Raw genomic sequence first — 126457 nt, 5'->3', positions numbered from 1 at the left:
ACTGCATTACTCAATCCTGGAGTGCTTGCGGGTTCATGAAGAGTGTTTATTTCTTTTCGAATTCTCAAGTACTCTAGGCTTCAATCGAGATCTTCGGCAACTCTCCCAAGTCAATACTGGAATACTGTATCCTTTACTAAAATCTAGTGTAATCTGTAATTTTCTGGAGAACTGTAACTCGAGAATTTATATTTCAACTTAGAGAAAGAATAGCGTAAGTGATACCTTTTTCTATTGTTTATTAATTTATGATTTCAACCTGTAACTTAGTTCTCTAACATTTAAAAAATCTATGCAATGATTGATGAATGATACATATTTGAGTCACATAGAGGATTTTTTCCAATATAAATTCTCTAGAAGAAACTATTAACAAATCTAGAAGTGTAACTCCAATATGGTGAAATCTAGCCTTTGTATAGAACTTCTTGTGTATGAAACGTTGGTTATGAAAATTCTATTATTCGCAGAGATAATAAAAATTATTATTTTATCAATTTTCTGGTTCCTCTGAGAAATTGTCATTTTGAAGTTGAGCTCCTTTGCTCTAGAATTTATATTGTATTTATATCTAAGACTACAGCAGAAATATTTGTCTACAGGCGTCTGATAGATACTACAGCTGAATAATTGAAATACTTGATCCTTCAGTATCTAAGGGTTTTTGGAGAGTTTTCATCTCTCTACTGGCCCTCAGATACTGTAGGCTCTTGTAAGAATCGTCCACTGCAATCTTCTGGTTCGACATAAGGCAACATCTTCTAGTTTATATCTAAGGCATCAGCAGAAATCTTCATGTACAGGCATCTGGTTTGATACTGCAGCTAAATAGTTGAAATACCTGATCCTCCAGTATTCAAGGGTTTTCGGGGGGTTTTCATCTCTCCTTTGGCCCTTAGATGCTAAAGGCTCATGTATGAATCTTCCACTGCAATCTTCATGTTCAACACTGCTACAATACGACAATACTGTAATGCTATGTCATTGAGTATTTGGGGGTACTTCCAGGAGTTCCTCCAACTGAAGTCGACAAGTGAATGAAAGAATTGAATTCTGAGGATATCTTTAACATTACAAGGTTAAGTTGATTGTGATATTGCATAGAAATTCCATCATCCACTATCATAGTTAAATTTGTTGTTTGTTCATCATTAAATATCAAATTTAATAGAAAAAATCATAAATCCACCATAGGAAATTCATTTTTCATGTTTGTATACTATTATCATCCATTCAAGAGAAAATGTTCAAGTGGTTTAAAATGTTCATAACTATCATACTTAGCACTATATCATTCTTATCAGAAATCTTATTCAAAATCTGTATAAAAACGTTGGTTATGAAAATACTATTATTTGCAGAGATAATAAAAAATTATTATTGTATCAGTTTCCTGGTTCGCCTTAGGAATTGTCATTTTGAAGTTAAGCTCCTTACTTCTAGAATTTATACTGTATTTATATCGAAGACTTCAGCAGAAATCATCCTGCACTGGCGTCTGGTTCGATACTGCTACTGAATAATTGGAATACTTGATCCTTCAGTATTTAAGGGTTTTTGTGGAGTTTTCATCTCTAACCGGGCCCTTAGATGCTGTAGGCTCCTGTATGAATCTTCCACTGCAATCTACTGGAATACAGCTACAATACGACAATATTGTAATGCTATGTCATTGAGTATTCGGGGGTACGTTTGCAGAGTCTTCATCTCTGAACTACTTCTTAAATGCTGATGGCTGTATTAAAAACCTTCACTTCAGTCTCCACGTTCATTAGCCTACTGCAATACGATACTGCATTACTCAATCCTGGAGTGCTTGCGGGTTCATGAAGAGTGTTTATTTCTTTTTGAATCCTCAAGTGCTCTAGGCTTCAGTAGAGATCTTCGGCAACTCTCCCAAGTCAATACTGGAATACTGTATCCTTTACTGAAATCTAGTGTAATCTGTAATTTTCTGAAAAACTGTAAATCTAGAATTTCTATTTCAACATGGAGAAAGAATAGCGTAAACGATGCCTTTTTCTATTGTTCATTTATAATTTCAACCTGTAACTTAGTTCTCTAATGTTTATGAAATCCGCTAAGTGAAGAAACATAGCCTAGTTCTCTAATTTGTGATGTTTGTATTTATTAGGATACAAGCCGGCAGGCTCGCCTTGTTCCCCTCATGTACCCCTCATGTGAGGGGCACTGCTGAACCCTCTGCTAAATCATCTGGAGATGAGAAAAGTAGACTTGCTTGGCTCACCTGCATTCTCAATCTCAGCTAGATCTATCATCTACTATCATAGTTAAATTTGTTGTTTGTTGTTATCATTAAATGCCATATTTGAAAGCAAAAATATAATAAATCCACAATAGGAAATTCAATTATCATTATTCAAGAGGAAATGTTTAAGTGGTTTGATATGTTTATAACTATCATATTTAGCACTATATCATCATTTTAACTATCATAGTTGAATTTGTTGTTTGTTGTTATCATTTAATATCATATTTTATTTGCAAAAATATCATAGATCAATTCTTCTTCTTCTTCTTTTTTATTTGTAATACTAATATTTTGTTTATTTGAATAATGTTGTATCTTGTTTATTTGTTTTGTATTGATGTGTTGTTCAGTGCAACGGTTCCATTGAGACCAAGCACGTCATAATAAAAATCAATCAATCTTATTCTTCCTCTTCTTCTTCTTCTTCTTCTTGTTCTTCTTCTTCTTCTTCTTCTTCTTCTTCTTCTTCTTCTTCTTCTTCTTCTTCTTCTTCTTCTTCTTCATCTTAACTTTCTATAGCATTCTAACAAAGCAATAATTGATGGATGACTTATATTTGAGTCACATGGAAGATTTTTTCCAATATACATTTTCTAGAAGAAACCAATAACAAATCTAGAAGTGTTAGCTTGAATATGGTGGAATCTAGCCTGAAAATCTTATTCGAATTCTGTATAAAAGTGTTGGTTATGAAAGTACTATTTTTTGTAGAGATGGTAAAAAATCATTATTTTATCAGTTTTCTGGTTCTCCTGAGAATTTGTCATTTTGTAGTTAAGTTCCTTAGCTCTAGACATTATATTGTATTTATATCAAAGACTTCGGCAGAATTATTTGTGTACAGGCGTCTGGTTAGATACTGCAACTGAATAATTGAAATACTTGATCCTCCAGTATTCAAGGGTCTTTTGAGAGTTTTCATCTCTCTACTGGCCCTTAGATGCTGTAGGCTCTTGTGAGAATCGTTCACTGCAATCTTCTGGTTCAACATAATGCAACATATTCTGGTTTATATTTGAGGCTTCAGCAGAAATCTTCGGGTACATGCATCTGGTTAGATACTTCAACTGAATTATTGAAATACTTGATCCTTCAGTATTTAAGGGTTTTTGGAGAGTTTTCATCTCTTCATTGGCCCTTAGATGCTGAAGGCTCCTGTATGAATCTTCCACTGCAATCTTCTGCTTCAACACTGCTACTACAATACGACAATACTGTAATGCTATGTGATTGAGTATTTGGGGGTACTTTCAGGAGTTCCTCAAACTGAAGTCGACAAGTGAATGAAAGAATTGAATTCTGGGGATATCTTTAACCTTACAAGGTTAAGTTGATTGTTATATCGAATAGAAATTCCATCATCTACTATCATAGTTAAATTTGTCGTTTGTTTATCATTAAACATCAAATTTTATGGAAAAAATCATAAATCCACCATAGGAAATTCATTTATCATGTTTGTATACTATTATCATTATTCAAGAGAGAATTCTTAAGCGGTTGAAATATTTATATCTATCATAGTTAGCATAATATCATTTTATAACTATCATAGTTGAATTTGTTGTTTGTTTTATTCATTGAATATCATATTTAATAAAAAAATATCATAATTCCATGATAGGGAATTCATTTATCATGTTTGTATACTATTATCATCATTTATGATGTTGATTCATGAGATGAAAAATGTAAAAGTTTAATCGATTAATTCTTACTTCGTGGATGAATAGAGGGATCTCAGAGATGATTTCAAGAGATTTATGGGAGGATCTAATCCTATAGTATAGATTAACTGGTGACTTAAATAAAGGACAGGAAATATTATTCTTCTGCTTATTCTCATTCTTGTTTCTTTTCTTCTTCTTCCTCTTCTTCTTCTTCTTCTACTCTACAATTTAAGTTCAAGCAATTTGAATTTCAAAAACTTTATTTTAATTCTGTATGAAAGCGATGGTTATGGAAATACTATTATTTGTAGAGATAATAAAATGTAATTACTGTATCAGTTTTCTGGTTCTCCTGAAAAAATGTCATTTTGTAGTTAAGCTCCTTAGCTCTAGAATTTAAGCTGTATTTATATATGAGGCTTCAGAAGAAATCTTCGGGTACAGGTGTCTGCTTCGATACTGCAACTGCATAATTGTAATACATGTATCCTTCAGTATTTGAGGGTTTTTGGAGAGTTCTCATCTCTTCAGTGGCCCTTAAATGCTGTAGGCTCTTGTAAAAATCATCCTCTACAATCTTCTGGTTCAACACTGCTACAATACGACAACACTGTAATACTATGTAATTGAGTATCTGGGGTTACTTTTTAAATATCATATTTAATAGCAAAAACATCGTGAATCAATCATTCTTCTTTTTTCTCATGATACTCATATTTTGTTTATTTAAATACTGTGGTATATTGTTTATTTGTTTTGTATTGTACTGTTGTTGAGTGCAACAGGTCTATTGGGACCTAAAATGTGAAAATAAAAATCAATCAATCTTCTTCTTCTTCTTCTCTTTCTTCTTCTTCTTCATCTACTTCTTCTTCTTTTTCACTTTCTATAGCATTCTTACAAAGCAATAATTGATGGATGATTTATATTTGAGTCAGAGATAGGATTTTCTCCAATATACATTTCCTTGACGAAACTATTAACTATTAATAAGTGATATCTAGCCTTTGTATAGCACTTCTTCTGTATGAAAGCGTTGGTTATGAAAATACTATTATTTGCAGAGATAATAAAAAGTAATTATTGTATCAGTTTTCTGTTTCTCCTGAAGAATTGTCATTTTGTAGTTAAGCTCTTCATCTCTAGAATTTATACTGTATTTATATCTAAGACTTCAGCTGAAATCCTCCTGCACAGGCGTCTGGTTCGATACTACAACTGAATAATTGAAATACTTGATCCTAGAGTATTTAAGGGTTTTTGTAGAGTTTTCATTTCTATATGGGCCCTTAGATGCTGTAGGCTCCTGTATGAATCTTCCACTGCTATCTTCTGGTTCAACACTGCTTCAATACGACAATACTGTCATATTTAATAGAAAAATAAATGAATAAATCCACCATAGGAAATTCATTTATCATGTTTGTATACTATTATCATCATTCAAGATAAAATGTTTAAGTGATTTGAAATGTTTATAACTATCATATTTAGCACTATATCATTCAATAACTATCATAGTTAAATTTGTTGTTTGTTGTTATCATTGAATATCATATTTAATTTGGAAGATATCACAAATCCACGATAGGAAATTCATTTATCATGTTTGTATACTATTATCATCATTCATGATGTTGATTCATGAGAAAAATGTTTAAGTTGCTCAGAATGTTTAAATGTTTCAAATGTGTTGTAATACTCATATTTTATTTATTTGAATACATTTGTATTTGCAGAAATATTCCTGTACAGGCGTCTGGTTCGATACTGCAACTGAATAATTGAAATACATGATTCTTCGGTATTTAAGGGATTTTGTAGAGTTTTCATCTCTATTCCGGCCCTTAGATGCTGTAGGCTCTTGTAATAATCGTCCACTGCAATCTTCTGGTTCAACATAATGCAACATTTTCTAGTTTATATCTAAGGCATCAGCAGAAATCTTCATGTACAGGCATCTGGTTCGATACTGCAGCTAAATAATTGAAATACTTGATCCTCCAGTATTTAAGGGTTTTTGGAGAGTTTTCATCTCTCCTTTGGCCCTTAGATGCTGAAGGCTCCTGTATGAATCTTCCACTGCAATCTTCTGGTTCAACACTGCTACAATACGACAATACTGTAATGCCATGTCATTGAGTATTCGGGGGTACGTTTGCTGAGTCTTCATCTCTGAACTACTTCTTAATTGCTGATGACTGTATTAAAAACCTTCACTTCAGTCTCCACGTTCATTAGCCTACTACAATACGATACTGCATTACTTAATCCTGGAGTGCTTGCGGGTTCATGAAGAGTGTTTATTTCTTCTGGAATCCTCAAGTGCTCTAGGCTTCAGTAGAGATCTTCGGCAACTCTCCTGAGTCAATACTGGAATACTGTATCCTTTACTAAAATCTAGTGTAATCTGTAATTTTCTGGAAAACTGTAACTCGAGAATTTATATTTCAATATGGAGAAAGAATAGCGTAAACGATACCTTATTGTATTGTTTATTTATGATTTCACCTTGTAACTTAGTTCTCTAACGTTTAAAAAGTCTGCTAATTGAAAAATCATAGATTTTTCTCATTCCTTTTTATTTCAGACTCACTACGCTCGCCTGCATTCCTTCATCTGCATTGCTTTCTCCCGTCAGTAATATAATTTTTTAGGATCGATCCAACCACCATTTGGCTGAGACCACGCAGGAAAACGATGGTAAACGTTGATTCTGGTTGAATCTTCAGAAAAATATTAAGCTCTTCTAACACAAAATTTCTAGCACATAGCTGAAAATGTGTACAAAATTTTAATATTTTCTGTTCATTTGCTCTTGATGAAGCTGAGAAAACGCCGATTTTGGGCGTACCTTTGGCGTAACTTTCAAGTCCATTAACAACAATACTTCATGAAATTTTTTACACCTTAGTTGAGCCTATGTATCAAATTCGAACATTTTCTCTCCATTAGTTCTTGAAAAAGCTGAGAAAACCCAAAAACCCAAAAAACCGCTAGGGAACGTTAGGAAACCGCAGTAATCCACCTATCTTGGGCATAATTCTGGAGTCCTCTCAAGGCAATGGAAAATAGTTTGTTATTGTTAACGTTTATTTCTCCCATGTCTTTCATTTTCCATAAACATGTGCATCTATGCATCAGTATTCAGTACAGCTGGAGATGTGTTGGTTTCAACACGAAACTGAAGTCCTGTCATCAATATATTTATTAATTATAAAAACTTATAAATATATTAATTAATAATTTAATTAATCTATCAAAATTTGGGAATGGAGTAGATTTGGGCCAAGCCTGTTGTTCCTTCCTAATCCTAATCATATTTATATGATTTGTGATTCTGTCTACAAATAAATAAATATTCTAATAAATGTGAATGTGACGAAAATAAAACAATGATTTTTCAAAAATGGAAAAATTCCACAATTTAATTCCTATTCAATAAATGTTATTTTGATACTATCAAGTCTCTGTACTCAAGTTTCTTGAATCAAGATGAGAAAAGATTATTTCAAAAATACTACATTATCCAACTAAAATATTATACTATGTAAAGAATTCAATCATGAACTGCATTGGAATTGCTGTACCTGATACTGTTTTAGAATAGTATAGAATAGATTCAGTTGTGTATTTGATGACATATGAGGATGACTGTTTTTGGATAAAAATCCGTGAACATGGAGTATTATTGTTTGATATAATTTAAGATGTGCTGTATGCTAATGAAATAATATGCCTGACAGTAATAGAGTTCAAAAATGAGTTCTAGGTAAAAGATATTTATGAATATTTACACTTGAGGTACATTTATGGTTTTTTGAAATAATTGTCAATGAATCTCCTGGACTGTATTTAACATGAAGGACTCAAATAAATGTTTCATAATAGATTGATATTTCGATATAAAATATCATTCTGTGGTTTTTAGTTTGCCACTTAGAAGTATTGTTGTTTGTTTATTCTCTGATAAATTTATTATTTTAATGAAAAGTGTTATTATATTCATTATGAATTTCATTAAGAATACATCCATACAGCACTTTATCCATATTTTGTTAAGATAATTATAGTTGATTATGACATAAATTTACTGTACTCTGCTAGGGTGGTATTGAAATATTCATATCTAGAATTTCTTACGCCTTATATACTTTTCATGAAAAACATTTTATTAACGTGTGTTAAAATATTTGTAATATTTAGTAAGGGCTACATATTATATTGTTATATAACTTGATTTAGTGAAAAGCGTTGTGATTCCTGCTATAGAAAATTGATAGTACAATGCTAGCCTTCGACTCTGTATATTCTGCCACAGAATGCCGCTGTGTTTTTGTATTCTGTGATTCTGCTTACAAAATATTATACATTGTGATACCAATTGTTTTTATAATGAGAATCTTATATCTATGGTATGTATTCCTATTCTATATTCTGGTTAGTAGTCACGTTCTTTCTACATTGTTGGGAACGATATGGCAAATTTAACTAGAAAAAGATAGCGCTGGGCCATTCTCAAAATCTCAATAATTTTTGGAAATTTTTTTGAATATTTTAAATATTGTTGAATTTTTTTTTAAATCTAGATTTTAAATGGTGTGATACTTTCCATTTGTAATTTTATCAGTGGGGCCAATTTTCCTTTATTGCTTATGGGGTTTTTATGGCGTTTTCTCGAAGTCTTAGTATAATAAACTCACGACCGTCACATATACTTCTAATAATTTTTTTATATAAATCCCAAAACATTTGAGTATTGTTTCCATGGTTATAAGGTTGTAAACACTTATTTTAATGTCAAACCAAAATAAAATTGTTCTAAGTCCTGTTTAATTTGCATTTATATTACATTTTCACACCAATTTTATATTTTGTGAGGTAATAGACTAGGTTTTTTCCAATTCACAATATATCTTAAGGCTCCCTATAGAAATTGACACTATTGGAGAAAAAGGTAAATCAATCTTATTCAAAATATAATGTCAAGATATTTTTAAATACTATATATTTTACTAATTTTATGATATTATAGTATGTGACGGTTGTGAGTTGTGTGTGACGGTTGTGAGAGAATTGCGACGGTCGTGAGAGAGTTGATGTCTCGGCAAGAACAATGTTTGGAGAAATAGGACGCTATCTGCTTTGTTGAATGAAAGGCAATGTCAAATAATGCCATTGTAACGTTGACCTCTCTATAGTCCATGATAGTAGTCCGATGAAAGTAGATGCAACGTTGCCAAATAAGAGTTGTCTATGATCAATGTTGTCTACATATGATTATAAAATAAATTAATATTCTTATATACCTGACGAATTGGCAACGTCTATTGGGTGTGGTGGGGAGGGAGGGCGAGGAGTATCTCAACTCAGCTAATTTCCATAGAACTATTTTCGTGCGTTCTAGTTTGCTTATTCCAATAACAATTATGTATCATGTTTGTATTTATTTCAAGCTCCATCACTTGTAAGAAATTCATTGAATGCCCCCCTTTACACAAATATAATGGACAAATCACAAATGAATATCCTACGAATAACAACAGCCTACGAGCGTAGAACACTCTAAAGTTGACAGAGCTTGAACGCATGTGCAGGGGCGATTTGATCGATCCACTTGATGCAACCCCATTGGCTGAGGACTCACCCCCCTTTTCCTACTCGCCAATTGCATCACAGAATCACTCATACCCCAACAAACAACAAAAGCTTCTACCTCAAACAAAACTAGGCTCATCAAGGAATGAAACCCTCATCGACCATACAATGTTATGCAACCTCCCGAACTGATTCTTATTAGGACTATTCATTAGAATTTTTCCTATAGTACAATATAAGTTTTGGCCTATTCATTGGAATTTTTCCTATTGTACAATATAAGTTTTGGCCTATTCATTAGAATTTTGCCTATTGTACAATATAAGTTTTGGCCTATTCATTAGAATTTTTCTATTGTACAGTATAAGTTTTGGCCTATTCATTAGAATTTTTCCTATTGTACAATATAAGTTTTGGCCTATTCATTAGAATTTTTCTATTGTACAGTATAAGTTTTGGCCTATTCATTAGAATTTTTCCTATTGTATAAGTTATGTTGATATTATAATTATACATACATCAGCTGTACAAGGATTCAATAGCATAACTTAGTTAGTGTCTTTGGAAAGGATGAGTATAAAGCAATTTTTAGATTTCAAATTGTCATATCCAATATTGAAGAAGCTCTTTTACATAATTATGCCATATCAAAACTATTATATAGAATACACTATGATGGATAAAGCTCCTGAAAACCCAAGTGATTCGATAAAAATATTTGTTCGACTATAACGGTTAAGTGTGTTGTCAATGTTGAAGTAGGGTGATGCGTTAAAAAAGTAAATTGCAAGCAGTTTAATTCGAAACAATCATGTAAAGAGTTCAATGACATAATATCATCAAAACTTTTGTAGTACATACAATATGAAGACGATCTTCAATTTGGCTAGCAGGCGTAACTTGTAGTGATCAGGAAGTTTGCTCTCTCTTCACCGGTTATGGGTTCGATTTCCAACCCATCTGGAAATGTATCATACCGCACACTGAAATGATAAATAAATAAATTTTATTAATAAATCATAGCCCAATATGGACATAATCAACCAAAACGAAATTTACGTCGAATTGATTATTTCTGAAGTGACGTTTTGAACAGCTCTAATTATTCCTCTTCCCAGTTAATCAATAAAACCTGACGTATTCACGCTTTCTGTCACCAATCCTAATCTAATCTTATCTGAATACATTGAAGAATTTGTGGATTCACATGTGCATTGAAGCTTGTCATGCAACTTCTTCAAGATTTAATCAAGGTCATTTCATTTGAGCGTGTAAAAATTTAATGTAAAATATTGGATCTACAGTAAATTTTTCTTCCATATCGGCGTATGAGACTCAATATATCAGCTCGAAATATTGATTGCAATGACATTTATTTATCTTTATTTGTTAGAAGTGGACTCGTTTACAAATTTTGCTTGTATTTTTTCCATTCTGTCTCTTTTTTTCTTCTCTTTCTCACCCATCCTTCCCTTTTTCAATCCACTTCACCCTCCTTATCTCACTTTCGCCCTCCACCAGACTATCACAACCATAGTTGGCTGGGAATTTTTTCTCCTCTCATTCTATTCAGCACACCCCACCATGAATTTTGTTTTTTGTATTTTTATTAGAAATTTGTATTTTGATTGTATATTATTTTTGTATTTTTATTTGCATTGGGTATTTGTGTTGAATTTTGATTGAATTGTAAAATATAATTCGGGAATAATTATAGTTGATAGTGAATCATCTATATCATCATTATTTTTCAGAACTCAATTCTTAAAATTCTATTTTTACTTTTCAGTGCCGGCTCAAAATTTGCCCGAGTCCTTATAGAGCAATCTTCAGATAATCAGATATGGATCGTGACTCTCTCGAGCAACTCAGAAGAGACAAAAATAATTTAATGGCGAAGATGGCAGCAATGCACACTCAGCTCGCAGAAATTATCTACTTCACCATTGATGTGGATAATCAATTGAAGCAATATGAGGCAATTAACCAGGTAAATTCAACCAATTGTTCAAAACCTACCTTGAACTGTTCATCTTTACTTCGTACAAAATTAAATTTCACTTGGGAGGGACATAATTATGCGCAGCAGCGAAAGCATAGAGCGGTATGATACAACGGCGGCGATGGTGTCGTTCTGAACCGGCCAGCGTTCTCTTATTTCTAGTTGGTACTCGAAGCGCTCATGTTATACAAAGTTTCCTCTCTGAAAGCATTGAGTCGACTGTGTCTAATCGACAAATTGGCAAATGCGCTTCTTCCTATGACTCTATACATCACTGTAATTGGCTGATATCCCTCCATTTCTCTGCGTCGTATATTCCTCCAAGTCAAATGTAATATTGTACGTAGTATAGGTAGAACACAATCATTATTTGACATCAATTGAATAAATTTAGTTTTCATTAAAATAATATAAAAAAATTAGAACTACGATTTGAGAAAAAATGAAGAAAATAATGTACTGACCAATTTGCGTTTTTTACTATATTCAAGGAATCATATCTCCTGAACGGGAAAGAACTTCGCTGATCTGTTTGCAGATTCCGATTCCTCGTATCATGGAGCATAAGAAGGCATAGTTGATATAGTTATTTGTGCAACTAGTACGCAAAGTGACAGTTTGCTGCACCGATGAAACGTTTACGCCCGAGCCGTAGGCGAGGGCGGAATGGTTTCTTGAGTGCAGCAGAGGAGCTTTGCGCACGTATTTCACATTAAATTTTTCCTACAGTTACCATTGAATATGAAAAGTGGGTAATTATGGGTAAAATTCCCTGAAATCCATCAAATGGTTGTCTGTGTAATTTTATTATTAATAAAAACCTTATTTTATTTAAAATAATTGAATAATGAGTAGTAAATGAATAAAGGCGGCACTCATGTGGTGGCTGTCGCTGTCATCCACTATTGTCCACTGCCTTAATATTATAACGTGCACCACAGTCAGTGTTACCAACATAATTTTGATTTTGCTGCACTGGTGCTCCATATAACCTACTAACTATTTTGCGTTGTCATGCTGCAAATCTGGAGTACGCAAAGTATTACTTTGCGCACTAGAGCGGAAAAGTGATTCTTTGCGGCCTGCAATCAGTGCAGAAATGGCCACTTTTCAGGGTATCTGTAGGAAAATGATATTTTTCTCCCCGAAAAAATGATAAAAATAATGAACTGACCAATTTGAGGTTTTCAATATATTTAAGGGGTCATATCTCCTGAATGGGAATGAATTTTGCCAATCCGCTTGCAGATTCCGATTTCTCGCATTAAGGAGCATAAGAAGGCAAAGTTGATAATGATATTATTTTCCCCGGAAAATTGATAAAAATAATGAACTGACCAATTTTCGTTTTTCGACATATTTAAGGAGTCATATCTCCTGAACGGGAATGAATTTTGCCAATCCGTTCACAGATTTGGATTTCTCCAGAAAAAATGAGAAAAATAATGTACTGACCAATTTGAGGTTTTCATTATATTTCAGGGGGGCATATATCCTGAACGGGGTAGTATTTCGCTATTTCTTTTACAGATTCAGATTCCTCACATCAGGGAGCATAAGAAGGCGTGGTATTTAATGTTCTTATTCCTCACAAAAAAAATTAAGAAAATAATGTACTGACCAATTTGCGTTTTTAAATATATTTAAGTGATCATATCTCCTGAACAAGAATGAATTTTGCTAATCTGTTTGCAGATTCAGATTCCTCGCATCGAGGAGCATAAGAAGGCATAGTTGATAATGATATTATCTTTCCCGAAAAAATGAGAAAAATAATGTACTGGCCAATTTCCGTTTTTCACTACATTTTAAGGGATCATATCTCCTGAACGGGGAAGAATTTCGCTGATCTGTTTGTAGATTCCGATTCCTCGTATCACTGAGTATAAGAAGGCAGAGTTGATAATGACATTTTTCTCCCCGGAAAAATGATAAAAATAATGAACTGACCAATTTGCGTTTTTCGACATATTTAGGGGGTCATATCTCCTGAACAGGAATGAATTTCCCTAATCTGTTTGCAGAAGCTTAAGATGGCAGAGTTAATAATTATATAATTTTATATTGCAAGCTAAAATGTATAAATGACTGGACTATTATCTTGATGTATCTTGATATACCTTCATGAACTAGACAAGAAATGTGAGAAAAGTTATCACTTTCTCACCTTGATGACTTTTCCAGCTTTCTCAGCTTGTTCTGGGCTAAATATTAGTTATTGCTATTATTCCATCCTTATTTACTACCCTTTTTGCAAAACTCTTAGGTTCATTCTCTTTTACGACTCTTTTAAATTCCATTCAGAAATTCAAATTCAAATTCAAATTGAGTTTATTCACAGAAATCATTACAAATACAGTACACATGTATAAATAATATAAATACTTGTGAATTTTCCCCACATAGACAAGTCTGTGTGTGGGGAAAGAGTTTTCAATGAAAAACAATTGATAATAAAAAGAAAATTATAAATATTTACAATACAGTATAATTTGAAAAATAAAAGTTGGTTAAATGTAGTGGAGAAAGTATATGTTTTGAATTGAAGTAGTACAATATAACTATTATGGTATATAGCTTTAACATGGCACACAAAATAAAATTTAGAACTTGAACAATGATAAATTATGAGCAATATATTGATGATATATATACTTTCATATATATGATGATGATAGATAGACAGATAAGATTTTTATCTAATTCATATACATGATGATGAATACAAGAAAAATATATACATAGTTTCAAAATCGGTAAGAGGAGTAGATGAGCTGATCAGCGACATCCCTGCCGGTTTCAAATAACCACATATTTTAAAAATCGTTTGTATATGTTAAGGCTAAGGGGTTCTATTTGCTTTATGTAGGCAGCTATATTTCTATAAAGAATGTGGCATATGTAATGACTATTAAATCTATTCCAATTGCTAACTAATCTGGGTTGTAGAATTCCAAATATATTCATATTTCGTGTTTGATAGGGATGGATAAGAGGATTAAATATTGCATTTTTATTACTCCGGATGAAAATTAAAAATGATTTTATGTATAGCTGTCGCACATCAAGGACCTGAAATTCTTGATAGGTCAGTTCTGTCGGATAGCGACTATCCTGGTTCAAGCAAGTCTTTATGATTGCTCGCTGTGCAATTCCGACAGCTCTCAAAGTGAATGAGGATGCTCCACCCCAGGCCAGGATTCCATAATTTATAATTGATTGAACATAGGCGAAGTAAGAACAAGCAATTGGCTTCGGAACAGCGCGATGCGTTTAATATAGCAAGAGTTGTCCGTAATAATTTGCTTAATATTCCAAATAGAGTTTCAGCACTACTTTGTGATCAAAATATTCCGAATATAGAATCTGTATAAAAAGAGAGGATAGACTTGATTTTTGGTGTATGTGTTTTGGTGCAGAATATGTGCATTATATAATGGATGTATGTTTTTTATTCGGGGGGCTGGTGTTGAACTCGGTGGGGAGGGGGAGATGACATTATTGGAGTGAGATGTTTTATGTTCTTTATAACTGTCTATCTAATATTTCCTTCTCCACTGCTTACTGCACTAGAATCAAGTGATCTAAAATTATGTTAATCATGTGGCACAATCTATCCATTCATAGCGTATTTAATTCCCTAATCACTTTTGAATAATTGAATAACGACATAGCAGTCTGGTATTTAAAAGTAATGGAAGCTATTGGATAGCTTCTACTTGACATTTGTGGAGTGCTGGCGCTGGGGCACAGAGTGTTTAGGAAGAACCCAGTGTCCGAATGAGCTCCACAAATGTCAGTAGACGCTAATAGCTTTTATTTATATATACTTGACTGCTATGTCGTAATTTAATTGTTCAAAAGTGATTATTAAGAAACAGTTCGTAATAGTAACAAACATTGAAGAGTATTAATTTCCTAATAATTGAGATACTACTTGAAGTCTTCATGAAAAATCTGGTTTGGCGCAGTCACACAACTTTCCTTGCCGTTATGAGAATTGATCACCTGACGCAAGTGTTCACACGCATCTCAAGTCTACTATTCGAAGATCTGAGCCAGCTGGTGACAGTACAATAACGCTGGCGACACTCGAAGTCTGCTATCTCTTAATAGTGAATGATCTAATAGAATCAACCGTTGCCAACAGTTTGCAATTGAATAATTCCATTTACTCGAATTTCGAACTTATTTTCAATTTTAGGTAAAAATGTTACTGACTATTAATTGTAGATATTTCCATGTTCAATCTTTTCCACTTGAAATTTTCCGTTAAAATTGTATCTGAAGCTTCATTATTGAAAATCAAAAATCAAACTTTGCATAGATAAGGCGGAGCTCCTGGATTCTTTACAGATATAGGACTTGTGACAGTTGATAGAGCTTATCAAAGACTATTTTATGTATAATTTCGATCAAAATTGTTTGAGTTGTTTTTGAGAAAATCGCGAAAAATCCTGTTTTTGTCATCATTTACGCCATTTTAGCCGTCATCTTGAATTGCATATGATCGAAATTGTTCGTGTCGGATCCTTATAGTGTAAGGACCTTAAGTTCCAAATTCCAAGTTATTCCGTTAATTGAGAGATGAGATATTGAGACACACACACACACACACACACACACACACACACACACACACACACACACACACACACACACACACACACACATACATACAGATCAATACCCAAAAACCACTTTTTTGGACTCAGGGGACCTTGAAACGTATAGAAATTTAGAAATTGAGGTACTTTAATTTTTTTCGGATAGCAATACTTTCCTTACCTATGTTAATAGGGCAAGGAAATTAAAAAAGCTATGATGATACATGAATATGTGTCACTGTATGTAATAAAATATGTTACTTTTTCATGCAGGAAGCCCAACAACGGAGTGTAGGAGATGGAAGAGAGATGGCGGCTAACACGGTAAACGAGGAAGATGATGACGATGATGATGAAGATATCGATATTGAAGATTATGAAATGGATGAAGAAGAAATTGAAGTGAGCGATGATGAAATGGAGGGTGAGGAAGAGCAGGAGGGTGTGGAAGAGCAGGATGGTGGGGGAGAGCAGGAGGGTGAGCGAGAGCAGGAGAATGAGCAAGAGCAGGAGAATGAGCAGGAGCAGGAGAACGAGCAAGAGCAGGAGAACGAGCAGGAGCAAGAAGGAAATGATGATGGAGAAAGAGAAAAACAAGATGAAGAAGGAGATGAAAAAGGAATTAATCTTGAACTGACTTTGAAATTCAAGAGGAAGAATACATTTACAGTGAATGATGGACTTAGAATGGTGGAGAAGTTTCTTAAACACTGAAGTGGAAGAAGAAGAATAGGTAGAAGAAAAAGGAGAGAGAAAAATGGAGAGAAGAAATCATATTGATCCCAATATTGAATAATAAGAAAACAAAGATATTGTCAAATTTCACTAAAAATTTATTAAAAACTTTAAAACAGAACCATGGTTTCACGTAGTTAACCAACGCATCATAAATTGTATTGAGGAATGAGGATACAGAAAAAGAGAGTGGTCATAAAAAAGAAAAAAATTATCCCTTTTACTAAAAGAAAATTTAATTTTACCTAGAAAATAATTACAAAGGTGAATATATTTTGATATCATGTATAATATTCATTACTTTCATTACTTTAGTTATTGCCACCCAATTATTTAGGAGCTCTAGACTACTAAGATTAGGTTAAGAATGTTTCTGTATCCTCATTCCTCAGTACAGCTGATGATGCGTTGGTTAACTACGTGAAACCATGGTTCTGTTTTAAAGTTTTTAATAAATTTTTAGTGAAATTTGACAATATCTTTGTTTTCTTATTATGGAGAGATTTCACAACATCACCATCAATTCTTCCAATATTGAATTATAAAATTTCCGAAAACAAAGAAGTTTCCAGTTGGAAAAATATCCAGGATAATCAAAAATGGTTTAAAATAGATTGAAAATATACACCTTCTTGTATACTTTAATCACAGCTCAAAACGTGAACAAATTCATCAATACTATTTACATATCTTATCAACTAATCATTGATTTACAAGAAGAGCTTTTCAAAGTATTTTTTGTAAACACGAAGTGAAAAATATTCTATTCACTTTCATCAAATTAATTTCCGTTCATTTGAAATAAGTCCTAATTCATTCTTTTCTCATTTACAGTTATTCTTATTGCATAATCAATACAAAATTTTGATAAAGAATCTTACTATCACTTTTAGGTTTGAAATAGTTACATTATATAATTAGGCTGGATTCCCACTTATCGTTGTTGTTCCAGAGAAAATATTCTCCGCATGATTTATAATGGGACTATTCAAACTCGCTCAGCCGGGCTGAGTGGCAATAGTACCGTTATAACTGATGGAAATAATTTTTCACTTAACCTGATACTGATATGTGAGGATCCAGATCAAATTACCATTGTTTCTGTATCATATTAAATCTATTCCTCAGTAGCTCTTCAATCTTATTTCAAATTTGAGAGATCATTCATTAATTTGATCAAATTATCATCAACCATTGAAGATTTCATAATAACAATTACTTAATTTGAGAGTGAAATGATAAATTTTCATGACTATTCGTGTGAACTTATCAACTTTTTATAAATTAATGTGTATTTTTTTATAAATCAAGTCTACATACAATATTATTAAACGTACATTTCCATTTGAAGACCGTTCATTAAATTGAGAAATAGATAAAACAAGATAATTATATAGATTGTGTGGCTAAATAAGCATTTCCAATCATGAAAAGAGTTATGATTTCCATTGGACGTTCACGCAAATTGACTTACAACTAAATATCATAATCGTCAAATGACAATGACAATAATTGATGATAGTACGATGAAATAAATTATAAAAGTTTATAAAAATACCAAATCACTGATTTCATGCAACATGAAAGTTACAAGAATACTCAATCTTCAAATATGTACATTCCACATTCTTATTACTCTTATGAAATTATATTCATATTTTTCCTAGAAATACTTATTGTACTTTATATCAATCTCTACTCTAAAACTATCCGACTTTATAGTGTTGAACTACAGTTCAATGAACTACCTACTATAGCTTATAATAATAATGATGTTACAAGTAATAATTATCCTACAATGTTCATGTAATATATTATTTCACAAACTAGTGTTCATGGTATAACATGCTCGTTATACCGGTATAAGAAAAAACTCTCTGAGCTTCAGTAACTAAACTAAGATAGAAACATAATTGTTTTCACACACATCACTTCACTAATCAGTCTGATGCTCCTCCACAATGTGAGGTATGGGTTTATTAATATAGGCCTACTCCTTGGCTGAGTCAGGCTTGATTTGTGGCGGTGAGATGACTGTTGTCCTTGACGACTTTTTGAGCAATATCGATCTGATATTTTGGAATGGCATCTCGAATAGCAATGTCAGCAGAATGGAAGAGATGATTATCAAAGCCAGCTCCTTCATATCGAACTGTGAATTGGAATTGAAATTATGATTAGTGGAATGAATATCATTTTTTTAAATTAGGTACGCAAAAAATTTTAATGGTAATTTTAGTGTAATTTTTATCCAGTTTTTCAAGCGTCAAAATTAAAGATTTTCAGTTTTTGTTGTTAACGAGTAAAAATGGACTTAATTTAAGAAGAGTGAAATCATAAACCTATTTCGGACTTTTAAAATATTATTTAAATTTGTGAGAGAAATAGTATAAGGAGTATCCTTAGTTTTTCTCTCTCGGTCAGTCATCTTGTAAAAATAATAAATAAATAAAAAATAATAATATGCTGAGAAATCAAACCAAATATGGAGCATATTGGGCTGAAAAAAATCTAACAACATTCAAACATTTATATATTATTTACTTTTGAATTCAAAATAATTTTATCAGTTAAGTTTTAAAAACTAGCTTTATAATTATATGCGTGGTGTCAATGCTTTTGGTATTAGTATTAACGCAATGTATTAGTTTATTTCATATAAATGCTTCAAATTTAGATTGCTCGTGTGTTTTGTACATAAAAATTACATGTACAAGTCCTCTCTACTACTATAAGGAAAGCAAGCAAGCGACGTCTTGCATTGCACGAGTTCAATCTAGTCAATCTGTAAATTTTCTGTAAAATATCAGAAAAATTAATTTTAATTCTTATAAAAATTGATAATATCACATACAATAGTAGGCTAATATTGTCTATAATGTTATAACTGTTATTATAACACGAATAGTTAATTATTATGAATACATAAGCTTAATGATTGTAAGTGATTCATTGTTTATGTAGTGCTGTATGTAATGCTATATATGCATTACAGAATCAGCATTTTAAGCCGATTAGAACTTTAGAATTACTAGCTTCTAATAAACTTAATATTCATCAAATACGTATTTACTCATTCATTCATAATTTCATCCACCAATGACATTCAATGAGGGAGCTTTTACTTTGTATATTATCGCACTTATTACAGGACTTTCATCACATCATTCAAGTATTAGTGTAGTTATCTGTATTACTCTATCTTTTTGACACTTATCGATTTATATTGTTGTAGATGTTCACTTCAAATATTTTTTTATTTTAGGCTACTTCTAACATTTAACTCCTTATTATATGTATTAAATTTATTATGTAATTCTACACACACATGGTATTCCATATGAATGAATTGTATGCATCATTACTTCACAGAATAACTGATAACATTGTAATAAACTTGTTTCTTCTTTTGAATTCTGGGTTTTTCTTTCACAAACATATGAACCTTCCTAATATTTAACAACTCTCTTTGCAAATGATACAAAGTAGGTACGGTATCGAAACTAATTTCTTCGTATTATATAATATATATTGATAGCTAAAGTCAGTTAATTCAATATTACAAATACTGCTGATCTAATAAGCAAATCATATATATTTTCAATAACAAAATTGATCCTGTGTAAGGATTCTGAGTTTTCTCAATAATAATTACTCTAAAGCCAGTTGCCACACATATCGTAATTTGGACGTACGATTTTTGCCGTCCTCATAAATTCTATTAGATTAAACAGATGATCTCAAACTGATGATGTTTGTCAAGTTTGATTCAATCTAATATAATTTATAAGGACGGCAAAATATCGAACGACCGAAAATCGATGTGTGTGTAGCTAGTCTACAGGTTCGAAAAGAACGAATGGATCGTGGTTCAGCTCTCAGTTTCGGTTGATGCCACTAATCAGCTGGCAATTAAGGAAAATATTTGGGTGTTATCGTGCTGAAATGAGATCGAGACTTAATCGTTCTGTCCACTCTCATGCTCTACAATGTTACATGAAAGATTGATAGCAAGCACGACGTTAACTGAAAGCTAAATATCGACCTGACCGTTCTGTTTGTAGGTACCCTAACTCTGAGTCAACCCAGTGAATATCATCAGGAATTTATTTACATCTTGCATTTTGCCTCATTAAAAAAATTATTGGATCATATATTTTAGTCACTGGAATGTTATTATCCAATGCTATAGAGTAAATCGTGTATTCTGCCTCATGATTGAATTTATAGGATCATGTATTTTATCCACTGGAATATTATTATTCAATGTTATAGAGTAAATCTTGTATTCTGCCTCGTGACATAATTGATAGGAACATGTATTTTATCCACAGGAATGTTAGTATTTAATGTTATAGAGAATAACTTACCAGAAGGAAAAATGAGTAGTGCATAGGAGCCCTCACTTGACCAACGAAATAGAAGAATACTGGGAACTGGGTTAAATAGAACGTATAGGATAGCCTTGTACAAATTTGGAATCCCTTCCAAGAGAACAGTTTGCATAGGTAACCTGGAACAGAACATTTTCAAAATTAGTTTAACTCGAAAATTGAAGGAACACAGTTGTATTTTTGTCACATAAATATGTTATAAATGTGGATGCGACAAAGATAAAACTGTGTTTATTCAATTTATGGAAATGGAAGAATGTAATAACACCAATTCTAACTCAAGCATTTAACCAATTTTATTTAGTTCACCTCGCTATTCAATTTGGTTCGAGAATTTACTGGTTATCATCCTCGATCAGCTTATTTCACTGATCAGATTGCTGTACAGTGCAGTTCGACTAATGAAGAACTAAATTGATTGAGGTAAATAGGTAAGTTAGTAGAAGGATGAAGAGGATAAGTTATCTGAATAAATCTTCAAATAATAAATAAGTGAGAGGAGTTTTTATGATACTTAATGAAAACTACTTGATATTGTCAAAACCACTGAATCATCAAAACAATGTGGGCTATTGGTTCCGGTTGTTACACCATTATCAATCCGTTGTGAACTGAAAGCATAATAGTTACTTGAACAGTAGCTTGTAACAATTAATTTAAACTTGAATAGCAGAAAATATAATAGTGTGAGTGGAGCACTACGATTGGACGTTACCTGTTGATCAATGGAGGTTGAGCTCAACTGGTATTGGCTGAGACATGCTCAATTATTCTCGGTCTAGTATTGGCCAATGGCATTAGAGCTCAACCTTCTTTGGGCAACAGCTGATGGCCAATTGGAGGGCTTCATCAATACTTTAGTGAGGTCCGCGTTAAAATAGCATTGGAGAAAGATAGCAGAACAACGTTGTCGATTCTCTGTCTTGTCAATGCCTTCTATAGACGGTAGTTGATACTGGTTTATTGATGTAATATTAATGGTTCATTCTCGTTGAAATAATCGATTTTATTAAGCAAGAGATTATATTTTTCAATAATTTCATAATGAATTTCAATGATTAAGATGCAATATTTTGTTAATTAATTATTAATTCCAAATTGTTTAAAGATTATCTGGCAACAGAGCAAAGCGAGAAAGTGATAGCGTTATCTGCTTTGTTGAATGATAGACAAGGATAGCAATACCATTGCTAATCAAACACTGCCATTATAACGTGGACCTCACTATATGAACTCTTATTTTTCGACCTTTATAAAGCTTGATATTTAGTTCAAATATATTCAAACTATCCAACCAACCAACTAAACTAAATATATTCAAACTTCCAGTTTACTTTAATAACTACGAAGCTACCGTTGATTCGATAATCCGATAGCTTTGGTAACGACCGAAACTATAGTCAACCGCTCGAACATAGTTTGATGGAAATGCCATATAGTTTGATGAGTGCAACGTTGTCAAATAAGAGTTGATCACTCACACACTTGACACATTGGCAAAGTTTTCAACAATGTGCCATTCGAAAAATCTTTCCATTCGAAAAACTCATTTTTAAATGGCTTATAATTATAAAACATAGTACATAAAATTTCTATTCTTTAATTGCATGATTGGTGATAGAATATGCGAGTGAATGTAGTAGCATTACCGAAATTTCTTTCACAATTACAGACTCCTACTCGCAAACAATTTTTTTATAATTTAGCAAGTATTATTTTTGTCTTGACCAGTTATTGTAAATCATAATTTTGTATGATTGCTAACAAAATTCATTCTCCTAGTTGGATAAGTTTATAATCTACAAAATTTTACGTAATGTAAAGTGTCATTATTGTGTATGATGTCAAAATAAAACTGATTTGATTTGAACGTCTATGAGTTGTCGGGTGAGGGGGCTCCAATTTCCATCAGACTATATTCGTGCGGTGGACTGTAGTATCTGACTAGCTTGAATACACTAGTCAACTAGTGGTTTTGACAATATCAAGTCGTTTTTATTTAATATCTATCAATGTATCACCTTCACAACCAAACAGAAGATAATCATATATTAGGCAGGTGAAGAAGATGGGTGACGTTTTGCCATCTGTCAAACAGACAGATGACAAAAACCAGACACGGAGCTACAAAGATTGCTGGACATAACATTAATCTTCATCTTCTAAAATTTGAATGAGCTTATTAACGCATTCAACCAGCTCATAACACATATATGAATCTATGTCATGTAATTTACATGAATGCAATTAATTGAATTCAATTTGGCTGTGATGTTTTCAGATCACATGCATAAGAAATTTGTTTTAAATATTATTTGTTTAATAGTAAGAGATAATGTAACATTTTATAATCTCTAAAAATTCATTCCATACTCTCTGAGAATATGATATGTGGACTGTCATATTGATTAGAATTGGAACCGTTTTGGGCTTAAGCCTGTGGTACTTTTCTGTAAGTTGTTTTATGTTTAATGATTGATTGATTGATTGATTGATAACAGGCCCACCAGTTGCAAGCAGATAGTGTGGGTAGTATAAACAGTCAAGCAGATGTAATTTTATAGTTTAGAATAGTATAGCTGGCTGAGAAAAGCAGAGACCGAGTTGACTATATTTTACTCTATAATTTTGACTATAATTCACTCTATTCCATATTATTTAGATAAAAATATCAATTTGATGAAATACAAGTAAAGTTGAGTAGGGTCTTATGAAAAGTTGCACAATATTGCGATGAGTTGCAAATTGCAAGATATGAAGCGATTTCATTGTCAAAGATTGTAAGATTGAATCAGAATTGACAATACGGACTCTGACACACGAGTACAGTTCCCAATTTATGGAAGCTTACGTTTTCTCTTTATTTTATTTGAAAAACTCTATAATTATATATATTCTTATTTAAGATGTTTCCAGCACTAGACGGAGCACAACCGTGTTTCCAACTGAAGCGCTTGAGAACAAACAAGTTCTCAATTCCGCATTATTTCGGAGAGTATTTGTTCACATTTAGTTTCTATACACAATAATGATAATTTTAATCAATATTGAACGAAAATCCAAATTAAATTCTGTAAATCACCCCGGAGACTTCTGCTACTGCAAATATTGAAAACCGGGTTTACTGCTAGATAAAATTCGATGACAGCTACTATCCAAAAATTATTTACCAGCCCGAGAATCGAACCCGGTACCTCCTAATTGCCAGTCAGGTATGCTCACCCTTGCTTAATTTGGATTTTCGTTTAATGATATTTAGACATTAATTAGGATTAGAATAAATGCAATTTCTGATGATAATTATTATAACCTCCTGGAATCAGAGAACTAATTTGGAATTTCATTTCTGTACATAACTTGTACAAGGAATAGAACAGATGTGTCTATGTCTATGTCTATTTGTCAGGTCTAAGTTTTTATGAAAAATAGCATAGGGTACTTGTTATTAGTTCATTAAAAATAATAGGTCGGTTGAATTAAAGCTAGCAATTGCTAATACTAAGATTTGAGTCAGCTGTATGCACTGCTCTTATCAGCTGATATAATCTTATCAGCTGACAGACCAAGCTTTTGTTCAAGAATTTTACGTGAGCTTGAAGCACTTGATTATTCATTTAAGTAATGCCAATAGCAAGAAATAATTGACTAGTTCCTAGTCACTAAAGTCACTAGCTTTTATCGACTCATTAATCAGCCCTAGAAGGTGCTATACATCAGAAGGAATAAAACATAGTGTTATGGAATTCACACAAGTCATGCTCGTGAGTGATATGGAGGAGGAACAGAGATGGAAACTATGAGTGAGACAGAGTGATGAGAGCCGCAGGGTCCTGCAGAGCCGGAATGGGGCAGCAGGGCAGATGATTGACAGGTCCCTATTGTCTATGGAACTGATTTACCTTTTTTGTTTACAACTCTAGGGGTTTACAACTCTAGAACCAGTTCAGTAGAGTGATAATCCGTAACAATACAATGAATTTGATTTATTAATCTGTCAACCATTAGGCGGGATGCACACCGGAGAAACGCATTTCGTGAAGCCCTCTTTCATGAAACTTGTTTCATGCAATCCGTTTCACTCGCGCATGCATACAGAAGAAACGTTCCCTGCTTAATCTTATCAGTCGATTGCGAGCAACTTTCGTTTCACGTTTCCTGAAACTTTTTTCACGAAACGCGTTTCTCCGGTGTGCATCCCGCCTTAGGCTTGAAAAAAGGTGCCTTATACTATACCACAATATTCGAAAGCTGTAAAAATATGATATTCTATAAATTAGGTTTAAAGATCATTCACCTCCATTTCCAGTATGTGCACAGAATATGACCCAGGAGAAGAATAAACACCAAGTGATTGGTGCAAAAGCAGCGTAGTTGGCAGCATCTATTCTATCGTAAACATAATGTCTGTCACTCATCTTGGCAGGGCTGACAATGGATTGGTACAATAGGCACAACGAAATAAACCAGCCAAGAGTCAGTTGTCCCTGAAAAAATACAAATCATATTCATGAAATAAATTCACTCAAGAATACATCCAATCATTGACGGATCTAGAGAGAGGTCATGGTAGGCAATGCTCCTCCCCTTCCATTCCAGGATGAGAAGGTCACAAAAGTCACATATATCATTTTTCGGCCAAATTGGATTATAGAATCATAGATCGGCCGTAGCCGAGAAGAATGAAGTGTAGCACAATAAAATCTGAACATTGTGACAAAAGTTCTAAGTGTTTGAAATGTTGAACCTTGAGTTGTCCTCAAGCGCGCCTCTCCACTAGGAAATACTGATATGAAGTGCATCTAACAGGTGATTCTCATAGAACATAATCTCATGAACTTATATCTTTGTGCGAAATATCAATGTGAGGACAATGTAGTTGGTGATGATGGTTGAAGCTGAAAATTAGGTGTTTTTCACAATACAAGGAGCATTGTTGTCAGTTGTGCATGGAAATCTATATGAGATAGAGCGCTCTACCTGATTTCAGATTGTAGAGCACAAGAATACGCTCAGAGGGATTTTGAATTATACATCCAAATGGTAACAATGGAAAGATATTGATGATCAAAAACTAAAATTCATCAAAATTGATGTTTTCTTCAAATTTCACGCATTTTTGAAAAATCATAACTCAGTACTCATTGGAGATAGATGGTTCCGAATGATTTCATTTCATTTAAAATTTTATAAACTCAAAAAAATGCGAGGGCAAATTTTTCTGTCAGATTACGATTTGGTAGAAATAGCTGAAAACTGGAAAATGAGCCGAAAATACGAGGTTTTTGGGCCACTCTGTACCTAGCACAAGGAAATTTTGCATGAAGAAATTGGTTCTGGACTTCTTTTATGTACCCGAATGGTATATTAAAAAATCAGAACTACAATATAAATTGTAAGCACACCCCCTATTTTATGTCTATATTGACTGGACTACTCGGGATTTAGCTAAGTTCTAGACTTTAAACAACTGGAGTCAGAAAATTGACTTTCCGAAACGGGGCGTAGTCGCAGTTTTTATGATAATCTCTATTTTCCTATTTCTATAATTGGAAACGTTTTCCTTGACAAAATGAAACATTCCTAAAATAATTCAAAATTGCTGAAACTCTACACTATTGTCTCTTTATTCTATTTTTGTTCAATTTTCTACTTTTTCGAAATTTAAATTTAAACGTAGACTGCGACTACGCCCCGTTTTGGAAAGTCAATTTTCTGACTCCAGTTGTTTGAAGTCTAGAACTTGGCTAAATCCCGAGCTCGGAGCCCGGCCCTAAGAGTTGGTAACGTACAGACCTGACGTTTGTACAGTGCCAGTTTAAACTAAATTTTATTTTAAACTGGATTGAATCCATAATATGGATATCAAGTCTCATTCAATATAATGTAGTACATTTTGAGTTTCCATCTGATTAAATTCAGTTTAAGCATAGACTGTGGAAACGACCCTTGGATCACAAATACCATCAAATTGAGCAATAAATGCTTTCCCACTCACTGCAATACAGTTCAGTGGAAATTAGAAAGGGCAAAGTCAGTAGAATATTTTTTAGTAACTAGATTTTATTATATTTTATCTAGTGTCAATAAAGTATTGTTATTATTTTCCTAATCGATTATCAGAAGACAATCCAAGTCCAAGCATGGAGTTATTCATTTACTTTTTACTTGTTTTCCATATTAATGTTACAATCTAATATATTGCGTTTACTTTGTTTTCACATACTACGTAATGTATAAAGTTATTGAATAAATTGAATTGAATTGACAAATTGAATATGGAAAAGCAGTGGAATAAATGCGAAGTGAAATATGGGAAGGAATTGCAAGCTTATTTATCAATAATTGTGCTTTACAGACGACAAACGCAGTTAATTCTGTCTGGACGTTTATTTGAAGGTCATTTCTCAGTATCTTTTTACTAAAATATCCTTATACTACTTAAATACTTAAACAGTACTAAATACCCTTATCATTAGTTTACATAATAAATATTAGTTTACTAACCAATTAGTTACTAATTTACTAATCAATTAGTAATCAATGATTTACTAATCAATTAGTTTACATTAATGTATATTTTTACATTAATATCATATCTCATTACTATTTGTCTGTTTTGTGCATTATTCATCTTCTCTATGAAAACAGTGCCACTTTGTTTATAAATTTTTTGTAATCTATTTCTTTTTGAAGCTCACGAACGGACGTAAGTCTTGTGAGCTCCACATTCTATTTCTTGTAATAATTTTTGTATGTACATTGTCAATTTGATTTTCTATGTTGTACAAGAGATGAATGAATAAACTTGAGAGCCCACTTCTGACAGACAATTTTTTTGGTAATTACCGTAAATGATGGTGTAGTTTTAAAATATATATTGCCATTCTTTCATTCAGAAAGGGTTCATGAAAATAATTCTACTGCGTTCATTGTATGAATGTATGCTGTATTCTTGATTCGTAAATGGAGGCACTTTTATTCATTTCATTGAAAGCGTTTTTCTTATTTGTATGGTACAACAGTAAAAACAACAAAAAATACGAAATAAAAGAATAGCTCTATGACGGGGATGTCCAAACTCCATAGCCAATAAATTGTACGATCCTCTACATAATGACGAAAGACGTGTAAGAAGAAGTACGAGAAGTAAAAGGTGAGGAGAACAATGAAAACTATGAGAGTAGATGCTAGAAAGAAGGAGGATGAAGAGGATGGAGGGTGGTGGAGGAGGAGAAGGAGGAGAAGGAGGAGGAGGAGGAGGAAAAGGTGGAGGAGGTGGAGGAAATGACGAAGAGGAAAAGGAAGACGAGGAAGAAATAGAATACGGTATTGGAGAGAGAAAAAAAAAAGGAAAATGAGTTGAAAATTACACGAGGTGAAAGTGAGAGAGAAAAGTGAAAACTATCAAAAAAGAGAGAAGATAGGACAAAGCAACAAGGGATAGAATAAAAGAGAGAAGGAGCGAGCGAGATAAGGGAGAGGATGGTGAAAAGAGAAGGGGAAGTTAAACAGCAAAGAGCAAGGAATGAATTGCGAGTGAAAGAGCTAGTGTACAAACTCAGATATGAATTAATTAATTGGCAAACAGAATTGGATAAAAGAGTGATAAATATTCCTTGTAATTCAAATGTTCTGGAAAAATATATAAATAGCTATCAACTGTTTAAAATAGAGAGAAAGAGAGAGAAGAATTTAAAAAATAAAGAGAAGATAGCATAATAAGATATCACATTTTATAGGGTGTTGATGTTACGAATTTCACTGTTTTATTATCGATTACTATCGACTATTGTCGATTATCACTGTTTTGGCTGATTCAGAGTGCATGAACGGCACAGTATACGAGACTACAAGCGTCACATAGCTTCACGAAGAATAGCTAAATGGGCAATCGGCTTGACGTAATACTGAAATTTGGAACATGAAAAATATATACAATGAGATGTCTTCTTATGCTATCTTTTCTCTATGGTAATAGCATAGAGTAACTGGTTAGTGAATCTTTCCTCCGCTTGGTCTTGGGTTCGAATCCAGTCAGGGGGCATGGTAATCTCATCCTATCATCCACGCACAAAATACTCGCTAATGTGAGCATGATCCAGCAAAAACGAGTCAATCATTCAGTATTCAAAGGTAATGGTGGTAAATAAAGGAAAGACAGTAAACGAAGAGAAAAGTAAAATACTGTTTACAAAGAAAGGAACGCATTGCATTTAAAAAGATTAAAAATTCTTTATTAGACGGAGTTAGGACTTTAAAGTCCTCTCTACCACTCAACTTCAAACAGGTTATATTGAAGGTTAGAGCTGGAATTATAAAGTAGTTGGTGTGTTGGTGCTTCATTAGTAATTTAATTACTGTACACCGGAAATACCTGAATGATGCTCATACTCTAAGCTCCTGCGCTCCAAATACAATACATTTATAAACTCTGTATTATAAGTTTTGTATAGGAAATAACTTTAAATTAGTAGGAGAATGAACAAAAGATAATTTCGGGTACATTTACAAAAATATGTAAAAATGATGAGAGAGAAGTCAAATTGTTTAATTAAACTAAAAGACAAAGTGAATTATAGTATGGTACCAGGGAGAATATTCAAAGCAGCTCTGTAGGAAACATAGAGAAAAGATGTTCTCTTATGCTATCTCTTTTTATCATATCCGTATATTTTGTACGGTATTATATCTGTATTTTCCTTTAACGACGTGATTAAGTGGTAGAGTGGACATTACTGTCCAAACTTCGCCACGTCAACAAATAAATAAAAAAGTCATTATATTCTATTCTATCTTTTGTCTATGATATGAATTTCTTTAGCAATGTAAGTGGCAGTATTCCAGAAGAATTGGGATAATGCATCAAAATTTTTATATTTTAAGATTATAAAAAGTATATAATATTATATGAAATAGAACAATAATGGGAGGAAAGATGTAGAACATGAAATATCATACAAATTAGGGTAATGAAATAGTAGAACAGTGAGAATAAAATGAGAATATTTTTTTGTGGGGATGAAAAGGGAGCACTATGCGGATAAAAAATGTTTTTGAGACTAGGAGATGAGTGATGCACAATATTATTTTATATATTGACTTTATATATTTTATATATTTTATATATTGAAGAATCGGAAAGATAACCCCTCAATGGTAGCGATAGAAAAGAATGCTCCAAAAGTTAAGTTTTCTTCTCTATTTTACTATTTGCATGGATAACAAGGATTCAATAATTTATCTATATATCTATTGAATAGATATCCAAGATGAATACAAGAGAACGTATATTCAAAAAGAGCTTATCAATCACATCAATAGAAAGATGTAGATGTGAATAATTAGCTTGATAAAGCAATAAAAAACTTTATTTACAAAAATATCATTATATTTTATTGTGACTGCATCTTTGTTTGTCTGTGAGTATTTTATGCATCAACAGAATTTTTTTAAAGATATTTATAGAGGATTGAACAAAGAAGATTCAACGGGAAAATATTCAGCTATCATGGAGAATGATAGGTTGAAATGCTCTCAATCTGAGGATTACTTCTCTCTTTTCATTCTCTCAATATTTGATTGAATCTTGTTGGTTGCTGCACGTGTGTATTCGAATTCAGTAATAGTAATATTATGAAATACAATTATAAAAGATGGTTTGAAATTTCATATGAATTTAACCAGAATAATGATTACTGTATCACCTTGTTATCATATACTTTTCGTTACTTGCCTAAATATACTGTTGATTCATTCATGATTTTTTACTAATTAATACAATTTAGAATCAAAATAGTTTATGTGTAGAATAATGACTCTCTCGTTACAATAATTGTTTGAGTGTCAATAATTTGCACAAAAATTATTTTCATTCTAAATTATTGTATTTCTCAAATTTGCTATTTATAAGATGAGATATATTTGGTAAGATTGTTGTACTCCAAGTCTTTCTAGAAGATTATTATTTCTTTCATTAGAATATTGAATTGGAAAAAAAGAAATTTCTAATTACGGTTTTTAGCTTGAAGTCTCTTCCCCAATGATGGAGTCCGTATCCCAGTGCTATACCCATAACATAGACTGTCAGGCGATGAGTTGGTAGGATATAAGAGTAATCAGCCGTGTCAAACATTCTCGAGACTCTGAAAAAGATGAATAGAGATTTACTCAAGAATGATTATTTCTCCAGAATTAGTCGCGAAATATTTCATTCAAAGAGAGACTTTCAATCTCATTCGTTCCTTACCCTCATTCAATAACAGAGAGAGCGTTTCTGAAAGCATTGAAGGAAGCTTTCAGTTCATTAGACTGAACAAAAGACTTACTCTTCAAATTAGTTTGATTAAGTTATAAGTAGGCTACAATGAGAAGATTGAATTGAGTATAAGGGTGTGAATGAATTTAGACTATTCTCAATGAATCGTAAGATAGGATATCAACAATTTAATACTGAATAAAACGCACTAGGCTCAGTGAAGTTTGATAACTATTGATTCAATTCTTAATTACAAGATCAAAATAATTTGATTTGGTGATTCTACAAAATCAGTAAAGGGAAAACTGAAGAATTCTACATGAATAACAAAAGGGCTTAATTTCCCACTATAGTTAATATAGTGAGGTCCACTTTCTAATGGCAATGGAGAAATATAGGAGAAAAACGTAGCTGATACAGGTTTATCTATGTAATATTAACTGTTCATTCTCATATTAAATTTATCAATTATATTTTTCAATGATTTCATAATGAATTTTCATAATTAAGATGAAATATTTTGTTGATTAATTATTAATTCTACATGGTTAAAAGACGATCGGGCAAGAGAGCAAAGCGAGAAAAAGATAACGCTATCCGCTTTGTTGAATGATGGACAAGGATAGCAATACCATTGCTAATCAAACACTGCTATTATAACGTAGACCTCACTATAGACCAGGTAAGCTCTATAACTCAATATATTTTTGAATCTACTCAGAAAGTCAATAATGACTTTCAGACTAGATTCAATCACTTCCTTATTTGACATTTTCAAACAATATGCAGCTCTCAGGTTGCAAAAATCTCTGTCTATCCAGATTGAAAAGAAAAATATGCTTTTCCATAGGGAGAGATGATTGAAATATTATAGAAAGTTATTGTATTCGAGTCTTTGAAACTACTTTTTAATTTGAAACGATTGTAAATGTATTATAAAATACTTTTTTTTTTGTTTAAATCATTTGAGATTTATTTACAATTTATTACAATTTCCAACGATGGATATTCAATCTTTACATAACTACTTGGAATATCTAAAAGAATGGTTTTGAAAAGCATAACGATAAAATGGTGAAAAGAAACTCTCAGTCATCAGCCCCCCTCAATCCCTCACTCAAACTAAACCTGAGTATCGAATTCAATCCAGTGGCTCTTGAAATGAATAGCCTATTCCTCTCATTTAATGATTATTATCGTTTACACCACTCAGAGCTATTATATGGAATTGATGTAGAAGTGGCTGAAGTGGCTGAGTCCACTCCACCAAAGCCAACGAGCTGTCTGATTACAAGGAGTTACATACTCCAGTTAATATCCAATTATTATCCTCTAAGTAATAGGAGTTATAGTATTCTATAATAGAATACTATAAAGTTATAGTATTTCTACTCCGAGTAGAAAGAAAAATAAAAATCTTAGTACCCTTTTTTGAAATATTTAATCACAACATGTTTCGGACATTGATGTCATTTTCAAGTGATATGAAATAAATAAATAAATACTGCTAGAAGATTCTTATTTTGATCATATGTTAGTGTATCCATATGATTTTATGAACTAATACTATAAATTGTGGATTTAAATTCGCATGATTCTATCAAAAATGGGGTTATTGGTGTCCAATTGGATTAAGTTTATTATTTTATCTCTGTTTATTTTTTTCAATCTATAGTATTAGTTCATAAAATCATATGAATACACTAACATATGATCAAAATAAGAATCTTCTAGCAGTATTTATTTATTTATTTCATATCACTTGAAAATGACATCAATGTCCGAAACATGTTGTGATTAAATATTTCAAAAAAGGGTACTAAGATTTTTACTTTTCTTTCTATTTCTATAAAAGTAGCCCTATACAGAAAATGAATACTCCGAGTAATATCCGTTCTTTAAACTCCCTGTGGTGTTGTCTATAATTTTGCGTAGAAAAAACAAACTCAAACTTTTCTATATTCTCGTGAGGGAATCAGTATAATCGATGATAACAAACTTATTATATATTTTTCATTGAAAATACATTGCATGAAGATATTTCAACTTTATTATTATTGTGATCATTGATCAATTATATACTTACGGGTTGCCAAAATGCACGAAAAGACTTAAATTTCTGAAATAGGTTGCATAGAACCTGAGTATTGTTGAGACTGTTCCAAGGACAAACAAAGTTACTAATCCTTGTTTTGGCCATTTCCAGACCATCTTTATTAGAATTGGAGATATAAGGAATAGCTGTGTGTCGATTCCAACGTGATGAGTGTGAGTCAGACACTGGAACAACGGAAACACATAATACTGTAATAATTGTCAAACATTTGAACTATAAAACAGATACAAATAATACTTAACAAATTTTATATGAATCGAATAAGCATTAGCCTACATATCAATCTAGTTCAATAATATTATAGTCAGATACACGTTATAATGGCAGTGGAGAAAGATAGTAGAACGATGCCGATCCTCTGTCTTGTCAATGCCTTCCTTAGACGGTAGCTGATACAGGTTTGTTGATGTAATATTAACTGTTCATTCTCGTTTAAAATAATCAAATATATTTCATTAAGAAAGAAATAATATTTTTCAATAGTTTCATAATGCTTTTTCATAATTGAGATAAAATATTTTGTTTATTAATTATTAATAAGAAAAGTAGATTCGTATGGCTTTTGTTGGTGGGTAGTCCCTTGCGGGAGGATCCCACCGCCTCAATATATAATAATTATTAATTAATAATTCTACATTGCTGAAAGACAATCTGGCAACAGAGCAAAGCGAGAAAGAGATAGCGCTTTCCGCTTTGTTGAATGATAGACAAGCATAGCGATACCATTGCTAATCAAACACTGCCATTATAACGTGGACCTCACTATATCTAGTACTGTGGAGAAAAGATAGCTTAGGTCATCTCAAAGTTTTCAAGTTGTAAGCTATATTTTCTCAATAAACCGCACAAAAATAGTCCGATGAGAGTAAATTCAACGTTACCAAATAAGAGTTAACGTTGTTCACATCTGATATATTTATCATTATCTATCATTCTCATTATTTTGAGAATTAATGAATACTTTCATAATACACGTGGCGAATTGGCAACGTCTGTGAATGGTTGGGGGGGGGGTATGAGGAGTGACTCATATGTTACAATTTCGATCGGACAATTTTCGTGCGGTTGTCTATAGTAGATACTTTGTAAATTTAATTGAATAGTTAGTTATTACTAAGAATAATATAAACGAGTACATATTGTTATACACATTAATAAAGAAGATCAACAGTGAACAGATGTTTTTGGAACTTGGGTGATTGGTTTAGAGAGTGAAAGACAATGTCCACAGTTCCTAGCATATTATTGTGAAAGGTAAATGGTAAATCAACCATTTTCATTGTTGAAGACATAAATATCACTAGATCCAAATATGTTTTTCAAATAGCGGAGTTAGAAGAATTCATGAGCAAGATCTAAAGAAGATGATGCTAAGAAGATAAAGAATAAACAAAATGGTGCTAACAGCTGACCGATGAACAGTTAAGAAAATGCTGTGGGCCAAGCAGACTCTGATTGTAAAGGGGGAAGGTTGCTAGGTCAAGGTCAAATGCCAGATGTAAGGTCATTGCCAGAACCAGAGAACAGTCATAATAGCCAGGGAATATCCATCTATGAAGCCATATGGGAAGAGAGAATAAGCATAGATTCTATACCAGAACCCTTTAGTTAAACGATCGTCGTTTTGAAGTCGCTTGTAATTTCCAGATCACTGGTTTTAAAAAACTCTCAACGAACTGTTTACAAGAACATTTTTAGGGTAGGCCTATCAGGACCACTGGTAGACTCTGATGAGATCATTCTATTCATTCATTTCACATTCTATACAGGGTGATTCTTAATTATGGTAAAATAATTTGATACGTGATAGTAGAGGTAAAAAAACAAAAAAAAAGTTCTCATAAACATATATCCATAAAGGCTTCATTAGCGAGCTATATAGGATGAAAGATCTCGCCCGGAATTCAGTTCCTCTGGTGAAATACACCGATGCTGAATTGTTTGGGGACTAGTTTTTGAAAAACTTATGCTGGATTCATATGGAAAAATATCTGAAAAATTGAATAAAACTAGTCTGGAAGCTGTAGTGTGAGTAGTTTTTGAGAAAAAAGTTGAAATATGCAAAAAATCTGAGTAGAAAAACACAGACTTCTACGTTTGATGCCCAATAACTTTCTTCAATTTGTTTGGGAATGCAGAATCGTGGAGATATTGGGAGAGATTCGGAGACCTGGGTTGCAAAATAGAGATTGGAAGAAAGAAGTAGTTGAGAAATCGAATGGCAGAAGTTGTTATAGTAACATCTGTGAGTTATACTATCAATATATAAAAGGTTAATCATGAAAGAACTCAATCAATTATTGTCAATCATATTGCTAATACATTGGATAACTGTTTCAACTGGAATAATTACAATCAACTTCCTCAAATTGACAACTCGTACAGTGTTCAGTTTTTTCGCTAAGGGTGATGCCTCATGAACTCTAGACTTGTGCGTGGGTGAATGGTGATGAATGAGGTGAATGGTAATGAGATATGAGTGGAACTACGTGGGTTCCGAACTTATCCGAAAAATTTATTTATTCACGAAGATGAATCTTTTTTGTTGTGATGGAGTTTCATCTTACGAGATAATTTTCACTGTTTTGTTATTTGACAGAATAATGTTATATTTAATAGTTTTTCAGAGTTCTATATCGCAAAAGTAACTTGAATCTTAAATGTGAATTTGTGCTTGGAAGAGTGAAACCTTTCTATGTGTTATTCACACCAAATTTGGTAATCCATAATACTCAAATACTGATCATACTAAGCAAGAGATGAAAAGCAGATCATTTCCGCGAAAAAGTGTTATTGAGAGTAAAATAAACTTATTTATTCCGTTTTGAATGATTTAGACCAGACCACATGATAAATAAGGGTCTCCAAGATAACGACATCGTTAGAGTGTGATTGATTCTTCTGTGATTGATGAGCCATGTGTTCATATGTGGTACTTGGAACCAAACAGTACTCAATAAATCTCAATACGACGATTCGTGCTTTCTTTCTGAGAGGATTTCAAGGATATAACAACATCATCATCAAGTCACATGAATTATTTGGGTGACTGATTGATATGAGTTATGAATTATAAACAAAGGATGCAGTAAATGATATATTTCAGCTTTCATAATTATTGAAACACAATCTATAAACTTAAGCTAATGTATACGTGGTATAAGATGATAACAACTGCAGATTGTCTGATGAGCTCTCAATGACAGCTCAAATTAGTTGAAAATAAACTATTTTTGAAGCTTCCAAAAAATAGACAATAATTAAAGTTTCATCCAGCATTGTTGAAAGCCATGACCTGTATGTCAGCCAACTCCCTGTTTATTCCTCTCTAAATCCAATCTTCTACTAACTTTTGTCATTTTTCTCTCAGATATAAATTGAATTATATTCTCAGAAAGAATTATTTCATAAATTTATAATCTATCTCATCTCATCAGACGTGAAACAATTTTGAGATATTTAAACTTTGTTTAAGTTTTTACCATGTTTGGCCATTTCCAAATCGAATGGAATGAATTTGATATATCGATAAAAAAGCTCACCTCATCAGTCGTGAAATAATTTCTTTTGAGATATTCAAACTTTGGCTCTGTCGCAATTGTCTCATGAAAGCATATGTTGTCAATAAGCCACTGAGCATTATAAATGGGTCTGTGTACAAACTTGCCGCTCTTGCAATAACTGTCCATGGCTTCCCAAGGTACTGGAAAGCACAAAAACACTTATTAATTTTCTATTCTAATCGCGGGAAAAATTGTATACAACTATATCCCAATTTGGATAAAACACATTACAATAAACTCACCTATCATGTTATCCTCTTCACTCTTTGGTAAACTCTCCATTATCGTTCTCTCTCTTCAGATGTTCACGACCTATACTATGTCTTCTTCCTCTGAAGTTTCAATATATTTTTATCTTCAATAATGATTTTAGAATTCGACTACATTATAGTCGAATTGAAATAAAATTAACCTTGAATTTGATTGCTGAGAGATAAGAAGCATCCAATATTGTTGTTGGAATTATATCATTAGAAGAACACTGAAGTTCTTATTTCTATGTGATAATTATGCTGTCTATCGTCAACTGTTATTTTATTGACATTGTTACTAGATGAGCACTGACATGTGTTATATGTAGCCATCTATGGTCACATTTATTCTATTATTTTCTCTCCTAAACTGTCTAGAATCTCAAGTCAATGTTCAGACAAGAAGGTTCTCTAAAGTTGAATGTTGAAATGTTGAATATAATCTATTTTATATTATCAAAGCCACTGATTCATTAATACAATTTAAGATTCTAGTTATGGTTGTTACACCATTAACAATATCTAGAGAACTGAAAACTTAATGCTGTGGAAAAGCTAAAAAAACTTCCAGTTGAGTTATTTTTGGTAAATCCAATAACTTCCTCAAAAATTGATATTCTCAGAAAATTTTTGTCTTATTCGATCAACAATACAATGGAGAATTTATCCTCAAAATTTCATGGATCTATTTCTTTCCGAATTCGAAATGACCTGTCCCAAAAATTTTAAATTTATTCGCTCATAACTCAAAAAAATGATCGGAGAAAATGTTTTTCCTGTGAAACTTTTTCTTTTTGATAGGTTGATAGTATACAAATCGAGAAAAACTTTGAAAAATGTCACCAGTAGAATTTTTTTCAGCCTTTGCACAGCCTTGAACATTGAGTAGCAATAGCTGTTCACACCCAAGTATTGAGTCTAGTCTATCCCAAGTATTCCAAATATGGCAATGAGAACCGTTAATAGGAAAACTTGGGGGTGTCTAGTCTCAACCAATGACAGTCTAGCTCAACCTTCATTGGTCAAAAGCTACTGGCCAATAGTAGAGCTTCACAAATACTGAATTCCACTGCTCAATGTTTAAGCTCCCAGTTTACTGTAGAATGATAATGTTGTAACTACCGAAGCTAGAATCTAAAATTGTTTTTTAACAAGTGGTTCTGTCAATATTAAGCCGTTTATACTTTTAATATGGATATCTACAACAGCTTCACATTCACAATTGCAAAGAAATTTGAACTAGAATGCTTCAATCTGATCGCGTTTCTAGTCATTGAGCCTCATCTTTAGCATATTCAGCGTATCTTGATATCTTCATTCCAGTTTACTGGAGAATGATAATGATGTAACTACCAAAGCTAGATTCCAGAATTGTTATTTAAAAAAGTGGTTTTGTCAATATTAAGTCGTTTGTTTATACGACATCTATTTATGGACATCTAAAACAACTACACCTTCACAATTACAAAAAAGTTGAATTAGAATGCTTCAATCTGAATGTGTCTCCAGTCATTGAGCTTCTGCTTACCTTGATACTCGACCTTTCAGACTACCTTTAAGTTACCTTGCACTATGAAAAATAATATACAAAATTCATTGGAAAGCAATTACACGTCGAATTGATCATTCAAAAGTTTGAAACGTACATTATTGTAACCTAATGTAATTCCAAATTCATAAATCTCTTTAAATATTACCTTGTGCTGAAAATATACTCAATTCATTGAAACTCGATTACAAATCGAATTGATTTTTAAAAGTTTGGAATTTACATTATTGTAGGCCTAATACGGAGTGTTCTGAAAAAAAGTGCCTATAAGTCAGGGCGTGATTCCTCTCATCAAAAGAAGGAAAAAGTTCCAATTAACATAGGTCCGAAAATGCTTGGTTCCCAAGTTATACAGAGTGAACGATTTCGTTTGAATTTCAGTTACCCTGCCGAAACGAAGCCCTGCGGGTATTTGTTGTCTATTAAGTAAGATGTACAATTCAGCGTACTTTATGTAAAATGAACTGAAAAATTGAATAAAACCGTTTCCAGACCTGTAGCTACAGTAATTTTTAAGATATGTGACGAAATACGCGAAACTTGGTCCCGAAAAACAAGTTCCTTTGATGTTTGAAACAAATTTACCATGTTAAATGTACAAAAAACATAGAATATTTTTCTACAAAGATGTATAATAAGTCTATAATAGACAAATGTAACCTTAACAAAATAATCTTTAATTAGGCCTACATACAAAATGCATGATAAATAGACAAAATCTGTTAAGCTCTCTATTTTTCATGCGTTTTGTATGTAATTAAGGATAATTTTTTAAGGCTGCGTGTGTCTGTTATAGACTTATTCTACATCTTCCTCTGCAAAATTAAATTTCCTACAAGTTCTGTGGGAAAATATTTTGTGTTTATTGTACATTTGACATAGTTAATCTGCTACAAACCTTAAAGGAACTTGTTTTCGGGACCAAGTTTCGCGTATTTCATCACATATCTTAAAAATTACTATAGCTAAAGCTCTGGAAACGGTTTTATTCAATTTCTCAGTTCATTTTACATAAAGTACGCTAAATTTTACATCTTAATTATCAGCCAACAAATACCCGTAAGGCTTCATTTCAGCAGGGGCATCAAAATTCAGACGAAATCTTCCACCCTGTATAAATTGGTAACCAAGCATTTTCGGACTTACGTTAATTAGAACTTTTTTTCTTCTTTTGATGTGAGGAATCACCCCTTGACTTATGGGCACTTTTTTCAGAACACTCTGTATAATGCTGAATTTATAAAATCTCTTCAAATTCACGTGGAATTTATTCCATGAATCATGTTGATTTACAATGGGTTTTAGATCTATTGAATTAATAACCTGAGGCCCAGTTGTACAGATGCCTGTTGAATTTTAACCGTGATTACATGCTCAAGAACTAATCAGATTAGCCTTCTTTTCAAAAACGCCTTCTCTGATTGGTACTCGTGGCATTTAATCATACATGATTTTCTCGTGGCATTTGATCATGATTTTCTCGTCATAATCATGATTTAATTCGACAGGCTTTTGTGCAAGCTTTTGGGCTTGAGAGTGCAAATGAAGAGAACAAAATCAATAAGTAGTTGAAGAGACAGTTGATTACCTCAGTCATTCCAGTTCGATTGATATACGGATTGAAAAATAGGGCCATTGATTTGTGCGATACAAGCAGCATAATGGCGTTCAGAGTCCTTATTCCATGGATGCTGGCTATGTCATCGTGGAAGCGTTTCATACTGAATAGTTTCCTCGAATTAGACAAAATAGAGAATGATTGAAGAATCTCCATACTTTTACCTGTAATTCAGAAAAATCAACATTCTTATGAGAGTTGCTAAATACTTTTTCAAAATAACTACATAAGTTTAATAATTTGATTGTATGGTATGAGATGTTGTGATATTTCTCCATAATTGGAAGAATAAGAAGTTGATGTTGTCAAATACCACTATATTTGTTCAAAAATTGATTTACATTACATATTGAGTTGAAGATGTGGTAGGTGTTACGATAAAACCTTGTTCTGTAAAGTAAATCAACTTTTGAACAAATATAGTGGTATTGACAACTTCAACGTCTTATTCTTTCAATTAGATAAGTTTATACAATTTGAAAGGATGATAGGATTCATGTTGATTGATAGATTATATTCCAATTGTGAAGTTTCCGAATAGGAAACTTATATGAACCCATATCTGGAAGCATCGCTTTACTTAGTTCAAATCTAATTCAAATATTTCGCTTCGACTTACAGCTAAGAGGAAAAAACTAAAACGAGCTTGTCACCGCACTCATTCGCGCATTCACATTTATTATTTTCATAATGTTTTTATTGTATATACAAATATTTAATAAAAACTGGTTGTACCCTTTATTATTAAAAACTTTAAAATATTTTAATTGACCTATGGTCGAAACTAGTCGTAAAAATATTTCAAAGTTTTTAATAATAAAGGGTACAACAAGTTTTTATATTGTTTTTATTAATTTGTACAAAAGTAGCCCATATAAGTGAAGTGTTTTTATATAAATATTTATTCAGAATATTCTATTGAATATGATTATCTATTTATGACCAAATTAACATGATCTCTCTAGAAAATACAAATTGAACAAATTTTTATATAGGGCTACTATAGTGAGGTCCACGTTGTAATGACAGTGTAGAAAGATAGCAGAACAACGTTGCCGATCCTCTGTCTTGTCAATGCCTTCTATAGACGGTAGCTGATACAGGCTTATTGATGTAATATTAACAGTTCATTCTCGTTTGAAATAATCAATTATATTTCATTAAGTAAGAAATTATATTTTTCAATAGTTTCATAATGCATTTTCATAAATATTGAGATTAAAATATTTTGTTAAATAATTATTCAAATTCGAATTAAATCAAATTTATTTCCATTCAAAATTCAGTTCACAAACATAATATTATAGATATTAATTCTACATTGTTGAAAGACGATCTGGCAACAGAGCAAAGCGAGAAAGAGATAGTGCTATCCGCTTTGTTGAATGATATATACAAGGATAGCAATAACATTGCTAAACAAACACTGCCATTACACGTGGACCTCGCTATAGCCCCAGAGAGGGTATAGAATGATGTATTCTCTGAACGTACATTCTATACGGCACTCTCTGGCTAGACTTTGGTACAAATAACGAACTGTATGTAATTCGATCAATCGAATCATTCAACAAGTCATCAATTTATTTTCAAGTGAAACGCGGTTCATAAACAAACTTACGCTAGCAGTCTTCATGATTAATCAAGTTTAGAGAATTGGCAATGTACTGTAGTAAGAGTGTAGAGATCTCAATTGCTTATGTTTGGGACACAATATCGAGCATTTTTTTCACAAGAAAGCACAGATCGTGGGATAAAAACTAAAGATACCTTGTACTATTTCTCTCCCAAATTCGGTCTTTTTTATCTATCTAAGTTCTGGAGAGACAACGTTTTAAACAAATTCGACCACATCATTCAGCTTTAATTGCTCTATTAAAACGATTGCGATCTAGCAATCATGCAATGTAGAATTTGAATTACTCATTGAGAAGATGAATATGAATAAATTCAAGAAATTTTTATTAATAGCTTTCTTATATATGGATAACTTAGAATCCATAGTCTCAATAGATTCAAAAGAAAAATTTCAATAGCTTCAAAAGAAAAATTAGACATTGGTTATTCAGGATTGGAATACATAGTAGTGAGAAACTAATACTGAGTAGGATTTAGATTTAAGTAGTATTCTTTTTAAATAAGGTAATTTATAGGTAAGAAAATAATAGTACCTCGGTTTAGTATCATTGTACTAGGTGATGGTTAGGGTAATAGATATAGTTTTAGATTTTTGGAATTTTTTGTATTAATCTGTTGTAGCATAAATTTGTATTAATTTGATAACCTCGACACATATATTATATTATATAGTGAGGTATCATTTAGAAAACGTTCAATATTTTCATATTATTGAAAATGTTTGAGAAAATAATATGTAATGTTCCTGAATTTATGAATAAACTCCTGTGGATGTGTCGTCCAACATCCAGAGAAATTATTATTATAGTCAGCGTTCAAGAAATCCACTTTACATCAATGGTTGTGATTCTAGAGACCCTCCAAAACAACGCCTTTTTTACTTCTACTATCTCAAAACCATATCATTTGAAAAACTTCCTTATTGTTAATATTAATAATGACGATGACTTACTTGTGGGGGTTTGGCCTTGCAGTGACTTATCATAGAATGTGGCTAAACTTGTGATTCCAATGATTATTATGAAAAATGCTCTGGAATAAAATTAAAACAATAAACAAAATGTAAAGAAAAACAGATGAGTTGAAAATATACTATTTCTAGAATATAAGCAAAACAGTATGATTATAGTATAGTATAATTGACCGTTACTCACACGACAATTCAAATAATATTTCAGTGAAATCAATATAAAATAAAACCGTATTTTATTGAAAAGCAATAGTTCATAGTTAGTTTGAAAATCTCCTAGCTACAATAAATCCACAGTAACACCATAGGACTTATTTTATCTGTGGTAACACTTAGGTACTAGCAGGTAACCCGTGCTCCGCAATGGTCTATTTTAAATTTTCCCTTTTTTTCTTTTTTGTGTAGTTGAGAAGTATATGCAATGGTCTATTTTAAAACTTAACAAACCGAAAACATGACGTAATGAAATCTTGGAGCGTTTGAAATAGGCCTATAACCATCCGCGTTTGATTAAGAATCTATATGCCAAATTTCAAGTTATTAAGTAGTTCAGACGTGATGATGCGTCAAACATAGTTTTCCTATTCCGTAAGTGTATTAGCCAGTTCTTTCCTTTATCATTTATCATAGTATAGATTAGTAGCCTAAAAACATAGAAAGTAAAAACTTATCAACAGAATTCATAACACACGAAAATTATAAAGTCTGCTCAGATATAATTATGGCATCATAATTATGAGTTCTATAAGATTTTAAATCATGATGTTTCAGAAGATAAGATTGAGATAAAAACTCGAGAAAGTGATGTTTTATATGCATTAATAGAATAGCTGGGACAAAGGTGGATTTTATTCCTATCAAAATTTGATTGTATTAATCAATTGCATTAATTAAACAGAGAGGAATGGAAAAGGAGGAATCATGTATGGTCCTGCACTGGGGCAGAACACTGATGATGATGATGATGATGATGATGATGATGAGATGATGATGATGATGATGATGATGATGATGATGATGATGATGATGATGATGATAAATCAATAAGTGATTACATTCCTTCTCTAATGTTTCTAAATGCTCCACCAATTTATTTATTAATGATTGTATTAATCAATTGCATTAATTAAACAGAGAGGAATGGAAAAGGAGGAATCATGTATGGTCCTGCACTGGGGCAGAACACTGATGATGATGATGATGATGATGATGATGATGATGATGATGATGATAAATCAATGAGTGATTACATTCCTTCTCTAATGTTTCTAAATGCTCCACCAATTTATTTATTAATGATTGTATTAATCAATTGCATTAATTAAACAGAGAGGAATGGAAAAGGAGGAATCATGTATGGTCCTGCACTGGGGCAGAACACTGATGATGATGATGATGATGATGATGATGATGTTGATGATGATGATGATGATGATGATAAATCAATAAGTGATTACATTCCTTCTCTAATGTTTCAATGCTCCATCATTTTTCATGAATGAAAAAAAACTCCAGTAATTTTTTCTCATACGGAAAGATTTATCAAACTGTTTAGAAATTATCACAAGCCACTTCTTCCTATACTGTACTCACACTTCTGTAGTAGAAAGTCATAAGTTGGTGCAATAAAGTTTGTACTATATAATCAGCCGTAAGATTCCCTTAAAATTTTAAGGATTTAATTATGCAACAACATCATAATACGAGTAGTAAGCGTTTTCACTAGTTCTACCCCAAAACTAGGAGAATAATTTTATTCTCGCTTGAAAATTCACACATATTCGTGCGTAATAGTGTCATGAAATGATGACATAATATGGTGTAAAATCCAAGCTATTGGCGTGAAAGGCGAGATTCGAGCCAACAATGTTTCGGTATCAATATAGAGAAAATAATTATAGCATAGAAAGGAAAACTATCTATCTTTTCTCTATGATATCAGTCCATCAACGTTGATATAGTCTCATTGCCGTACGCTAGAGACTGTTATCTCATAGAGAAAATACAGCATAAAACCTATGACATCTCTACAATTAATATTTATTTAAACATTTCATTTCTTTCCAAATTATACGTGAAGTTTTTGAAAATACTTATGGAATTCTCTTCTTCCCAATTGCATTTTATTGAAATATTTCATTATTAATTTTTCCCAAATTGCGAAGTGTTTGAAAATACTTATGGAATTCTCTTCTTCCCAATTGCATTTTATTGAAACATTTCATTTTTCATTTTTCCCAAATTGCGAAAAGTTTGAAAATACTTATGGAATTCTCTTCTTCCCAATTGCATTTTATTGAAACATTTCATTTTCAATTTTTCCCAAATTGCGTAAAGTTTGAAAATACTTATGGAATTCTCTTCTTCCCAATTGCATTTTATTGAAAAATTTCATTTTTAATTTTTCCCAAATTGCGAAGTGTTACTAGAAAATACTTTTTGAGTTCTCTTCTTCCCAATTGCATATTCCAATAAGGATTTAATTTTGTTATATACCTCGATACAGTACATCTCAAGGGACCGCTCAAAAAAGGTACTATTACGAGGTCTTATAGCATAAGACTTATGCTATATTTTCTTTATGCTATTGGTAAGTTTTCAAATCAGTAGAATTGTTCCAATTTTCAAGTTACTGCTTTCCGGAGACAAAAATAATCAAGTGTTTGAGACACAATACGAATTGCATATTAAAAATAATAATTATTGTTTTTGTCGATTCTTCCTACTAAATTTAAAAGCTTGAGTTAAAAGTTATTTTTGTGCCGAAGAAGGGTATTCTAATAATTTGATTTGTAAATAGTTGTGAACTAACCATAATTCCCATAGACAGGATGAAGGAGGTCGAAGAAAGTTTGAATTCTCTCCACTGGATAACATTGATTTGTCATTATGCAAGATGCAATAGAATAGACGCATTCTGTATGCTTGTAGTAGAGTAGGAGCGGTAAATAGGATTTATATGAAGAACAGTAAAAAGGTTGCTTATTCTGGAATGATATTGCATCATCATAGAAATCAAAGTATTGTTACAAAGTCATCGAGTCTTGCCCTAAAGTGATTATTAATAAGAACGTACAGCGTCGAAAAAATGTGAATAGGCCTACAACTTACAGGACCAATAATGTTGATTTTGGAGGAATGATGGAATCACTCTTTTGTTGACACATTTCAGGATCTACGTGAGCTCTTATCCTCAGTCCTGTTGGTCCAAGATGCTGTTGCAGGCTTTCCATGAGGGCTTCCTGAACATCTGAAGCACTACAGGAAGCAGGAACGCAAAGAGCCCAGTTGATATTTGTAAATCTCGGCACTCTGTGACCAGGCTGCAAAAAAACAAAAAAAAAACATCTCTATATTTATCATCTCTCTATTTTGAACATCTCTCTCTGAAAATAAATATTTAATGAAACATTCCATTATCTTCCCAAATTATAAGCAAAGTGTTTGGAAATTTTCATGGAATTCTTTCCTTCTCAATTGCATTTTCCAATAATGATTTCATTTTGTTTTATAGCTCGATATAGTACATTCCCGTCCTTCGGAGGAGACGATAAGCCGTCGGTCCCGACTACCTAAAAAGTAGTCGTTATCTCTCATCAACATCCCTCCCACTCATCACCACGCACAAGCCTATGAGCTTATGAGGGCATCACCCTCAGTATTATTATTATTATTATTATTATTATTATCATTACATCTCAAGGGACCGCTCAAAAAACGTCTGTTCTAAATCGGGGTTTACTATATTGAGGTTCCACTGTATATGGACGTTTCAGGGATTGCAAAAAAAGGACTATAAAATAGAATGTACTATATCGAATGTCCACTTTACTATAATAAATATTATTTTTAACGTAATTTGTGATGGAGTCTTCGTGGTGGCGCTCATAAGCAATCGATAAGATAAGTTAAGCTCCTAAGTTACGCGTCTGCTATTCCTGTAGAGGAATTCCAAATTTATATACATTATAAACTCAATAAAAATAATATACTAGACCAATTCGAGATCGAAATTCCTCCTAACACCACTATTATGAGTTAAAATCACTTCCCGGTGGTTCGGAACCCACTTCAAGCAGTTATTCCATTCATTTCTTATCAGTTTCATGACCCACACGCAAGCGTGGGGACTCATGTGGTCATCATCCTCAGAAATAAAGTACTAACTCTGCCCTTGAAAGAGGCATACAATCAATCAATGTCCAATAGTCAACGTAGATCTTAGGCACCTAACTCTCAATTTTATTAGAACAAAGAGACAGTTAAGGCTCTTCTGTACACCTTTTTATTTTTATTTAAATTGGATAATCTTTTTCAATATAGCTGTTAAGATCATCATAAGAGTGAGAAAAAGTGGCAACTGAATTTTTTAAGTGGTCTAATAAGCGGGTTATGGGTTGTTGAAGTGCTAAACTCCGTTTTCTTCCCAGATCATAAACGGTTTCGAATTCTCCATTGGAGTTTTTTTAATACACTCAGTACATCATTGGCTTTGTTCTAATATGCTTTTTTCGCGATTAATGTCAAAATAAACAAGTTAACGAATTTACAAAAAATGTTATTTTTCTATTAAATTTATGAACGAAATGGGGAATAAAATGTTTCAGTTTGGAAAGATGCATTTTTTGAAATTTTTAGAGAAGTTCCAATAATATAGTCTGAACTGTTTATGATCTGGAAAGAAAACGGAATCTGGGAAATTAGAACTTCAACAACCCATAACTCGCTTATTGGACCACTTAAAAATTTCAGTTGCCACTTTCTCTCACTCTTATAATGATCTCAAAAATCATATTTAAAAAGATTATCCAATTTAAATAATGAAAGAAGTGTACCTACCGGACAGCTTTAATCATAGATCATCACATTTTATCATTTCAATTGCAACAAAGCTTGTTGTCTATGGCAATATGTCAGTAACAACAGGATAATTTGAATAATATTAAATAAGAATTTGCTATAGTGAGGCCCACGTTATAATGGCAATATTTTGATTAACATTGGTGTTCCTATTCTTGTCTATCAAAACAGATAGCATTATCCCTTACTAGCTCTGCAACATTACCAGATGGTTTTTAACAATGTAGAAATATATTTAATTAACAAAATACTCAATCTCAATTATGGAAATTTATTATTTAATCATTGTAAAATATATTTTTTGACGAGTAAAATCTAATTTAATTCAAAATTTTAAATCATCATTCCTGGACCGAAAATCAAGTAACGAAGTAGTGTGTAATTACATAACCTTATCTTTTGGACAACATTAACATTTTATCAAAATTTTGGAGAGAAATAGTACAGGCTCAGCCTAGTTTTTCCTCCAATGTCATATATTGTATTATGATTATAGTATAAATAAATGAATAAATGAAAATAAATGAATTTATAATTTCTCATTATGATTGTAATCCTTTTATTTCATTTATTGTATATTACTCTTGATTCACAACAAATAAGCTATTTTATTTCATTTATACTTAATTTTGATTTAACGTTGTAAATAATTTTGTTTTGATCTGGCACCTGCTGAAAAACCCACGGGTTTAGCAGGACCCAACAATGTAGAAATGTTTTTCTAATAAAATTGATTGATTGATTGAATTAAATATTTTTAAGGAGAATGAACCCTTGATATTTTATCAGATATACCAGTATCAGCTGTCCTTCATAGAAGGGAGTGTCAAAAAAGAGTGAGATTTTTTTTATTACGGTATACCAGTAAAACATCGTTCAGGCCTGGTTACACAAAATCTTGTTAAGTTTGAATTATGATTGAATACCACCAGAACCAGTCAGAGAAGGCTTTTTCGAATAGAAGGCTTCTCTGATTGATTCTCGAGGTATATAACCACGATTAAAATTTGATAGGCTTTTGTGCAACCGGCCCCTGGAGTCGTTATTATAAACACAATAACAGCTATCAAGTACCCTTTTATTTTATTATAAGACAAATAGATTCAACTCTTCAAGAGCCATTTTCAAGTGGCACTTGATAACTTTTACTTTCTTCCAAAAATATCATTGATTCTCAAAAGAGAAGTGAATACATAGCCTTCCATAGATTATTAGTGATAAAAATCAGTTTGTAATTTTGTTTGTTATCATCAATAATTTATTTAACCTATTTTTCAATCAAGAGAACTTACATCACCAATTTTACTCTTGAATGCCGAATGGGAGACTACGAGATCATGAATCTGCTTGATAGCCAAATGCTGATCAGGCTGCAGTTTGAGCTCAATGTCAGTTAGGCAATATTGGCCCTTGATGTTGTCTTGAGTTTGGTGCACACTCAGGCATTGGTCGAAATCACCTAGCTGATTCACATTGCCGTTCAGTAATCCAGAAGGCAGCTTGGCGGATGCATCGTGCACTGTAACACATTTTTCCAATTTTAGGCCTGTTTTGTAATTATATTCATGCAATTGATATGAGAGAATAAATTGAGATATCAATAATATGAATTAAATTACGTATTGTCATAAGCCAATAATTAAATATATTAATATAATATTTATAAAATAAAATTATAGTACCCTTTAAAATTGATAAGATAATAAAACAAGAATACAAGATTGTATTATTAATTATTTTATTAATTTTAAAGGGTACTATAATTTTATTTTACAACTACAAGAAAGTAGCCCTGAATTCATACATTTTGATGAGTAATATAATATTGTGTATGTGTAATATAGTAAATGAATTGGATATTATTAAATGAAAGTCATAAGCATCGCCATATTGAGAATCTCTAAACATGGTGATAACAATGTATTTATTACAGTAGAACCCCGGTTGAACAAAATCGGGCAAAGCAAAACACGGATCAACCGAAACGATTACATAACTTGAAAGCCAAACAAAAATCACTGATCTCTGTCATTTGTAATGTATACAATTTTTAAGAAACCAGTAGGTAGTCTACTTCATCTTATCATCCACTTTCTCATTAAATGTTTGGTAGCCTATCTCTCTATTCCATTCTCCCTCACTCTCCCAATTCCCAATTCTCTCTTTCTCTCCCAATTCTTTCTCTCTCAATTCTTATTTTCTTACATTTTCCACTTGCTTGATGCATTCCTCCTATATAATTGATTATTTTCTCTCTAGTCGTATAAATACATCAAGCCTTCTTACAACATGCTTCATGACTGTGATTTTTTATCCTATTCAAAAATGAATGAATTAGTTCTATTAAGTGAGAGTGAATCTCTTAATCTCTTAGACGATGGTTTTCTAAGCTATTTCTCAGAATTCAACTGGAAAGGTATGATTTTGAAGTAGCATTCAAGTAGACTACATAGGCAAATTGAATAAATCTACTGTAAAAAAAACAAACACCATAAATATTTAGCATATTAACCAACGCAATGAGAGTTCCATACAAGAGCATTTCTTGAGGGCACAGACATATTTTTCGTGTCTTTCTATATATTATAATACCATTGCTCGACGTTCTGGATTTTCATTTCATATTTCTCGCTCCAGAACGGTAAGCCATTATAACTTTCCTTTAAGTAGAGCTCAAAGAATTTTCAATACTTATTCGGAGCACTTGGACATCTTCTGGTTCTCCCCTTCCAAATTCCGAAGGATTTCATATGATTTAGTCTTGTAGTATGTCTTCTATCATTAAATTTCGTGATTTGCGCTTGCATTTATTTTATTCAATTATCCTCATAAAGGCTAGTGGTAGTACATTACACAGACACTTTTTTCCTCTTGTCTATATACTAGTAATGATTATAGTTTACTAAGGTATGTGTGCATTTTTTCTTATTGAATCCAGTTACTGTATTTTTATTATTCTATATACGACTGTATATTTCTTCTATTATTTTTCGTCTTATTTCATTCTCATAATTTTATAATTAGCTATTCTTATAATTTATTATTTTCTATCTTCTTTTTATTGAAAATTGTATTATGTTGGAAATTATTGTATAGTGTGAAGGAGGCAAAATGGGTTTTCACCTGTTGTCTCCATGAATAAATAAATAAAAAAATTATCAAAGACATAATATCTTTTTAATAGTAGCTTAACAGCTACAATCTAATTTGGACTGTATTATGAATTTGAGAAGGGACAGTTTTGGGCCTGTTGTGCCTTCTAACATAAGTGTAATAATTGTACATTACTGAATAAATTAATCAATAATAATATTGTGAAATAATCAGAAAACAGACGATAGTCACTGTGAGAGCATTCTGTTATCAGTTATTCACAGCTTGGACAGAAGGTTCAAAATCTCTCTCCTAGATAGCAGCAGTAGTTGGAAAACCACTTGGATTGCTCTACAGCTGCAGCCAAAAGCAATAAGCTTTGATGAATAATAATTATAGAAATCTTTCTTCTTCTTTACAAATTTGTCAGTCAAACCCATAGAGGAGTGAGATAACAATCGTTTATCCACAGATCTCTCTCTCATGGGTTCTTTCGCTCTCCATGAGATCTCTCTCTCACAGGGTTCTCTTACTCATGTTTTTTTTACAACTGCCGAATATGTTGATATCATTTATGGGAGACCAATGATGGTACTGTATTGTACAATATCATCCTATATTATCAATAATAATTCTTGTGGAAACATAGCTGTTTTATATTCTATATGCTGATTCACATTTTTTTATAAGTTTTAGTTCGTGATTTAAGGATCGTCTCAGCTTGTAAAGTGTCCTAACCTTGAAAGTAGGGAAGTTGGATGGAAGAGGCGGGAGAAAATTTTCACAATTTGATGAACTGAAATAAAAAGAGAGCTCCCTGTCATGCGAGATGTTGAAAAACGTATGGAAGAAAAATTATAAAGTGTTTGATTGGTCAATATGAATGGTCGAAAATAATTTTATCTTTGCTCGAGATAAATTACATTTTTGAGAACAGATTGAGTGAACCTTGATAACGAGTGATAGATAAATAGATGGACAGATAGATAGATGGGATCTATTTATGAATTATTGTTACTAGCCTTGTCGCCGAAAAACATATGGAGGAAAAATTATAAATTGTTCAATTGGTCAATATGAGTGGTTGAAATTAATTTTATCACTGCTCGAGATACGAGATTACATTTTTGAGAAGAAATTGATTGAACCTTTATAACGAATGATAGATAAATAAGATGGACAGATAGATAGATGGGATTTATTTATGAATTTTTACTAGGCTTGTCGCCGATAAACATATGGAGGAAACATCATAAATTGTTCGATTGGTCAATATGAGTGGTTGAAATTAATTTTATCACCGTTCGAGATGGATGTCATTTCTGAGAAGAGATAGAGTGGACATTTATCACGAGTGATAGATTAGATAGACAAATAAATAAATGGATTAATTTATTAATTGTTACTAGGCTGGTCGCCTATGGTACCATGATTACAAGAGTTTTTAATAACACAAATTATTTTCAATGTGCCCTTTACACCTGTCAATTTCATGTGCCCATTACATTTCACAACAACAGTGAGTGAGAGTGTAAGACATTAACATAGTATAATAATACATGAAAAAGTAAATTCGTATAGCTTTTTGTTAGTGGGGAGCTCCTAATGGGAAGTTCCCACCTTGCCTGAATATATAATTTGAGCCGTCAATGGGCGAGGATTGTCCTTACTTCAGCCGGGATCTCTAGGATCCAGGATCCTCGGGAACCAGGAATCTCTAGGCTGTTAAGCAAGCATTAAATCCAACAGACCACGGATCACTCAATACGTCGAAAGAAATAAGATAGGCTACAATATTGCAGATCAATAGTAATGAGATGATCAAAAGTGAATTAACGCTCCTAACCGGAAAGTAAGTCAAAAGTTGTGATGAAAAATATTTCTAAACAGCTTGATTCAATAAAGCAAAAACCTGGATTTGAAGGAATCCAAAGTTGCTACAAAAATCACATCATTGGGCAGACTATTCTTGAAGCCGTGATTGTGAATGCGTTATTATACATAACAGAGCGATAACGAGGCATTTGAATGAGGTATTTTCATTCTGCCGTGTGTTTCTGCTGTGTACATGATCTAGGAGATTTAAATATTTCCTTCAAATGTGGACCTCTCCGTTTGCCAATCAGCAAGTACACAAGACAGCACGAAAAATATTGTCTCCTCTCCAAACCTATTCAACTTTCTATAATATGGCGTGATGTGATCATCCCTTCTCGCATCAAAAATGAACCGAACTGCATAGTTGAGAGAGCATTGTAATTTCAAATTCAGCTTCTCAGTTAGTCTATATCATCATGAAGATGTATCCGTAATCACAGATAGGAATTACCAAACTCTGCACAAGAGCAATGCAAAGATGGGTTGCAAATAAATTTTTCAGAGATGAGACACGCTCGTTCTTTCATCAAGGATGTTTAAAAACTAATTTTCTTGAAATAAACTCATAATCTAGATCATCATCATGGATGAGAGAATTCGCAGTTTTTCAATCGATTTTGTAGAAATCCGTCGAATTTTTTTTAGAATGAATTCGAAAAGACATTGATTCTCTCGAACTGGCTAACTCATTGATGACGTTTTATAGTTCAACAATATAATATATGAATAAGTGAACATGATAATTCATATGAATTAACTCTCTTAGATGAAATTATCATTATCAGATAATGAAAAATTATTGATTCATCTTTTCAAACAACTTGAGAATACATAGCAAATTTGAAACGAAAAGACAAATTAATTGAAATCCCCTGCACAATATCAGAGAGAACAACTAGAATAAATAGGAGAATTTTGGAGATAGAACATTGACGAATAGAAGAGAAGTACAGAAGAATAAATAAAAGGATCGGAAAATACAAGGATTTTTCCTGACTACAGAATAGTTTTCCTTCTTGCTGTTCTACCTATTGTCAATATTTGCAGTGACAGAGATCTCCGTAGAGGATGATAACAATCAGTTTGGATTTTGGTTCAATAATAACAATCGATTTTCTTCAACTTTCTTCATCTGAAGTTCCCATTATTTCAGTTCGAATTTCGAATCAAACTAATTCAGCATTCGCTTCGCAACCATTTTTATCCAATTATTTATTGTTGATTAGCGCATTTTCATCAACATTTGAATGAATGCAATATAATACCTTTTCGTCTGAATTTGATGAGAAAATAAGGTCGTTTTTGAAATGAACAGTATAGGTTCAGTCTCGAAGTTGATACAAGCTCAGACAAATTGCATATTTATACAGAATGATTTACGGTAAACAGACGTTTTTCAAAATGAGCAGTACAAGATCAATTCATGAGAAAATGTTTTTCACTACACAAACAAATATCATTTGATTCCTCTTCTTGGACATTTTAAATGAGAATCTCACCTCACAATCGACGCCTTCATTCAAAAATGACATCTATGTTGTCGTGAGTTCCAGATTACTGTCTCTCTCACACTAGCGATGCTTTCAGGCATGCTTGCAGCTCTTGCAGGGTCTACTGGCTTTTTCATTGATGTTTCGAAAGCTAGCAGGCTATGTATATTTAACAATAAGGCCTAGAAAGGATGCCTGGAGCAATCCAACTTGATCCACACGCCATCATTTAAATAAATATGATAGACTACTGTGATGAGGATTTTAACACTTTTTATTCTACATTTCCATTGAATGGTATTGAATTATCTTTCTGTACAAAAATAAACAACTTTTGAAATGATTGATCTTGTGCCGCCTCCCGTTGAAACGTCTTCTCTATCTAACATCTAACATCTGTTTATTGGCACTAAGATCATCTCTATTAATTTGATAGCTTTTCTTATACGTACATAGATTTTTTTTCATTTTTGAGAGCTTATTAATTTTCATACCTTTCTTCTCTTTATATTCACCATATACTTTATTTAATCGTTTATAGATATACATTTCTTCATTACTATATTCTTTTTAATGGTCACTGGGGAATCGGCTACTTCCTGTCCCTCGGTATTTTTTTAAATGAGAAGCTACCATTATTTTTTTACAATAAGTAGCCTAAATACAAAATACCCACTCATGGAATCATAAGAATTTATTCATAGTTCAATTGTGTTACTCTGATCAATCTCTTTCTGTTTATCAAATTTCCTCAATGAACAATGTATTAATTCAATTTCAAAATTATAATACAAACTATTTTATACTTACCTTCTTTTTGTTAACAAAGTCGGACATTCTAGTATATGGACATTATGAACAGACTATTGGCTACCCACTGTAACAGGAACCTACCCCTTACTCTCAGACGAATAGTCTTGTAGGGGAATTCCAGTAAAACATGCTCTGTATTACAAGCCTGGTTTCTAGGACACTGGTTTCTAAGCCTGGTTTCTAGTACATATGGTTATTAGATCTGATAGATTATTTATCCTGTATTGAATCGATGGGTTTGACGGTTCATCATATTTAAAAATTGTCCTAAACTGGGACTAAAACTCATAAAATAATAATATTCAGCGGAGTCGGCTCTCAAATGTCCACCTGTCCACCTCCCTCCTCGCTCCACCTGGAGTAGCAGGTGCAAATTTGTTTTGATCTTTGAATATTTACAGACTTGGCATGACTTAAAAATTAGGTGGAACTTATATGATTATAATTGAATGATTCATTCACTATAGGCCTAAATTGAGGAATAAATTTATGTTTTTCTTTTCATTTTAGAATAAACAGTTTCGAAGAATGTGAAAAAATGCTCAGTTACTTTCTCCGTAAACTTTTGGAGTTGTGAATAGCTGTAACACTGAATAAGCCGGTCCAAGTGGGTCGTCAAATTGCATAATTGAAAGTCTCGGTCATTTGGAGTCTGCTTCTATGTTTCAGTGTCTGATCATGAACGTGTGGCTTCAACCGGTTTTTTGACCATCAACTAGTTGACTATGCAATGTTGCATAATATATTATACTCCAAAGCCGATCATCGATTTAGAGCCAGTTTGTCTATGGTTGCAAGGGTCAATAAACCGCTCTTTAATGTTGAATTTCGCCGTTGACAATTAATTAAGAGATACGCCGTTACTTGGAAACCGCATTGCAAAATCTTCTTTCTTTGTCAAACAACTTTTTCTCAATCAAAGTCAATAATATGACTTTGAGATTCATTCATTAAACACATGATACCAGTTTCAGATAACTGTATGTGTACTTCACGCCTGAATATACTGAGTTATACTGATAATAGGAGGGTTATGAAAAGTGGGATTCCTTTTTAAATTTGTGAATACGTCAGTATTGTGTTTACTTTGAAGGAAGGTGCTCCAAGAAAATGATACTTATTAAGGTATGAGGTATGAAAGTGTAGAACAGAAATAATCTATTCAAAGAATAAGAAGATTAAGTAGGTGTGTATACATAATAGGGAATAATGGAGTAATTGAAGAGTGAAAAATCAAAGGATATGTGAATAGAAATCCAGAGTAACAAAGAGTGTATGAACAGAATCAAAGGAATACAATAATGGAAGAATAAACATTCAAAATATATATAAGTAGAAATCACAAAAAATAAAGGGAACTCCAATAAAGTGATATTGATAGGGTAGTGAACTAACCTATGATATGATATAATAGGGTAAGAAAGTGATTAACCCAGCGGTTAGCACGATATTCGATTGTTCGATTAGATGGATGAGCTCTAAATGAGCTCTCTGAATGTCAGTCACCGATAGCTAGGAGTCCACGTTGCTCCAGCAATTCTATCACCCGAGAACTCATAGATGGGAAATAACAAATAGACTATAGGCCATGAATTAATCCTCCATCAAAGATAAGCCTGCTTCAATTGGTTTTTATTGATATAATAATTGAAAAGTGAACACAAAGTTTACACCACATAAGTCACTTTCAAGTCATCAAAAGTGTACATCAACGTACATTATTCAGGACACTTTTTGAAGATTTGTCCGTCTATAATATTTAATTTGTTCGATTTAATTATTAAATTGAATCAAATTAGATTATTGCAGGAGGAAATGTGTATCAGATTCAGTTGAGTATTATAATTAAGTGGGTTAAGTGGAAGAGGGGGCTCTTATTGCCTCAATTTGATATTGTAAAGTGTAAATAAAAGGCAATTCTAATAGATAAATAAATAATTATAGTGTGATACAAAGATTCAGGTAGTCACTAGCATAATCTTATCCAAGGAAAACTTATAAACAACAATCACTAAGTTATTAATGAGTATTTTGCTATTCATACTACTTTTTACAGTTCTAGACGTGTTTTGATTATTTGTAGCGTTGGGTATTTCTGTGAACGTGATTTCCCAAGCTAGTTATGTGGCATGATTGATGCTATTAGTACACCCTTCAATAAAAACGACCAAATCTTAAATGCTTTAAGGAAAACTCTAATTTCTTCAAAGTTTTTCATGCACTGAAATCGCGTGATCCAACATTTCGTGTTGATATATTATTGAAAATGTGTGATTGTACCTATACCTTGAAGTTATTCCACGGGGTATAAAAACCAGAATTAATTAAAAAATACTGAAACTGCAGGTGAGAGATATTAGCGAAAATTATTATAATGTACAGCTACCGTACTATCACTTCTCGCGATTGTAGCATGGAATGCGTTCAAATAACTATTGGGAAATTGTAAAGTGACAAGAGTAGTATGCAGTTGTATTGCTTTGGGCTTCTTTGGATAAGCAGGTAAAGGATCAGTTTTCATCTACAACGATGTTGAAATTAGGTGAGTAAGGTATGTAACTAGAGTGCGGTGAAGTATCATGTTTGCTAGTAAGATACTTAGGAAGTTCGGTTAGTATAAATCAAATAAAATCAAAGTTTATTCATCAAAACCAATTACAATACAAATTATAATACTACTAATAACAATGAAGTTTCATGCATTGTAATAATGAATAAATTCAGTATACTATCGAAGAGTATCGTAATAGAAGATTATATTCCCATCATCTTTAGTACTATATTACTCGAAGCTGAATAAATCCTAAGCTAATGAAAATAGTACTGAGAGTTGAGAGAAACAAAAATTTAATCTGGATTCCCGCATATCAGTGACAGTAAACAGGAAAAATATAATTCCCATCAGTTCTAATTGGACTTTTCTCACACAGCCCGGCCGAGCGAGTATGAATAATCCAACAACAACTTATAGGAATTATATTTTTACTGTTCACTGTCACTGTTGTATAGGAATCCAGCTTTAATTTGAAATCAAAGGGGTCTCCGGAGCCCCAGTAGAGATCCATGTTTATTTATTTCTTACGTTAGCACAAACAATAGAATGATCGGAAAAGAAAAAACAGGCTATTGCCCAAAACTTTTTTAACTTCCTAATTTAGTTTCAAATTGCCCAAATATTATACATAGGTTATGTCCATAGAATAGGTGAATAGAATGATAGAAGGGAATAGATTGAATTTTTTATTTGATGATGTGGATAAGTTTGGACAGTGATTTCCACTCTATTACTTAGCCACAAAGGATATGATTGGCTCAGAATGGTCATGGGACCAGAAAGTGTAACGAAAGAGCAAACACTAAAATTCAAATTCATTTGTCATAAAATTACAAATAAAATATACAAAATGCAATGAAGTTATGAATTCATGAATGTAGTAGTCTTCAATCATGATTCTCTTGATATTGATGTAGGCTAGCCCTACATAGATACTTATCATGTGAACACGGTTGTCAAGGTGGATAATTTGGCAACGAACTGTTTATGAAAAGATAACAAGTTGGAGTTTTATGAGATACGTTCAAAGATGATTTTTCATTTTTATTTTTATCTTGTTCATAAATGTAAACTTTTAATGAATAAAGTGTTAATTACAAAAGCACATTTACAACAATATGTATAACACAAATCTATTCTCTGAGAACACAAACCCTACATCGAAAATATGAGTACAGAACTTTGCAAAATGTCGAATGTCAAACTGCTCATCGAATCAGTAGGGTTTACATTAGTCGAGTTTCCTTGAAATCCAGTTGTTTTAAACGTTTGAGTTGAATGGGCGATTTTGAACTTATTCCATACATTTCTATTACAATAATTAATATAATTGTATTTAATATTGTATAAATGCATTTTCTGGAATAGAGAATATTTTATTTTGAATTTGAAAACTTTGAAATAGTCAAGTTTACTTGAATTTAAGTTTTAATACCCTCAAAAGTATATAATTATGAAGTAAAAAAAAAACTAATTATCTCAAAGTTTTATTCTTAAATTTCATACTTTTCTTGCATCATACTTTTCTATTTAGTTGTTTTTCATCCTACATCGTCTGACAACTTTTTTATCTCATTTTCCCATTTGTAGGTTGGATTGCATCTTCAAGCTTCAATCTTAATCCAAAATTCAAACATGTTCAACATCTACTTGAATCATTCTTTAATTTTATATTTTATTGATGTGAGGGCTCTTTCAATAACTTATTCTAGATTATATATTTATTTGACGATGTTCAACTGTTTATTATATTGTACTGTATGATATACTGTGTTGAATAAATGTATATCTTATCTTATCTACAAAACATGAAGAATGGTTTACATTGGTTAAGTGGATTCAACTTCCTGTTCTTGTAAACTTGACTTGTAAGTTTTCAAAACACATTCATCTCTCACAAAACTTGAATTCAAGTAAACTTGATTAAAATGTGAACGCCCTCTTAGGGATTATTTAATAATTATGAGTGTAGGCTATTAAAAATAATTAACAATGAGAATACAAAGTCTACATCTAAATACTATCTTTATGTTTTGAAATAGAATACATAAATAGCCTACCGATGAGTATTGAGTGTGTGTATATTTCGTTCTCATTTTGATACCTCACATGAGTCTAGTATTATTTGTCTAGATGTGTATTTGTTTTCTGTCAGGTACTTATTCCTAAGCTGAGGACATCATCGAAGGCTGCACATGGCAATAGGCCCAACAGGTGTAGGTTGTAGGTGGACCTGGCGTGAGCAGAATCGTGTCACTGTCAAGGTTGCATCACTGCTTTAGGCCTACTATGCTCACTGATGACCATCAATGTGCTGCAATTCACTTTAATCTGACAGCGTCGAATGAATGGTTGGCATTAATGTTACATATAAGGAATACTGAAAGTCTGAAGTGATTAACTTCATACTGACAGTGTTGGTTGAATGGGTAGCATAGATGTTTTATAACAGGGAATGCTGACAGTTTAAGCTGAAGCTCATCACTTGCTGCCGGAAGATGAGGTTGTGTTGGCTTCGGAATCTCATTAGAGATTGCGCAAACCACGTTAAACGCCCACATTAAAATTTATTTGTTGGTTTTGGTACCTCGTGCAAAGAGGATATAATACTTTGTAGTTTCTATTTTCCTATACTCATAGCATCGCTACATTCTGACGAGATTACTGTCATTAGGTCATTAGTATATGGTTAAGAACAAAGAGTAATGCTTTAAGCATTGTCATAGAATGAACAATCTAGTATAGTTTTATCTATAGTGAGTTCCACGTTATTATGGCAGTGAAGAAAGATAGGAGAAAAACGTTACCGATCTTCTGTCCTGTCAATGCCTTCTATAGACGGTAGCTGATACAGGTTTATTGATGTAATATTAACTGTTCATTCTAGTTAAAATAATCAATTATATTTTATTAAGCAAGAAGTTATATTTTTCAATAATTTTATAATGAATTTCTATAATTGAGATGAAATATTTTGTTAATTAATTATTATTTCTACATCGTTAAAACACGATCTGGCAATAGAGCAAAGCGAGAAAGAGATCACTTTTTTTTTAATAATATACAAGGATAGCAATACCATAGCTAAAAACACTGCCATTATAACGTGGACCTCACTATAGCATTGTGCACCCTACTGGGATTCGTATGACTCGACGGCGACGATTTCAACCATTAAAAAACGGCTTGAAAATTCTCCCGTTCCCGTCGTCGTCATGCGAATCGCAGTGGTGTACGCAAGGCAATAAACACAAGTTATATTATTTTTGAGAGATTATAGGGTTCTTATGTTCTATTGATGTGGGCTAGTGAGGTTGTACTTAAATTAAATAATGTACTTTTCTATTGATACGGCCTTTATGGCAGTTTTATGATAAATATTTGATTGTTTTTGTCATCGTTTTTCCCATCAAAACATACATATTTTCATTTATCCAATCCTATGAAACATACCTTCCCTTTTCTTTTCCTGATACCGTTTTCACCCTTAAAGGATTGAAGGTTTTCCTAGTACATAGAATCATGGATAATCACAGTTGAAAGCCCTTCCAATCTTCCCCTTTCTTACGCCTTAGATGGCTAATTAGTATTTGCATGTTTCTTTCTTTGCATAATTCGTTTCTTTGTATTTTTTCATTGTATCTTGTATGTGTGTGAAATAAAAAATGAATTGATAAGAAATCATTGGTATTATTTATTGTGCTTGTATTATTAAATGAGTTGGATATACACTAATGTTATGAAAGTATAATTTTTCAATCGCAAACTATTAGGAAGCACTATAGATAGATTAATTGGTTGTTTTATTTTTATAGAGATAAATTGAAAAAAAATAATAATTCAATGATTCGATATTCATATAGTATTACTCTATTATGTTGAGCGAGCAATTTCTGTATATATTTATATAATGGTTATTTATATGGCTATTTATGTCCAACAGATCTCGAAAACGGCTCGAACGATTTTCACGAAATTTGAAACATAGTAGGTTTATGAGATAAAAAATCGATTGCACTAGGTCTCAGCCCTGAGAAAACTCGCTGATCGACATTAAAGGATAATTCATCCTTGAAAAAACAGCTGAGACTTTCGTCATCTGTGGATAGTAAAAAATTGAGTGAGCGAGTGCGTCTGTGGAAAATCAAAATATCTCATCCCCGAAATTCATAAGCTGACGTATAGCCAGCTGTAAAATATAAACACGATAATTTTAAAGAATTGTGTTCTGCTTATCAATAAATAAAAATAACGAACGAAGCTCGGTGCCCCGATATTATTAGTAATAGGAGGGTAATATTAATACACCATTTATAATGATTTAATTATGAAGATGATTTATGGACATACAGTAATTGGTACTGTAATTGGCTCGATGAGAGACATTGAAGGATATGGTGTTTCACAGAATCGGGAGGGTTCCTAGCCACTGGATTTTAAAATCACCAATAATTTGTGATTTATAATTTGTGTATAATTCATAACAGTGAATACATACAAAATATACAAATAATACAATGAGCTGTAATACGCCTATATCCTACAATACACTAAACTCGATAATCAACTACCGGTTTTGAGATTTCATGATCACGGTCAAGGTAACATTGATCTTGCTCAGTTTCTTATCATATTGTTCCAATAATGACTCATCACTGATACCAAAACATAAGGCCTTCAGATGACTTTTAAATTCAGCCTCATAACTGACTCCTAATCAATGTGTTTCCATTGAACTCATCCTATTTACCCATTTCAAGAGAATAACACCAGTCTTTAGAATAACACTTTCAACCAAATCCTATCAGCGATGGATTAAGATGTCATATACTTTCATTCTACAAGCTATGATCGACTGCAATTAGCAGAGAAGGTTAATAAGATCTGAAGCAGGTGAACCATAGCAATAAACAAATCGGTCACCACTAAAGCCTCAGGCAATCCTCCATCTATTAATAAATTGTAAAAGTTTCATCCGTCTTCTTTTCCTTTAAAAGCTTTAATGAACAATCATTTATTATAAGGCGACTCGTTTTTGCGATTTTAAATCGGCAAGAGTAGTTTCTCGAGATATCAACCAACCAATATTTTATTACAGCAACAGATAAGTTGTGATTTAGTTTATTGTGCGTGGGTTTGAGTCCCACCAGTGGCATGGATGTTTGATTATCTCATCAAATCACCCACGCACTTTTCATCAGTCACGAACTGTCAAAAAGCGTATGTGGGCATCATCCGCAATTAATACAAATGAGATCTTGTATGGTGTTTGATCTGAAGAACATAATATTAAGTTTGTCTGACCGCTATTATTGGAAATATACTGTGTATATGTAGGCAGGCATCTGATATCTATGAGCATAAAGTAAGGAAATATTATTTATTTCTGTCATCTCTTCTATGAGCTTATTATCTATTAGATTATCTGTGTCATCTCTGCTATGAGTTTTATATGTGTTGCTTATCTGCAATATGCTAAATAAATGAATACAGATGAGTACATCATATGTAGCCTACAACAAATTATTACAGATGATGAAAAAATACAGTGTATCAACTCAGAGTAAATCGCTGGTAGGAATTTGTGTATAACCTGCTTGCTTTGAAGCACAATTAATTTTATGACAGCCAAAAATTAGAGTACGTCTACTGATAATTTGATAGTAGACGTTTAGTTGTTTCATCTCCCCAAAGTATCAGCTCACTACTCCTAGCTTCTCGAAAAATAAAAAATGAATAGTTTTGGAAACTCCTAATCCAAGTAATCAATTACCAAGGAGTCCATTTCTTTCAACTGTACTATTGTGAATGATCTACAAGAATCAATCCAACTCCCCCACAATAATGTCTATTGTAATAACTGTCTCAATTTGGAAAATATTCCCAAAAAAGTAATTTTCCGAATTTCATGATGACTGTTACAATGATTCCAAAAATGACTGAACCTGCATATAATTGTGTGGGGTAGACTGCTTACATAGATCTACACAATACATTCACAACATCAAAAATACACATATATCGTCGAATTCTACAGTTTTATGGAGCGGTTCTACAGTGACTCAGTCGAATTTTTAAATAAAACATTCATTCCACGTTAATTTAATCAATTTAATCAGTTCTCTAATTTCAGCTAATATGTTTTTTATTGATCGATTTTTCCATAAGATTAGGGCTTGAAGCATTCAGATTTTTCTGCTACATACGTAATTCATGTAGATAATTAATGTAATAGACTATAGTAGGTAATGAAGTTGAACACATACATGGGCCAAAGCTGTTTATCCATGCATGTGAATTGTGAATCTTCAAATCATATTTGCATTTATATTTCAAAATGCGACAAAAATCATGAAGTGAACATAACCTATTTTTGACAATTTCTATCTAAATTTGGGAAAGGAACAGTTTTGGGCTTTCAGCAGGTTGTTCATCACCCAATCATTCATAGTTGAGGATGATATTGTATGTATCAATGTATAAATAAATGAATATTAATTTAGAATAATATTTGAAAAAATCATCATGTAAGTCTTTTTTTGTATGCTTGTAAACTACATAACTGTCCACTATTCATAATTCTCAATGTAGCATCGTCAATCCTTATCCTTTACGAGATAAAATGATCTAAAAGGTCATGGATATAATTTATCACTTTTTTAATCAGGTAAAACATGAAATTCTCCACGAAATAGATGTGATATCATCTAGTAGCAAGCAATTCTGTAAGATTTAATGCTTAGTTGAGACGTAGAGAAGGTTGTAGTTGAAGTTCAATGTTGCTATACAAGTATCAATATCCGGCTGAATGAGATTTAAGAATCCTCTCAGTTTAGACAGTTCTATTAGATGATACATGATCCTATCTTGTACTTCATTACACAGTAGACGTTCAAATCAAGTCATTCTTTGTATGCTGTGTAATTCATGTGTCTTCTTTTGCGATACAAGCAATTATTATCCCTCCTATTTTGTTAATTGCAGGTTCAAGATACTCGCTACTCTGTGCTTTCTTTTATTTCTTAGTGTTCCTTCAAATCAGTTCTGAATTTGAAAACCCTGATACTTACGGATGTTTACAGCATTTAACAAAGAGAACACGTTTTGAGCTTGATCAAATCTAACTAGACTTTTGAACTTTTTAAGACAATACTTTTGAACTATCGCGATGATCATGAAATAACGTGTACTGGACTAACAAATATTCAAATCAGAATATTAATGAATAAATATCATCGAAATAAATAATACTTTATAGAATGAGTCGTATTCATCAATGCATTCCTAAAATCTTCCAATTCACAATATTTATCATGTATGACATCTATTGCCACTCTTGAAGAATATGTAAGAAAGAATTGAACTTTTCGGAATAAGAATCAGATTTATTTCTTCTTAAAATATTTCAATGACTCACAATCATCAAGTCATCATCATGACTGAAACATTACAAGGAAGAGTCTAAAAGCTTGTCAAGTTTCTAGTTACTCTGAACAATAAAACTACGAGTGATATGCCAAATAAACAATTTTTATCCTCCTATAATTGACAGTTCAAGATGATACCATTGGTTTTCCTGGCCAATCAATCATCTGCTGAGAATAAAGCACTGGACGGAGAGTTATTTTAGTGATCCAAGCGGGATAATAAGCTTCAAATACTCAATTTCATCTCACAAACTATAGGATACTGAAATCAATCATTTGCCTGGTAATCCCAATAACCTATCAATCATAATATAATTGAGAATTATTCGTTTTATGAATTACAACTCGTTTTATGTTTTTTGATCATGAAATTGAACTCTGATCACTCACTGTCAATCTAATATATCAACAGAGTAAACTGAAAGTTTAAACATCAAACAGCATGATATAATGTGGATGAAGTCCTACGATTGGTCATTGGCTGTTGACCAATGCAGGTTGAGCTGTACTGTCATTTGCTAAGACTAGACACGCCCAAGACCATATATGGTCGAGAGCCGTTAAATCGTTCGGCCAATCACAGTAGAGCTCAACCTTCATTGGTCAAACTAATGGCCAACCGTATGGCTTCACCCAGACTATATATTCTGCTGCTCATTGTTTAAGCTCTCAGTATACTAGGGATTGATAATGGTGTAAAATCCGAAACTAGTACCTCAATTTTTTTAAAAAACAAGTCTTTGTGACAATATCAGTCGTTTTCATTCAATATATGGATATCACCCAACATCACATTCACAACAACACAGAAGAAAAAATATAACCGGAGTTTTACTTGGAGAGAACTTGGGGAAAAATAAATCAAATGCATAAAATTGATATCTCTCTCACATTCAAGAGTCCTTTTGAAGTAATCAGGAATTTCTGAACATTATCAAGATTTGAAAACTCCAGTAATCACTTAGCATAGAGAGTAATACTTTTTGAGATCTCAGCATTCAATTATTTAAGAAAAATATCAGTAGAATGAGAAATATTGAAACATTTTAAATCAAAGCCGACAGCAGATTCAACTCAATAAAAATCATTATCAACTGACGTATTATTATATCAATGACCTATATTGTCTAATAGACCCATTATCCGTTATAAATTGCAACGCTTCCTAGGCTTTATTTCCGTTTCTGCATGTCATGATGATTCATTTACAAACCACAATACAATTTGTGTGGGAAGTCGTTTAAAAAAAGAACAATTATTATAACTCGAGAAAATGATTAGTAGAGTTTAATTAACGGAAATAATTCTCTGATCTAATTGTAACACCTTTATGTGAATTAATCATTCACTTTTCAAATCTGAGAATAGATTATGGAACATTTATGGAATCATTAGTTGACTCCACAAGGTTTCTCAAGATTTTAGTATGTGTAAACAAATAATCAATCTAAAATCAGTTTATCATAGATTGTTAACGGTAGAATCCAATAGCCAACAAACTACTTATTCTATGGCTATTCAGTAGCCAACAACTACAATATAGGAATATAAACTCACCCCGTAAGTTAATTTTAAGTAGAGAATAGAAATGAAAATTTCTAGAGATTAAGGAGGGTGAATCCAGGTTCCTCACAGTCCATATTAAAACAGTATTGCCAAGGATATTCTGGAGTATGAGTATAATAATGAGTAAGAGTATATAATATAAGTATAATCAAAATTTAAATTGAATCAAACTTCAACGAGTTTGAATATGATTTCTGTCTGAGACATATCTGATATCTCAGATTTGTTTCTGATAAATCTGATTGGACTTCTAGTTGTCAACAATAATTGACGCTTTTGGAAGCTCTGGTTAGCAATCGAAAATGTTTTCACCATTCGATTCACATTAGTCCTAACAAGAGAGAAGTATCACACGCTTGAAACGGCGTTAATCATTGTCTACCTGTAGAATGGATCGACAGGGTAATGATATGGAACATCATAAGGTATATGATATGGAATGAATCGATACTACAGGGTAATCCGAGAAGATTGTTGGCTATTAAATTTTAATTTTAAAAATCTCTGATTGACTGATTTTGGATTGATTCTCTTTCATATACTAAATTTTTGCTTGAGTATACTCATGAGATTTAGAGCAAACTATTCCATAATCTATACTCAGATTCAAAATGTGAATGATTAATTCACATAAAGGTGTTCCAATTATATCAGAGAATTATTTTCGTTCGTTAAACTCTACTAATAGTTTTCTTGAGTATTAATAATTGTTTCTACTAAGTGAATTAAAGTCCAGTTTTCTGTCCTAAAAATGAAGAAAATAGAAATTTTGAATTTGGATATGACACTCAATCAGAAGTATTCAACTAGAAGTGTATTGAATCAATGATAAATTTTAATCATAATTTGCAATTGGATTGACTTTAATAGTGATTCTATTTGACTGATTAACTCAGCCTATTTATTCATCTATAGAATATTATAATAGAAGAAGAATAGGAAGGCCAAGGAATAGATGGACAGATGACGTTGAGCATGATTTGAGAACGCTTGGAGTTCGAAACTGGAAAAGGCAGGCAGTCGATCGGGAGCGATGGAGAGGCTTTGTAAGGGAGGCCAAGGGTTGTAGCGACCTGTAGAGCTAAGGAGTAAGTAAGTAAGTATTTATTCATCCATGAATGAAAAACACACACAATGATTTGGGATAAAAAAACAGGCTTAGCCTTCACTATTTAGCTTGGAAAATTCTGAACAGAATTTTATTCTACTCACTCTTCAACGACCATAATTCGAAATCTTCCAGCTTCTGTAGGAAAATTCGGCTATGATTCCTACATGTTGAATCTTTGCTATTGACTGCAGCAAAGGGTGGCAGCCAAGTCATCAGTTGGTTCACTGCTCCCGATGGTATGGCTCCTGCTGAAAAATAAATAAACTAATATAAAAATGAATTCAAGATTAATCAGCTTGAGCAGTCAACTTCAATGTAAATGTATCGAAACAGCTTTCTATATATTTAATAACGACTACCGAACCATTCGTTCTGTTCACACATTTACACATCCCAATTTTTATACTCCCCAGCACTCTCTACCAGAAAGTGTATAAGTTAAACTAGTAGTTCTGTGAACAGTAAACCTCACGCAGTTTTCTCATACACAAGTATCTGATGTCACCTGTTCCAGTTGATTCAGTTGAATCACAACTCACAGACAGTTTGATCATAATTTACTCTTAAAAACTGTTGTTTGTTTTCTCCAAGATCAAAAAGTCACGTATGTTAATAAACTCATTTCACATTTGAATTTGTATCACATGGGATATTTATCCAGTTCCGTGATAATTTTACATCTGATAAAAATATTTCTCAACTATTTTTAAATTTGTTTTTTCAATCAAGAATATTATAATTTCTTCAGCATTATTTAGTTCATTTAATCATTTTTTATTTTATTTTTAATCACCTATTAAATTCGTTTTTCAAATGTGAGAATATTGATACTGATGGGCACGCATCATAAAAAATATTGAAACCCTACCTTATATAAATAGACACGGCCAAATATCTGTGTAATGCATACAATGAATAATCCACTTGTCAGCTGATTGATTATGAATAATCTGATTAATCCTATCTTCAAAGTAAATGATATACTGATATCAGAGTATGGAGAAATTCCTTTTCTTTTCATATTATCCTTAAAATGCAAAATTTCAAAAAACCTTGTGTATACATCGACGCGTAGTTGAAAAAGGAATATTCCTGCCAAATCTCATCGAATTCTATTCACGCGTTTGGCCGTAATCGCGTTACATACAGACAGACAAAAGAAAATCCGAGTTAAAACATAGACCTCACTACATTCGGTCAATAATCAAGGATCATATATATCGCCGAGTATCAGGATACTATCGAGAATCAATATTAGGATTGCACCGATGCTTCTCAGAATATTCCAAGACGCAAGCTCTTATCACAAAAGAATGGACTTTGTTTTTATTCTGTGCTCTTTCTTTACAACACTATAGAAGCTCGCCAAATTGGTGCTCTAGTGAAAAACATTCAGATGATGGTAGCAATAAGATTGTGAGTGAATAAATTTGACTCACATAATTGAACATGGTTAATTCTAGTTGATTTGATAGTTATTTCATAGTTAATCATTTACCTGTTTATTCTCAATCTCTCCATCCATTATTATTAATGCTGTTATACAGATTAAATCTCAAGAATCCCGTCCCACTATATCAGAAGAAAATATACAATGCAAGCTAACTGAGATCATTCCTACAACCATCCACCTTAACTCAACTTGAGTGTTTATGTCAACTACCGTATAAGTAGTATCATAGATAAACAATAGCATAGGTAGATATCCCATGGTATAGGGCGTTTATGTCGCAACTTTCACTGTGATAGTCCACGTAGTTCTTTCCCGTGAAGCTTTATGACGCTGGTAGTCTCTCATATTGTGCCGTTCATACACTCTTACCCGGTCAAAACAGTAAAAATCGACAATACTCGACAGTAATCGGCTTGAGATAACAGTAAAAGTTGCGACATGAACGCCCTATACCATGGGTTATCTAATTACGCTGTTGTTTCTCTATGGTAGTATGTATAAGCTTAAAGAAAAGAATACTTGAAATCTTATCATAGGGGAAAGAATACTTGGAAAGATATTAGTGTTCTCTTGAATACGGTAGCCTATACCGTATTCAGGGCATCTATTAATAATTTACAAGATTCAGTATAGATTAGTAATTTGATTTTTAGTCACCTGTGGCTTGAAATATTTTCGGATTAAGGGCAAGTGTTTACTATCCTTTTCCCATATTAGCATTTCAATCAAATCAAATTTATTTTCAATACTTACAGAAAAACACTTACATAAATATGTGTGACAACAACAAATAAATGTAAAGAAAATAACGAAATATAAAGCATAATGAGTAATCAATAGCCGCTGACACAATGATCAAATATTACAAAGTAGTGTAAACTGATGAGTAGAAACTAGGATTGACTTAATCACCTATTGTTCTTTCACATTATGGTATACTCGGAAAGTATAGAATGTGATAATTTAGATTATCTCTATACTCTCTGGGTATACTCATAAGCATAATTATGATTTTGTGTAAACGCTTTTTTTATCTTTTTTGGAGGTTATTTTGGAGGATAGAGTAAACAATACAGTAGTCGGAAAAGAAAAAACAGGCTATTGCCCAAAACTTTTTCAATTTCCTAATTTTGTCTTAAATGCTTAGTGCTCATTATAAAAGCCATCATGATATATGTTGGTCATAAAAGCCTTCATGATAATATGTTGGTCGAATATTTGATAGACCTCCATGCATCGATTCAATTGATGGATAGTGAGTGATTGCTTGATCATTTGTCAGCTGTCTGGTTAGTAATTTGCGGCCCTCTTAACAAACTCCAAGGTTGGCCGATTAACAAACCTATAGACTACCAATCACTCTAGCTTACTGTTCTGGAAGTCACTACAAGGATATTTAATTCAACAATGGGCTGTTGTGGGAGAATTGAGAAAAATTGAATAAAACTTGCAGTATACTGTATTCACAGTGATTGAAAATGTACTCCCACGAGTAAAATCTACGTATGTGGATTGAAAATGAAAACGCAAAAACTATACGAATCCTTATATAATTCTGGAGGAAGAGTAAAATCGTTGTAGAATAATGAACGTTGCATTGAAACTCCAAATAATTTGCAATAAATTTGAATTTCCATCTAGCTGTCTACCCTGTTGTCAATATTGCAGTAGCAGAAGTCTTCGGGGTGATTTATAGCATTTAATTGGGATTCTCGTTTAATAATTATTATTTATTTTGGAAGATACTGAAAATCATATCTTGATTTTCGAGTTTGAAACACTCCGTAATTAAATTTGGTGAATGCAGAAGACTATGAATCAATATCTCCTCTCCATTAAAGTGGAAACAGCAATATTACAGTATAGTATGCAAATAAATTCTACCTTCACAGTATTCTATTGCTTTGGCAGAAAATGTAGTGTCTCTACAGAAAATGACGAGCTTCAATAAAATTGTTGGTGGAAAGATGTTGAGAAATAGAAGAAATATGCACGAACAAAAAGGTTTTGAATTTGAAACAAGAAGTAATTCTTATGTTTGGCAAAAAATAGAAGAGAATAACCAGAAGGCATGTTTTGATGTAAGCATACAACTAACACTGCTGGAGAATAAACCACGTAGGAACAGATACAAGTAACAGATTGTGAAAGAAGACATAGTTTGAGAAAAACACAAAAATAATTTGAAGTGTCAGATGGTAGTAGCAGCTACAAACGATTGTGGAGACTAGAAAAAAACAAGAAAATGGGAAGTAAAAATTGACACAGCAAGAGATCGCACTTGTATGAAATTCAATATGAGTTGAAATCCCAAGTTCATTACTAGCATGAAGATAGGAAATAATTCGAATATAGTTATTCCGCTAGATGAATAATGAAACGTTTGCCTTGACTAGTTAATGATAACAGCTCAAAATATGAACATGAAATCATTATGCACTGAGTGCATTCGGAAATATGTCAAATCAAGATGAGGTCCCATCAATTTCTTTGAAATTTGAGTACAGGAATAAAAGCACAGGATTTCCTTCACTGTATCTCTTCTTCAACATCTTCCTTCAATTATTTCGTGCAATAATCATAGTGTGGACCTGTCACTTTTTGTTTTTTCTTCTTTAATTCGTGTTGGTTCCCATGCTATTTATTATACGGTTGTCCACTGTCTGTTAATGTAGCATGTCATTCTTGCTGGAATTCCCTTTTCCGAGCGGATAGATTTTTTCCAACTTTTTACAGTTACTGAAAGGAATAGAAGTTCGTTTACCTTTCCAGAATTTCATCTCCTAAGAGAGAATTATTCATTTTAAAATCTATTGGCAAGACTCTCAAGAGCAATCTTCGTTTAACTTTGTGTAGATAACAGAAGCCCAATTTTCAACTGTATATCACGTGAATTAATTTAGTATGTGATTTTGAAGTTTTTGGATACCAATCCTTCTCCCAACTGATATTAAACTCCAGTTTAAGGAGTTTATTCCTTACTTGAAGAAAAATCCGAATGTACCTTACTAAAATCCAAATGTGATTGACTATTGAGAGAGGAATACAGAACAACTATAGAATAGCTATGGAGGAATTCACTGTTTAACGTTCTCAATCGGCAAGTCTATATGTGATTTTCTAATTTTAGTTCAAAAATAATTCAGTTGATTCACTTATCCTACAACGAATTATTTCATTTACCAATTAATTTCTTCCCATGGATTATCCCTCAAGGAATCACAGGGCTGGATTTCCCCAATATACCAGGTAATCCTTTTAATACGAAAATTTTCGTATTAAAGAGCACAGGGTGAATTTTTTTCGCCCAAATTCATTCTTCCCATGAGCACATAACAATGTGGGATGGTACCTATTTGAATAGTTTGCATAGAATCAGATGAAAAAAGGTTGGATTCTGCAAAACAACTTTATCGACGTAAATGTATTCATTGTTCACATTATTATTCAAGGAAACTCAGTGTTGAGCACTGGAGCAATGCTGGCGAATTATACATTCAGAAACTGTACACAAAACAGCATAAAGAAGAGACGTTATGTTGGTCTTCGAATGGTATTAAAATTCTAGCTTCGTTAAAAGTAGACGTAGATTACATACAACTCTAGCTACATTGTAATATTGCTCGGATAGTGCCTTAGAAGGATGTACCTTCAAAATTAATAATGGCATACAATCAAGCCGAGGCCCCTCCCATCTAATAAAAATTGTTTGTAGTTTATAACAGATCATTAGTCAAATTCTCCACACATTGAGCTACGGTCCTGGGTTGCTTCATACCAATAAATAAGGCAGCGAAAATATTGAATACACATCCTGCCTCTCATCTAATATGCAGCTGACAAATTCTCATTGGTTGAAAAGTTTAATGACAAACTACAAATAATTATGAATATTATATGATTGGCAACCTTGAACTCCCAAATGAACTGAGAGGTAAGTCTCTATTGAATGTTTATATGTGAACTCAAGGTAGTGGGTGTATTGATAAATGTATACATCTTGTATTTGTGAATATAAAGTATTTCGAGCCTTCTATGTGATTGATTAACGTAGAAGCACGTTGGATATATTTTTCTATTATCATTGACTTTCATTCAAAATCGAGATGAATGTCAAGATGCTGAAAATGTCTTCCTCGATTTGGAGGAGCTACTGGAAACATAATTTAATGGAAGCTTTAATAAATTCATAACTCATCTTTTCAATCTCAGATTCGAATCACAAAAGTTTTTAATCATCCATCCTCTGAAAATGGATATTAATCAAATTTGATCTATTATCACTCACTCTTGTATGTACAAATGACAAACTACACTCTTGATAAAACACCTGTGTTATAGTATGTTACATCTGAACTTTCAACTCTCGATAATTAATATCGTGGCATTTTTTCAAATGAAGTGTTGGCCAATTATCATCCTATTGAAAAGCATACATAGTTTGGAGATTCTGCAATAGTAATCAGTGAGGATAGAATGTAATAAATATTATAATGTTATATTCTATAAAATATAAAATATAGAATGTTATAATATAGAATATGAAAATATGTTAAATATAGAATATAGAATGTTATATTCTATACTCTCTGACAGTAATACTGCAAGGTGAAAAGGTTCCATTCATTATTATAGCCTGCATTGTTCTGGAATACATTCACCAAAGTAATTTTATTCACATCACCACGTAAAAAAAGGCTATGTTTAACTACAACCCTCAGGTTTAACTATTTATTTAAGGCCCGTATACATCACCTTAGTATGAACAGAGAAATCAAATAAAAAACTGATGAAGATCAGCGATTGTTTAAACCCCGAATATAACACATAAAAATGGATGCGATCATATCAACAAGTAATCGTGGTTTATCGTTCAACGTTATGAATATGGCCCTTATATGGGATGGGGATCCTCAGGTTTCTATCTAGATATCCTCAAGCACCTGTTTCGTGTATATAAACATACTTTATGTTTCTTCACTTGCGTGCATAAATAATGTAGTAATGTGTGATTTGTTCTGATACTGTAATTTCAATCTCAAAATAATTGGGTTCTGAGAGAGTCTGATTGGTGATGGTGAAGGAACGAGGAAAATTTGAAACGGAGACCTTGATAGTAACACACATGCATTGTTAGCGTAGTTCGATCGCTTAACTATAATTAATTCGAAAGGTGTACATTAGGGCGTTCTTAAATGCCACGGCTACTGATATTTGGTACTTCAAATTTATTTCAGCGGAATCGAGATCACTGGCTCTTCTGAATCTTCAGACAAAGATTACATGGAAGAATAAATCACAGATTGGCAGTGACCTCCAAATACCGTTCTGTTGTTTCATGAAATCTTCCCGAGGCAACTGTGGTAGACTCTTCTCAGATTTGTATTATTCAGCAGACACTAAATAATAGATAAGATCAACGGTTTTTTCTTGCGGCAAAAAAGTAAAGACATAACAATCGCAGTATAAACGGCGGAGTTCTTGTCAGCTTGTATCTGAGATGACATTTTTTCCCCAGACACGTATTATAAAGTCAGATGATTTGGATGCCTTATTATAAAATGCAAGGAAACTACGAAAATTATAAGAAGACTGTACATTGTTTGTTTGAGATCACAATAATTGTTACATTGCTTGGTTGCCTCTGATGAGCTCATCAAATTGTCTCAGAACAAGACAATCTTTCACCACAAATTGAAATTACTTTGTAATAATAATTACTGTTTATAATTTTCAAATCCTTTTAATAAATAATGAGCACTGTTTCATGAATCATACATATTCAGTGATTGTAGAGTATGTTAAGTATATCATGTGGTGAGTACAGAGAACTGTACTCGTTTATTGTAGAATTATAATTATCAATTATCCAAATTTTTAATAGTGAGTGTACCTTCCACACTCTCAGTATATGAATTCTATGAGTTGATAAAAACAATATGGAAACTTGTAGTACCCTTTATTATTAAAAACTAGTTTCGACCATAGGTCATTTTCAAGTCTTCCAAGACTTTCAAGACTTCCAAGACTTCCAAGACTTGAAAATGACCTATGGTCGAAACTAGTCGTTGAAATATTTTTAAGTTTTTAATAATAAAGTGTACTACAAGTTTCCATATTGTTTTTATTAATTTGTACTAAAGTAGCCCATATAAGTGAAGTGATTTTATGAAATTCTATGATATATTAGATATTAACTTGATTGATATCAGATAAATTGAAAGTTGAGAAGTTTGTTGATCCATCATGAGTAATAACTTGTTATGGTTTTATTTATTCCTTTAGTTTTGTACTATAGTGAGGTCCACGTTATAATGACAGTATTTGATCAACTTTGGTTTTGCTATCCTTGTCTATCATTCGACAAAGCCGGTGTTACTATCCTTTTCTAGGTTCACAACGATGCCAATTATGTTTTTGACAGTGTAGAAATATAATTAATTAATGCAGAGAATCGGCATCGCTATTCTTCTATCTTTATCTACTGCCATTTTAACGTGGACCTCACTATAGTGATTAAACATGCTGGCGAGAAAAAACTCATCAAACTGAATCAAAGACTTTATTCTCCTAAGACATGATTTTTTTGTTTCATTATCTCTTCCTATACTTAGCAATCAATATTTTAGAGTAGTATAATTTAAATATTGATGAATCAAACCATTTATACTATATTGATTCTTAATTATTACACTAATGATATTTTGTAGTGAGTCTTTAGCCTATCTATCTGTTATACAATCTATAATGCTCAAAATAATTCAGATCAGCGTTTGAAAACCAAAGAACAAATCTAAGGTATACGTTGTCTGAGCTCTGATGATTAAGCTCTTATAAAATTGATAGGCCCTTTAAAATGTTATATTCTTCTTTTCTTTCTCATATTATACATTTGGTTGTGTTATTTGGTTAGTTAGTTTGATTCTGTTAAATTCTCTTCATTTTTTTGTTCAAATTTTCTCATTGCCATAGTTGAGATATGATATTATACATATTAACATAATTATTATACATTTGGTTCTGTTATTTGGTTAGCTAGTTTGATTCTGTTAGATTCTCTTCATTTTTTGTTGTTCAAATTTTCTCATTGTCATAGTTGAGATATGATTGGGCGTGTCTTGCCACTCGGCCAATGACAGTAGAGCTCAACCTTCATTGGTCAACAGCTAATGGCCAATCGTAGGGCTTCACCCACACTAGCCTATAACATATTCTGCTGTGCAGTGATTTAGTTTAGTAGAAATGATGTAACAACCGGAACTAGTATCACGTCATGACATGTATAGCCAACCAATAAACCAAATAAACCATTTTTCTGATAAATCAGTGGTTTGACAATAACAATCCATTTTCATTCAATATTTCGATTGTAGCTAGTATAAATGCAAGAGCCAATGATGCACTAATGGTATTTTAGGAGCTATCAATCACAATCAATGTCATTAGTTTAGTCATATTTTTGTTTTAAAGAATTAGACACATTTTTAAGAGTTCTGGTAGTGACTTTTAAAAGATGACTCCGTATCGTAAGTTTTATTGTTCATTTCATCGAATTTCCCCCACGAAACTCTCAATTTTATTTTATCTTTTATCTATCAAATCTTTTATGATATCAAAGTATATAACTTGCATTTATGTTAGAGAGAAGAATTCAAAGAATTTATCAATCTCATTCTTGACCCAGCAGCTTGAACTACCTTGACATAGCTAGTTAAAATCCATACTTTACTATCCATGATTACTTTATAGATGCAGATAGGCCTACCTTCTCTCAGATACAGTGAATCTACCGACAAAAATATTCTGTTATTCTATCTTGTAACAGGTGGTCCTCCTTAATCAGTTGAATTGTTTAGTAGAATTCATGTTTATTACAGTATTTATTAAGAAGAATTCATGTTTTTCATCCTTTGACAGAGAAAAGGCTAGATAACCAGAGGCAGATTACATTTGGCCTAGCAGCCACGGTAAAAGCTTTAATATGTAGAAAAAATAAATCTCTCAACCGAGCCTTGAGTTGAATCTTATCAAGGACATTATTTTTAGTTTGTTTGCATATGACAGGCACACTTCAACACTGAGAAGAGATTTCGAAACTGAACGGAAGAGCTACTCCTTGCAATCGTCTCTTATCAACACACCTTTCTTCTAACGCAAATTTGTTTGTCAAGTTTAAAAAAATACAACATGCGACATGTCAAGCTCTATCAGCTAACATTCTCTGTTGTTTCAGGCCTACAAAATACTTGAAAAATCAGACTCGTTCTGATGAAGACTCTCATAGACAAACTATACTTAAATTTGATATTCCGGATTTTAAGAATGAAATAGTAACAAATGGAGATAGAATATATTTTGATAACAAAATATGCATAATTGTAGGAAATATTTCATTTTGAAAGTTACTATCCCACACATGATCTTAACATGTGTTTAAAATGTTATTAATTGAAGTAACAAACTAGCCAAAAATAAACATCCAGTCATCGAAATGGGCTCAAAGAATTATGTTGTGTGAAAAAGAAAGTTGTAAAAACGAAAATAAACGGAAGTTTATGTAGTATGTAGGGAGAATCTTATTTCATAATATAAGGTATCCTACATCACTGCACAAGTAAATTGTTTTTCTGTATAGTTCATTTTCAAATATTGTAAATGATTGACCACATGAATGATTGGAAACTTAATCCCACAATATATTTATTCATCATTTTTCATCAATACCCACCGGTGCTGATCATTTCCAAAATATTTCTAATCCAATGCATTGTCAACACCTGGTCTTTTAGTGAAAAAAATACTTCACTTTTTTGTTCTTTGCATTAAGAAATTTAATATGGAATAGGCCTGAACTACTGATCAAAATTATCGTTAATGAGCTTTACATAACGTTGTGTTCCACATTTTTAATTTCAATTCATTTTTAATGTGATTGAATGTGATTAGTTGTACTGTGGTTTCTAAGTGGATTGTTGATCGACTTGAATATTACGCCTATTTTTGAAAGGGCTTTTTTGAAATATTGCTCGTTTGACCGAGCGAAGTGAGGTCCAAGAGTCAAGTCGACAGTTTTGCATTTCTCTATGTTCTATATGTTTCTATATGTTCCGCATTTACAGCGAAAAGTAGCAATAGATTTTCATGAAATTTGACAGGTATGTTCCTTTTTCAATTTCGCGTCGACGTATACATAAGGTTATATGAAATTTTGCATTTTAAGGATAATACAAAAGGAAAAGGAGTCTCCTTCTAACGCCAATATTTCCGTAAAAATCAGACTATAGAATTATTAATAATAAATCAGCTGTCGAGTGGATTATTAATTGCATGCAATATCAATATCTCAATGTAGCTTGGTAAAAAATCAGCTGTTGTGTGGACTATTAATTGCATGCAATTTTTATGCACTATTAATCGCTTGCAATGACGCATGCAATTAATAACTAAAATAACATAGTATTTTCTTTCTGCTTTAACTCGGGCTGACTTGTTGCTAGTATGTCTTGAAGGAAATTAGCTTTTGATGTTAGCATTTTTGATACACTAACCCCGAAATCCATTAGCCATTTTCACACCGATATCTCGCCGACACGACATACAGACAGGATTTACTCTGATGTACAGTTTAAGAGGAGGTTGTGGTTTCTAACTGCGCGAGTCTACTGTTCACAGAACTATTAGTTGTTAGATTGACTGAATTGTTTATACTTTTTCGATGAAAGTGGTCCACTATTATCATTTGAGATTCATTGGTAAATCTATTGTAATTTATTCTATCACATTTGATCAATTCATTTTCGATTGATTTTGCTATGACATTCTCTTCACTCTTCATGTGTCACGTCTTTGACTAAAGTATAATAGTTCCCATGTACTCAACCAAGGCATTCTTTGGTATATTATTTCCTAAGCTCAACTTCTCAACTTATGTATTCAGTTTGAGTTGCCAAATACCAGGGAATTCCTTCCCATTTCCATAATCAAATGAAGCTGTATGTATTCATCATGCTCATCTTGAGATCATGAACGAGCTCCAGTCGCACAAAGCTTGATTATGTTGATCGTTATATCGATCAAAGTTGATCAAATATAACAACCATATGAGACTGACGCGTAGTTGGTTACGGTATTTGATTTCTCAGGTTGATAGTTATCTCTGATGTTCAGTCAAATTTTGATTGACTGCACAAAGTCAATAGGCTGCACAATGGTCAATAGGGAATAAGTTGTGATAGTTGGTTTCTTTGAAAATTATGTTTATAGTTTTCATACTAAAATAACGGAGTAGTTGTGAAAAATATAAAATATCTACTCACTGACTGTGTAATAAGTGTAATAAGGCACTGGGGATGTAGTATCCCAGGGATTTTTTAATGCTTTTAGGGATTTCTGTGTTAGGGATATAGTGTTGAGCTTGGTAATCACTTGAAAAATCACGGATATTTTCTAACAAACTACATTGTGTGATTTGAAGAACCCTGCATTAGAAGATTTCTAATCAATATCTGAGAGTAAAATTCCATCCAGAACTGAACTCTGTCGTATATTCTACTAATCATCAAAATGGCAACGTCGCAATGAACTGAAGAAATTCTCTCATTTAGTACGGCGAAATAATGCACAAAAATCTGAAGCAGATTTGAAATTGTCTCGGTAAACAGCTATCACAATGTTAATGAGGAACATTCAGCGCAGGTTGAAAACAAAATTCATTGAAAGTTCATAATGATCTCCAAGATAATTGTTTTGAAGAGCGGCAATATATTTCTGACTATATTGTTTTGATGGATTGAAGAGCATGAGATTTCGATAAACAGCTAATTATCACATCATTTATCTTCATTGTCGAGATCTTAGTTACAGATTACATATCATTGTTCAATATCGATCAGAAAAGCGAGAACCGACATTATCGCATCAGAGTATTCGTATATTGAGGAATAATTCTCGATTAATTCGAATATTGAGTAAAGTATTAAGACAGTATTAATGCTGCCAAAATTGTCAAATTTCAAGCTTCATCAATATTCTACCCTGTCTCTCAATGAATTTTAAAACTTCTGGGCAGAGAAAGAATACCATTCGTCGCTACAAGAGTGTTCACACTAGTACTAGTCTGCATGTATGTGTACACTCCCATAAGAACTAATGGAAATTTATTTCTGCTTAGCAGAGCAGAGCAACATTAGAATGCCGGACTCACTAACATTCAATAGCAGGAATCAATAACATTTCTTCGACCTAACATTATGAAACTCTACAATAACATTTTTGCTTTTCCGACTGTTCATCCTATAATATACCAGGACTCCGCCAACCAAACTTTGAGGAACTCTATCCTGGAGGAATTATTTTAATTTATTCCAACATTTAGCAATAATTGTTGGACTTAGTCAATTTCATAATATGTAAAGTGTGTCAAATGAAATATTACGTGTTTGGTGAACCATTCTTCTGTGAAATCGCTGATTTTTACGGCTGTGCTACAGTTTTTCGGGAACTTTATACTGATGGCATTGCTCAATTTTTTTATTCAGATTCTATCAGAGGCAAAACTATTAAAAAGTAATATGAACAGTAATTTATTTATTAAACAGTATCTTTACTCTATGATTCTATCGAGTTTTAAAATTAAAAAAATTTCAAATGAAAAATGTTTTCCCTCGAAATCTTTGAGAAATATCACCAGTATAAAGTTTCCAAAAACCTGTTGCTCGTGTCACTTATAGGAAAGAGCAAATTATTCTTCAAGAATGAGCCTTTCTTCAATATATTACAGAAGTTATAATCGAATCTCAAGTTATCCTCAAAATACTATACAATCATAAAGGAATTCTACCAGATAATAAGACCCGTATATTAATGTACCTACTAAATTTGGTAGGCTATCACTGATTCATAGCATGTGGAGTAATATGCTGTCATTGCTTTAATAACAAAACACTGATTGAGGTCAAGTGACCTCCAGATCTACTAAACTTTGAAATACCACACAAGCTTCAGCCGATAATCAAGTGAAAGTGGAATGTATGCTTTGTATGTTTTTATTCTGCTATTACCGGAGCGTTAAGCTGGAATAGTTGACTCATTACAAAATTATCGAAATGATAAGTTTGGTGACAGATTGCAAGGCGGAGACGTATCAAATTTGATGAAATCTTGTTGACTTGGAATAAAATAATTAAGAGTAGTAGCCTAATGATAATATTACGATTGATGCTGAATGATTATAAACCCCTATCATTTTTGTATTATATACTTTTTATAGATATATTTATCTTATTTCATAAAACAGGTGTTACATTATTTATATTATTTAACTGAAGATTTGATTGGTAGCTCGAGATCATACCTCATTAAAAGACCAGTATTCCACAGACCTACAGACAAAATGTTATTCAACAATATTATTAGCATACTAATGAGCTCTATTCAATTACGTGATAAGTAATCTACCTCATTTTCACTGGTCTTTTAATCTGAATTTGAAAGCTGATATTAATTTCCCTTACTATATTCAATAAATTACTTCTTTATTGAAATTACTTGTACAAATTAATGGTTTAATATGATACAATTTTAATGAGAGTGAATGATTATTTGCATTCAGATGAATGATTCTATGCAATAACCATTTTGAAATATCATTAACCAATAAACAATTAATATTGTAAAAGTGTTTTTCCCTTTTACTTATAAACTCTATCAGTTTAGAACGACTATACCAACGCACAAACCTAGGTTTTGCTTGCATTGTCAAATTGAAAACGAGTTATTTTTAGTTCAATAACTTATGTGTTGATAATAATTAGGCTGATAATCGATCATCAATCATTGATCATACTTATCAATCATTAATCATTCAAGACACTGAATCAATTATTTCTCAGCTCTTCCATACGCCTCATTAAATTATTTATGTTGATATTTTAATGAGGATTAGAGGCAATTATACAAGCAAGTAACAGATCCTATTTTGACTGTTTTGCTACTTCACATAGCATGCATTTATCATTTGTTTAATATTTCACAGTTTTGATGAGTAGCTTCTCAACATTCTGCAACGAAATCACCGTAATAGTATCATGTTTAATGACAGAAGAAGTGTCAGAGACAACTCGTTAAAAACCATGAAGTCATGAAGTTAAATGGTTACTTTGACCGGTCGTAAGAGTTATTATTGACATTGAGATTTTTCGCATCATTAATACCTAGCAATGCAAACGAATGCATGGAGTTCATCAACCGATCTATTGGACAAAGTCAACACAACATTGGATTTACTCCTAGAAGAAATAATTAGTATAAGTCAAATCAAGTTTTAAGTAAATCTCACTGTATTAAATGTGTCAAAAATACTTCAAAGGTACCACAGCGGAATTATTGTTACATTTTTTGTGTTGAAGCGAAGAAGATATTGTGGTATAGTTGCCCTTATTGAATAGAAAGACTTGACGTTGACAAAATCACAAATTTATTCGAATAACGAGATACAGGTCTCGGTTGTTACACTAGGTTAACCAAAGATTGAAAATTTTGTAACAACCGGAACCATTGTCTCGTTGTTTTAATTGAATTGAATGATTTTAAAATAAAATATTGGATAAAATTAGTATTATTTGATTTTTATGAAATTATTGCTACGTTTTTTCATCGAGTTTTTTTGGAATGGAGTATCAACTTGACTGGATGTGAGGTTTCTAACTATTCAATTATATTTCAGGTTAGCATCCAAATCACAGCTCGAACTTACTTTCTACAAGTTCTCTTAAATTCATAGTAGTTATTTATAAAAAAATACATAAATAAATTCATAATAAAAATATGAGCTTATTTAACTATCCACAAGTTTATATTTAATAAATCTGCTTCCCATTTCCTACATTTTTATACGCATTTAAATGATATCAGAAAATATCAAAAAGTTGAAAAAAAATTAACGGTACAAAATAAATTCTATGTGTCATCACTTGAGTTAATTCGGATGGAGACGTTACAAGCTAGGAGTCGATCATGTATAGTCGAAAGTAGAATAACAAGAAAGTCATGGAAAGAATATCACGTAAAGTCGCACATAACCTCTATTTGGACAATTTATTTCATGAAATTGGGATGAAAAGAAGTTTTGGACTGTAGTCTGTTTCTTTGTCCTTGAGTTGATTGTAAATGATAAATAAATAAATGTATGAAGGCTTCTAAAGGCTTGTACCCAGAGTTTATAGAATAGACAGGACATTTCTCTATATTGTTTACATTCTATACTCTCTGCCTTCATCTCTATGGCTGAATAATAATTAAAAGGATTTTATCCCTTGAAACTCTAGAGTAATAAGTACGCGAGCCTTGACTTGGAGACCCCTAGTTGTGAATTCATTGTCACGGGTCACGGATGAAATCACATCTATCCATCCAGCTTCTTCTGAAATTTACCGAGAAAATCCAGTTGAGCAAAAAAGAATAACTGTTTAATGAGACATTTTTGTCATTACATCATAACGATCGACAAAACAATAACAGATGCTTTAACTGCGACATTGCAATTTTCCCAAATAGCTCCACTAATCATTGTTCTATTAGATGAGCTGTTGTCATAAACGAACTGTATTTAGCTAGAGAACAAGATGCCGTTCAAGTTCTAGGTCATTCCCCAGTAGTTGATTGTTCATTCTTTTTTCATCCATGAAAATTATCTACGGAATCCTATTTATGATTCAGTATTTTCAATAAATGTACACAAATGAAAGATCCATTATATCCGGCATATATTTATATAATCTTAATAAATACAACAACATTGATTGATCAATGAGGTTGAGTGGTGGAGAGGACTTGAAAGTCCTAACTTCGCCTAATTAAGGTTTTTCATTTTCATCAATTTTCTAACTAAACATTTTCAACAATCATCATCTATTTCCATCTCGCTGTTAATTTCTTTAAAATTACAATGATCAATGAAATTTACTCGTTGTTCCTCAAAATTCACTAATTATTTTGTGTTATTTAAATTACAATAGCTCAAGTATACTGGTCACGCTTACTTGGTGGTCAGTTAATTTCCAAAACGTGTTTGTGAAATTTATTTGTTTTCTATGGTGGAAATAAGATGCATTATTCATCAGGGAATCGCTAGTGAATGTGTATAGTGAACTCAATTTCTCAGAATGATTTTGCAATGATTTGATCTTGGATGATTTTGATCTTAGTAAATATATTAACATTGATAGATCAATTTGCAATAGGTGACCTATTCCTCATTATTGGGAAATTATAAGGTACTCAAATACCAGGGGCCTCACATCTCACAATACAAACTAATAATACCAGTAGTCAGCAGGTTATTAGAATAGAAAAGTATTGAACTATAAGCTTGTATTCTATCATGTATGACAGTTAATATTTTTGTTGTGAGACATTAGCTATATAGTGTATGCACACTATTATAAAATGAGTTATTACAATGATGAATACAAGTCAGCAGACGTAGACCATCCACGAAGAAGAAAATATTTTGGTGGAGGGTGAATTTGTAACTTGAGGAGTACGATCCCACAACAAGTCAAATTATCAATTGATAACTGAATACAGATGGAAACTACTGAGATATTGCAATTATTCAAAAGCTTATTAGCAATAATTAATAATTATTATTAAACGCATTTCCATCTAGCTGTTTACCCTGTTGTCAATATTTGCAGTAGCAGAAGTCTTCGGGGTGATTTACAGCATTTAATTGGGATTTTCGTTTAATAATACTTATTGATAACTGAATGATAATAGAATACTGCATTGCTAATAAGTTCCAGATGTACCAGGAAATCATCCTCTCGAGGAATTCAGTGTGTGCCTTCATTACTTTCAAGGTAGCAAATTTCAACATTGAATGCGTCTTTCATGTCACAATTGAGTCAATCTGATATATTCAAAATTTCAATATCATTCAGATGGGATTAAAAGATTGCAGCGAGGACAACGAAAGTTTCAATCGTAAAATAAAGGAATAAGATCAACCTTCAAGCGAAGACGATTTGTGAGTTGAATGGAAATAATGCAATTAAGCTACTCAAAACTCAAACTGAATACTTGCAAGGTTGAGGAGCATTACCAAGTGTGGAGGAACGGCATTGAGACACTTGACCAAAGTTTCTATTCATGTCAGCGCCATACCAAAGAGTTGCGGTCTCGTCTCTCCTCTTACTTTTGTCCAGGCTCCGTATTTTCTAACTTCCTGTTCATTTCTTCCACTATCCAATTATCATAATTAAGTTATTGTTCTGTATTCGTTAATTAATGGAAGCGAAACAGCACTAATCAGCCCACCTGTGATGAAATAAATCACCCGATCCAACTCCAAGGAGTCAGTTTGGTTGGAAGATTTCATCAAAACAATTATTATTTCTCACCTAAATCTGGATTTCGGATATGGTTATCGCGTACCATATTTGTACATTATTTGAAATCGCATACGGGAGAAAGACATATTCAAAAAAACAACTATTTTTTATGTTGCTTTCCATGACGAAACACTATATAATAACTTTGTTGTAGTTCAGACAATGTGTTACTTGTAAATATTTGAAAAAAAAACACTTTTCTCGGTGATAAAATAATCAGCCCGAGGCTGATGAAGCTCCTCTTCAGGAGTGAAATGCATTCCTCAATACTCCAACAATAAGTGTTTTTTCAAATATTTACAAGTAACACAGTGTCTGAACTACAACAAAGTTAACTATTTTTTTTTCAACCTATATTTGAATATTTAATTATACATTAAAACTGAAGAATATAAAATTACATCAAACTACGTGTTGTCTTTAGATAGAATGTGTTTTCGGTATGCATACTAATATTGACCAAGTGCCTGTAAATGAAATAGGTGAATGATTATCACTTTGAATCCAATATATAAAAATTGATTAAATTATTATAACTTCCTGTATTTGGCCACTACAACACCACAAATTTAATCTCATCTTGGAGTAACTACTACCTAGTAATTCAGTTTTCACCTTCTTGTTAGCCTATTTCAATTTTTAATTTGACCTTGGTTTCTCCTAAACGATTTTCTACCATTTTTGTTTAGAAGTATGTATTTTCGAGTTAACTGCTTTTAAAATACAACATTCTCCCATTTCTACTCATATTATCCACTCGATTTTGTTATTTACCGAGTTTCCCTTCATTTGTATTTTAACGGTTCAAATGACCATATATGGAATACTTGGGCGAGTCTAGTCGCTCAGCCAATGACAGTACAGCTCAACATTCGTTGGTTAACAGCTAACGGCTAATCATGGTTCTTGTCTCACACTATTTATTCTGCTGCTCGATTAAGCTTTCTTTCAGTTTACTACAGATTGATAATAGTACAACAACCGAAACTAATATTCCAAAAAGATTCAATGAATTAGTGGTTTTGACTGTATCAATACGTTTCCATTCAAGATTAAATTCCAACTCAACGAATATTTCAGAAAACGTCCAATAGAGTTTTCAATAAATAATGGAGCAAAATTCTCAATCTCTGAAGCAAAATATTATCTAAATGTGTGGTTATTCACTAACAAATCTATTGATAAGAGTGACTCTATTAATACGTCTTCTAAGAAGTTACATAAAGAAGTTCTTCATTCAATTTCTATTTTTATTTGAAATGTTTATTGTGTATCGTAGTTGAAAAGTTCAAAATTGTCAATTTGTTTGGATTGATTAGTTGGAATCTGAAAATGTGTTACGTAAGGATAAGAAATGTATTCTATAGAAGATTGTATAACAATATTATCAACAATAATCTAGTTATATTGTGATAAAGGTTTTTGCAAATTTACTATAATGAAGTCATGATTACTGTTAGTAATGGACGTGATAATTATAGTTAGTCTAGTTTTAAGATTTAAACACTAATTCCACGGAGTTTAGATTTTGATGATAGAATCTAATCTGAAATTGAATGTTTACATTAGTCAAATCCAATTTCGTCAGATGGTCATTGCGGTTTCAGCATCTGTTTCGGGAATTTCCGTGTGAAATGTGTCAGGAATTACACGGCTTTTACTTGAGTTCTGCTCCTTTCTCGAGAAATGACTGTTTACATATTATTCTCGTGATGGACAAGATAATCGAATATTTACATAGTTAATTCTGACAAGTAATTATTCAAAACATTGTTGACATTATAAAGCATGGTTATGATCTAATTTTGATAAGAACAATGCGTTCATCTAATACCCTATTAATTGACTACTGTGGAGTGAATTCACCAGCAGAAGACTTTTGATGAAAACGTTTCAACTAAGAAAACATTGTTTAGTTTTGAATGTGTACATTTAATTTAAATTTAGAAATCTAATTTCTCAGAACTCGAAGTTAGATCAGCGGTTTCCAAATATTCTTACTGGATGGTCATAGAAAGGTTTTGTTTTTCCTCGCACACAGGCTTTGCCCATGAGAGGAACCAACTTCAAGTTTTAGTATATTGTTTGTACTTTCTAAGAAGAAGAATAAAGATAATTTCAAAATTTCAATTTCAAAGGATATGAACATATTTTTATCATTCAATGCATGGAAAATACGGCATTTGAGTTTAAATTTTCCACTTATTCGACAGCAAACAACTGATGTTTGGTTTTCACTTTTCATCAGCTTATGTTGTGTTTATTATTTCTGTATCTTACTTTTTTTTGTTCAAATACAGATATAAATATAATAGCTTCAGCTGATGAAAAGTGGAATGCGCGTGTTCGTGGAGCATGAGTCTGTACGCACCTTGGGAATATATTTGAATACAGTCATAGAGAAGTCACCATTTGAGAAACCATAGGTAAGATACCATTGAGAAAAGATACCTTTGCATTGTTGATGTTAGCGTATGGCTTGGATTGTGAGGAGTCCCGTAGGATCTTTACAGTATTAGTCTCTGATAAAGTGTTCAATATTCAGTCTATCATTATTCTTCATACTTTAATGATTCATACAATAAGTACATCATAAAAATGATAGGAAGAGAAAAAATAAGAAAGCCTTATGCTATTCCTCTCCCAAATTTAGATAAGGTTACACATAGTTTGAAATAGGTCAAGTATTGTAGTTGTTCACTTCAAAAAATTTTCAGTCCTTAATTATTTTCACAAAGTAGATTTTGAAATTTAGATGCTTCAAAGCCAAACAAAGAAGATATATTTAACATTATTATCACTAAAATAGGAAATATTCACATATAAATTATTATCTAATAATTTATTCATTGTTTAATTCTGACCCACAACCAAAGATCAAACATAGAAATACTGGAGCATAACGCTGTACGCACCCTATACTGAGCTCATTTTTTCTACATAAAAGTAAATTTAGTGCATCCATCTTTTTTCTAGTGCCAACTTGACATGATTGATTGGTACAGTGCCGTAGTACTTCTCAACTTCAACTGTCTGATTGGCCAATAGTTTTATAATATTGATTTCATTTTTATGACGTGCGTATTCAGATTGTGCGCCTGCGCCGGTCCGCACGCGGGAAAATAATTTCTCAATTGTCGGCTACTGAAGCAACAAGCACTCCTTGACCCAATGCCAATGTTGAGAGATCCGACCGACACCGCGAACTACAGACAAGTTGTTATGTCATCGATATTGCAGCGCAGCCGACTCCAGATTGACCGGTGTGGTGCGTCTTTAGGTCTCTACACCCAAACAGTCGCGCTTCTCAGGAAATACGCCGAATTAGCTACTCTTCAAATTGGTCTATTGTTCATATTCCAATTCACCTTTTTGTTTTGTGATTTTTTATCCAATTGGAAATAAATAATTGAATTCGAACTCAAATTTTAAGGTCAGAAACACATAGAGCACATTTACGTACAATTATTATTATTACAATCTCGAAAAATACACCCAGTGTAATTTGCACCCACTGAGTATAGAATCCTATTAATTTAAGCGAGCAATTTCTGTATATATTTTTATATTTGGTTATTTATATTTATTTAAAGGTTATTTATGTCCAACGGATCTCGAAAACGGCTCTAACGATTTTCACGAAATTTGGAACATAGTAGGTTTATGATATAAAAATTCGATTGCACTAGGTCTCATCCCTGGGAAAACTCGCTGAACGACATTAAAAGGATAATTCATCCATGGAAAAACAGCTGAGACTTTGGTCGTCTGTGGATAATAAAAAAAGTGAGTGAGACGCACTCATCCCCGAAATGCATAAGCTGACGTATAGTCAGCTGTAAAATATAAACACCATCATTTTAAAGCATTGTGTTCTGTTTATCAATAAATACAAATAACGGAGGAACCCGCGTGCCCCGATATTGTAACATTGAATTTAACATTCATTCATGCTACATTCTATACTCACTGTTTACACCATCCATACATCTCGCACACCAATGCTTCCCAAAGGCACTTTTGAAATGTACTTTTAAAAATGTTGGAGGCTTATGGCAATCTTTGCCAGTAATAATTGCCAGTTACAGACACATCGATGTTTGTTCGTACGATATTTTCCCGACCTTACAAATTCTAGCAGATTAAACTGAACTTGAAAAACCTCATCTGTTTAATCTAAATATCGGGGCAAAGAGCTTCGCTCGTTATTTTATTTATTGATAAACAGAACACAATTCTCTAAAATGATCGTGTTTATACAGAGTGCGGCAGTCAATCCCGCATTTTTGAAATAGGTGTAAAAAATAAACGGACGTAGATATCAAAATTATATTCATAAAATATTTTTCTACATTAAAAAACATTAAGAAACATTGAAAATAATCACTGTTTGAAAATAACATCAGCAAGATGGCGGCCTTCCCGAGTACGGCATTCGCGCAGGCGATTTGCGAAGCTGTTCATAACATCAGGAAGCATAGGCTGAGGAATTCTCTCAATTTCTAGCCGGATTCTTGCCTTCAGTTCACCAACAGTATGAGGTCTTTCTTCGTATACTTTACTTTTTAGGTAACCCCACAAGAAAAAATCACACACAGTGAGGTCTGGTGAACGGGGCGGCCACGGAACCGGGCCATTGCGGGAAATCACTCGGTTTGGAAAAACTCCGTTAAGAACATTCATGCTCACGCAGGCTGTGTGACTTGTTGCTTCATCTTGTTGAAACAATGTTTCTGAGCAAGGGCCAGTATTTCACAGCTGGCTATACGTCATTTTATGAATTTCGGGGATGCGATATTTTGATTTTTCACATACTCACTCGCTCACTCACTTTTTTACTATCCACAGACGTCGAAAGTCTCAGCTTTTTCAGCCAAGGATGAATTATCATTTTTAAGTCGTTCAGCGAGTTTTCCCAAGGATGAGACCTAGTGCAATCGAATTTTTGTATCATAAACCTAATATGTTCCAAGTTTCGTAAAAATCGTTAAAGCCGTTTTCGAGATCCGTTGAACATAAATAACCATAAATAAATATAAATAACCAATATATACAGAAATTGCTCGCTTAATATAATAGGATAGAATCTATAAAGACGGCAATTAATCGTACGAACAAAAATCGATGTGTGTGTACCTAGCCTTAGAACATCTGCATCACTGTATACTGTGTGAGTTAACAAAATCGTTAGAGACGTTTTAAGAAAAACTCTGAATACAATTATTTTTTCATCATTTGCCTTTTCCCAGTTATATGGAATCAAGCGATCTAAATTGTTTGCGAGGGGTCCTTGATCCGTTAAGAACGTATTGTAGAAACTCTCAAGTCATTCCGGTAATTGGGGATTGAGATCTTGTTTACAAGAATATAGTGTCATACACTTACAGACCAATACCCAAAACCCCTTCTTTGGACTCTGGAGGCCTCAAAACTAGTTTTGTTAATCAATACTTTTTTCTGGCTCTAAATTTTGTAAAATTACGCAAACAAAATGAATTAGGTAATTCGAGTGTAATTTTTTTTCAACCGTCAAAATGTAAAATTCTTAGTTTCTGAATGAGAATGGACTAAATTTCAGAAAAGTTAAATCATAACCCTATTTCGGATTTTTAAAATATTATCTAAATTTGGGAAAGAAACAGTACAAGAAGTATCCTTAGTTTTTCTCTCCCGTTCAGTGCTTTCTTGTAAAAATAATTAATATATAAAAAAAATAAGTAAATAAGTAAATAAAATAATAAATAAATACAGTACTTTCCTCACCTGGACAGTACGACAAGGAGAGAAAAAAAGCTACCTATCACTTTTAAATCAAAATTAGACTAGGCAACTACCGTAACTATTATATCATGATGTTTTGATAAGCATTTATTCCTGGTTCAAATTACAATGTTACTGTAAAAAAATAGTAAACAACGTAATATTTGTTATGAATCTATGCAACTCAGAGCTTCTAGAGAATCTAGACAACTCAGAACTCAGATCTCTGCAACACACATCGTGATCTTAAACTGATACCTAAAACGTTGGCGCTTCTGTCGCGATTCTCTCAGTGATTATACTGACTGGTTTGTCTATACTATAGCAAAAAATAATACTAGTGATAACTTTACATTGCCAGTTAAAGACGACAAATATGTGATTATTTTGGGAATTTGTAGTGTAGATTTATTCTACTACAGCATTTTTATATGTGATCGTGCTTAAACTATAATGTGTATTCTTGAAGGAGTGGACTATCTTAATGAATACAATCTTTAAGAAGTAATATTAATAGAAAAAAACTATTGTTACTCAATCAGAAGCCTTCAAAAGCCATAGCAATTAGGAATTAATTGAGACGATACTATCGACATACATGCAAATGCTAATGTATCATGGGGCGTGAAATGGATTTTTGCTCAGCAATTATAAACCAACAGTGAGATGTGTATGCTGTCATAATAACCTATACAATCACTCAAATACCATGAAGCTTGAAGCATGACCAGTCTATGACTAACGCAATACTATTAGGCTGGTCTCTACTATTGCATACTAGTACCTACTATACCGTATACATTCTATTGCATACTATCTAAAGATAGGCAGAGCTCTTCGAAATGTTTCAGTTGAATCAGCTGAAGCTCACTAAACCAGTCTCAGAGGTTTTATTTCAGGGTTTATGGTGATAGTTCTTTGTGTGAATGCATTGATATTTTTTAAATTATAAATAATAATTCTGGTTTGCAGGAGATTTATTTCAGTAATATAACTCAAACACGCCAACAGCAATATTGGAGAATGATAGCCTAATATTCACTATGAAAAGGAGAGATTATGTCAAATGTATTAGAACTATAATAGGTATATGATTTGAGAATTCGTCCTTCCGTCAAAAAGTCATAAAAGACTTTCAGGCTCGATTCAATTACCGACTTATTTGAATTATGAAAAGCAGGGTTGCAAAAATCAGTACCTTTTTCCATCCAAATGAATGAAAATATTCAGTTACTCACCCGTATAGACATCATTACTAAAATATTATGAAAATTATTGAATTGCAGTCTAGTTCTCTGAAATTGTATATAGAAATTATCTAGAGAACTCACAAAAAATTCATATCTGAACCTTACAAATTTTATAATTTACATTAAGAATCTAGTTGAAACGCATTGAAAACTCAATAAGAAATGCTAAAAACCGCTGAAAGACCATCAATTTTGGGCGTATCTCCAGCTTTATTTTAAAACCCTTCTCATACTTATACGCCCTAACTGAACCAGTGTATTAAATTTTGAAATTTTCTGTCTATTATTTTTTGAAAAAGCTGACAAAACGCAGAAAATGCTGGAAAAACTCTGAAAACACGCCGATTTTAGGCGTATCTTTGGCGTTATTTCAAATCGGTACAACATTTTCACACCTTAGTTCAACTTAAGTATTGAGTTTGAACATTTTATGTTCATTTGTTCTCGAAAAATCTGAGAAAGCGCAGAAAACTGCTGGTAAACGCTGAACAACCGTCGATTTTTGGTGTTTTTAACGTCCTAAAATACGTCGTATTTCTGTCAATTAGTTCTTGAAGAAATTGAAAAAACGATGGAAAACGCAGATTTCTCTTTTTCATATAACGCTATAGTGGGATTTATTTCTGTCATCATTTATCATAGTTTAACATGATCGTTTTCATTCAACCTACGCTGAAAGTTTGTAATGAATCTTACTATACTTTCACTCGCTGAATGAGCGCTTCTATACTACTATTTTCCCGTACTACATCAAGTGGCCCGTTGGTCTAGGGGTATGATTCCTGCTTTGGGTGCAGGAGGTCCCGGGTTCAAATCCCGGACGGGCCCAACTTTTTTGTTGATGGAATATCCAATTTTTAGTCACAACAAAAGTAATAAATGCTAATTTTTTTTAGAAATTTCGTTTTTACTATATTTTTTGCGAGTAATTCATATATTTTGACATTAATCTCCCGATAGTCTCGTCCATTGGAATAACACGAATGGTCGCGTGTTGTATGTACTTATTTTTTATTTGTTGTTATTTCAATGATGGATTCTATGTTTTTGATCAAAATTGGTATTTATAATGACAATTTATAACTTTAGTTGCATTTGAGAATAGTACTCAAATTTTTAGCTCCCCAAATAGAGTCACAATCTAATTTCCAATAAATTAGTTTCATCTTCTAGATATGAGACCAGAATTCACGTGTTGTACTTTTGCAAGTCAGTAATTTTTATTGAAAAATCGTTTTTAGCGCAATAAATGCATTTATTAATTTAAGTTCCTCACATTAGAAACTATTTTTATAAAAAATTCAACATTTGTTCAAGTTGCAGCAGAGAGGAAAGAATAAAATATAGATTTATATATTTTAAATATAGGTTTATATTTTATCTTTGGTAATATTTCATCTTAAATTTTATTTTTTTATTTATATTTCATCCCTGGTTGCAGTAAGAGGTAATGGGGGGGGGGGGAATGTGATTAGATGATTGCACCAAATCTTTCAATGTAAAAATACACTTTAATTGCTAAAAAATAATTAACTGTTTTACTTTTTACAACAACGTGACTGCCCGAAGGTTAATATTTTTTAAGTCTCTCTGCAGTGCTGAGCGATCTATTCTTCAGGGGTGCCCCCCTCCCCAAGAATTTGATGATTTTCCCATAATTAATAATATTTTAGATCATAATAATATCCGATTTATACTAGAAAATTATTCTCAAAATAATTACGATAAAGATGATACAGTACGATAAGGATTGATTGAATGATAATATTTAATGCTGGACCCTTATTATTTTTTCATATTCAATATTTCTATATAAGTATTGTTTTATATTTTATTGTTTTTAATTTGGCTCAATAGTATTATTTATGTTTTAATTTATTGTTTTATGAATTATACTGCTCAGTGTATGTTATGAAGTCAATAATGGGATAAAGTCTTCGGTGTTCTCATGTATGTACATTTTCTAAATAAATAAAAGATAGATGAGAACTTTCTTGTGTTTCAACATTTCATTTGCACTTATATAATTAAACTTGAACACCTTTTTAAAATGTTCAACATCAATATATAACCGCAATGTTCGTTTGTTCTCTGTAAATTAGTTAGTGCACTGATTTCTATAAGTATTTCTATTTTGTAAGTTCAAAATTAGACATATAAGTTCTATTCTGATTTTTTTCAGAAACCTGAAGTGTAATTTTCATGTTACCCGAAATATTTAACCTTGTTTCTTGAGATCTTTTTCTGCCTCAGGTTGAATACATTATTATGCTTAGCTCTCAATATTTTGTGTAGCCCCTGGTCTAGGGCTAAGTAAAACGAGGACTCTCTCACACAGACTCTCTCACTCTCTCTCACTTTCCATCCCTCTTTCTTCTACTCTTTTCCTTCTCTCTCATACATAAACAAACTTATTCACCTCCTTTCTTTATGTAAACCAAAGCATTCTTTCAAAGTGATTATTAATTCAAGTGTATTCTTTCTCCCTCACTCCTTATCATAAGTTATCTTCCCCTCTTCCTCTTTTTTGTTCCCCTCATTTTCATTGCCACTCTACAGCTGAACTTATCTTAAATTTCTCAAACATGTGCGTGTATGATTCAGATTCTTATCCATATCAACTGACTATGAACCAATCATTTAGGTTTCCATCTTATAAAAAATGAGTATATTTGTGATATTGCTTAAGGCTGTTCGTTACACTTTTTTATTATTTAAATTGGATAATCTTTTTCAATATAATTGTTAAGATCATTATAAGAGTGAGAAAAAGTGGCAACTGAAATTTTTAAGTGGTCTAATAACCGAGTTATGGGTTGTTCAAGTGTTGAACTCCGTTTTCTTTCCAGATCATAAACGGTTTCGAATTTTCCATTGGAGTTTTTTTCGATACATTCAGTATATCATTGGCTTTGTTCTAATATGCGTTTTTTCGCAGTTTATGACAAAATAAACAAGTTAACGAATTTACAAAAAATTTTACTCTTTTTAAATTTTTAGTTTGGAAAGATACATTTTTTGAATTTTTAAGAGAAGTTCTGTTAATATAGTCGAAACCGTTTATGATCTGGAAAGAAAACGGAGTTAGCACTTTAACTACCCATAACTCGATCATTAGACAGCTTAAAAATTCCAGTTGCCACTTTTCCTAACTCTTATAATGATCTTAACAATTATATTGGAAAGAATATCCAATTTAAATAATAAAAAAAGTGTAACGAACAGCCTTAACGCAACCCAAAAGTTCCTCAGCAGTATTCTATGTTGTTTTTTTAAAATGATTACGTAATTGGAAAAAGAATAATAATGTAATGAAATCGAATGTAGCATAAATGTGACAAGAGATGAGTAAATTATTATTGTTCAGATCAAACATTAAATCTTTTTGTTGCTGGATGATGCTCACATTCTCTTGAAGCTTTCAAGTGCATGCTCTCGAACATGCTCTGGAACATGGTATAAATATTTCGCTCAAAAGTGGCTGATGAGATGAGATTATAAAAAAAACATGACCTTGACGGGGTTCGAACCCCCGTCCAAACGGCAGATAAAAGTTGCGCCACTCCAGACCATTAGGCTTGGCCGATCGGCAGTGAGCTACCAAGACTACAAATTGAATGAAAAAACCTCAAAAGTCAATCGAAACTGAATACGAGAGAGAGAGCTACAATTGCTTTTTCAATTGTAATCTCAATTGAAGCTACATAATTGGATTTTTTCGTTGTGGAAGACATCGCCATCTATCAAAGTGAAGAAATGTTTGGAGAAATTTCAAAACACATCTCTCCAAGTCTCTTGTACAAAAATATTGTCTGCAATTTCGAAACTTGAAGTTCATCGATCACTGAGACAAAGTGACAAGTGCAATATTTCCAGTATCACCAACAAACAAACCTACCATAACAAATAATTATTAATAGACTCTAAAATAATACATCATCTGACCTCATAATAATAACTGTAGCTATGACATAACTGGATGCAATCATCAGCCGAAGTCTTAGTTTGATTGAGCTATTATTGTGTTTTTTAGCAGAGTGGGCGAAGAATACCTCATCTGACTGATAACCTAGTGAAAGTATGCCAGTTCCAACTGCAACTTGTTTCTTTCAATATAATAACCGGCCAGAGCAACTGGAGAAAAAACTGGCAACGACCTTGGATATCTGCTTTGGAACTGCTTTCTATGTATATGGCAAGATAGGCTAGAGTTGTCCGTGTCAATACCCATGCTATGCTATCTGGTTCCTTCCAACAATGTTGCATAAATTAACAAATTATCTCATCTTTCATTTTCATAACTCGATCGCTGATACTAATATTACCTACAAAAATAGCTGGCAGATTTCAAATTTCAATCATCGTGATAAACAATAATTTAAAAAATTGATCGTTAATGGAAATACAGTATTACATTAAAAAATGAGTGGCAGATTTTAATTTTCAATCATTGTGACAATCAATTTAAGTCGATCAATCATTGTCTGGCAACTCGAAAATTCATTCATCGCTTTTAAATTGATCTAGTAGGTCTAGTTTAACAGTTTAAAAAGTAGGTCTATAGTGAGGTCCACTTTATAATGGCAGTGGATAAAGATTGGAAAATATTGATGCCGATTCTCTGCATTAATTAATTATATTTCTACACTGTCAAAAACATAATTGGCATCGTTGTGGACCTAGAAAAGGATAGTACCACCGGCTTTGTCGGATGATAGACAAGGATAGCAAAACCAAAGTTGAACAAATACTGTCATTATAACGTGGACCTCACTATAGTTGAGTTTTTTATGTTATGAAATTTGTATGATCATCAGAGGATCACGATTTGAACAGCTAAGTGAATAATTAAATTTAAAGTTGAGTATTTTAGTAGGACTTGAGAATGAGACCAGAATCTATTCGTGTTTTATATAACAAGGGTAATAATTAATATCATAACATTTTATTTGTTATAATATACTATAACATAATAATAAGGGTTCTAATGATTTTCTATAGTTACATTTCAATTAAGATACATCTCTCTCCAGTATAATGGTAGTGTTTCTCTCTATTTTCGATTGACTCTACAATCAAAAACTGATTCAGTACAATGAATTAGTTTGTTTTTCATATTTCTCTTTTCGATTAGTATTTTTTGTGAACATCACTTTGATTTCAACTTTTGTTCAGATTTTGTAACAGAAATCATTTTAACTAGGAGCTCGATTTTTCTTCCCATTAACTAGTAGTTCTGTGAACAGTAGACCTCGCGCTCTAAGTTATAACTTTATTAATCACTAGAGATTGATTTTACTCCCCTTTAATTATTATCATCCCCATATGTCCTAGCTCTAAACTATTCAAAGATAAACTCATAAGCAATAGAGGGTCAACACATTCATAAGTAATTATTATTAAACGAAAATCCAAATTAAATGCTGTAATTCACACCGAAGACTTCTGCTACTGCAAATATTGACAACAGGGTAAACAACTAAACAGCTAGATGGAAATTCGATGAGCGCTACTATACAAAAATTATTTGTCAGCCCAGGAAATCAAATAATTTTCCCGGGCTGACAAATAATTTTTGTAAAGTAGCTCTCATCGAATTTCTATCGAGCTGTTCACCCTATTGTCAATATTGGCAGTAGAAAAAGTCTTCGGGGTGAATTACAGCATTTAATTTAGATTTTCGTTTAATAATAATTAGTAATTCATTAGCATTTGAATAATTGCAATATCTCAGTAATTTCCATCTGTAGACATTCATAAGTATTCAAATAATACAATTCCTCAATGTTTTTCATACACGTTATTTCATGACTTTGGTACTTAGCTAGCTGTGGTATGCTAAGGATTACAATAAATTGATGGACTACCTGCAATTTCAAAAAATATGGAAGTTTTAGTAAAATCAATAATAATTAGTCTATTATTAATCAGCAGCATCGGATTGATCAGGTCCTCAGGCATTAGGCACCTCAATGCTTAAGAAAAAAATAGCCTGAGATCTCCATATATCAAAGTTGTCTAAGGAGATTCGCGGGAATTTCATAATGAGTTGACAATCAATATTGGATTATTGTCAATAGAAAGTCTATGAAGTTTGAACTCCGGTATGGAGTGTGTAGGGCACTCCGTGTTAGACGGAGAGATACTACATGATAATGGTCTTTCCGTCTATTAGAGCAATTCATCAGCTGTTGTTAGACGTTGTTTTTAAATTGAAACTAATATAAAGTCCTATGCAAAATGAAAATTACTTCAATGAGTTTACAACCACTCACATAATTTTCAAATTTAAGTCAATTTTTGAAACTAGTTGATGAAAAATACAAGATACAGCTTATTGCAATCATAAAATTTCATTACAAATAACAACACGCACATCTAACTAGCAACAAATTTACAAATAATAATTTTATCTGTGCTAGAGCCGTAGCTCATAATACAATCTCACTTGATGTCTGTTATCTCATTCATCAGCTAATAAGTAGCTTATTGTTCTAAAAAATGAAGTCAAATAGGAAACATTTTCGTTGTAGGTGGGTTGTTAATACAAATAACATATTTGACTATGGTAATAATAACTATAGTAATATCAACTGTTCATTCTCGTTTAAAATATCAAATATATTTTATTAAGCAAGAAATTTTATTTTTCAATAATTTCATAATTAAGATGAAATATTTTGTTAATTAATTATTAATTATACATTGTAAAAAGACGATCTGGCAACAGAGAAAAGCGAGAAAGAGATAATGCTATCCGCTTCAACGTTATAATAGCAGTGGAGAAAGATAGGAGAACAACGTTGCCGATCCTCGGTCTTGTCAATGCCTTCTATAGACGATAGCTGATACAGGTTTATTGATATAATATTAACTGTCCATTCTCGTTTAAAATAATCAATTATATTTTATTAAGCAAGGAGTTATATTTTCATTAATTCCATAATGAATTTTCATAATAACTACGATGAAATATTTTGTTAATTAATTATTAATTCTAAGACGATCTGGCAACAGAGCAAAGCAAGAAAGAGATAGCGCTATCCGCTTATTTGAATGATAGACAAGGATAGCAACACCATTGCTAATCAAACACTGCCATTATAACGTGGACCTCACTATAGAAAAAATAGACTACCTATTCTTACTCTTCAACAGAGAATCATGGAGAAAATGTAGCATCTATTTATCTTTTCTCTATGGTTTTATCGAATGTCAGTGTCCCAGAAAGAGCAAACTACACGTGCCATACAACTCAGAAGATTTAAAATAATTCTTAACCTCTCCAGTAACCTTTCTCCCCAACGATTGATATTCTTGAACTTTCATACTCCTTTTCCTCGTCATTCCATTCTCTTTCTCATATTTTAGCTTTTGGCCAACTTCTTGGTTGCCAGTCCAACAACACACCTTTGTGCTTTGCATCTTCTCCTCCACCTCCATATATTTCTTCTTAGTTAATTTTCTCTTCCATTACTCTATCTCTCTCTTTCGTCTTAGTTTATACCTCCATCTTCCTTCTGAATTCTACTCCTCAACTCAATATTACTTAGTATTATAAGCTTTTCTCTCTCTCTCTCTCTCTCTCTCTCTTCTCCCCTTCGTTTATACTTTCAACCTCCTTCACAATTTTCCTCCTCAACTCAATTTAACATAGTGCTTTATGTTTCTCTCTCTCTCCCTCTCTTCTAATTCCTATTCACCCTCCGCTTCTTTTCCACAACTTGCAAATCCACACCTTGAAATCAGCAAATATTTTACCTTCTTCTCTGGCTATGCCGGCTAATTCAAAAACTGTCTCTGTTAATTTCTCCCCATAAATTTCGGATTTTTGAGTACAACGAGACAAAAGTAGTAATACCTACTTTCCCAACGGTATTTCTAGTTCCTATATCGAATACATGCTGAAGAATTGGAATAGTTGGAAGCTTGGAAGGGCTCAAAATAATAAGATCTGCATCCTTGTCAAGAAGATCGTAGAACTATAATTTAGATTATCATCTAGCATGTACTCCTATTCTCAAACGCTTCTAATTGTATCATGGAGAAAGCATTCATAATTAGATATCCTTATTCTATGGTTATCTAGTTTCTTGAAACATTACTGTGAAAATCATTTTATTCACTAGTCGACCGTATAAATCCCAATATAATCAAAGTAACATTTTTTGTTGTTGTAATAGATATCCATATTCAATAATTAAAAACTACTTGAATTTGTGAAAACCATTAATTTCTCAACACAAGTTTGAGATTCTAGTTTAGATTGTTACACCATTATCAATATCTAGTTTACTAAAATCTTAAACATCAAGCAGCAGAATATGATAAAATGTGGATGAAGTCCTACGATTGGACATTAGCTGTTGACCAATAAAGGTTGAGCTCGACTGTCATTGGCCGAGCGACTAGACACGCCCAAGAATTCCAAATATGGTCATGAGAACCGTTACAACAAATTAAGAGAAACTTAGTAGCTAAGAAAACCGAAGAATTTTGAACCACACGAGAAAGAATGGAAGAATATAATACTTTTGAAATCAACATCTTAAAAACAAACTCCAACAAAAAACAAAGCTCTTCTTAAATGACTTCTCTCTTCACATCAATATTCTACCTTGTTCTTCGTTGTAGTTTTTGTACTTTCGTGTTCACTGATTTTTAAAACTCATATTCCCCTATTCTTCCTCGAATTACTCATTTGTATTGTTATTTTACCAAGTTTCTCTTCATTTGTTGTTCAACGTTTCCCATAACAATATTTATATTTATAATACATCTGTCTAGCGTGTCTAGTCGCTCGGCCAATGACAGTCGAGCTCAACTTTCATAGGTTAACAGCTGATTGCCAATCGTAGAAATTTATCCAAAAATTCTCCTTCTCAATGTTTAAGTTTTCAGTTTTCTAGAGATTGATAATGGTGTAACAGATGAAATTAATATCTCAAATAGTTTTTAATAAATTAACAGTTTTGTCAATATGAAGCCGTTTTTCATTCAATAATCAAATTATTTATAATAATCATCTTATGAATACATTTAGTCTAAGAGATAACAAATTTTAAGCAATATAGTGGAAGTTAAGTTGCTGTTCTTTCAATATTATTTCCAATCAATGAAGAGTACTATTAACTTGAGATCACAGGCATATCAATTCCTTGACTTAGTTCTTACTACATTATAAGTAATTGAAGAAATATATTATCATTTCTATAGATAAATATTCATGAACTTGAATATTTTGTATAATTTCCTTGATGCGAGTGCATGATCTAATCATTTCAAAGATATTATTATTCCTACCAAAGCACCGTAAGCGGAAAACTTCCTTATTTATGAATCTCTTTTATCTCACAGTTCCAGAATTTGTTATCTCAGATAGCAGATGGATATCTTGGTCTACCTGATAGGATTTTTCAGAATGTCGACCTTTCCTTTGTCTACAGAGGCTGCTATATCAATTTCAAAAGTTACGGTATTTGTATTCTTGAAATGAAGAGTCAAGGAATTCTACAGGAAAGTGGCACGAAATATTGCGCAAATTATCATTTAGAACATATGCATGATATGTCGGGGCTCTTCTACCTTTCACACACTGTTCCATACGCAATCAAAATCGATGCGAGATACGTTTGCGTATCATTAGATTGATCCATGATTATTATAGTCATCCTTGTTGTGGAACAGTCAATCATAACGTTGCATAACATTGAAAATATGAATCATGAGATGAAGATGAGACCGCTGACAGAGTCGTCAACAACTAATTCTCTACCGGTATAACCGAATAATCTCGGTACCCTTAATAAGCTCAATTATTCCAGTGTTTCAGTAAAGAGCGATACTTTTCAAATGGAAATTCCCATGTAATTTTGCAGAATCCCTAACTGGAAGGAAATGTTTTCCGAAGAATTCCACAAAACAATGAATTTCTCCTAAATTACTCAATTTAATTCTGCTTTACTGTTTGCGGGATTAAGGATTCAAACACAAGACGTCGATGATATTAATAATTCCACTTTTGAGGAATACCGAGACACCAATTTCGGTAAATTTTCTAAGAAAACGACAATTCTGTAAAAACAGTTAAAAAGCACTATACAAGAATGGTGTAATCACTTGTTTAAATGCAGTATAAGTGGTGTAATCTCAGAATAGTCACCGGTTTCCAATTTTTCGAAGATTTTAATTTTTTTCCACGAAAACATCGTAATGACAACGTTTGATTACTCCTGATCGATAAAAATTGATGACCAAAATTACGATTTTTGAAGATCTTGAATCTTTATATTGAATTAATCGAGTATACAACGTTAAATCACTTCAAATCAATTATCGGTACATAATTGACCTGAAACTATTTAAAGATGTAGATACAATTAAAAATACTACATATTCTTGTATTTATTCTGAATCGGAATATTATGAACAGTGTACTGTACCTCATCCCCCAGAGGTATATAAAGAGAACAACAATTATTATTCTCATCGGAATAGTTTCGTACCCAGTTCTTACCAAAAAATCGGTTTGAAAAATGAAAACTTCAATCCATTCCAACCTCACAAATTACATAAATAATTCTACCAATGTAAAACCAAATGAAATGATAACTATCGCCAAGGTAAAAACAAATAAGTGTTCCTGATCAATCCATTTCTAATTCAATTCAATGTTGGAAACTTCATTTAACAGGAGATTTGAACAATTTTCTAAACTGTATGAAATCATTCTTGTGTGTGAAGAGAAATTTAGATTCTGTACTAGCCCTACTACATTCCAATTTGAGAAATTTGTAATACTATATATTCTGTGTTTCCCACTACACTCCGATTGAAAAAATGTATAATACTGTAAACTGTGTTTCTTAAAATAAAATTTATGATACTGTATTTTTTTATTTATTTACATCAATAGAAAAATTACAGCTTATAGAGGCTTACAGCTTTATGCCAAAACAAGCCTCATTGAAAATCGATTGTTGACACAAACAGAAAAAAAATAATAAGAAAGAAATAAAGTATTCTGTGTTATCAATAGATACAATCGGTTGGCACTTTTATGTTATCATCACTTTTTATCGGCAACATTCTGTGTAATCATCAGCTTTAGTGGCCAAACATCAAAGTGCTGTCTCACTTTTTTGAATAAGGAGATGATTATAGGATGATGGGATGCCTTCTAGGCCTTATGCTTGGGTTAGTGCAGCTACAGAGGTCAACCAACCAGCCAGCCTACTCTCGTGAGATAGCCACACGTGAAGGCTCAGAAGGTTCACAAGTTTAAGTTGAAGGTTGACTATGACACGCCTTTTTTGCATATTTTTCGAGCAGAGCAAGCATAATATAGTTAACTGTTTGGATTACATATGCATTCAATTGACTCTATAATTATCAATTATTATTAATATAAATCAATTTTGGATTCCATCATGAACCGTGATTATTAATTTACTTGAAATTTCATAACGACTACAAGTAGTCTATTTTCATAGAACTTTTAGGTTAAAAAGTTTCCAACTTTTTTCAAAGAGATCTTTCAACAGGGTAGCCATCACAGGTGATATAATATATTATTATACTATCATTTAATCATTGAGCTTTATTCATAATCAATCAGCATAGCACTTTCAAAATTTATTTATTTATTCTATCATAGGGATGAAACTGTATATTGACGATTAATTGTTAGTACAATACTACGATCAATCAACAGTGCGCATTGCTGTAGCAAGGAAAGGAAATTAATGGGAATTAAAATAGGCTATAATGCCGTTGGAAAGGAACTCTTTTTGAATTTGTAAATATACCTAAATATTGAAGAACGGCTACCACAAGCATATTCAACGTAAAAGTATAATATTATGATATAAGAAGTTTTATGATCATGTGAATTATAATAATTGAAACCTCATCCAAGAAGAAAAGGAAATGTATGTTTGAGGTGTATCGAATGTATGCTATGGTCCGAGTTGTCTCAATTTTGGAAATCTTTTAAAGAGTAAGTACTTGAAGGGCAGTTGTGGGTTTAGACATAGAGGAAGGATACCACTTATTGCATTATTCGTCTCTGGGTTTACCTTTTGCCTCTAAAGAATTTGTAAACATAAATAAACTTTCAAGTTCAACTGGATAACTTTTTGAATTGGAAGCTTCATTGGAAAACAATTTTTCAAGGCATTTGAAGAATGTATTCAAAATATTCCCAATTTTCTCTATAAATTGATAATTCAAACTAAACTCTGCAATAATTGAAAGACAACAATAACTTTTAAGAGTCCTAGTCACTCAACAATTTTTGTTTAAAGAACTGCTCTTCTATCACCTTCTTCATTACTATGACAAAGATATGGAAATGTACCGTTATGAAATAAGATCAGAAATTATCATGCTACCAGATATATGCAAAATTATGTACTCATAGGCTAATACAAAAAATTGAAAAAATTCAAAGAGCCATTAACTTGTTTGGCCTATGTAGCCAGGAGACATTGCTGTGTCCGGCCTGCAAAAACTGAGCTTCAAATTGAGAGTTCAAAATCCACTCATAATGTAATGCACAATAACACTTCCATTTTAAGGTTGAAATACATTCGTAATCTTGCCTTTGAAATTTCTTCATGAAAAATTCACTTACAAAAAAACTTATTGTTCTTTAAAACCTTTAGAAGTATTTGATAAAAACATATAAAACTTATCCAAGAAATGAGATAAATATTAAATTTTGTTATAAAACTAGGAATTTGAAACTTTTACCAGATATTACCAAGGAATAAAAATAGAGAACACCGGGAAAATCTGAAATTAGATTGAGGAAACTAGAGAAGATCGAAAATGCATAGAATTTAACAAGAAGCAAGGCTCTGTGAATTATTGGTGATTATACCACGGCATTCAAAATTACTTGATAACTAATAACGTTCCTAAATTCTTTAACAGCATTAATGAACTGAGTAGGATTGACAGTGATGTTCAAATAATTTTCCCTAATGACTGCAATTCGCAAAAAAACCGGGGGAAGAGCCCACATGTCATAAGTAATCCTGTCCATGCAATTAACTGTTGAGGAAATTATTCTGAATTAGATTTGATGTGAGGTAACGAAGTGAGTGGGATTGACAGTGGTGGTTTTATTTGACTCATTTTGAGTCATAAGCAATTTTGAGTTGAAACATTCGTGATGCTCAGTAAGCAACAGAGAAGAGGAATCTATCTTTCATTGCACTCTAAACCAACATGTCAGTTAACCTAGACGTTGAAAAAAGAAGAATAAAAAAAGAATGGACGACGAAGAAAAATAAAGAAGAATAGATTACCGGTACGTCTCTGTGAAAAATGAACGTTCATGTTGATATGTAGATTTCAGCTCGCTATTGACAATCTATATCTATTTTATAACTATGACTTCAAATGTTGTGACTTCATTGTATTGAACAAATGACTTCATTCTACAGCTTTTTATTGTGGAATCTATGTTCACCGCGACTCACACGTTCTTTTCGCACCTTTCGAGGCTCCATGATTGAATTAGAAGAGCTTCATGATTTTTACGATTAAAACTATATTATTGGTCACAGTTCAAGTTCATTCAAAATTTTTTATGAAATCTAAATTTAAATAAAATGTTTTTTTTTAACCGCTCTCACTTTCACCAAAAGAAAATATTTCAGTCTGGTGGGTTTTTTATAGTAAAAACAGCAATAACCAACCTAATGGAATGATTTTTTTGTAAATCCTATCAATACTGTGATGAAGATGTCTTTATCAATCCAAGTTAGTCTCTGTTCCCTTCATAAATCAATGGTCACACTTGAATAGGCTCTATTTCATATTATTCACTCCTCTCCTTTCTTTTGAAAAATGTGAGCAACCCTACGCCGGAATCTCCAACCAAGAATCTAGAATGGCCAGAATCTAGCCAGGAAATCGAAGTTTGACTTTCAACAAGTGTAAAACCATTTACCATTTTCGCTCTTTCTCAAAAATCAACCTCAGTTTGGAGGTTTCCATCCTACTCAATCAACTTTCCAATTTTTACTACGTACTACAATTTCTTCCCTTAATTTCATCGAGAGTCTAATCTTCTTGGTAATATCTTCCACTGTCCTTCCCCATCAATTCCAGTTCTGCAGCCCTTAAAGTATCTTCTATTACTCACTCAGAAATTGTCACCAATCACAATTATTGCAACTACAATAATTACTACTATCATTTTACAACAATTTCCAGTTGGCCGAATAATTAGTGATTTAACAACAACTTTCTGCTACTATATACGAGAATAGAGAATATACACAATAGAGTAGAATAGGGTAAATAATAAATTTCAGTACCCTTTTAGATATCTTATCACAACATGTTTCGGACATTGATGCCATTTTCAAGTCTTTTTTTCATATTTTCTCCTCTTCTTTCTATTGCAAAATTTTCAATTGACTATTGACTTGAAAATGGCACTAAAGTCCGAAACATGCTGTGATAAAATGATTTAAAAGGGTACTGAGATTTATGTTTTATTTATATTAAAAGTTGCCCTAAAGAAAAGAGACAATAGAATAGGGTAAATTCACAATATAGGAGAATGAAGCAAGAAAATTCAAATTTCATCGATTAGGCCGCAAAATTTATCTAAGCATTATTATGATTTACTTGAGAGTTATAATTACCTCGGCAGAATTTGAAAAAAAAAATGATTTTTTTTATTGTTTGTTGGAGATTGAATAGATTATATGAAATGAAAAGAACGTGATACAAGGTTGATTTATTCATTACATCGATAATAAATGGATGAGTAGTGTGATGAGTGTGATTAATGATGATGAATGAACCGGGCCTGATGTATGAACTTACGTGACGCGTGATGCCTGGTATCAGAGAAGTAGTAGCGGTCCGCTGCGTATGAATGGGAATAGTTGCTTGCCAGGTGATCGGCGCAAACCAACCAGCCACAAATCGCTGAAATAGTCGCGAACCACGTGATAAAATGCATGGTGGCTCTCATGTGCGGACTGACTGCATCAGTTGAAGGGACTAACGGGCACTGTTGTGCAGACTAGACGCCAAAGACTAGTCAGAGTCAGTCAGTCCCCTCCAGAGGTGGTTGGATGGTGTAAGTTTGCGTTGCCTGCCTCCCTTGACATCGATGGACGTACATCCGTGAGCCACTGCCAAACTCACCATTGCGAAACAACATGGAAAACCGTTATTTCAACTAACTACTTTTTTCAACTGTTTATTGGAATCAACTATTCGACGGCTTTCTCTCTCAATAGAACAGGTAAACAAGACTCGACTCTAGATGAGAAGTAACTACTGTATTTTTATTTTTACTCTCTCTATAGTTTATTGACTAGCTTTACTATAGGCTACTCTGAACCAAAGTGGCTCTATTCCGAACCAAAGTGAATAATTCTACACTATATTTTTATAGGGAATGATTCTATACTCTCTACCAAAGTGATATTAATTTACTCCCACTAGTAGTCACTAGGATGGTAGGCCTACTATAGTATTTTGACTAGTATTTCACTATACTCTGACCCAAAATGAATGCTTTTACTATACTCCGAACCAAAGTGAATACTTTGACTACATGCTACTCCGGACCAAGGTGAATGATTCCATACTATCTTTTTATAGTGAATAATATTCTATACTCTCAACCAAAGTAGGTAATATTACTACTGACTATATGACCATTGATACTGGGATTGGAGGCTACTGACTATGACTACTGGTTATGGAATAATGAGATTTGACTGTTGGTACTGGGAACCCCACAATGACTACCTTGAACTTTGTATTGGTTATCCTACTAGGTAGTTGGATGGTTTATCATAGAAAAACAATAGCGTAAGTGGATATCCCATGGTATAGGGTGTTTATGTCGATTTTTACTGTTTTGTTGGGGTGAGTGTGTATGAACGGCACAGTATAAGAGACTACGAGAGTCACACAGCTTCACGGGAAAGAACTACGTGGACTATCGGCTTGAGATAACAGTAAAAGTTGCCACATAAACGCCCTATACCATGGGATTTCTACTTACGCTATTATTTCTCTATGGGTTTATAGAGATCACAATGTCCTGTCAATAGCCGTAGTGATGGATGGAGGGAATGAGGTTTGTTACATTTCCTTAAAACCAGTGAAGGATACCTCAAATTCAAATGAAAAGATAGAGAAAGCCTCAAGAAATATAGGCTAATAGGCAAACCAAGAATGTTGCATAATTTGAAAATCCGTTAAAACTTCATCTGGTTGCTGTAAACAGGTTGTGTATCTATTAAAATTCAAAGCCAAACAAAAAGCAAAGATTATTTTAAAATCAAAACCTTGAATCACGTTGTATTTTCATCAGTGAATTAATAGTGCAATTTTCGAGTTCTTCTCACAAATTACGGTAAAGTTTGTACTTTATTTAACAAGTAATGAAATATATGAATATAGCCGAACGATAGTGGAATTAGAGTCTTCGTTGAATTCAAGTGGAAGTAGCCCAACTCATAGAAAAATTTCCATCAATGGATTATCAGTAGGGTAGGAGAAGGAGATCGATAGTTTTGAGCATCTCTAGTAGGCTACCAATTAATGTTATCAATAAAAATTTATATTCTGAGGAGTATTGAAAACCACGAATTGTGCAAAGCACAATACTATTCAGTTGAAAATTGGGAGAACGTTTTTTACCAGCTCTCAACTGGAAATTAAAGAAAACACCGAATTAAACTCAATAGTTTTGCTTCCATCTAACACAGCGATTCATTTTTAGAGACCATCTACTGAAGGGCTTTACATCTAGTCCTAAAAGTCCACATTATTAATAATTCTCTAACTGATTTTGAGGTGGGTTTTCCTATGCAACAAGCCGTATTGGCTGTGATTTTCTTGTCATTTGCAGGTTTAATATAATTAAGATATAACCTTGATACTACTGCACTACTTGAACTTCCAAGTACATAGTAATCTTCCAGCTTGAATGGAGACAACTTGATATTCTTAGAGCCACTAATTTATTAAAACAATTGGTCTAGGCTAGACAACGATTTTCATGATCGTGTCTAGTTTCGACCAATGAGAGTAGAGCTCAACCTTAATTGGTCAACCGCTAATGGCCAATCGTAGAGCTTCACCCACACCATGTTATTGTATTCTGTTGATAATGTTTTAGCTATCAGTTTACTAGCGATTTATAATGATGTAACAACCACCATCAAGATTAGAATCTCAAATTGTTTTGATAAATACAGTGGTTTTGACAATATCAAGTCGTTCTCTTTAATATGGGAGATATCTACCACAACACCATATTCACAACACAGAAAATCTTGCAGCTTATGAAGCTTTAGAAAGTCTGCAATAACTGAAGCCTATCACGAGTGATAAAATACAATTTGTCCAAAATAGAGTTACACTTCAATTGCTCTACAATTATTAACCTCAACAATGAGGTCAACACCCTCGGTTGAAAAAAAATTAATGTGACCGGACTAAAGCCATGCATACACACATTGATTTTTTTTCGTACGATATTTTGCCGTTCATATGAATTCTATCAGATTAAACGGAACTTGAAAAGCATCATCTGTTTAATCTAATAGAATGTATAAGGACGGCAAAATACCGTACGAACAAAAATCGATGTGTGTGTGTGTGTGTGTGTGTGTGTGTGTGTGTGTGTGTGTGTGTGTGCGGGGCTTTACAGAGAGTGCTTCAAGAGAACTTAGAGAATGCTCTATGAATTAAGAGAAGCATATTCCGTAGGATGAGAAAGAATTCGTATGTTTTATAGATCAACCGTTAACACATTCTTGTTTGCATAAACTTGCCAACTAGTTAATCGACTAGTTAACGTACTTTGGAAACAAGTTTCGTTCGTTGAAACTTGATCTGTCAACGTACATCACTGATATAGTCTACTTCTAGCAGCAATCTATAAGTATTGTTCTTTACCCAGCAGCGATCTATAGATATAAGGTCTCGTTGTGATTGGTTGGTTCGTTAGAGTAACGTCAGGTCACAGTCACGTACGTCTCACACCTAACGCAAACGCAATTACAAGTCAGTTCGGTAATGCGTTCCTTGTCTGTGCCCTGCTAGACATCGCTGTTAGTTTTACAGTTGTCACTTTCAATTTGAAAAACATGTAATATTGAGCTGTGACTCAATTATTGAGGGAATGCTTTTTTGTTCACCAGCCTTCCAACAGTATTCATGGAGCAAGATTATAATAAAAAGGCTATAGATTTTTTCAATAGTTTAGTTTACAGTTGTCACTATAATTTTGAAAACGTTTCGTTCAGTTAACTTGTCAACGTTATCACTCTTGTCGTAACTAGTAATAATATGACGATGTCTATCTACCTCGGATATGTTAGTATGAACTGTATAAAAAAATAAACAACCAACTATACATCAATATTGGGATAGGTATTCGCCTTCAAATCTATATCTCCGTAACACTATACAGAGTGTTTGAAAAAGAGATCCCTAGTTTTAGGAATAAATTCAATGTGTAAATTAATGAAAAACTACATCAACATGTACATAAAATGAAAGAGAGAACCTTCAATTTTGTTTAACATCAGTACACTTCAACTTCAGTACACGTATTTATGTGTGATTAGAACCAGGGCCGGCATAATGTGTTGTGGTCCTCTAGGCAGATTTGAGGTCTCGCTCTCAAGGTTTTAAGGGTTCTCTCAATCCCAGAGTCGGATTCAGAAGTGAGATATGGTTGAGAGAAGGGGCCGAATGTGTTATAATTTTTAGTTAACCTTATATCATAGAGTAAAGATTCTGTTTGAGAGTAAAGATACCTAGATTATTAGTCTCTGCCTATACCCTTTGACTTGCTTCCACGATTCCCTTCTATAAATAGTTGTGAAGGATTGATTAATTAGGTATTTATTCAATCATTTATTCATAAACACAAAATTAAAAATCACAATAAAGATGTGAGAGCAACAGAATCCGTAGAGTACGGTAAGTAAAATTTCAATTGGAAAAATTGAAGATCATTCAGCATTATCAATGGGATAAAGCTTTACAGTGAAAATATTGTTTCCATATGTCTAATTGGACTATTCCCACTAAGCCCGGGTGAGTAAGTATGAATAATACCATTAGAACTTATAGGAACTATATTTTCACTGTCACTATTGTGTGCGAATCCAGTTTCATATAACACAGCAGCATGCTAAACTCAACAGAATAGTAAAGATTATTGGGATTAATTTAGGTACATGTGAGAAGACCACAAAAGAATAATAGAGCACAAAATTCTCTACCCATTTTTTAATGTTGGAGAATCATGTCTGAACTATTACTTTAGTTTTGAAGCAAGTTGATTAGTTTTAGCAATAACCAAGAAACAACACAACGAACACTGATTACACATTCTAAACTGGACATTTCGTACGGTAAACAGATGATAGATGCTGTAGTTGGTTACTTCAGGAAAAAACAGACTGGTTTCAAGTGATGTTTTTGAAACATGTTGGTAATAGCTGTCATTTACTAACCAACATTTCATAACCGATGCAATTCGGCGATTGTTTCATTTTTACAGACCTAGAAGAACCCTCTGCTAACCCTATTATATTATACATGCTAGGCTATATAAGTGTGATAGAAAATAATCTATTCTAGTGATTGTGGTTATTTTGTAGATTAAGAATAATCCTCTTCTAAACATTGATCATTGCATGTCTATTGCCAATGTTGCTTAATGACAATAAAAAATTCATTTATTTATTGGTCACCATACAAGAAGATATTCAAATTTGCATATATACCACAAGTACGGTTATCAAAGACCTTACGAAGCCATGTAAATGCAGGTTTAAGACTCTTCAATCACCTTCCACTACAAATGATAAATTTCCCGTTTTTGAAGTTTAAAGATGCGCTTTACAATTTTCTAGTCAAAAATCCCTTTTACAGCTTGAAAGAGTACTATGAGAAGTGAATATTTGAATGTATTTTGCCTTAAAAAAAATGTACAATTTGATTTTATTAAGACTTATTATGTTTTTTGTATATAAATATATTATTAAAATCTAGTTGAACATTATAACTACCACGACAATGTCTCATTCAATCATGTAATTGTTCTTGGACAGATAAAATATTCTCTAAATTGATCGACTTAACTAATAGTAGCCTACCATTATAATGTTTCAACATAATTTGCTATCATAACAATACTTGGTGGTTTCAATTATGCTGTTAATAGTCTACTGGTAGGCCTATAATAAAGAGAATTTGTCAAAAACATTATATTTTCATTTATTCAATCATTTTAATTCTCCTTCCTGGAGTGCCGGTCCACTACGTCTAACAGAGGGGTCTCCAACCATTTTTATCCAAGGGCCACATTGTTAATTCTTGGGAGGCTTAGAGGGCCAATAACAAGGATGTACTTGGAATTTGAATTGTGGAACCATTTGCTAACATCTCGCAATGGTTGATCGCTGCTTGTTTACAGCTAATTTTACACTTAAGAGATGGAGTGGCTAGTAAGAGAAGAGTACTGAACCGCGGGCCGGATGTGGCCCGCGGGCCGTAGGTTGGAGAGCCCTGGTCTAACATATTGGCTACGATTACTCAGTTCGACAATTGAATGGATTTTTTTCCGAACCAAGGTTCTATACTGAGGCTCTCACTCTAAAGATGGATAGATATCTTTCTTGATCCATGGAACATCCATAGATGCATATAAGATCACGCCAAAAGATTAGAACACATGCTTAATAGAGTGCATGTCAATAAGTTGAAATGCCTATATGGTTTCAGCGGTTGTAAAGTATTGCAGGTCTAAGCTGGATTCAGGCAGCTGAGAAAACTCTTCACCATCATAAAAAGGATTTAAGCAGAGCCACGTATGCAGAGTTTTTTTATTCCTTGTACTCCTTTATTCCCATGTCTCTAAATTTGTGGGGCAATTTATAAAATTAACGTCTACCGATGATCAGATGACTGGACCTTAGCCTCTTCAGACGGACAAAAGGAATATTGATGTTCATGTCGAGTATTGATGCCATGAACGTTCGATCTACATTGGAGAGTTTCCCTACACATCAGTGTTAACAAGGCTACTGAATAGAGATTCACCACCGTAAGAATTCGAAGCTCAACAAAAAGTGGCTTTCAGTGGGCTATTCTATCAGATCTATTCTGTAACTACTACTCATTATTCTGATTGCTCTCTTCTGAATAATCAATACCTCTCCAATCTTGGTAGCATTACCCCAGAACACCAAACCATACCCTAAAAGCGACTGGAACAGAGTAATGTACTGTATGAGGATTTCACATACTCATAACGCAAACGCAGCACTCGAGACAACCTGTCCCAATGCGACCGTAAATGGGTGAAGCTCTTGAAACATTACTTGCATAGAATATTATTTATTGATAAAATTTTCATCAATTATTGTACTTGTTATTGTACACTATAATTTTCAAAGTAATTTGACAAGACATACTGGATGGATGAGAACAGATTTGACACTTGTAGCTTCAACTATACGGCCTCAATCAATTGTCAAAGTTGGGAAACTCTTAATGAAAAACTCTATAGTACAATCCTAATATCACACCTTCTCTATTCAATAATATGAATCACACTTTGGAATATTCTAAAATGCTCAGTGGTGGGTATCGGAGGGAAACTTAAACACAACACTACTTATTCAACTTGCCCTCCCCAGAAATTGTTGTATATAAAAAAGAGCCGCCCAAGTAGGCTTTTTGTGAATGGTGTAATATTTATCTATTTGTTAATACAATACGACAAATCATATTTATAATATGATATTTATGAGACGGGATTCTGAATGTATTGAAATTGTGTGAGGAAGGACAGCTAATGTCCAATTTAGAATTGGAAAGAGTGAATTATTTAAAGCTATAACAGTCAATTCTCTTCAGTAAAGTCATAACAGGCATTTATAATTATCTTCAAAGAGAATACAAAGTTCAAAGAATTTTCTTTTTCTTTTTCATACCTGAAAAATTTGTTGATGTCTTCCTCTTATTTTTGAATAGACTAAACTGAGGTGCTTATGGAAGAGATATCAACAAACCCGACAGGTGATGCATACGACTCTGTCTGCTTGCCAAAATAGGTAGAAGTATTACTACAACATGTAATGAGGAAATCTCTGATTGAGACAGTGAATCATAAAGGCCTTGTTAAAATATCAGTCTGATTCGCTAACGGAGTATATGAGACGTCAGTTAATCATTTGAAAAAAACATTCTATTTAGAAAAAAATAAACAAAATGTATTTATAAGAAAACATCATAGTTCCCTTTTTCAAGTAGCCCTGAATACATACATTTTGAAAACAAAATGTAATATTTGATGTTGAATAGAGTACAGTACCTATTTCATTATAGGTACAATCTAATAAGAATTGATAATTTCATGAATATAGTAAATATAATGCGCGAGTAGCAATAATAAAATGTATTTCCATTAAATTTGATATTACAAGAGCAAGTCAGAATGATGACTAATTTTCAATAATTGATTGAACTACCAAAAGAGAGGGAAATGTTTTTATCGCGAATATTGTTATCATAGCATTCATATTTGAATATGTTATATTATATTCATGGAACTTCTCCAAATATTTCTATAAAAATGGTATGAGGATCTCGATCTCATTTACAGCAAAAAATTGAGAGAAAAAATTATTCTGACTCTGATCTGAGGATTTGATTAACGACAATAATAATTCATACTGAACAAGCTACGGTACTGTACTGCTGAATAGAGTTGAAAACACGTTATTAGTGGGTAAAAATAAAACAGAAACAATCAGGTATCAATCTTATTATCTCTGCTGTTGTTTGTAATATAAACATTCTATTATTATTCATCAAACTTATAATTTATCCTCATTTAGGCTATTTATGCATTGCAATATGCTTGAAATCGTGATGCCCATGGGGATGTAAAGGCGTTAACATTTGTAACGTGCATGTGAAGCAGGATATGATTGATGGTAACTACAATGGTAAAGCTCGTACTGAAGAGTCATAGCGTTGTTAATTTGAAAGAATAATTATTGTAATAAACAAAGATGATAGCAAGCGGTTTATCATCGAATCGCTTATAACTTCTTGAACGAGAATAAAATCTCTCATTCCATTTGTCCAGAAGCTACTTATTTTTTCTCTCTTAAGATTACACCTAAACTTATCGCTTTTCTTTTTAGCTCATGAAGAGAATAAAACTCTACCATTTTTCAGAGGCTACTTATTTTTTTCTCTCCTAAGATTATACCTAAACTACATGTTCCAAGCGTTACATATTTTTCTCTCTTAAGATCATACTCCTAAATCTTGACTGAATTATGCGCATTGAGCGCCCTGAGAAAATGGGTTCTTACATAAATAATATTGAAATTCAGTTGCATGCCAAGTTAAGTGAAAAGGATGTTCGGTAATTCAGTCACGTAATTTAAACGTTTCGGTATTCAGTATTTGTTGTTCGCTTATTGATGGTGATAGCATTGATGTTTACAGAGCTATTGCAGTGACATAGAGAGCTCACTTCCATGCAAGTTATTGCTTACTGCTTGACATTTCCATCCCAATATGGAAGTTCAATGCTACCTGCATGATTCAGTGGTTTATCAGAACAGTAAATATCACATGGTTTTGAAAATTTATATAAAATATATGAAGTCAATGAACAAAATTGGATTCTGTAGCGAGTCTTAAAGAGAGTGAGTTAATCTTGTAAAGAGAGTAGAGAGTAATCATTTTAGAGTTAATCTTCTATAGCAGATAAAGTTCAATACTTAATTCATAGTTCAGTTATTTATTGAATATAATCGAGGCTGGATAAATCCTGAATTCAAATTCAAAGCAGTTAGTAATTTTAATATATTTTAACAGATACTTGAACTTTATTCCATAATATATCGGTAATAAAACTACTGTGCTCATACTGATTTATCATTCATTTTGACTGAAATGTGGTATGTAGTGGATGATTGTAATGAGTAGAGAACTGAGATATTAGTTGAACTTTAACTAATCTTACAAAGTAAAAGAAAAATTTTCTTTCTCTGTGCTAATCTTCTCCTTTTCAGCTCTACAGTCCAAAATAGGCTTTGGCTTCCTGAAAGCCTCTCTGTCTTCAGCCTCTCTGCCTTTCTGTTACATTAGAGAGTTAGAGGGAAGAATATTTTGAATAAATATTTTGAATAAGGAACCTCTTATTAATGTTTCAAGTTCAGCATTGGTTCTCCTTTTCCACTCTTCTTTAACGGGATCATACAATTTTGCGTCAACTATTGATATGTCCAAAGCTCCGCCAACTTATGTAGATGCATTACAATATTATCTATAGTTATTCCAAATTGCTTTTTTCATATCATATACAGTTCAATAATTTATTTTCTTAGTCTATATTATGTAAATTCATCTATAATTTTGCTGCATATAAGTGTATAAGTCAGTATATATTGTAATCTACATAAATAAAGTACTTAATCAATCAATCTTCTCCATCCTCTATAACCCATCCTTATTAAAACATCTCTGATCTTATCCTCTCATCGTATTCTCGGTCTATCCCTTTTCCTTCTCGAGTGAAGCTTCTCTATTTTTGGCATTCTGTTCTTATTCATCCTATGAACATGTCCGAACCATCTCAGTCTGTGCCTTTATAGAGCCTACTATTACAACAACCTCTTATTAATGTTTCAAGTTCAGCATTGGTTCTCCTTTTCCACTCTTCTTTAACGGGACCATACAATTTTCTAAACACCTCGTTCGAATACACTTAAATTGTGATTGACTTCCACGATTCAGAGGAATTCAGAGGAATCAAAGTCCACGATTCAGAGGAACTAATAAAGTTTGGAAACACAGAGTCCGTAACGGGAAACGGATATTTTATAAAAAAAAACAGCACTTCACTATTTCTAGTTGAAGGAATAATTTATAATCAGAAATGAATTTCTTAGGTTGTACTATTTGACTTACCTATGTTCGGGGGATAATATCGTTAAGCTGTTGTCGATTTTCACGCAAACAAATACATGTTGAGAAGATCTCTGAATAGACCCTACTCGCTCCAATGGCTGGCAATGATTGATCTGAGCGATGCTCTGATTTTTCAATGACCTTTCTGTATATTTTTTCTTGTGGATGTTTGGATTGTCTCGTTTGTGAAACCAACCTTCGAACTGCGACTTGCGTCAACTATTAATTGGAGAGCAACTTCAGAATATTATCTTCCAAAAATGATTAAGTTGCAGTTTCTGAAAAACTTAATTCTGCCAAAAAATATTTGTTGTCCTAAAATAGTGGAGTGTATAAGTGAAGAATATAATCACTAGCTTTTTACTTTTCTTCAACAACCACACCGTCAATTGTTGCATAGGCCTACTGCTGAGTGATCAAAATTTATTTCAAACTTGGATGATGGTGAGAGATATCAAAATGAATTAATGATTATATTGTAGCTCAATAAACTAGATTTTTTGTATTTCCTTCTAAATAAAAATTGATGAATTAATTCGTTTGATATGGAAAAATGAATCAAGAAGATTCTACCCTTGTACAGCCAACAAAAATATGTAGTGTGTTGTGTTATTCAGCTTTTGAATCTAACAGAGAAATCGTTCTGATAATAGTTCATTAATTTTGGAAGAATTATTCAAAATCCATTTCAAATTGCAACGATCTGCATGAAAACGATCTATGATACAGCTTATTTACTAAGATTTTGTTTGCATTCTATATTTTCAAAACAAACAAAAACAAAAAACAATAAAAAACTTCAAATCTCTGCATTACGCAGCCACTTTTGTTTGTGGGTGAAAACTCCCAATTACTTTCAAAACTTTCAATTACTTATTTTAGAATAAGAATATTAAACAATCAAACAGTTGAGAGAAACATTTCAATTTCAATATTCCAACAATAAATTAATTGAATGCTCAAGTTGTAACTCAAATCACTCTCAATTTTCCAACTTCAGTAAAAGGACAGCAGTACTCAATTGCATTATTTATAATAATTAATTGTACTTCCCCAGAACTTTACTCACTATCACTACTTGATTGTGTGATTTTAGCAAATTTACAATAAAATTAGGGCTTCTTAATTAAAACAAACTAACAAAAATTATATAATGTACCATATTTTATTATAAATATTGGAAAAATAACATAGCATCATTCGATTCCACCCCTTTGAATTATTTCCGAAACCTATGTACTTTGAACTATTGAACCTATTTTTGAAAACTCGAATTTTCTAAATTCGGTTAATTATCAGCTGGTTAATTAAGTCATCGAGATTGAGAGCTCAAATTTAATATAAATCATAAAAAGTTCAAAAACCAAACAAAACTTCTCTACAAATTACGATTTTGTTGATATATATCTTTTCTGGTAAAAGTTTGAGGACTTATGATGCGTACCTTCAGATTCTTAAAAAAATTAAATTTCATCCACCATAGTTTTTCTAATTTATTAATCTTCTCTGGTCAGTGTATTAAGGATTTGATAGAAAACTTTTATAACAATTACACTGAATTGTCACAAGGCTACCTAACTGATTATGTTTTTAAATCAATGAATATTTTTTCTCCATCAGAATATTAAGGATTTTAGAGAATATTTTTATAACAATTACACTGGATTTTCACTAGGCTACCTACTTGATTATTTTTTTAAATCGATGAATATCAGATATATTTTCTCCATCAGAATATTGGGGATTTGAGAAAATACTTTTATAACAATTACACTGAATTTTCACTAGGCTACATACTTGATTATTTTTTTAAATCGATGAATATTTTTTTCTCTATCAGAAAAAATATATATATATAAAATTGTGAATGCAACTTACGGAAGGGGTGCTGATAAAATATCGACATGTTAGTTGCACCTGAAGACGCCGTAGCACTGCATAAAGATAGCACCGCTATACACAAATGAATTATTGTAGATCCCATATTGGCGTTGACAAACCAAACCTACATTCACACTGATGATCAGCGCGGCGAGGTCCTTCATTTTTGTTACCTGTGTACCTCCCACCACTTCTCATTACCATCCCCGCTCATTATTTGTTTTCTCCTCTTCTTCATCTTCTTCTTTTCCATTCTTTCTTCCTCATTGCCAGACAATACTTTTTCTTCTAGATAACCTTATTCTAATCTTCAGCTTTCCTATTGAATAGTATTTCTATTGTACCTACTGTGTTTACTTCATCATGTATCTATTTCTCTGATTCTTTGAGAATGCAAATCATACAGTGAAGATACCGTTTTTGAGAGTACCGTACTGTAATAAAATAGAGTTTTAGAAAAGGGTAATTTGATTTTTAAATTTGAAGACTGTTGAACTTGTATGATTTGTCTCTGATAGAAATTTAGCTTAAAAAACATTCATCAATTTGCGTCATAATAATTATTTTTATAAAAACATTTTACTTGAATGGGCTACTTTTTACAAATAAATAGAAACAATATGAAAACTTGCAGTACCCTTTATTATTTAAAATATTACACCTAGTTTCGACCATCCAAAAGTCGAAACTAGTCGTTGTAATATTTTAAATAATAAAGGGTACTTCAAGTTTTCATATTGTTCCTATTCATTTTTATAAATACAAAATATAGCTGATCTGTGAAAATGAGCTATAGACTGAAAGCTTTCAAGGAATGAAAATGAAATATAGATTTTTCAATTTCAAATATTCATCTGTGAGGGATACAATCTAGAGTTAATTCATAAGAAGTTGGTATTTTTTCACTGATAGAGCAGATGATTACAAATTCATTCATCCATTTATTTATTATTTTTACAAGAGATGACTGACCGGGAGAGAAAAACTAAGGATAACTTACTCCTTGTACTATTTCTCTCCCAAATTTATATTACATTTTGAAAGAAATTAAAACAGAACATACAATATAGGAAAAATGATAATATTCAAAATAACTGTACAATGTATTACAGAAATTTAAGGAACGTTGGATCATCTCATTAAGTAACTCACTCACAAGCAAAAAGCTATTGCGGGCATTATCCGCAATAAAAAATGTTCCAAACAGCAGAAATATAAGTTACAAAAACCACTTGCAGGCTAAGAAATCATTTTCTGTCCTCAAAATCAGAATAGCAACATTTTCAATTTTTTCCTTGACCGATAGCACTAAATCACATAGACATTGAATTCTATTCAATAGGTACCGGTAGGTACTCATTTTTAAAAATGTATCATTTCAACTTTACGAGTGAAAAGAGATTCTACCAAAAATTAGAGTAACTTGATAATGGCATCATGGCCAAAACATGTAAGTAAACAATTTAAAAAAGGGTACTTGGATTTTTATTTCTATTAGAGTAACTAGTATCGCTTCAAGATCCAATCACAATACTTTTATCACTATTAAATTTCATAAAACTTTTAAGTGAAAAAACACTCACATTATTTGATGTGGCGACGTCCGTTTCGTGCTGGTATCGCACATTTTCAAGCCAAACAGGAACTGAAGTGTTTAAGGTTATGAGGGTGAAATTTGGTTGGGGTGGAGGGGAGTTTTGGTGGTTAATGGAGGAGTATTTAAATGAGTTTGTCAAACAGGGTGTGGGAGGAAAAGTTGATTTGGTCATTTAGAATATTGCTTGGCTGTTGTTTGGTGTGTTTGTATATTTCAAACTGTTCTAGTACATTTAATTTTCTGTTTTTGTGGGAATAGTGGAGTATTTCGAGGTTGTTGTCTATGTCAGGGTGTGTGTGGTCAGAGGAAATGATGTGTTCTGCAAAACAGAAAATTAAATGTACTAGAACAGTTTGAAATATACAAACACACCAAACAACAGCCAAGCAATATTCTAAATGACCAAATCAACTTTTCCTCCCACACCCTGTTTGACAAACTCATTTAAATACTCCTCCATTAACCACCAAAACTCCCCTCCACCCCAACCAAATTTCACCCTCATAACCTTAAACACTTCAGTTCCTGTTTGGCTTGAAAATGTGCGATACCAGCACGAAACGGACGTCGCCACATCAAATAATGTGAGTGTTTTTTCACTTAAAAGTTTTATGAAATTTAATAGTGATAATTATAGTGGAAACAAGATGGATAACCAACAACACAATACTTTTATTTGATAAATTATTGGTTGAATATTTATTCAGTATAAGTGTTTTCTATGATGATACATATTTATGATATGCATATAAAATAACAAATTGAAAAACACAATTGTTTAATTGTGTTAACACAACGTTCCATTAATATTATACATATATAATGGTGGAAAAATGTTGTTGCCAACTGTAAAACAAAGCATTTTGATAAAGTGAAAGTGGATATGAATTGTCAAAAATAATATCCTACATTACCTTTATTTAGTTTTATATATTTCAGCTCTATTACCTATTCTTTTAGTTTCTCATTCGTCTGATGAATCCAATTTATTCTTTTCATGAGTTCCTTAATCTGCCTGTTTCAGATTATTTTTAGACTAAGGTTCGTTTGTTTGTAATTTCTCTTGTGTTAGGTCTGCTTGTATTAATTCTAGTACTGCATAAGATATTATTATTATGTATCAGGTATGTTTTGTCAATTCTCATAGTGCCAATTTCATTTTTTTGTAATAGTTTTAATGACGTTTATCAACTTGTTATATTTTTATTGACGTTTCCTATTGCATTGTTATTCCTTTAATGGAATAAAAGTATTCTTATTCTTTCTTAGTCTTATTCCTAAAGACTTGAACTTGGTACTAAGGTTTAAACTAATTTGTTAATAAACTGATATTTTACCATTATTCCCCTATATTTTCCAAGGTATTTAACGCCAAAAAATAATACAATCAAGACATTGGTGTTTCTATGACCAACGGTAAGCTAATCAGCAGAAAGTTACTGTTGAATAATTAATTTCCTTTCTCGAGAAAACAAATTTGCAAATTTTTGTCATAGCAATTTGGAAAATGCATTCAGGCTTGGAGTTCAATAGCATTGAGCTAAGTTGACAATTGACATTATGGGTTGTTAAACCTGTAATGACTACAACGACCTATGAGATCAAGTCAATAAACTATGAAGTGAGATTAGTGAAGCGGTTTATCAGAATAATGTTTACCAGTGAAGTCTTCCAACAATGAATATTCGCTTTACAAGTATTAACCGGGCAACACCATTTTTGCAATAGATTCTTCATTCTAAAATTTTATTTTCACCACACTGCACAGAAAGCAGCTGTTTTCCAGTCCCTACGTAGATCTGAAAGACCTTGTTTGCAGACGACTCTCGTCTGACGTAAGAAACAGGTTTCTTTTCCAGCCTAGGCCAGAAAGTGTTCTCTTTCCAGCCGCTTGGAAGTCCGTAGTTAATAAGTCATCTGCTAGATTGGGCGAGTGTCAACTTTCTTCATCTGAAGTTGCCATTATTTCAGTTCGAATTTCGAATCAAACTAATTCAGCATTCACTTCGCAACCATTTTTATTCAATTATTTATTGTTGATTAGCGCATTCCAAATTATCAAAAATGCTTGAAGATGACGACGCCCGTGATATTCCAAGTGAAATTTTAAAAGAATCTGAAATCCTGACTGCAAATCTTCTACCACTAAAATCAAGAGATAGGTACGATAACAAGTATTCTTTATTTATTTTTCAGCAATACGTGTAGTGTGGCGAAAAATATCGTTCGCACCACGGGCAAAAATGTTTTTCCGGCTCTCAATCTTTTCTGGCTCTCAATCTTTTCTAGTCCTCGGCCTACGGCCTCGGACTTGAAAACCGATTTCGAGCCGGAAAAATCTCATTTTCTGCTCTAGGTGCGAAATATACTATTTTATAATTAATGGAAACAATATAAAAACATGAAGTACCCTATTATTTAAAACTATGAAACATTTCAAACAACTAGTTTCGGCCTACTTTGGCCATTTTCAAGTTTAAAAAAGTAGGCCGAAAATAATTGTTTTAAATGTTTCAAAGTTGTAAAATTGTTAATAAATGGGTACTTCATGTTTTTATATTGTTTTCATTAATTTTGATAAAGTAGCCCATACTAGTGAAGCGATTTTATTTTTATATATTTTTTAAAGACATATTTTCACAAAGGATAGAATTCAAGCAATAAGGAAGACCAATTACATGGAACATCATTACTACTTATCTAAAGACCTACCACCTGCCCTCCCTCTCTGCAGCAGTTCCATCGCCATGAATGATAATATTTCGGTGATCCAAATAGAAATGGAAATAGGTTGAATGAAGAATATTTTTACAATTTTTTTAAAAAGTACACCTAATTTATTTAATAACAAAATATTACATATATAAATACAAAATATTACAATACTTATGATATTCATTCTAGAACTCACTTTTAAATGCAATACACAATGCATAACTACATACAATACATAACACTATATACAATGCATAACTACATATACTACATCTAAATTATAACTACATAACTGCAATGTATAATACGATATTGAAGTTCGGTTCAATGATCGGGCATTTCAATTTTAAATGATGAACAGAATTGTATCATTTGTACTGCTGTTATTGGTTGAAAAATGTATTTCTTATTTTTAGAACTCGTGACTGGAGCTCAAGGCTTGGAAGGCTTGGAAGTTTGGAAGGTTCAATTTGGGGGATTATTGATCAATGTTTTACATTAATTTATAATGTATTTATAAATTGCCCACTCAAAGTTAAATGTTATCAAATTTCCAGGTACTATTAAATGGAATTTATAATTACAAAAACAATACTAGCCAATGTTTTCAAGTACTGTACCATTATGCAAATTCATAAATATTTGCAAAAAATGTAAAAATATTTTCCCAATTATTTAGTTTTTCACCAAATTGAGATAACTAGCCATTCATCCCATGTGAATCACGGCTTTTCAAATTCGATTTAGTGGATCTCAATAATTTGTACAAGCGTTATAAGACCATTATCGCTTATTGATTCGAATACATAAAAGTTATCATGTATATAATTAATTGTAATTGTAATTGTGGCCAAATCACAACTTATCAATTATCTCCTCAAACAAATGGAAAAATAATGGCTATTCTTGAGATTGGAAAACTAATTTTTGGAAATCTCGGGATTGCGCATGAATATGAGTTGGGAACAAGATAATATTCCCTATTTTACCTTGTGATTAGTGATCTATACTGATGTGATCTATACAGTACACACAAGCGTAGTAGCGTGCACTAACCCTTCACTGGCTTATCAATTATCTTCTAATGGCTTATCTATATTAGTTTTGTTGTGTAGAAAACTGCCTGTTCATTTTTGTGGAACATTTTCAAAAACTTTGTAATCATACACTTGTATGAAGCAATACCAAATAAATTCATATATATTCATTATCAATTCTTCTACTGTATTAGAATCTGCGGCGACACAACATTAACATGCTACTACATCAAGTCAACAAAGTTTTGATGACAGCCTGCTGAACCTTTCAGGTTTTCTCATAGTTCAGGATGTATTTCATCAATAATAATTTACCATAACTTTGGTTTGATAATATTCCTTCTGATAACTTTTCAGTATGATGCATAAATTAAATATATATAACACAAACTAGAACATATAATAACACACAAAACACAACACAAAAAAGAAAACCAAATACAAACAAAATATATAATAATAATAAAAATGAAAGAAACAGGCTAAAACTAAAATATTACAATAATAAAATACAAATGATAATAATAATACAAATTGATAATAATACTTAATACTAATAATAGATAATAATTAATGATAATAATAATACAAATAATAAATACATATGATCAGGTTAGATCTAATCGATAATTTCTGAATGAAAATGATAGTTGATCATCCATGATAGAGCCTACAATAAGCATAACTTTAGAAAATGTTGGTAGGGTTGTGGGACTTTTTGTTGGTTCTGATGACCTTTCAGTATGATTCGAAATGGTTTTTGCTTCAATTGTTGAAACTTCTTTCAGTGTTTCAGTTGTAGCATTCGGTGCATCATTTGGTGATTCATAGATGATGGTGGTTGATTGTCGTTTGCAGACGCTGTTTCCGGTTGATTGCCGTTTGTTTGTTGGGCAACCTCACCACACTTCGATTATTTCGCGAAAACATTGTCAAGTGTTTCACACGAGGGAAGTTGTGGGGTGATGCAGTGGGTAGTCCCAACATTTGACAGTAGATTGAGTTACTGAAAGTACAGTATCACAGTCGGAGAGAGCCGGCAGGTGTTTAGTTAAAACCATTCTCATTCTCATACAAGTTAACGGTTTATTTTTGAATAAACTATAATAAAATTGTTTACTCAATTGATATACTATTCAGTTACTATTCAGTATTCACGGTTGTGCTTTTCTTATAGGCCTATAGCCCAACTAAAAAATAGTAATTTCTTTGACTGACAGCTCACTTGTACGTGAGTTCTAGAATGAATGATAAGTATTGTTATATTTTGTATATGTACAAAATTTTGTATATTTATTTATGTACATACAAAGTTATCACTGTATATGAAATAATATA

The 126457-nt window shown here is 32.4% G+C and overlaps 1 protein-coding gene and 1 non-coding gene across 2 annotated transcripts; one reads left to right on the top strand and one right to left on the bottom strand.

Moving 5' to 3' along the window:
- Positions 1-18874: 18874 nt before the first annotated feature.
- On the bottom strand, positions 18875-107882 carry LOC111060049 (O-acyltransferase like protein). Its single transcript, XM_039442123.1, has 11 exons — positions 107732-107882; positions 68132-68278; positions 49391-49617; positions 46350-46561; positions 43221-43300; positions 40601-40794; positions 37192-37352; positions 31291-31420; positions 25573-25762; positions 21255-21397; positions 18875-19036 (listed from the first exon to the last, which is right to left on the bottom strand). The coding sequence occupies exons 1-11, from the start codon at positions 107880-107882 to the stop codon at positions 18875-18877; spliced, it is 1797 nt and encodes a 598-aa protein (XP_039298057.1).
- Positions 93641-93712, top strand: Trnap-ugg. Its single transcript has one exon. It is a non-coding gene; the product is annotated as a tRNA-Pro (tRNA).
- Positions 107883-126457: the final 18575 nt, after the last annotated feature.

Source organism: Nilaparvata lugens, chromosome X (genome assembly GCF_014356525.2).
Source record: "Nilaparvata lugens isolate BPH chromosome X, ASM1435652v1, whole genome shotgun sequence".
Classification (NCBI taxonomy): domain Eukaryota; kingdom Metazoa; phylum Arthropoda; class Insecta; order Hemiptera; family Delphacidae; genus Nilaparvata; species Nilaparvata lugens.
The sequence above is the reverse complement of the archived record's forward strand: the minus strand, read 5'-3'. Positions and strand labels throughout refer to the sequence as shown.

Coding starts and splice junctions, on each gene's coding strand:
- LOC111060049 (XM_039442123.1), bottom strand. CDS start 107,882: ATGAGAGCCACCATGCATTTTATCACGTGGTTCGCGACTATTTCAGCG. Junction 68,279..107,731: donor TACCAGGCATCACGCGTCAC/GTAAGTTCATAC, acceptor TTTATTTTTCAG/CAGGAGCCATACCATCGGGA. Junction 31,421..37,191: donor ATTATTTCACGACTGATGAG/GTGAGCTTTTTT, acceptor CATCTTTTTCAG/AGTCTCGAGAATGTTTGACA.